At 51.5% G+C, this 140,443-nt stretch overlaps 2 protein-coding genes and 1 non-coding gene across 8 annotated transcripts; all 3 read left to right on the forward strand.

Moving 5' to 3' along the window:
* The first annotated feature begins 5,744 nt into the window (after nt 1-5,744).
* LOC148094062 (small nucleolar RNA SNORA17) lies at nt 5,745-5,856 on the forward strand. The gene has a single exon (XR_015716547.1). It is a non-coding gene; the product is annotated as a small nucleolar RNA SNORA17 (small nucleolar RNA).
* Nucleotides 5,857-8,267: 2,411 nt separating this feature from the next.
* On the forward strand, nt 8,268-93,849 carry ACTN1 (actinin alpha 1). 3 transcript variants are annotated; one of them, XM_087819647.1, is made up of 22 exons: nt 8,268-8,498; nt 54,569-54,683; nt 59,566-59,685; nt 65,269-65,355; nt 67,057-67,144; nt 67,671-67,749; nt 71,402-71,483; nt 72,726-72,811; nt 79,734-79,826; nt 80,573-80,803; nt 82,119-82,266; nt 85,074-85,224; nt 85,743-85,851; nt 86,379-86,519; nt 87,318-87,500; nt 87,793-87,927; nt 89,097-89,276; nt 89,962-90,108; nt 91,001-91,081; nt 91,513-91,578; nt 92,768-92,926; nt 93,152-93,849. In XM_087819647.1, the coding sequence occupies exons 1-22, from the start codon at nt 8,394-8,396 to the stop codon at nt 93,308-93,310; spliced, it is 2,745 nt and encodes a 914-aa protein (XP_087675773.1). In that variant the 5' UTR covers nt 8,268-8,393; the 3' UTR covers nt 93,311-93,849. The 3 variants fall into 3 exon arrangements, with proteins under 3 accessions (XP_087675773.1, XP_087675762.1, XP_087675755.1); XM_087819636.1 differs by lacking the exon at nt 91,001-91,081; XM_087819629.1 differs by lacking the exon at nt 91,513-91,578 and having other exon boundaries at nt 8,269-8,498.
* A 39,622-nt stretch (nt 93,850-133,471) lies between these two features.
* On the forward strand, nt 133,472-138,817 carry ZFP36L1 (ZFP36 like 1 zinc finger CCCH-type). 4 transcript variants are annotated; one of them, XM_016223862.2, is made up of 3 exons: nt 133,472-133,578; nt 134,611-135,680; nt 136,027-138,817. In XM_016223862.2, exon 3 carries the CDS (start codon nt 136,036-136,038, stop codon nt 136,984-136,986), a length of 951 nt encoding a protein of 316 aa, XP_016079348.1. In that variant the 5' UTR covers nt 133,472-133,578; nt 134,611-135,680; nt 136,027-136,035; the 3' UTR covers nt 136,987-138,817. The 4 variants fall into 4 exon arrangements, with proteins under 4 accessions (XP_016079348.1, XP_016079349.1, XP_016079347.1 ...); XM_016223863.2 differs by having other exon boundaries at nt 134,611-135,018; XM_016223861.2 differs by lacking the exon at nt 134,611-135,680 and having other exon boundaries at nt 133,507-133,578.
* Nucleotides 138,818-140,443: the final 1,626 nt, after the last annotated feature.

The following is a 140,443-nucleotide window of genomic DNA, read 5'->3' on the forward strand; positions in this document are numbered from 1 at the left end:
GAGCCACCTGCTCTAGTCAGAACTTAAATCCTTCTCAGAGTAGCAGTTTAGTTCCAGCCAACAGCAACAGTCACATTTAAACCAATATGACTAATTTGAATCTTACTGGTTTTATAGTTTCTTTTAGATAGAATTTGTAACCTTTGATTTTTTGTTGATTGTAAACCCAAAACCCTGAGACGTTTGTACCTAGTTTTTTTTTTTTTATGTCTTTGTACATTTAAGGAACATCAAGACAAAAATTAAGTAACTTTGTGAGACTTTGTATCCTTTCTAAAGGAACTTGCTTAGTATTCAAGATTGAGAAACACTGTTGCAGAAGACTCAGGCCCTCTTATCAAGGAGGAGGCTGAGAAAGATGGTAGAGCAGGGCTCAGAGTTTAAAGATCACCTGGTGAGTCCAGCCCTCTCATTTTGTAGATGAAAAAACTGAAGCCCAGTGAGCTCAGGTCTTCTCACCCCAGGGCTTCTTCTCTGCTGCAGGATAAAGACACCTGCTCCCCAAAACTATCCCATCATGTCCATGGAAGTGACCTGGCAGGTCTCTAGGATTGAGCTTCTGTGGACCCAGTTGCTATCCGGAGGGGTGAAGGATGGGTGGAGCTGGAATTAATAAGATCCCTGCAATTTGGGAATCTACCTGCCAGCTCCCAAAGGGGAATGGGTAGGGGAGGGGAGTGCCCTACTCAACAGGAATTTCCCAGCTGTGATTTGGGTGTTTTTGCTCTGGTATTTGCTGGAAACTAGAGATAGGTGGGAGAGAGGTCCCCGCCCTACTGGGCCTCCTGGGAGGGCTTAGATTGGGCAGCTATCAGGTATGACTATCTCTTGCTCACAGAGCTGACCTCAGGGTAGTTATCTGAGGTGGAGAGTTCTGAGGGCTCTACTTGGATTTGACCCCTGGAATTTGGGGCAGAGATTTATGCAAAAGATGCAAAAGAGGGCACCAGACAGGCCCCGATGTTCTATTACCTGAGACCTAAGACCTGAGAGCCTCGCAGAGCATGGGAACCGAAGACATTTTCTGCCTTCTCCAGGCCAGTCTTTTTTTTGCTAGAGATCCTGCAAGAGGGAAACTGCCCACTGTCTTCTTTCCTCCCCTGATGGGCCTGTGGTTGGAGAGGCAGGAACTGGCCGAGAGGCAAACAGCCTTTCACTGGTGCTGCTGGCCGAGGGTTTAGGCCTGGTGAGGGCTGAGAGCTGCTGACCTGGGCATGTGATGAGCGAGACAGCCAAGCTGATTTCTCCAGCACTGGCCTTTTGGGAGGTCAGACAACTTAGGGAATGCTTAAGTGGACTATGGCAAAGAACTGGCCTCCCAGGGCCTCCCATGGGTTGATGGGGAAAACTGAGGCACAGAGATGGAATTTGACTAATGCCATTTTTTCTTCAGCAAAGATCCAACTGGAACACCTATTATGTCCTAGGTCCTGTGTTAGGCTGTGTGGAGGAAGGTAGGTGGTGAGACCGAATAGGGAAAGTAGGAGATAAAATGTGGACAAAGGACTACAGTAAAGCAGAGATTCGATCGCAGTTATAAATGGTGTGCTAGAGCCCTGGCTGGTGTGGCTCAGTGATTAGAGCATTGACTTGTGCACGGAAGGGTTTTGGGTTTGATTCCCGGTGGGTTTGATACCTGGGTTGTAGGTTTGATCCCTGGCCCCCATCGGGGCATGTGCACGAGGCAACCAATCAATGTGTCTCTCTCATGCCGATGTTTTCTCTTTCTCTCTCTCTCCCCTTCCCTCTCCCTCCTTTCCTCCTTTCACTCTCTCTAAAAATCAATGAAGCCCAGCCGGGCGTGGCTCAGCGGTTGAGCGTCGACCTAGGATCCAGGCGATTGGGGTTCGATTCCCAGTCAGGGCACATGCCCGGGTTGCGGGCTCAATCAGTGACTCTCTCATCATTGATGTTTCTATCTCTCTCCCTCTCCTTTCCTCTCTCTGAAATCAATAAAGATATATTTTTTAAAAATAAAAATAAAAATAAATAAAAATCAATGGAAAAACATCCTTGGGTAAGGATTAACAACAGCAACAAAATGGTGTGCTATAGACTTTTGGGGGAAAGCAAGTTCATGAATTAGGTAGCCACTGGGACTGAGAACCAGACTGAGGTCTCTGGCCTTCTGAGCTAGAAACCCCCCAAACTTTCCCTCCCTTCTGGATCCTGCCACACTTTTAGCTCTTAGGAAGAGCCCACAGAGAGTCCAGTACCATTAGGCTGTAAGGTTAGAGGCTCAGGACTCAAAGAAGGAAATCCCCAGATCTCCAGGCTGGGAAGTCCATGGTGCTTTTAGTTTCTAGACTCTAGGTCCTAGTCTTTGTGTTTCCTCCCAGAGCCTTGCATGATCCCTTACACACAGTAGGGTAAGAAAAAGAAACTTATTAGCATTCAAGTGGCCTGCTGCATGCCAGGCACTGGGCTGGCACTCTACACTCTTTTTCTTTTTTAAAAAATGACTTTTAGCCCTGGCCAGCTTTGCTCAGTGGTTATAGCATTGGCCCTTAGATTGAAAGGTCTCTCCCTCTCATTCTCTCTGAAAAGCAATGGAAAAAATATCCTCGGGTGAGGATTTAAAAAAAAAAAAGACTTAAAATTATTATTTTTTTTTACTTTTAGAGAGAGGAAGGGGGGGAACATCAATGTGAGAGAGAAACATTGATCAATTCCCTCCTGCACATGCCCCGACGGGGGGGGGGGGGGGACGGGGATTGAAACCACAATTTGGGCATGTGCCCTGACCAGGAATCAAACTCAACACCCTTTGGTGTATGAGATGATACTCCAACCAACTGAGCCACATGGGCCAGGGTGCACTCTACATTCTTTATGTCATTTCACATGTCAGTCCAATTCATTTGTACCCTTCAGCCTGTGTCTGTTGGTCGCTCTCTGTGGGATGGATGAATTCTAGGGGAGGAAGCCTATGGCTGGCCCTGGCTAGACCAGGAGGTTTGGGAGACCAGGGCTCTTCTCTGGGTCTCCCTGTATGCTGCTTGGTGCAGAGAGGGTGGTTGAGAAGTACTCCTAGAATTCACAGGCATGACTCCTCGTTTTTCCCCAGGGAAGTTAGGCCACCTACCCCAGAGCTAGGTTCTTTCAACAGCAAAGCACCTGTGGCTTTCTGGGTGACTCATTTCCGGCTGGACTAGGGCAAAAGCAGCTGCCCTTCTGAGTGCTGGTAACTGGTTGTGCTAGAGTCTCAGAGCTGCTGCTGCTGAGTCAGGAATTTCTGTTGTTTTGAACAGATTCAGAGAAAGGCCGAGCTAGTGGAAGAGACGTGAGCAAACCGCTTGAGTCTCAGTTCACACACACAGGCCAGTAGAATGGCAAGAACTCTGCCCACAACCTCAGTTCCTTTGTTGTTGCTCCCAGAGAAACCCAAAGGATGGATGGAAAAAGGGTGACAAAGGCTGAGCCTCTGGGAAGAAGGGAGTCAGGATTGTTTCCAGAGGAATCCTCCCATTTTCCTTCATGGTCCTACCTCACTCGACTTCAGCTGTCCCCATAACCGCAGGACTTTTTTCAAAGAGCTTTTTATTGAAAATTCATATGAAATAGACCTGCTTCAGCTTTTTACCAAAGTGAACAAATAATCATTCACGGAACATCTATCAAGCATCTGCCATCTCTTCTAAGAGGGACAGGACCACACCTGTCTAGTTTGCTCTTACATCTTTACTCCCCAGCACGGTGGTAGCCATAGGGCAGTTGCTTAATAAATATTTGTTGAATGAATTAAATTTGGAAAAATTAATAAAATATGTGTATACACATATTGTGTATAACCTATTTATACAGTTTAAAAATAAGTGAAAATAATCATTGGTGATAAGAAGTCAAAACAGCGGTTTCCTACGTGGATTGTGAGTAGGGGTTGGGAAGGGGCACGAGAAAACCTGAGGTGCTGGAAATGTTTCAAATGGGTGTAGACACATGTAAAGTTTCACTGAGCCTTATGCTTAAGGTTAGAGCACTTGATTCAAGCGTTTTTACTGTGTGTTATACGCCAATTAAAAATAAAAAGAATGGACGTTATAAATATGCATACACCTTAGTATCCCTAAAAAAATCAACACATTTAGTAACTCTGTTTTTTCTATAGAAGGTGGTGTTAAATGGGACTAGTATCACCATAACAGCCACCTGTGAGTCGTGGATGGAAAGATTGGTCAATTCATCACCTTTGATCCATCCCTCAGGGCCTCCTCCCTATTGAGAGGACAAGATCATCAGTTATTGTTCCAACCACTCTCTTACCCTCTTCCCACACACTTACAGACACCTTGGCCCATCCTTCCTTCCCCTCCCCTCTCAGAACATGAGGGGCTTTCCTCTTCTTAGCTTTTTTAAAATTGATTTTGGAGGGAGAGAGAGAAACATCGATTTGTTGGTCCGCTTATTTATGCATTCATTTGGTTGGTTCTTGTATGTGCCCTGACCGGGGATTGAACCCACAACCCTGGAGTACTGGGACGACACTCTAACCAACTGAGCTACCTGGCCAAGGCCTAGCCTGATTTCTTGAACCCACTTGGTCCTGTCTCTGCAAGAACTTGGTGCCATCCCCCAACTTTCTTTTGCTTACATTTTCAAGCCTTTCCCTCAACTGAATTCTTCCTCTCAGACTACAAACAGCTCAAGTTTCTCTCCTAGAATTTTTTTAAAAATTCCTCCTTTGACCCCATTTCCCCCTCTAGCTACTGGCCAATATTTCCTCTTCCCTTCTATGTTCATGGTCTCCATTTAGGAGCTCAAACTCACAGCTTTGACCATATTACTAAAATTCCACAGGCAAAGGTCGCCAAGGAATTTCCAACTGTCACATCCAAAGAGCACTTTTTAAGGTTTACTTTCCAGACTTTTCTGATGTATCCGATTCCTCTCACTTTGAAAGTTCACTCCTTTGACTTTCAAGACACCATATGGTCCAGGCTCTTCATCTTCCACTCATCATTTCCTCTCTATCTCCTTCAGGAGTTCAGGTTCTTTACACCCTCCCCCCCCCCCTTTTTAAATGTGTTTTTTTGTTTTGTTGTGTTTTTTTTTAATTGATTTTAGAGGAAAGGAGAAAGAGGGAGAAACATTGATTTGAGAAACATCAATTGGTTGCCTCCTGTACGAACACCAACTGGGGATTGAACTGCACCTGTGTATGTGCCCTGGCAGAGGACTGAACCTGCAACATTTGGGGCTTGGAACAATGCTCAGTCAACTAAGCATTGTGTTAAATGGGACTGATTTAGCTCCACACCAGCCAGGGCTACACTCCCCTTTTAAGTGTTGCTTTTTGGGGTTCTGTTCTTGGTCTTCTCAGCTCCGCTTAGGCATTCTCCAGGGATGGTTTCAAGGTGTCAGTACTACCCAAATGCAGATGACTCTCAAATCTGTTTCCCCTGAGGTTGGGGTTATGCAGTCAACTTCCTTCTGGACAGGTGAATCTGGACCTTCTCAGAGCACTTCAAGTTCAGTGTGTTCAAACTCAATCCATGATTCCACTTCCAAACCTGAAATTCTTTATCTCAGTTGTTTGTATTTCCACCACTCACCAGATCATCCAAACTAGAAACCCATGGTTAAAGCAGAGCTTCTCAACCTCAGTGCTGTTGATATTTTGGGCTGGATCATTCTTTCTTGTGGGGAGACTGTCCTGTCTATTGTAGGATGTTTAGCAGCATCCCTGGTTTCAATCCATTGGATGCTAATAGTAACCTGCTAGTTGAGACAACCAAAAATGTCTCACTGTGTCCCCGTGTAGCAGAAGAGACAGGGAACTCTGTCTCTTCTGCTACACGGGAACACAGTGAGAAGATGGCCATCTATGAACGAGGCAGCAGGCTCCTGCCAGACACTGAATCTGATCTTGGACTCCCCAGCCGCCAAAACTGTGAGAAATAAATGTTTGTTGTTTAAGTCACTGAGTCTGTGGTATTCTATTATTGCAGCCCCAAAGGACTAAGCATTTTCTACCTGGATTTTTGCAGCAGCTTTGCAACTGATTGTCACATCTTCCAGCCAGCCTGGTTCCCCTCAGATTCACAAGGCACACAAGGCCTTCATGGTCTGGCTGCTTCCCACCTCTCCAGCCCCATCTCTTGCCCCTCCCAGCCTTGAATTTCTAGTCCAGCCGCACTGAAATGATAGGCATTCCTTTGACACCATGCAGTTTCCTGCCCCCATGTATTAGCTCACACTGTTCCATCTGCCTGAAATAACGTCCCACACTCCTTGTCATCTGGCTGACTTCTTAAAGGCTCAGTTGAATTTCACCTCCTCTAGAAGGTTTATACCTGGAGCCTCCTTTCCCATGCTGGGCTCAACAATACCTCTGTGCCCTCACAGTCCCCTGGTCAGAGCCGTCCCCTTGCATCTATCCATTGCAGTGTGTTTTTGTTTCTGCCTGCCTCTGCTGGGCTGCATGGGGGCAGGGCTTTTTTCTTTCTCATCTCTCTATAACATCCAGCACCTCCCCTGACCCACAGACGGTGCTCAGCAGATATTTATTGAGTGAATGAATGGATACAGCGCCATCGTTACCCTCTATGTTAGGTTGAGAGCCATCGTTTAGAAGCAGTTATAAAATAGTCCATAAATCTGCCGTCTCAGTGGCTCAGAAGCAGTGCTTCCTCAGCCAGGGACTTGTGGCAGGCACGGTGCTGACTGGTAACACTTGTGTCAGCCGGGGAGGTCGACTATCGATGCCGGCAGCTAGGCCGCCACGGGTGTCTGCTTACAGTAGCATCAGCCGGCTCTTCCCAGAGTCAGAGGCACGTTCTTCACCTTTTCCATCTGCGGCTTTTCAAGTATCCTAATTGATGGCCCTTGCCTGTCAGGGAACTTTTTCCTCTGACGCCTTCATTCACCTCTGGACTGTCACGCTTGGCTTTCTGCAGCTGACTGGGCCATCCCTCAGGGCCACCAATATAAATCTAGCACTATTATGAGCATACCCTGTTGGAGGTTGGCTTGCTGCGGTTCTTCAGTCCTGGGATCCCTCGGAGCCCGGCGGCGTGAGGCCTGCCTCTTCCAGGTGTCTGTCCCTGTTGGGGCAGGTGTTCAGACCCTCCTCGCGCCAGGTCCCAGGAAGGAGGCCCAGGCGGGCACTAAGTCGGAGGCGTTTAATCAGTCCTACCCTCCTTCCTCCTCCAGAAACAATAAGCCTTTGTTTGCCGGCATAAGGTCACAGGATTAGCCTGTGGAGTCCCGAGAACCTGCTAAATCCCTGCCCAAGCTCAACCCTGAGCCTCAGTCTCTCCACCTGTCAGGGTGTGTCGGGCGGAGCGGGGACAGGTGGTACTTCAGGTGGATCCCTCGCGCCCTCCCTCCCCGTTTTCAGGATGCTGTCCGCCTGTGTACGAGGTAGCTCCGCGCCGCCGGCTCGCGGGGACCGACGGGGGTCCCGGGAAGCTGGGCGACCTGGCTGCCACCTGGGAAGCCCGCGGCTTAGCTGTCCCCTGAGCCCCCAGGCGGGCGGGAGAGGAGCCGCGGCGAGGCGGGAAAGCTGGTCGGAGCACACTTGTCGGGCACGAAACCCGGCTCCTGGAGGGCAGGGGTCGGCCTTAGGGAGCCGGGCGGGAGGGTCAGGAAATTCCCAGGAAATTCCTTCCCATTCCCGCATGCCCCGCCCCTTTCCTTGGGTGCCGACCTCCCCGAACCCTGGGAAAGAGAAAATGCAATGTTATTCGGGTTTCCTCGCGGCTCTTCTCAGCCACCTGGGTTTGGAGCGCGGGTGGGAGCGCAAAAACACCGGCGCGCCCGAGCTCCGGCCTTCCTGCGAGCGGGGAGTGTGCCCAACCCCCGGGGGCTCCGGAGCGCGCTGCCGCTCGGTCCCGGAGCCCAAGCAGGCGTCCCGCGGCTCGGGTCCCGTTCAGCTTAAGCTGGTGTCACATGAACCGCGGGGGAGTGGGAACCCGGGGTGTAGGAGGGGGCGTGCGCGCCGGGAAGGGGCCGCCCAGTCCACCTATATGCGCCGTGGCCTCGCTGACGGATGCCAGGAATTCCCAATGAGAGGCGATGGGGGGAAGTTTGGGCAACTCGGCCTGGCCAATGGAGGACCTAGGGAGGGCTCTGCCTCTTCCTCCCGCCCCCGCCTGCTTCGCTCCCGCAGCTGTAGTGTGCCGGCCCAGCGCTGCGTGCGTGGAGACTGGGTCCGAGCGCCCGCCCCGAGGCAGGCAGTCCGCGAGCTCCAGCCGCCGCCAGCCGCAGCCTTCTCTAGAGCGCCGCGGCGGAACTGGGCGCAGGGGAGCTAGCCGGCCCGCAGCCCAGCCCAGCCCAGCCCAGCCCAGCCCTGCCCGACGCCCTCCCCACGCCGGGGCAGTAGCAGCAGCAGCAGCCGCCGCCCGGAGAGAAGGTGGAGGAAGAAATCCAGCCCCTAGCACGCGCGCACCATCATGGACCATTATGATTCCCAGCAAACCAACGACTACATGCAGCCCGAAGAGGACTGGGATCGAGACTTGCTCCTGGACCCTGCCTGGGAGAAGCAGCAGAGAAAGGTCAGCAGCCGCTCCAGCCCCTTGCTGCCCCCCGGGCTCGCCCTGCCCGCCGCGCTAGCGGCTCGGGGCTGGGAACCGGTTCCTGGCGCGCGCGAGCGGGGGCGGGGGATGCGCGGCGGATGCGCGGCCTCTGCTAGGTGGGGTGTTGGGTTACAGGCGTGGGGCGGAAGGGGGAGCGCCCCTGCCCCAGAGCCCGCGAACGCCCTGCCCGAGCGCGGGGAAGTGGGGCCGCCGGCGGGCAGGTCGCCTTGGGGCCGGTGGTCCAGGTCACCCGGCTGCCGCCGCACGATCCCCGCGTGGGCAGGGCGCCGGGGCGGTGCTGGGGAGGCTGGGGCTGAGTCCCTGGCTCGGTAGCTGCTGCTCGGGATCGATTTTCCCTTCCCTTCCCCGCCCCCTGGCCGCCTCTCCATATGGCGTGCGGTGGCTGCGCGCTTCCTGGCCCGCCCTGGGCTGGGCACCTGGAGGGGCCAAGCTGCACGGGACTCTGCGTCTCCCAGCCCCAGCCCGCAGGCCCGGGGGAGAGGGCGCCGGCGGGATCGGACGCTCCTCCGGGCCGGCCTGGGGGCGGACCTGCTGGAGCGGGGCTGGGGCTGGGAAAAGCCGGCGGTGTGCGCGGTCTCCCCAGCGGGCCTGTGGGGGCGGGGTCGGGACCGCGAACCGTTTTATTGCTTAACCCAGTGGGATGTAGCTGCGGGCGGAGGTGGGCTGGAGTCGGCGTCCTGCTGTTCCGCCCCCTGCTCGTTCCTGGGAGAAGGCGAGTTTGGGCAACTTGATTTGAGTTGAGGGGCTCCCGGGCAGGGGACTGTTCCCGGGGACGTTTAGGGTCAGTCCCTGGGGATCCCTGCTTGGCCACCGAGCCAGGTCCCAGTCTCCGTGTACGGGGTGCGCGCTCCGCCACCTGGGCTGCGCTTGCAGCTGGCGACGGGGCTCAGGCACAGTGGCCAGTGGCAGGAAGAGGTCAGAAACCACTCTTTGGGTGGGGGGAGGGCGCCCCGACACTGCCTTTGCTTCCTGCCTGAGCGGCGAGCTCTTGCCCCAGGCGGCCACGTACCCTCGACACCCCTCGCTCCCTCCTCCCGCGCCGCCCGCTCCCATCCGGCCCCTCCTCGTTTCATCCCTCTTCGCCCCACCCCCACTCCCCCCCCGCTGCTGATCTGGGAATGGGGGGGCAGGATGGCGCGTCCCTCTGGATAGTGCGGTTAGGGCTGGGCTTGAGGGAGAAGCTCATGTCCAAAAATGGTAACATTCATTCCCTTTTTTAAACTTAAAAGGGGGGGAGTTTAGGGAGCCGACTGAAGTTTTTTTTTTTTTCAGCCAAAGGCATCCTGTATTAGCTCACTCAGGAATCCTAAGCCCTTTTACTCACTTCATCAGACAAGCAGAGGTAATTTAAAACACACGCACAAAGGGCTTCCTCAAAGTCAGGCGACCTGAGACCCAGGCGGGCTTCTGCTGGGCCCAGCCCTGTGCCACAGCGAAGGTCCTTGGGCTTTGAGTTAACTTCTTGGAAACGCAGCAGTTACTTAAGACCCCTCCTTCTCTTCCTCTCTGCCCCCTCTGGGAGAGCTGGGGACACTGCGACAGCCCCCCACTCTCCCCCTTATTTCCTGGGACAGTTGGTCGTTTTGAGCAGAGAATGGAGTGGGTAATTGAGAAATTCCCATGGGGCCAAGGCAGAGGGACTCTTTTTAAGTTTCAGGGTGAAGCCTTCTTGAGAATAGATTTTAAATTGGACAAGAGCAGTGGGATTAGGATGGTGGATGTCTTGGGATCTTCCATGGGGAGAAGAGAAGGAATTCCTTTTTACTGAGTACCTACTGTATGCCGAGGAGGAGTGGGAGTGACAGGACTGCCCAAGAATTGGGAATTAGGTCCTTTTAAGGACTGTGGGAGGACTGAGTTTCTGGGAAGCACAAAAAATTGTTTCCTCATCACTGAGCACGGGACCTGCACAGTAGTATTTGATATTATCAAATGAATGTGTTAAATATAGTTGGGAAGAAAAATTACATAGTGCCTCTCTCTCTTTACATATATCCATAAAACTCTGGCCTGGGTGGTGTGGGTGTGTACCAGGCCTCTGGGCAGTCAGGTGGGAACAGGGTCACCTAGGAATTTTGGTAATCTCCTGGGCAAACTCACTGGTTCCAGGAGCTGGTATTGACTGATATGTGCCAGGCACTGTTCTAATCTAGTCACATACATTGTTCCAATTGTTACTGCCAACAGTTCTGTGAGCCGGGCACACATGATGAGGAAATGAGGGGCAGAGGGAAGTTAACTAGCCCGGAGTCCCAGGCTGGTGTGTGGTAGGGCTGGAATGCAGCCATGATCCGGGCAGGCAACTTCGCCTTGCTTGTTGCTCGTTGGTGAGGGAGGCAGCAAAGCTGGGCCTGGCATCCAGACCCTACCAGGATCTCTGGACCAAGGGGAGCCAATACCTACTTTAGTGGGATTGATGGGAGGGGGTGGTGGGACGGCACAAGCTCTGGGCTGGACTGTGAAAATCTGATCCAAAGTTTTTTCCCCTGCCATAAATTCACTGTGCATGGGCCTCAGTTTCCTCATCTGTAGATCTCATCTAGTTCTCAGTGGGATGGAAAGTAGTGGTAATACTTGTGGAGAGTAAGACTTAAAGTAACTTGCTGCTTTTGACACACTCGCTGCTGACCCTGGGAAGCAAGGATTGAATGGGAGCAGAGCTGACAAGTGGACAGAGTCTCACCATTCCAGATGGAGACAGGAGAGTGAGTTGGGGGGGGCAGTGCGGGGGGACACAGTGCAGTGGGATACAATGGCCACTGGGTGGGAGGCAAAAAGACCCTGTTTTTAGCCATGGTGCAACCACGACTATTTGTGAGACTTTGCGCAAGTCATTTCACTTCTCTGGCTTTTGTTAGCTCATTAAACAAATACTTCTGGAGCACCAACTCTGTGTCATGGATTGTTCAAGGTGCTGTGGATAGAGTGCGGAATAAGACAGGTACCTGGCACCTCCATTCCTTTTTCTTTGTAAAGGAGCTGCATTCCTGCCCTGCTAACCCCCTAGGGCTCTTACAGGGACTGGATTAAGTGACTTGGTAGGAAGTACTTGCTTTGTGAATGGTGAGGCCTGATGCACATGCAGGTGGACGTCTGTGCAGGCAGGAGGCATGACTTAAGACCTGTGGCAGGGGGGCCGTGGCTGACCCCTTCTTCAAAGAATGCTTCAGTGCAGAGTTCAGACTCAAAATGCAGTGGATCATAGGAGTTTACTGGCTTTCACAGTCTTCTTGACCTTCCAGGCTGAGATCCAGAACCACCTTTCCTAGGGCAGCAGGTCTGAACGCCCATCTTTTTTAGTTGACCATAGTCCCCATGGATCTTTCTTCTATGTGTGTGTGGGTGTCAGGCAGGCTGGAGAGATCATAGACTCTGAGTAGCAACCTGACTCTACATTTTCAGGCTTTTGAGTTTGGGTAAGTCACTTAACCTCTGTCAGCCTTTTATTTATAAACAAGGAGCTAAGACACCTGCGGCCCCCCCCCCCCCCCCCCGTTGATGGGAGGAGATATGTAAAATGGCAGCTCCTTCTGTTTAATTTTATTCTCTCTTCTTAAATCCTAGAGGCTCTGGTTTAATGTGTATTTCCACAGGTGCCAGCCCTGGGGTTTTTTACACGTGAGAGCTTAATCAATATTTGTTGAGCTAATGGATGTTGAAACAGAGGCGGCCCTGGCAGGTGTAAGAACATGGTTGTAAATAGGCCCAGATCCTGATTCTGCACCCATGTGGAGCCAGGTTGTCAAGCCAGGTGCTGAATCCCTAGTGCCGAGCACAGAGACAGTCCTGTTATAGGTGGTTAAGAAATAATGCTAAATAACTGGATAAATTGTGTCATGCGTGCCTCTTAACTCAGGGCGGGCCTGTGTGCGTGTGTAGGTAGGGATGAAATGCTTCACATTCCAGATAAACTACCCCATCCTGGGGCTGCATCTGGCTCCAGGCCCTGCAGATAGACATGTTCTGGGCACATTAGGTTCAAATCTAGGTCTTTCCACTGACTAGCTCTGTGTCACTTACCTGCTCTGTGCCTGATGACGACAATGGGGAAATGGAGATAATAATCATTCCTGCCTGAGTGGAGGTTTAAGCCAAGGAATGTGGGGAATTTAGCATAGCACCTAGCAGATAACCAGTGCTCAGTAAATGTTTCCAATTTCGAGGAACCAGAGTTTTTAATGGCCTTTACCCAGTATACTTTGAGATAGGTATAAACCGGTCATAGAAGGAGCCCAGGTTGCCTAGGAATGTGTAGGAGTTGTGTTGTCTTTGACCTTTGACCCTGAAGTCAGCTCTGGCACATTCAGTGTCACTTGACCTCTAGTTCCTCCACCTACAGAATGGTGTAAAATTCCTGCTCAGTCTTCCCCTGCTTCCTAGATAGATAGCATGAAGAGGTGCATGCTAAAGTGCTTGTTGGCTTGTTAAAGGACAGGTAAAATGGCCTCAAAATAGGAATTTCCTCTAAAAGAGACAACCTGGGAGTGTCTTCACACCCTGCTGTTAAATAATTGGGGCATTCTTTTCCTGCCCCCTTGTCCACCTCCCAGCAGCTTACCCAGCCCTGCTTTGCTTCAGGACCTGTTGCAGCTGCTTTCTCTCCAAATCTTGTCCCACGTGCGTGCATTGAGAGCAGGTGCCCCACTGGTTGTCAAAGTGATTGACAAAGCCTGAAGGAGAGATGCGTGGGGGTGGGGCTGGATCAGGGCTCTGGCGGCCAGCTGGCCCAGACCAGGCCGGCGGCTTGCTCCTGGCTGCCGTCTATGCTGCCTAAGACAGACAGGTGTGAGAAGGCCTGGCGTGCACTGAGAACCAAACTTTCCAGTTTTGAGTAATGACGGGACTTTGAGGGGCTGTTGGGGTCACTGGAAATGGACTTATAGGAGGGGTAAGAGGCTAGCAGGCTCCTGCAGGATCTACCATCACCAGTCTTTTCAAGTGGAAAAGGGAGGAAACTCATTTCCTGAAGTCTTGCTGCTTTACTTTTTTTTTTAATTTAGTTTTTATTTTTAGAGAAAATGGAAGGGATGGAGGAGAGAGAGAGAGAAACATTGATGTGGGAGAGATACTCAGATTTGTTGCCCTCTGCCTGTGCCCTGACTGGGGCTGGAGATTGAACCTGCAGCCAAGGCATGTGCCCTTGACCGGGAATTGACCCTGTGACCCTTTGGTCGGCAGGCTGACACTCTAACCACTGAGCCAAACCAGCCAGGGCTGCTTCAGTTCTTGAGGAGAAGCTGAGACTGTTCCCAGTGAGGTGTGGGTGGGAGGAGGCCATGACCCTTGGGCCCTTCCTTGTGAGGTAGCTCTGAGTGTGAGGTCAAATCAATGAGTGTCCCATAGTTTGGGGTTTGTGGTTGGAATTTGGGCCCCATCTTTCCAACTTCTTGAGGAAGTTCTGGGGCTGGGCACCTGACCAGTGGCCACAAACCATCAACTTGGCTTAAGGACTTGTCACACAAGACCTAGTGCTTGTCACACAAGACCTGGTGCCTCCTGTGTGTCTGGAGCCAGGGTGAGGCAGCACGAGCCTGAGACATGATCTAGTCATAGATCTGCTACTGTGTGTCTCTGGGGAAGTGCTGGAGTTGTCTCTGTTTCTCCACCTTCTATTCCTTATAGTGTAAGAATGTTGTCAGTTTCTTATGGAGTCAGTCAGTGGCCGCTGATCGAACCCCTCTTAGGTATCAGATGCTCTACCCATGTGAGGTCATGGAAATCATGGTTTAGGTGGAGAGGGAAGCAGAAAGACATAGAAAATTATACCAGGCCACATTAATAATGACCAGAAGTGTTGCCAAGACAAATGCCATGGTCACTGCAGGGCGGGAGCCAGCCTGAGGCCTGCGGTGGTGGTGAAGGTGAAGGGCTGGTGGCATTTGAGCTTCATCTCCAAGGATAGGCAGGATTGAAGTTTCCGCTGGGAAGCCTCTTTTCCCGGCAGCCAGCCTGTGGTGTGCGTGCGTGTGTGTGTGCGTGCGTGTAAGAAGGGTAGGACAGGAGGGGCGGGGAGAAGACTGAAAGGGCAGAGCGGGGGCAACTGCATGTGTTCCTTGCAGGGCCTGTAGGCTGGGAACACCCCTCCTATTCTCGCTCCTTGTTCTTCTTTCCCATTCTCTTTGTTTTCTCCCAGAGCTGACCTCTCACCTTTCTGAGAGGCCAGGCTGTTTGCACAGGTCACACGTGGGGCCCTGGAGCCCCATACCTATGTGCAGGTGTTGCTGGGACCATCCCAGCCAGTTAACCCACGTGAGCTGCCCCCACGTATAGCCTTCCAAGGTTTTCCTGGGATCTGGTGTTTGCTGGGGGCTGTGGTTTGAGGGTACCTTCCCCACTGCCCTGCTGTGTGGTCATCTCTGCGGAAGGGCTCATGAGCTGCGCTTAATCACCAAGGACACTAGAGCAGTCCCACAGCCCACCAGCTCCCCACAGGGGTCATGCCTGAGAGGCCGAGGTCAGAGGAAATCCCCTTAACCTGGTTCCTTAGTCCCAGTCAGCCTGGGTCACCCCAGTTGGACTCATGATTCAGCCAGGGTTCTGTCTCCATCAGCCCAAGCACCAGCATCCTGCTAAGTACAAATTGTGCACACTTGGCCCCGACAGAGGCAAGGAGCCCCAGCAAACCAGGGCTCAGAGCCAACCTGGAAGCCCACCTTCCTAGTACTCAGGTGAGCGTCAAGTGCCAGAATCCTTTCTTCTCAGCAGGTAGGAGGTGAACGTATGGAGAAGGCTGGTCAGGTGCTTTCTGCCCTCTCTCACATGCTCCGCCCCTGTCATGTCCTCCCTGGAGATTATCTAGTAGGATCTCAGTGTGTGGGACACCAGGAGTATGGCGTAGTAATGCATATGCCCCAAAGCCATGACCCCAACCTGTCCCCTCTGTGTGCCCCATTCAGCCACCCCAAATGGCAACATTGGCTGCAGAGGGAATTGGTGGGAGTGACAAGGCCCTAGTCTAGCTCCAGCCCCTCCTACGTAAATCAGCATAAACGATGGCAGTCCTCTGCAGCCTGGGCATGGTCATCTTCCCAGAACAGAGCTAGGAGCAGGACTGTTTTAGTTTTAAGTTAAATTCTTTTTCTCATAATAATCATGGCTTCTCATGCATTCTGAGCACATGCTAAGTATCAGGCACTGTCCTCAGGATACTCCATGCAGTAACACATGTAATCCTATGAGGTAGATACTACTATTATCCCATTTCACAGATGAGAAAACTGACTCAGAGCAGCCACATAACTTTTCCAAGATCACACAGCTAGCAAGAGGTGGAGCTGGGATCCGAGGCAGGCAGTGTGGCTCTGGAGTTTGCCTCCTCACCACTTTGCTCTGCTGCCTGGGAACATTTAACCAAAGGCAAACATACGAAACAGAGCCCAGTGATGAAAACATTCTGGAATTAGATGGTGGTGATGGTTGGCAACTGTGTGAATATACTAAAACCCACAGAATTATATGCTTTAAATGGGTAACTTTTGTGGTATAATAATTATATCTCAAAAAGCCCTCAGAAAATGCTAAGTGATATAAAGAAAAAAATGATTGCCTGTCATCCCACCTCCCCGAGGTAAGCACCCACACAGGAGTTTCTGATGTTCTCCCATCGCGTCCCTCTTCCTCTCATTCGTGTGTCCCCCTTTCTCTCCCCTCACTGTTTGAGGTCCAGGATCTGGGTTCATGGTGAGTGAGTGGGAGAACAGAAGCAGAAAACAAGAAGGGCAGCTTTCATAAAAAGCATGATGTGGCCCTTTTCTTGGAAACTGCTTAAGAATAAATCAGCAGGAGGGAGGCTGGGGTTGGGGAGGAAGGGGCGGCCTTCCTCATTTCCCCACTGGACCTGCATCTGTAAACCCTGTTGGCCTGGGATGGCTTCTCACCTTCGTCCATGCCCTGGGTTCACAGGGTGGGGTCCAAGTGGGGCAGCTTCCCCCAGGGCCTGAGGCATGGGGAGGGGAAAGAGAGGGAGGGCCAGGGTCCTCCCCCAGGAGGCAGCTGCACCACTCTTGGGTTGCTTAGCAATGGTGGGAAAAGGTGACTTAGCCTACTACAGAGGTGGGGGGGGGGAGAATTAAAGGCAGCCAGGGATGGAAATGGGGAGTAGATGCAGAGGATGCTGTTACCCTGGAAACCTCCCGCTTGGTCCTTGGCTATAGCAGGCTACTGGGCTGGGATCTGTGCTTCACTGGGAGGTTGTAGTGTCCCCTCCAGGCCTGTCACCCACAGTGCTGGGGGATGGAGAACAGAGAAACCCTTCTTGCACAAGGCCTGTGTGTTAGCCCTGTTCTGTCAGCAGCCACATTTAACATTCCCAACAGCCTCCTAAGGTATGTGGGATGATCACACTTGATAGATGAAGATCCTGAGCTTAGAGATACAAAATGACAGACTCACAGTTGCACAGCAAGAAGGGGCTGGGGATGAAGGTGCTGGTACCCTTGGTCCTTAAAGGAACCCTCTCATTTTGATTTAAAGCATTTTACAAGTCCAAGGTCCTCTGGGAGGTAATGTCAACACTGTTCGCCTCCTGGGAAGGGAAGAGAAGATGAGAGAAGGAGGGCTGCAGAGGACAGTTGTTTTGTATCAACCAGCCAACCAGTATTAAAAACATTTCAGTTCCCCAAATAAGTAAAAAGACTAATAGTTCACAGTGATTGAAGGTTGCATGATTTGGATTACTTCAATCTGGTCAGCAACCCTTTGAGGGAGGTACATACTGTTATATTCCTTGTTACAGATGGGAATTGAGGCTCAGAGAGGTTAAGTAACTTGCCCAAGATTGACCAGCTGGTAAGCCAGGTGTGGAATGAACCCAGCTAGATTGACCTCAGAATTCGCCTGTTAACGGGAGGTGTAGACAGCCTTTGCTATTCTGGAGTTTTTGTTTTAACCAAGAGACAAGGCTTATGTAAATCAAATAAGGAAAACTCAAGATGGTGTATAAGCAAGTACTCATGTGATTCAGGATTTTCAACATTTATGCTTTCAGATATGGTTTTCTTTCCACTAATCGTGATGAGCCAACTTGTGAGGTCCTGTCCCCATTACATAAACAGGGCAAGTGAGGCTCGAAAGGGTTAAGTGACTTTACCAGGTCTCTCTCACAGCCTGAATGGGGTAGAGTTGGTTTGGAATCCAGGTCTTTGACTGGAGGGTCTGTGAAGCTGAAGGGGTGGGTATGGGTCTTTCTGAAGTTCCTTTTTCTGGTTGAAAAGGTAGTGGAGGATTCTAGTTGCATTTCTCCACACTTTCAGTAGAAGGAGCAACTGTCAGGAATAGACTCAGGTTCCCTGGAGCTAGAGGGCCCCACGTGTCCCCGGCGGCCTGAGTAGAGCTGACTGACCCCTGCTTTTACCACTGGCTTCCCTGCTTTGAGATTCAACCACGTCCCTCTCCTCTGCTGCTTCAATTCCTTCAGCGTCACCTGCTCCTGTTGGTCCCTTTGTTTGATCACCAGGGGAACCGAACAGGCTTTATCGAACCAGGTAGCTGAGGCTCAGTGTTTATTTTGATTGTATAAGCCTGTGCACGTTGAGACTGTTAAGAAAATTGGTGAGGGAAAGCTTGGGGCCTTAGGTTGGGGTAAGCAGTTTTGGCTTTAAGCTTTGTGGACCAGGCAAGAGACAAGACAGTGCCCTTCCTGACCCCCAGTTTTGAACCTTTGCCCCCAGTGTCTAAATCCAAGGCCCCAAATAGTTCAGCTGACGGTGCAGCAGAGCACCCATCACTGGGGGAAGGGAGCCTTTCCAACAAGCTGCCTCCTCTGTGCCTTGTTTTTCCTGTTTTTGGGTGACTGGTGCTGTGGGGCTTTGCAGAGGGTGGTCACAGGCCTAGGAGTTGAGACCAGGCCAGGGCTTGCCAGGGGAGCATTTTTATGGGCCTGAAGATTTATTTTTTAAAAGCCATCTGTAAAGCTGATGATAACTGATGGGCGTAGAGTGGAGTGGTGCTCAGCTCTATTTTCAAATCATCTGTAGGTGAAATGACACCAGGGGAGGGAACGGCAAGGTGGGTGGCCTCCTGCAGGCAGGTCTTCTAATGGAACTTGGCTTCCCATCTGGGAAGAGGCAGCAAGCCTTGCATGTGGGTGGGAGGGGGCTTGCTGTAGTCAGACTCTCTTTTCTCCTTATGTCCCATGTGGAAATGTCCACGGAACAGCCTGTGGTTTGGGGATGGAGAGAGAAGTGGGGCTTTTAATTTTAAGCCCTAACACCAGGAAACAGGATCCCCCCCCAGTGTGAGGGCCTGGGTTTAGGCGGGGGGAGGGCAGCAGCTTTTCCAGTGTCCAGTTATGTTGACCTCTCTGTTTGTCTGGGTCTGTGAGTGAGTGTGGGCGTGTGTGTCAGGCACGTGTGTTTGTGTGTTTGTCTGTGTGGCTCTGAGAAGCCCCTCTGTTGTTTTTGGCCTCTGCCTTGACTTTGGCAGAGGAGCGGCTCCCCTTCAAACACTGCAGACATCCTCCAGATAATAATACATAATGGCACTTTCCAGCAGAGTTCCCGATATTTCGGAAAGGTCTTTCTTTCCAGGAACCCAAAGTGCTTTTGCAGACTTGGCCCTGGGAACGGGAGGAGAGGCTCGTGAATCCTGCTTTCCTGGAGCAGGGGAAGCAGGGCCAGACCCCTGGTTTCCTGTCCTTCATCCCTCGGCTGGGACTTGCATGAAGCCCTGAGGCCTCTCTTTAGAAATTGGGATAATTTCCCAAACTTTAGCTCCACTGAAAGCCACCTATTTTTTTAAGTATAAATTTAGAGGTTGGTTGTATATAATCAGCTTTTTAAAAATTAAGGAATGTCACACTGGGGTCCCAGTTCAGTGGGCCTGGCTGGAAACCCTTTACTGGGGCTGCTTGGCAGTGGGCCCAGAGGTCCCTGGCTGGGGGACCTGCCCCCATTCCCTTTCTACAGAAGCTGCTGGTTCAGGGAAAGGCCCTTTCTACAGAAGCTGCTGGTTCAGGGAAAGGCCCAGCTTAGGGCCACCTTGTGGCTCAGGGAATATATCTGGAAATATGGAGCTGAGCACCCATCTCCCCTCCCTCATGAAGGACTAGCTCAGTACCATGCTGTGGGCCAGGCCCATTTCTAAGTGTTTCACGGATACTCATTCATTTAATCCTCACAGCACCTTACCAGGTGGTGTAGCTGGGGGTGATGACATTTAGAAAGGCCTGCAAAGGCTCAGGTGGTCACAGCTGTTATTTCTAGGTTTTCTGCCCTCGAGGCCAGTTCACAAAGACCATGAACTTACAGACAGACTTGAGGCCTGGACATGCTTCTCTCCAATCCCATTCCCTTCCCTCACTGGACTTAGCCGCTGTCCAGTTCGGTGTTTCCATCCTATGCGCATGTTTATGTAGTTCCTGCTTGTGTAGTTGTCTTTTTGTGCCTGTTTAAAACTTGACACAAACGGTATCATACTCGCTGACTCATGGTGCGCCCTGCACCATCTGCTCACACCTCCTGCATCCTGGAGCTGTTGGGACAGACTCAGTGCCCCGTGTTGTGGATGAGATAGATGGCTGAGGCCTGGAGGGGCTGGAGCATCAGGGAGCTTGCCCAGGTCACATGGCTGCTTACAGGTGGCAGGTGGGACTGGAAGCCAGGCTTCCTGCTTCTGTGGGTGGTGCTGTGTGGTACACGGCCCTAAGTTCGAAGACTCGCTGGTATTTGACGTGGGAGAGCAGGAGAAGTCAGTCTCAGTTTCTTTTCTTTCCTCCCACGTGTGTTTTTGGCTCTTGGCTCCCATCTCCTGGGGGCACTTGCTCCCTTGCCTAGTGCCCTCTTTTCCTGGGGCTCTGGGAGTCAGGTTTTTAGGACTCACACCACTTTGCCAACTTTTCTCTTCCCAGGGTAGCAGTTGTGCTTTTGTGGCTCCTCGATGTGGCAAATACGCAGTGACAGGAAGCTACTGTGAAAGTATTTGGGAATCCTTCTAAGTGAATTTCTGTTTCACGTCCCATAGTGGCATCTTACAGCATTTGGGAGTTAGTGGTTCTCTGTGTGCAGTTTTGGAAGAGGCTGGAGGAGGGGAGCCATGGCTGAGCCCCTCTTGGCTGGGCCCCACGGGCAGCCGGTGGGATTCCAGTTATGTCTCCCTGTCCCTGCCAGGTTTCCTGGCTCTGGCCTTTTCTTTTCCTCTGGCTCTGGGCTGCTCAAGCCTTTGCCTTGCTCACTTAGCGCCTGGGTAGAGGATGGGCTGGAAGGAGCTGGAAAGGACAGACGTGTTGGCAGCCTTTTGGCAGCCTCATCACACTTGCTTTGGCCACTGTTGTGAAACTCTTGGCTCTGAGGACATTTGGAGGGTTCTCAGGGGATGTCACTGATCTATAACTGACTTAGACTCCTTGGATGATTGAAGGTGGATTTGTGGGGTCTTCTAGGGACCCTAGTAAGGGATCTGTTATCAGGGCTCATGGAGGCTGTGCCCCTGAGATCCAGACATTCATGCCACCACATCCCAGAGCCCTGGAGCCTAGCAGGATGGGGGTGGCTTGAGGAGTAGGACAGTGGTTCTCAACCTTGAAGGTGCATCAGAATCACCTGAAGGGCTTGTTAAAGCACAGATTGCAGGGGGGCCCATCTTCAGTGCCTGTCATACAGTAAGTCTGGGGAGGGGCCCGAGAATATGCATTTTTAACAAGTGAGAGGGCATTTCAGAGTTACTCGCAGAGGAGGGAGATGCAGAAGAATTGGGGCTGGCGCTGTTTTTGCACTCTGCTAGAAAGGCCTTGAGCCAGACTGACTTTGCTGATATTTTCTATGTCTTGCCTCTTCTCCCTTCCCCCAAATAAGTAAAAGCTATGTTTTTTTTCTCTGTTTGGGAAGCCCAGGCTTGGAGAGGAGATGTGCTCCTGCACCCCTAGTAAGAGTAACCCCTTAGGAGTCTCCCACTGGCACATAGTAGGTGCTCACCAAATATTGGATGTGATGAACAGTGAGGACGCATGCCTTTGGAGGGGATGTGACAGCCACAGTCTAGCATTAGATGGCTGGCAGATGCTAAGGTGCTGGGTGGTGACTCAGAGGGCTGCTCAGTGGTGGGGTTGAGTCTAGTACCCAGAGCAGAGCCTGGGCTGGCTCCCAGGCTTCAAAGGTGTGCCCTGGGAGGAGGCCTGAGGCCAGGGAAGCTGGCCCTGTGGTTGTGATGTGGTTTGAGCCTGCCACACCACTCTGTACCCCCTCCCTAGGTGTCAGATTGCCGGGTGGCGGGAGCTAGCACAGGCCCCGGGTTCCTAATAGGCCAGCTGCATTTTTTCCTCTTTGAGCCCGGGGCCCACTTTAGATTCCTTTCCCAAGGTATTGGCCTTGCTACCACATCCCTCCGCTCCTTGCCTATTGCATTTGGCTGGGGCCCCTACTTTAGAAAATCTTAGGGAGTTTCTTGTCCTCTTGTGTGGGTTCAGAGGCATCAGAGGAAGTAAAACCTGGGCCTTGGTTTTCCTTCTTCCAGCCCTAGCGCTGTGGGTTCTCAAGAGTGTGGGAAGTCGCCTTCTGTCTTTAGCCTTGGCATCCAGGGGTATGTGGAACCAGACAGAACCTCAGGACTCTCCAGCTCACCAGCATGCAGGACCTTGGCCCACCTGCCTTCTTCTCTTCTGTTGGGACCCTGCAGGGTAGCATTTAAGAGACGAATAGGAGTGGAGAGACTGTCCTTTTTGTACTATTAGGCCGGAGACCTGCTTGGGAGGACCCTGTCCTGTCCCCTTGGAACAGGGAGAATGATTGTGTGTTATGTATCAGGACCCTGGAAGACCAGTCTTTTTTTTTTATTTTTTATTTTATTTTATTGATTTTAGAGAGAGAGGAAGGAGAGAGGGAGAAACATCAATGAGAGAGAAACATTGATTGGCTGCGTCCTGAGGAGTGAGCCCGAAACCCAGGCATGTGCCCTGATTGGAATTGAACTTGTGACCTCCTGGTGCATGGGACTGCACTCCACCAACTGAACCACACTGGCTTGTGGCTACTGTGTGATGTTGGCAAGCCACACCTGATCCTTACCTATAAGATGAGGGGGCTGGGTGATAGGATGGCAGTGTGCTGTGTTGTAAATGTCTCAGTTGGGTTATTGCATGATGATGACCTCTAGGGTCCGGGTCCACACCAGCAGTCTGCGTCCTCTTGGCAGGAGAGTCACTCAGCAGAGTCAAGCACTTCTTGAGGTGACCTTGAGGTTGATCCCAGGGCTTCCCAGCCTGGCCCAGAAGCTTACTCTGCTAACACACAGTCTCTTATCTTTAGGAGTCTTCTGTGTCCTCAGCTTTCAGGAATTTGCTCTTACCCTCTAGGGAGCATGTGGGTGGGCCAGGTAAATGGGCTTTTCTTATGGATCTAGAGTGCTCTGTGTCTGGGGCCCTGCACTTTCTTACTCTGGAAATGCCTGCTGGGGTGTGGCCAAGTGGGAAGCCAGGTGCCTGGGGGAGGGGAGGGTTGGGAAGGCCTTGTTTGGGGCTGGTAAAGATCACACTTAGCTTTGTTTGCTAGCTCCAGGGGTGGGGGGTGGGGTGCATGGGGGTGGCTTAGGAGGAGTGAGGAGAGCATCTCTCCCCACTGCAAGGTGGGCCGTTCATAATTGGTCCTTTGTGTAGGCTTGGCTGCCCGCAGGCCTGGTGTGAGGGAGGTGGCCTGGCCTGCCTGTGGCTCAGTGGGTAGGAGAAACCCCAGCCAGAGCCAGGGAGTAAGGATTTCAGCCTGGAATCTGCCCAAGATACTGGTGCCAATAGGCAGCCTTGTTTTTTTACTCTGTTTACTCCCAGAACCCAGCTCTATCCCTTCTCTTCCTGTCGCAATTTGAAGAAATCAAACATTGAATGCCCAAGCCAGAGGGGCCTATACTGTCTCCTGACCCTCATCCCTTAGATGAGGAGACTGAAGTCCACAGCGGTGATCTGACTTGTCCAAGGGACACTTTGCCATGAATTCATTCCTTATGGGAATGGTTTTGGTAAAGGACTCTTTATTCCGGGTGCATGTAAACCGTCTTCTGAAGTCATCCTTGTGGGTGGGCTCCAGAACACCTGTTGACAGACGGCAGGTTGAGCCTGTGTGCTCTAAAGGCAGATGGAGCTGCTGGGCTCTGGCTAGTGGGTGGGTGGTCAAGTTCAAGTGAATTTCGCACACGCTGGCGGCTGTACTCTGCCAGGTTGGAGGGGATGATGGACAGGTGGGCCCTTTGCGTGGCTGCCCTCGCGCTCCGATGGTCCTGGGACTGGCTCCTGATTTTGCTGCTGAGGAGGGAGAAAGAAATGAGCCAGAGGGACAAGACAGGTGGTGCTGGTGGTGCTGGTGGTCCTGGTCCTGATGTTAACAGCTAACACTTCCACACTCCCAGCCCTGTGCCGGATCCATTATCAGGGAATCTTCATAACCCCCCTGTGAAGTACAAGGTATATCACGTTTTTGTTTCCACTGTACAGAAGAAACTGAGGATTATTGAGATTAAATAACTTGCCCCAACTCACACAGCTCTTGAGTGGGGCTGTGGCCTGTGGACCCAGGGCTGCCTGGCCGGAACCCACACTGCTAATCACTGCCTTGGCTCCTCCTCTTGACAAGACACTCCTGCTTGGTGGCGAGTCAGCCCTGAGGGGAAGGGAAGCCCCTCGCCAGAGGTGGAGCTGGGCCTCCACCCTCCCAAATACCTCTCTCCGGACACACATTCCTGAGGGATCAGGAAGTGGCCGGGTCTCTGGCCTCTGACACTGCAGGTCCCAGCGCGGTGTTGAGCAGTGGAGTTGGAGTGGCTCAGTGCCACATGGGGGCGTTTTATTCCTCTTCCATACTTCTCTTTGCCCTCCTTTCTTCTTGTCTGCTCTCCTTCCCTTTTCCTCTGCAGTGGCATCCCAGGCATCCCCAAGGATGGTCTTGGGATGAGGCTCTGCTGGGCCTTACCTCTGATGGGGGCGGGGGTGTAGTGTTCCTTGCCTTCCTGGGAGCAGGAGTGCTGGCCTTGCCTTGGCTGGGGCAACTTCTTGGCTGTGTCAAGGTTAGGCTGCTCCTGTGTCCATAGACATGCTCCGGGCCTCCCCCCTCTGACACAGCCAAGGTGGTGTTTCTCTCCCTTCCCTGCAGGCCCTGCGCTGGCTGTTTCACATACACACTCTTATTAACAAGATGGGGTGTGTTAGCCCCATTTACAGGTGAGAGTCAGAACCCTGAGAAGTCAAAGATGCGCTGAGGTTAGTATATGGCAGACTGAGATCCACACCCAGGCCTGTGGGGCTACACTCTGTGACACTCAGAGTGAGCAGAAAGTGGCAGCTGGCTCCAAAAAACCCCCCAAAATGAACGAAAATAAAAAAACCCCAAAACAACAACAACGAAACACTAATCGGCCTGACTGCAGCCTCCTGCTTGGTGGGCTGGGGCGGCTCCCTGGTGGAGGAGTGCTGCTGGCCTCCTCTGAGAGAAGGGGCCAGATGGAAAGCATTTGCAGGCTTGTGGGCACCTCTTACTCATTAAGCTGGGCCTGGGGCTGGGGCATTGCTCAGAAAAGCTCAGGCAGGAGAACACGCTAATGCAAGGCCGGCTGGAAGCTAGTCAGAGCCTGCCCCTGAAACTGGCCTGCCTCTGTGATCACTTCTTTTCAGAGTTTCAGTGCCCATTGTCACCTGGACCTGTGAATAATAATAAGAGCTAGCTGTGCACACTAACTTTTCTAATACTGTGTGCCTGGAACTGTTTGTAGCTTTTTACATCTAAGCACTGGGACAAGGACTTTCCATGTACTAACCGTCTAATCCTCACAATAACCCTGTGAGGTGAACACTGGTATCCCCATTTTACAGATGAGAACATTGAAGCCCAGAGAGGTTTAGTAATCGGCCCAAGCTAGTAGTAAGTGGCAGAGTTAGGATTTGAATCCAAGGATTTCCAGTCAATAAGACCATGATTCCCTTGAGGTTAGGGGCCTCCATGTGGCCTTTATTTCTGTCCCCGAAGCTGGCCTGGCACCTGACTGCTGGTGTGCTCTAGAAAAGTTGGGATGATGGAATGAAGGGCGTTTGGATCCTGCCCTTTGAAGGAAAGTTGCAGGGACCTGGCAAGACTTCCTGTGGGTGTGTGAGATCCGAGGCAGCCCTGAGGCCCACCTTTTGCTTCCTACAGCCACTTTCTGAATGGGGGGATGCCCCTGAGTGTGGGGGACTTCAAGGGTAGGGGGAGTAGGCAAGGCTGAGAAGACAAGCCCAGGAGACAACAGTGCCCGAAGCCCCTCATTCGCTCTTCTTTCCTTTGGAGAGGTAAGCATGGCACAGTGCCATGAGGTGTTTAATTTCTACGGAGAGATAAAGAACAAATAATTTAGAATTTAATAAAGTTATCAATTCATTGGTGGGTTTGTTGTTTATTTCTCTCTCTCTCTATTGATGCCTGGTATGTGGTAGGCACTTAAGGAATGTTAGTGGCATAATGAATGAAAACACATTTATTACGGAAAAATTCAAGCACAGGAGTAGAGAATAGTGTAATGAATCCCTATGTACCCATTACCCAGCTTCAGCAATTAGTAGCAGAACCTGCCTGCTAATTGGCATATATAGCCAGTTGGGTTATTTTACAGTGAGATTAGCGTGCTAGTATGAACAAGCGGAGATAAAAATAGTACTCTAGTACTGATAGAAACTCACCCCTGTGTCCCTGCTGTGCCAGGCATATTGCGGTGCTCACCTGAAGATTTGAACTGACTGCGCTCAGTGCCTGGCCAGGTGGCACTGTGCTCCTGCCCCAGGGTGGGAGGAAAGCGTCTGAAGGATGTCAGCAGACAGGAGCTGCTCAGAGTTATACCCTGGGTCCAAGACACTGCAGCCGGCAGTAGGTCATCCACTCAAGTCACATTTACTGGGGATCATTTTTTTAAAATGACATTTTAAATATAAGAAAAAGTACAGAGAGGGGAGGGGGTTGGGGAAAGGGGTGAAAAAGGTGAAGGGAATAAGAAGTATAAATTGGTAGTTACAGAATGGTCACGGGGAGGTAAGGAACAGCAGAGGGAATCTAGTCAATAATAATGTGATAACTGTATGGTGCCGGGCGGGTACTGGAAATATTAAGGGGAGCTCTTTGTGAAGTTTGACTGTCTGACTGCTGTGCTGTACACCTGAAACTGATTTAAAACAATATTGAATGTAATCTGTATTTAAAAAAAGAAAAAGTATAGAGAATAGTAAAATAAATACCCATGTGCTTGCCACTCAGATTTAACAGATATTAAGCACTCCCTCTTTCTAGATGAGGGACAGATGCATGATCCTGCCCCTAAAGAGGCCAGCGGGTAAGAGATCCATGAATTGGCACTTCACTGTCACGTTCACAGGTCACATCCCATATAGTGAAGGGAGCCCAAGGCAGGCCCAATCCACCTTGGAGGAGTCAGGCAAGAAGACTTCTGGAGGAGGTGGTAATGTGAGTTGAGATATAAATCTGGAATATGTAAGAGTGAGTCAGGCAAGGGGGTTGGAGGTGAAGGATGGGGGAGGTGGGCCAGACAAAGTGTATGACCAAAGGCAGGAAACAGTGAGTATCAAGTTCTGGGAAGGGAGGAGCAACAGCTGACCATGAGGGAGTGGTCAGGGAGGGAGTGGGCAGGGGCCGCTGGCCAGAAAGGCCTGGGGGTGGGAGTGGGAGCGGGAGTGAGTACAGCCTGAGTCAGTGGACGGACAAGCTTGGGCCATCTTCAGGGCAGTTGTGGGTTTGTCCTGAGTCCTGCTCAGCCCTCCGTTGTCTGAACTGGACACCTCAAGTTGAGAAGGTTAGAGACCAGCACAATTCCACGTGGAGGGGAGGGAAGGGAGAACTGGCAGGAACATTGAAGGATCCTGGCTGTTTGGAGAAGGTGTAGGCTGACCTGGAAGGGGCTGTGTTGCACTTGCCGAGTTGGTAGGCCCACAGCGGAAACGTGGGACTTGATGGGAGTTGGGTGGAGATGGAGTCTGGCTCAGAATTTCTCATAGACTTTCCAGAAAAGGAATGAACTGTTAGGTCATGAGTTTCTTGGCCTTTTTTATTTTATTTTTTCTGCATTGAACCTTTTATAAATATATAACATCCTTTGTCCCATAACCTTTTAAAAATATTTAAAATTTTCAATTGCCATTGACATATAATATTATGTTAGTTTCAGGTGTACAGCATGGTGATTATAAGTTAGGAAGATGGCTTTCCTGGTCTTGAATGGGCTCAGGTAGACCCAAGGCGTTGAAGCAGGTGGCGGGAGGGGAGCTCTGTATTGCCCGGCCCTCCTCACCCTGTTTTAAGGGCTGAGGCTGGGGGAGGGCAGATTAAGCGACTTGTGGACACAGGCCAAGGGTGCTCCAAGGAAGGTGGCTGTGGAGGAGGTGCTGGCCCATTGCCATGGGAACCATCTCTGCTGTGGGTTTCCTTTGGAGGATGCCCTAGAAGGGAATGAGCTCACTCCACCTTCAAGGTGGTGAGTCAGCCTGCCTCCGAAGTCCTGTTTGCTATCCATTGCCAGGCAGAAAGTTGGGCTGCAGACCCTGCCTCTGTCCTTCCTCTGACCACTGGTACTTCTCTGTTCCATGTGGGCTGTTGTCATTAGACAGCAGATGGAGGCAGTAGGGCAGCAGCCAGCCATTCTGGCAGCCTTGGGGAGGCAGGAGGAAGCCTTTAGTCCAGTTGGGCAAATCTTGGCCCTTAGCAGGACGGGACCATCCTGTCTGTAGGCCACTCAGCTTATACGGATGGGCACCAACTACAGCTGTGCTAGCCTGGGGCTGGCAGTCCTGTGAACTGGATGGATGCCGGGGATGTGATTTCAGGTGTGCTGAGGGTTTTGAAGGACAAGGGTAGGCTGTTTGTGAATGTCTCTCAGTCAAGTGTGGGGGTAGTTTCTGGGGTGGGTGAGGAAAGCTTCCTGGAGGGAGTGGCATTTGGTCTGACACTCGAAGGCTGAGGGATCACTTGTTTGCCGATCAAGTCATAGGCATCTGGATGGTCAGGGGTCATGGCTCCTGGCCCCCACCCCCAGCCATGTGTCCAGGTGTCCAGTTCTGTTCTTGTGAGGGAGTGTACAGACATGCCCGCTGACCGAAGGGGTTGGGGTTGGCAGGAATCTCAAATAGCTGTGGTTTCAGGGTACCAGGCATCTTCCCCAAGACCTTAAGAAATGCAGACCAACTGAGTTCCAGTCCCTAAGGATCCAGGTGGGGGCTTGTAGCCTGTCCCCTCCCTCCCAGTGGGGCAGCCTTGGGGGATGGCATGGGGAAGGTCAGGGAAGTCTGCGTTTCCAGCTTCTGCTTGCCTGTGTGCTTCACCCACATGGGCCTCTGCTTCCATTTGAGAAGATAAACACTTCATGGGGGAAAATGGCCATTTTAACCCTTTTACCTAAATGCAGTACTTATATTTTCAGAAACCTATTTTTGTTTTTATCCTCATGTAGTAATCAAAGTGTAGATACAATGGAGTTCTTTTTTATTTCCCCACGAGACATTGTATCGAAGGCATTTTTTTCTTATATGGCCACACAGCCTTTGTGTTCCTTCCCTGAAGAAAGTGGGAACCAAGTATAGAGATTGTTTCAGGAATATATATTTATTTGTCCTTCCTGCCTCTTTCCAAAAAGCATTTGAGGAGAACACATTAAATGGCTCATGTGTAGCAGTTTTAAAATAAAGTTGGAAGATCTGGAGCTTCGTCAGGGTGGGGGTGAGGTAATTGAGAAAACAATGTTAAAAGAGGCTCTTTTTTGTAACAGCTCTGACCCTAGTTCCGAGCTCCCTGGCAGCCAAAACCAAAGGGGAAATTGGAACGTCATAGGTTTATTTCCTAATAAAGGAACTATATCAATATCAGTTCATGGGAAAGAGCCACTTTTTGTGAGTCCTGAACGCTGAGGGCTTTTCCATTTTAGGAGAGCAGTGTGGTGGATGGTGCTGTCAGTATTAGTTTCCTGGAACCCACCGAGACCTTTTTTGTATAATGATTCTTAAATCAACCCCCAGTAGAGCCAAAGGCATGGTGTTAAATCATGTGGAGGCATTTCTGTGGGGAGCTAATAATGCAATCTTGTTCTACTGTTTCTGGAGGTTGAGCCTGAGTGAGGCCTCCGTCCTTGGATGCTCAGCAGCATTTCCTGGAGACAGGAGCTGGGGGGAGGCCCGTGTGGACTCCTGGGCCGGTGTTCAGAGGTTCTCTGAGGCCTTTACTGAGAACACAACTGTTTTCATTAGGTGCTGGGCACATGAGGGCAGGGCCAAAGATGCTATTTGGTTAGGAAAATGAGAATTTGGCCCACTCTGCCTTGTCAGAAGGAAGGTCGTGGAGGCCAATGCTGCCTTCTAGAAGCTCTTTTAGGTCTGCTGTGTCTCAGCGCAGTGGTTCTGGCCTCAGGGCTCTGCCACAGAGCAAGGGTGAGGTCGTTCAGGAAGGAAACACTGTGCCCGCCGGGGCTTGGCCTGTGGATGGACCTTCGCTGCCTCACTGCTTAGTTAGGGGCATGCACGCCCTTCATTCTCCCATTGTTGGGCATTCCGTGGTTTCCAGTTTGGGCTACCATAGATAACTCCTCTATAAATATTCCTTTGGTGTGGACATTTCCTGCATTTTAGGATATCTAGGAGCTGAGTGAATTGGTCAAAGGCAAACAATCATTTTATGAGTCCTTTCACATATCAATCAGTTCTCTTAATAAAATGAACTGTTTCTTAATGTACCACCAGCAACACAACCTATTTTTTTTTCTTACTAATTGAAAAGAAAAGTAATATTTATTGGGGATAAAATATAGTCACATACAAAGAAGAAAATAAAGATGACCTGCAGTTGTACCACCCCGGAGTGTGGTGTTGGGTTGGTGGGCCGCTGTGGTGAACCCTTGCTGCTTGTCAGGTGGGGGTTTGAGCTGCGCAGTCTCATTTAGTGCCTGTCCCTAGGTGCCCCCTACCTGGTAGAGGGGCTCCTAATTTTCCTCTGACCCAAAATATCTTCTTAGTGCCTCGCCTGTCTGACTTCGAGCTTATATCTCTACGGTTCTGAAGGCCTCGTTAACATTTTAATCTAGTGCTAGATACATTGCAGGTGGTTCTGCACTGTCAGGATTTAAGTATTTGTCAAGAAAATGTGAGATAATGTCACCCACTGGCAATTTAGCAGATTCCTCAGTAGCTACCACAGGCCAGGCAAAATCTAAGGGGCAGGGCTCCGGCTGATGAGCATCGGTGGGAGAAATAAGTGGTCCAAGATGTGGGATGTGTCTGAGAAGATATTGCCTAGACTTGGCTCCTGACCACATTCCCCAAGTTCCTGTCTATCTGTGAGGTTTGTCGGAAGAGCCAGGGTGTTTGGTAAAATTGAAGGGAAGTGGGAGAAGTCATAAACGAGAACCTAAACCCGCCGTCTCTGCACCCAGCTCTCACTTCCCGTCACTTCTCTCAACCGAAAATTCCACGGTCCAGGTGACGCTCTCCTCTCCCCCCACCTTCAGGAGGAAGCCTCCAGGGTGGGAGAGACCACCTCCTGTACTGGCTGGGTGGGGGTGGGGGCCCTTGCCTGGGGTGATGGTTCTGGGCTGAGGGTTGCTGGCATCCCCCAACCCACAGTGTTACTTCTGTCCCTGGGCAGCTCCACTGTCACCTGAGCAGTTAAGTGCCTGATTGAATTTCACAGATGCTGAGATGAGAAGAAGTTGGGCGTCAACGTGACCTCAAATAGGGACTGAGGTGTCAGTCCCCAGGAGCCCTAAGAGCCAACTAAAGATTTCTTAGGTGGCTTCAAATGCCAAAATGGGTGACTACGTTGGAAGCGTTTGGTGCTCTGCACACAGTAGTGACACACCTAGATGTTTGGGTCATTTTCAACATGTAAGAGGTGATGCCCAAAGTTCCCTTTCTCCTGCAACTCTGGTTCTCCCATGGGGTTGGGTGGGATTTGGGCAGGACCATAGCTGGAGTTCCACAGGTGTTTCTTGGGGGAGAAAGGGATGATGCTTAAATGATGGCATCTTAGAGTTACCCAAACCTCTGCCGACGTGTGGAACTCCGAGACTCTCTTGGAGGTGCACCCAGAGGGTGTTTGCTGTCCCTAGTGTCTTAGGGCCAGCCTGCCGGACATGGTTGGGGAACAGTTTTCCATTGTCCAGGGGCTGTGGATTGTCAGAACTTTGAAGCCATCGAATTCACCAGAGAGAATCTTGGTGTTGGGACGTTTCCTTGGGGGCAGTGAAGGCGGAAGCCACTGGAATGTCTCAGCTGCTTGTTTGGGTCAGTAGCTCCCTGTTGGCTCCAGCTTGTGGCCATGTGGACAGGCTGGGATTGATTTGTTCTGTCTGGTTTGTGAGACAGTCGACCCTCTTTGCCTCTCCCCACCCGGAAAACCAAAATGAACTATAAAGGCCCATCCAGTTAAGAGTCATGGTAATTGGGAGGGAGAGAGGGACTCCCGAGGAGACAATGCCTTGTGCTTTGCTCTGTGAAGGAGAGGTTCCTTTGCTATAGGAGTGGATGCAGGTCACAATTAAGGGCCTCCTGTGTACACCTGATTAAATGATCAACTGCTCCAGGTGACCACAACTTTCCTGTAGGTATTCTGGTTCCCAAATTGAGTTTCACTCTGGTTCAAATTCTCTGAAAATTGGTCTATGGCCCACCTGGGGTTCATGTACAAACTATAGCTTCCTGGGCCTTGCCCAGAGCTGCTGAACCAAAAGCTCTGAATTCATAACCCAGGAATCTGCATTTCTAGCAAGTTTCCTACTTAATTTTTAGATAAACATTAGAGACCTCCTCCATGAAGGATTACCTGGGGAATATTGTTTCAGTTTGAATGGAAGGCGGTCAGCTAAACAAACTCAACTCCTTCCCTCTTATTCATTCTTTTTTTAAAAAGTTGATTTTAGAGAGAGAAAGACGGGGGAGATAAAGAAATACCGATTTGTTGTTTCACTTATTTATGCATTCATTGGTTGCTTCTTGTATGTACCCTGACCAGGGATCCAATCCACAACCTCGGTATATCAAGACTATGCTCTAACCAACTGAGCTACCTGGCTAGGGCTCCTTTTTTTTTTTTTTTTTTTAAATCCTCACCTAAGGATTTCCATTGCTTTTCAGAGAGAGTGGAAGGGGAGAGAGAGAGAGGGAGAGAGAAAGGGAAACATTGATGTGAAAGAAACACATTAATTTGGTTACTTCCCGCACATGTCCTGACTGGGGCTAGGGATAGAGCCTGCAACCTGGGTACGTGCCCTCGACCAGAATTGAACCCGAGACCCCTCAGTCTGCTGCCAGTGCTCTAACCACTGAGCAAACCGACCAGGCCTGTCTAGGGCTCTTACTCATTCTTTCTCCAGGACATTCTGATGACATTTGTTTCCTCGTAGACCTAGACCATAAATTCGATAGCTCCCCAAAATGTGACCCCCAAGCCCGCATCACTTAGAGGGAAAGTAAAGAAAGGAAAGAAAATCCATCCTAGCTTCTTTGACTGTAAGTCGCTTGTGGCCAGTGGGCTATCTGCCTGGCTGCTTTCAAGAAACACTGCAGTGATAATGGTGGAGGCCACGCTTACTCATCCTGGGCATTCTGGGGGGCCATCCGTATCAGACGGGCAGCCCACCCTGCCCACCAGCCCCTCAGCCTGCCCAGTGGGCCCTCCCTGCCACCGAGCACAAACATCTGTGTCCTTCAGTGACCCTCCAGCTCTGTTGTTTGGTTTCCTGTGGAGAGAGGGCTTTTCAACATTCTGCATCCTGCCTCGCCCTGCTCCCCTCCCTGTCCCACCTTAGTGACCTCGGATCTGCTAGTCTCCGTTGAGCCAAACTCTGACTGTGGGCTGTTGTCTGGGTTATAGCTTTCATCCAGACAGCGTGGCTACAGGGGTTTGGGTTGGCTATAGACTGTGTGAACGCCTCTTCATTGTCATGATACGGGGGGGGGGGGGGGGGGGTTCGGCCTGGGGGTCTGCCAGCTGCAGTGTGTTTTGCTGGCAGACTCCAACTGCCCCCTGGAGACAGGGCCTAGGCAGGGGAAGCTGAGAAGGCCTGTAGGACTTAGTTTAGCAGGCAATTCCCTAATGACTCCACACCCCGAGGTTCGTCTTGGGGGCTCTAGGTCAAGAAACCCTCTGGCTGCTTCTCTGCCTAGTGGTAGATTCTCAGGGGAGATGTGGCGCTGTGGCGGCCACAGTGAAGAGATCAGGAGTCTCAGAAGTGGGGGGGGATTGAGTTCAGTAGGGAAGGCATCAGGGATGCCACATGTCCACTGAAATCAGAGCTCCCAGGATTACTGTAGAGGAGTTGGGACTTGGAGCTGAGATTTAAGAGAAGGGATCCCCAGAGCACTTAACTTGAAGGCCCAGAGAACATGAAATCTTCCAGTCAGCACAACTTGACTGAGAGGCAGTTGTAAAAAGGAGTAAAGAATTCCTAGCAGGATGAGTTGAGCACGTGGATGCACCTGCTTCTGAAGTGTTGAGGTTTGGTACAGCCCGTGGGTGAGTGCAGTGGCTCGTTTGTGTAGCGAAAGCTTTGCAAATGTTCATACCCTTTGGCCTGGTAATTCTACCTCAGGATTTTGTCCCTAGGAAACTGTCCAACTGAGACCAAGAAATGCTTAAAAATATTCTGTTTTTATTCAATAGACAGAAGAAAGGAGAACACAGTATAGTATGTGCATTATAATTGGTTGCAACTGGAAAACCAGTGTGATCAGGAAGGTAGTAATATGCAAAAATGAAAATGGCTGTGTTAAGGTTGTAGGATTGAATACTTTTTAAGAAAAATAGTAGTTGAATTTTATAGCAAGTCAGGGAATTTCTATCTGAAGCACCATCCCTCTCCAAATATTTTTCTGCTATCCCCTGTCCCTTTGCTTGAGTGTTGGCAGCTCCGTGAGCTTGAACTGTCTGTTTTGAGCACTCCAGTATGTGCCATGTACTGTGAGGCACAGACTACGTAAGACACCCCCTGAGCTTAAGGGCAGGGGGATGACAAGCTGTGCCTCTGCTGGGCAAGCTGATTTGCCCTGGGTGCTGAAGTGTGACCCTGGCCCAGGTGGGGGCATGGGGAGATGATGGGGGGCTGTGGGGGCGGTGGGTGGATGGTCTGGGCCTTCAGCAGGGTTGGAAGGACCCAAGGCCCAGGAAAGTTTTTAGGACAGGAGAGCAACCAGCATGGCAGTCAGGAAGCCTGCAAAGCCCAGCAGAGTCCATTTTCCTTAAGATGGGGTTTGTCCCGATCGCCACAGCTTTGAATGAGATCAGTTAAATGAGATGCCTGTTATTTACCCCATTTTCTAGAGACTTGAAACTCAAGTCCAGGAAATAAACTCTTCCAGGACTCTCCAGGGTCCCTCAGGGAGAGGGCTGGTGCATAACCCTGGTCCCTCTGTTTCCAAGTCCCAAATCCTCAGGAGAGGCACCATCCCTAGAAGGCTGCCTTTTGGTTCCTTCTGGGCTGGTGATGGAGGGTCAGCCTTCCTTCTCCAGTGACCTTTCCTTATAAATCTGCCCCTGGCCGGCATGGGTCCCAGGCGCTCCTGGGGGGCCGCCCCATCCACACATGCCGTTTGGTGACTTTGACATTTTGTTTAAGTGGGGATGTGATTGAGAGTGTGTGAGGGCGAGAACCAGAGATGCTGGCTCTTTAAGGCTTGGCCTTCAAGTGAATTCTGGCAGAGGAGACACTGAATGTTTAATTTTAGGGTCGAGAGGGGGTGGGGGAAAGTCCCTGCGGCATCTGGTTCGTGTTAAGCTCTTCCCTTCAGAAAAGGGCTATGTTTATGGTTCAGATTCGGCAGAGATGGGGCAGGAGGGGCACAACTTTCCCCTCCTAGGCAGTGATGCGCAGGGAATGCCCGAAGCTTCCTTCTGCTCCTCCAAACCCATCCCAAACTAAACAGTTCCAACTCTGAGAAAACTGGGACATCCATTTTATCCCTGAAGTTTAAAGCAGATGTTTGCCTTCAGACGGTCTCCGGCAGCTGGGCCTCGCTAGGCCGAGCTCCACCCCGGTGCCGCAGGACTCCCTGAGTTAGCCGTCTGTCAGCTCTGCTTGTCTGGCATCCACGGGGTCTTGGATGGCAGGCCTCCCTGCCGTGATCCTGGGATTGAGGGCCTGTGTGCCATAGGTGCTCAGGTGTCAGACCTGGAAGGCCCTACAGAGACTAGACCCAATCCTCTCTTATATCAGGAACCTGAGGCCCAGAGGGCTGGAGAAACTCATCCAAGGTCACAAATCAGAGGCAGGCTGAGTTCAAACTACACTTTCCTGACTCAGTTGGGTTTGGTGCCGTTTTGGGAGCCCCATATGGCTTCCCTTCTCACCTGTTGTTTGTTTTACTCTTCCAGACTCTGCTCCCTCACAGGGCTGGCCTTGGGGACAAGGGGTGGGGTGGCAGGTCTTGAAACTTCGTGACCATGTTCATGAGGACACCAGTACTTCAGTGTCTGGGCTGACTTACCGCTGTTGCCTGGCACTAGCACGGCCCAGGCAGGGAGTAAGAGCTTAGAAAATGTTGAATGAATGAGTGACTGGTGGCTGGGCCTGAGGGTGGGGGTGCTGGTGTTCTAGTTGGAAGCATCGAGGTTCCCTCTGAGTCTCCATACCAGAGCTCTCCTTGTTCCACGGCCATGTGCCATCTCCTCCAGCCCTCCCTCAGGTCTGGCACATCACCCCACTCTTACAGGAGCCTAGAATTGCAGAGCTGAAAGGAGCCTTTGGTAGCAAGTGTCCCACCCCTTCGAGTTACAGGTGAGGCAACCGAGCCCACACAGCTAGTCAGGCCAGGGCCCAGGTCTGCATCCCTCTTGGTGTGTTCATGATGGGAATTGACGGTAGAAAGAGGGCAGGCCCATCTTGTCCTTTGTGCTTCCCTCTCTGTCTGCGTCAGCCGGGCGAGCTCTTTTCCTCTGCCTCCCTCTCCATGCTGACTTCTCTGCCGCTGCAGTGGAGGGTGGTAGGTGCTTTCACCGGGGCTGTCTTGGGGGAAAGGCTGGGCATGTAGGGATTGGGCCAAGTCATTCCCTCGTGCCTTCCTAGAAAGGGAAATAGGGTAGGCTGGGTCATTTCCTTACAGGGAAACTAAAGCCTGAGCCACCCCGGAGTCAGAGACTGGGGTGGGGGCCCTCCAGCCACCCGTTGCCTCTGGCTTTCCTGCCATTTTTACTAAGGGCAGAGGGCCAGGGGAGGCCCCCATCCCAAGTTTGCCTTTACTGCTTTGTGTGTGTGTTTCTTGTCTTTCTCTGCAGGGCCGACTGGTGCTGGGGGCAAGGAGAGGAGTCAGATTATAGCATTGCTCCATTCTATACAGAAAGTTCTTTTTTTTTTTTTTAAAATATATCTTTATTGATTTCATAGAGAGGAAAGGAGAGGGAGAGAGAGAGAGAAACATCAATGATGAGAGAGTCATCGATCAGCTGCCTCCTGCACGCCCCCGACTGGGGATCGAGCCCACAACCCGGGCATGTGCCCTGACCGGGAATCGAACCCCGATCCCCTGGATCCTGGGTCGATGCTCAACCTCTGAGCCACGCCCGACCGGGCAATACAGAAAGTTCTTAAACATCTTCATGAGTCATGATCCGAAACATTTTTGTTTATACATCTCAAATGTCTTTGTTTCATTATGAAAGTATGATATGCTCATGGTAAAAAAACACCCAAAAAACTCACGACAATAACAAAAGAAACCCAATTCCTCACAGGTAACAGTTATTTTTCTGTGCCACACATAAGATTTTTATGTGTTTAATCTATATGTTTTTATGGTAAACTATACATAACATAAAATTTACCATTTTCACCATTTTTGAGAGGCTCTGGCATTTTGAGCTCCACTCCCGGGAAAGAAACGAAATAGCCAAAAAGTGGAAACAATCCACTTTTCAATCACATTGTTGCACAACCGTCACCATCATCTCCAGAACTCTCTTCATCTTGCAAAACTGAAACTCTGTACCCATTAAACAACAACTCATTCGCTCCTGCCCCCAGCCCCTGACAACCATCTTTCTACTTCTCTGTGAATTTGATTGCTGTAGGCACCTCATTAAAGTGGAGTCAGACACTGTCCTTTCGAGACTGGCTCATTTCGCTCTGCGTCATACTCAAAGATTCACCCATGCTGTAGCATGTGTCCGAATTTCCTTCCTTTTTAAGGCTGAGTGATATTTTATTGTATGTATAGAGCACATTTTGTTTATCCACGCATCCGCTGATGGACGTTTGGATTGCTTCCACTTTTCGGCTATTGTGCGTATCGCTGCTGTGGACATGGCCGTACAAATACCTGTTCGAGTCCTTGCTTTCGTTTCTTTTTCAGGAGCGGAACTGCTGCATTTTATGTATTTCCTAACTGTGCCTCTCAGGCACTTTGAGTCCCCGAGGCGGGGTGATAGGTCAGCAGAGGGCCCTGGACACCAGCGCTCCTTCCTCCTGCCCCAGGGCTGGTTGCTGGCTGGCTGGGCTTGTTACAGTAGCTGCCTGCAGAGGTGGGTGGGCTGGCCAGCTGGGTTGCCGCAGGCGTCCTGTGTCCAGTGCTGGCTGCAGCGCAGCTCTGGGGAAGTCCGGAGTGGCTGAGCTGATGAGAAGCTCTGGCATTTTTTGGTGTAGAAGGGTCTTTTGGGGCCAGGACCCCATCCTCCTGCTGCAGATCTGGGAAGGGAGCTGCAGGTTCCTGGGTACCCTGGGGAGGAGAAGGGACCCCACAGCTGGCCCCACTCTCTCCATTGGTCTTTTTTTCTCCCAGTTCTTTCTGCCCCGGGCTGATTCTCTCCCAGAGGTTCTCCTGGGGGATTAGTGTGTGATGCATTTTTGGCCAGTGAGTTACAGGCACTAATGCAAAATTAGCTTCCTTTGGAGAAAAGTTCTATTTCTTACTAGCAGAGCAGGGTCCCCTCTCTGAATCCTGTTGTCACCAAGTCTGCTGTACTCGAAGTTGACCACGGTCTCAAGTTGTGCCCCCCAAGTATGGCTGCCCTCCAGAGCCCCGTGCAGAACAGACTGGCTTCTGCCTGCTCACTGGTGTGAGCCTCTGCCATGACTGTGTCCCTGGCCCCTTTGCAGGGATTTGTGACTTGCTCCCTCTTGGGTGAGGTGTGCAGTTACTTGTCAGCTCTATCGTGGTTCCTTGAGAACGGGGCATGTCTTGTTCTGGCTGTGGCTGGTCTTGTACCCTGTACTTAGTAGATAGTGAGAGAAAGAGAAAGCAGTGGGAAGAATTGGGATTTGAATGTGTACAAGTACCAAATTATTATGTTACACATCTGAAACTAATACAATGTTATATATCGATTATACCTCAATTTAAAAAAAAGAGAATTTGAGACTTGGTGTGAGGGAACTCCTGGTTTTCGGTTTGGGGCCTGCTCTTTTCCAGCTGGGTTACTTAATCCTCTGTGGCCTCAGTGTTTCCATCTCTCAAATGGGGATTAAAATCTACTTAAGCTTGTTGTGAAGAGTAAGTGTGATAATATCAAGAATCATGTGCTTAGTAAACGTGTCCACTGAATGTCAGCCATGTCCTTGTGCCCTCTAAGTAGGACAGGAGTCACCAGCTGCCAGGCCTGGGTGAGGACCCCATGCAGGAAGGTGAGGTTTTGGGATTGCCATGGTGGTTTCCCTCTGCTTTTCAGTTGTCTGGTCCCAGGCTGAGCTCCCCGTGGAGGGGCTGGGTGACAGGAGGAAAAGGCTGGGTGATGGCGTCTGGCTGGGTGGCGGCAGCTTCCTCTGCAGGAGGAAATTGCTTCCTCTCCGGGGAATGGGAGTTGCTAAACTCTGTCCTGAGGCCAGCTGCTGCTTGCTAAGCTGGGATATTATGTGTTGGCTGGGAAGAAGGGTCCGGGGTTCCTGGGACTTGATTCTGAATGCAACGTGTTGTCAGATCTCGGCACCCTTCCCTGCCAGGCCCTCTGGGAGCCACTCTTCACTCCAGCACCAGGCATTTTGGCTCAGAACTCTCCCCTGCCCTGGGCTGCTGCATGGCTATTTCTTAGGTGGGTCCTAGCTGCCTTTCTAGGTTGCAGGCTCCAGGATCCCTGCTTCTCTCATGTTTGGAGACAGAAAACTGTGTCTTCCATCTCCATGCAGTAGAAGGTCCCTTTCTCCTGTAAGATAGGATGATTGGGACCACCCATGCATGGGTCTCATGTCTAGGCTCGGGAGGGTGTGGGAGGGTAGCCCTGCTCGCAGCTGCCTTCTCCTTCTGGCCTCTCTCTGTGGAGAGCCTATCTTGCAGAGGCTTTGAGGTGTTGGGAAGAGCCTCGCTTAGGCATCTGCAGCCCTAGGGTGGGGGGAGCCATCTTACTAGCTATGTCTTTGAACAGGCCCCTATTCTGAGCCTCAGTTTCCTCTCTATAAGGAGGACAGTCTGTCTTGCAGGATCATTTCCAGGACTAAACAAGATAATGGATTTAAATCATTCAGGTTGGTACTTTGTACCCAGTGGCTTCCCTAACTGGGGCCAGGTGTTGTCATTTTGTATGTGTGCACAAAACCAAGGAACACTCTCAGCAAATCCTTTCTGCACAGAAGGCGAGGTGATAAAAGACTTCCGGTGCATTTCTGGAGACCAGAGTTTCCCAAACTTGCCTGATTATACGATTCATCTGGAGTACTCATTAGTCGTTAAAATACCTATTCTGGGGGCCCTCCCCAGAAATGAACCAGAATGATTGTTGTTGGGGTGGGGTCTGTATTTTCAGCATTTTTAAAAAAAATTTTATTATTTATTTATTTATTTTTAAATATATCTTTATTGATTTCAGAGAGAGGAAAGGAGAGGGAGAGAGACAGAAACATCAATGATGAGACAGTCATTGATCGAGCCTGCAGCCCGGGCATGTGCCCTGACCGGGAATCGAACCCCGATTGCCTGGATCCCAGGTCCACGCTCAACTGCTGAGCCACGCCCGGCCGGCTTCAGCATGTTTTTAAATAGGCCAGTTTGGGGAATGTTGCTTCCCTCAGATGTTCTCCCAGTGGCTGTATCATTTGATCTTCACAAGAGCCCATTGAGGCAGGTGTGGGGCAGGTGGGAGCCTTCAGAGGTGAGACTGGGGTGCTTCAAGGAATGGACCTGAGGCCTTTACCTCCCTTGTGGTAGAACCAGAATTAGAACTCATATCTCCCAGGGCTATGTGTGTATAAACATTCTACTAGAATATGGGAAAGGTGGGGGATGCAGAGAGGTGGAGCCACAGGCAGGAGGTGAGTGCCAAGGCTGCAGTGGGCGGAGGGGAAACAATGGACTTGCTCTATTAGGGTGTTTCAAGGCCAAGGCTGTCCGCCCTTCTGCAAGGTAGGATTATCTTGACCTGGGGCGCTTCAGGAGCCTCGTCTGTTGGGCCTCACCCCTGACTAGGCCCTTGGGAGGGCCAACAGATAGGAGGGAGAAAGGAGGCCCAGGCTGACCAAGCCTTGGTTAGAAGCATGAGGTCTGCTGCCTGAATTCTGGCTCATCCATCTACTGTTTGATGTGACCTGGAGCGACTTGGTGAGCTCCTTATCTCAGTTTTCTCATCCGTAGAATGGGATTAATGATAGTGTGTGCCTCATAGAGTGGTTGGGAGAATTAATTGGTCTCTGAAGTCCTTCTGCTCGACCTTCGCTTTAGATGGTCAGGCTGAGGACCGTGGGCCTTCTTTGGTGACCGTGGTGAGCTGCTGTAGGTGCCTGGGCAGGCAGGGTGGAAAGCCGTGTTTCGGTGGATGCCACCTTTACTCATTCATTAATCTGTTGGCTCAGGTTTGAAATCTGGGTGTGACCTCTGATCCCTCCCTCACTCCCTGAGTGTCCCTCTTCACCCACTTGCTTCTCTGTCCACCGCTACCCTGTTCTAAGCCACCTTGGTCTCTTGCCTGGACCTTTGTGTGGTCTCCCCACTGTGGTCTCTGCTGCCGTTCTTGCCCACCTCTGATCTGCTTGTCACACTGCAGTTAGCTGTCTCCTTCAAGATGCAGGTGTAATTATGTGGAAATCACCTTTTGATTCCTGCACCTACCAACCCTCAGCTGAAATCAAACAAAACCTCTTTGGTGGCTTCCATTGTTCTCAGGGGAAACCATCCTAACATCTTGCAGGAGCCCTGTGCCCCTGTGAACTGCTGACCTCCCGCCCCTGCCCCCCCCCCCCCCCCGCCCCTGCCCCAGTGGCCGTTTTCCCATAGTTGGAACCGGCCTGTTCCCTTCACCCAGGAATCTTTGATGTTTTGTTTCCTGACCATCCTGACCCCACACATGTACATAGGGTGAGTACCTCTCTGTTTGCACCTGTTTTCCTGATGTAATTATTAATAGCACCTTCTGTTACTTCCAAGTGTCCTGGTTTCAGTGATAAATTATATGGTCCTTTGCATTTACAACCTTTTCATCTAATGAAAAATTTTCAGCTTTAAAAATTTTCTGTCTTCCTTAGGGGTAGTGGACCCCCCCCCCACCAACATACACATAGACACACCCACACACCTGGTTACCCTAGTCTTCTGGAATTTTTCCTGTGCGCATTTAAGCTCAGTTTGCAAATATACACTTATTTATGTGAGTCTTTGATTAACATTTGTCATCCCTATCAGACTAAAGGCACCTTGGTTTAGGGACTGTGCCTTCATTTGCTCAACAAGTGACCCTAGTTCCTGATACAGTCAGTACTCAGTAAGTATTTAATGAATAAGTGAATGAATGAATGAATGAACAAATATGGCTCCAGCCTACTGGCAGGTGTGGCCTGGAGCCTGGGCAAGCCGGGAACATCTGCAGTGGCTGCCATGAGGGAAGCTGCTGGCATCAGGCCAGTCCAAGCCCAAACAAGCCAGTTGCCCACACTCTGGCATAGCACCCCCAACTTGGCTGCCCCTTTCATTATTCATGGCCTTTCTCAATGCGCTTTGTGTTTAGAAAGCCAACAGAGACAAGAATTCAAACTCTCCATCCACCTAAAGAGAATGAGGACTTAGAAGATAACCCTGCCCGGCTATTCTGCATCCCTAGGGAGCCATAAGGTCCAGGGCCTTCTCTCGTGGCTGGATGTAAGCTCTGGAGGTGGTTCTTAGCCCAGTGTCCTGGGCTGCCCTTTAGCTGCCTTCCCGGGGCCCAGGCCCGGGGACTGCCTGGGGGCACTGCATAAGTCCCCTATGGTTCTGGGGGACGGTGGGCAGAGCTGGATGGTTGGGGCTGGTGCTGCTGGCTCATTTCTCATTACTCCCTGGCTTGAGAGGAGGTTGAAAGCTTTCCTGGAAGAGCCTTAGCCCCCGGAATAGTGGGAAGGGCTCAGGCTTTGGTGTCTTAGAGACCTCAGTTCAAATCTCAGTTCTGCCTCTCAGAACTGTGTGACTGGGAAGGTCCCTTAACGCCTCTGACCTCTGACCGTCAGTTTCCTCCTCTAACAGATTGTTGAGTGATCTGCTGAGATGGCCCGTGCCTCACCGAGTGGTGACAGCCAACGTCTTTTGACTTTGAGCAACTCCAGTATCTTGTTCTTGCTCCCCTTGCCTCCCCTCAAGCTCCCGGAGGCCCGCTTTACCCTCCTGTCCCCTCTGCCAACAAACCACTGTACTTCCCTTTCCTCTGGAACAAGGTGTGGTGGAGGCGGCGGTGCCCTCCCCGTCTGCACAGTTTCTGAGGTTGAGCCAGGCGCTGGGGGACAGAGTGGATGTGGATCTGAGCTTCAAGGAGGGCTGTGAGCACGCTCACCCACAGACAGGAGCCCCGTGTCCTGTCCCATCCACAGAGCCAGAGGGTCCTGCCAGACCTGCCTGTAACTGCATTTCTTCCCACCATTTCAGAAATGTTGATGTTTCTAGACACTGTTCCTCAGCCTCCTGCTCCCTGCTGTGGATCCCCCTGCCGCCCTGTCCCTCCAGCTGGCTGGCCACGCTGAGGTCTTGGCCGGCCGCCTGGCCAGCAGACCTTTGTGCTGGGCAGCGGGCGCCCAGACTGCTGATGGGTCTAGTGGACAGGCTGGGGGGCCGCGATGGCAGTGATAGCGGTCGGCTGGGCCCGGTGGGGTTTTCCATGGCCCACAGATTCTCTGTGGCTCCTTAATAAAGGGATTTGGGGATTTCTGTGCTGCTTTATAATGTGCTGATCTGTGCTTGTGTTTTGGGAGAAGAAACTTTGTTTTCCTGGACCTCAGGTGAAGAAAAATTGGCTTAATTAGGCCCCTCAGTTCATGGCCCACTCAGGCATTTTATTTTCTGACACCCCCCCCCCCACCATAAGACAGGTAGTGTGCTATTTAATTCTTACTCCAACCCCAGGAGGGGAGGATATCATTTCCATTTTATAGAGGAGACCATCAAGGCTTCAGGCTATGAAGTTGAGGGCCACACCTCAGCTACACGGAGGAGGCAGTTAGGTGCTCATGCCAGCCCACAGATCCCATGTTTTATGAATACCAGGCTGCGCCAGTTCTCTGTAGAATTGAGTGGCCCACAGCTCTCAGCATCCGTGCCAGAAAAACTAAATGACCTTACTTTGGGTGGCTTTTGCTTCTTTGGGGAAGGAATGTGTGGGCAGTTCCTGTGAGCTGTGACCCTCAACACCTGTGTGCTGTCAGACCTGCAAGGGTCCGAGTCAGACTCCAGACGTGGGGGAGGTGTTCTAGGCAGGACCAAACTTGGGAACAGCAGCTGGGAGCAGGCTGTTCTCATCCTGGCCTCTAGAGCCGGGTGCCACCCTACTGCAGGGTGGTGTAGAAGTGTGCCAGGGGGAGCCACCTGGACTTTGAGGGTTAAATAGATGCCCTGGGGCTTGACCTGAGTAACCACAAGTTGCAGAGCCAGCAGCAAGGCTGGTGGCACCTAAAGCTCACGGTTCAGGCCTGGTTTAAGTGCTGCTTATGGCCAAAGATGAGACAGGCTCATCCACCTGGGAGTCCGCACCTCAGCCTGTTTACGGCCCACTGATCAGTAGCTGAGTAGCTCAGTTACCTTAGTACCTGGGGTGGACCAGGGTCCAGGGCCTGCCTTGAGACTGGTTTCTTACTCTAACCAGTGGGTAAAAAAAATCCTGGATAACAGGCCTAATAAGGACCTGGAACTTTTTAGTTTTTAAAGAAATAATTTTATTGAGATAAAATTCACATACCACACAATTCGCCCTTGTGAAGTGTATAGTTGAATGGTTTTCAGGCATATTCACAGTATACCTATCACTGCCGTCAGTGTTAAATCATTTTCATCACCTCAAACAAAGCCCTATACCCCTTAGCTGTCACCCCCTTATTCCCCCCACCCCCAGCTCTAAGCTACCACTACTCTACTTTCTGCCACTGTAGATACATTTTTGACTTTTTAACATTGAGCACTCAATCTGTGTGTGGCACTGGGCTAAGCCCTTCGAGTTAGCTCTCACAACCCTTCCTCACAGCGACTGCACGGAATAGATGCTTGTTTTTGTCTTAGTCTTGCCGATGTGGAAACCGAGGCTCCACAAGTCTGGGATCACGAAGGCCTCAGTTGCCGGAGCCTGTGATGGCTGGACCATTGCTGAAGGCTCTCTGGTCCCTGGGAGAGGCCAGGCTGTGGATGGCGGCTCAGCTAACTCACTGGCCAGGGGCTAAGTGGACAGTCCTCGTTTCTTCACTGGACCACACACATCTGACTTTTAAAAAGCTCTGAGTTCTGTCAGGAGCCTCCCAGTTTTGCCCACACTGGGAGGAAGGTGCTGAGGGCCTCGGTGGGAAGGGGGTGCCTGGGCTTCATGGAAGGCTGGGAGCCCTCTCCAACTGGGTATGTTCATTAGGTCGAACCCCCTCCCAGGTTGAACCACGGGGCCCCCTGTGCCTTGGCCACCCTCCTGGCATCTGGTGCTGTGTTTCCCGAAATGGGCTGCAGGTAGACATAAGCGAGGAAATGCACAGGCCCCTGCTTCCCTCCTGGCACCCTGGCTGGGAGGCTGGTCTCAGGGGTTTCTCATCAGTAGGGAAAAAAAGAATGACCTCTTTCTTTCCAACCTGTAGAGCTCTGTGAATGATTAACTTTGATTCAATAGAAAGGGAGTGGGAATCGAGGTCAGGATGACAGCAGGCATTTATTGGGCTTCCGCTCTGTCCTGGGCATCTTGCTGCCGGGTTTGCATCCATTGCACCCTCATCTTGTTAACCACCCTGCCAAGTAGTGCTGTTGGGTATCCCCACTTGTCAGGTGAAGCAGCTGAGGCCTAGACAGGTTAGTTAAGGTCACACAGCCAGTGATTGACAGAGGCTGACTGGATTAAAGTTTTGTTTTCTTCAAACCTCACCTGAGGATATGTTTGTTTGTTTTTAAAATTGATTTTGAGAGCGAGAGAGAGAAAAATCGATGTGAGAGAGAAACAAACATTGGTCAATGGTCTCCCCTGCATCCTGACTGGGGATCAGACCTGAAACCTAGGTATGTGCCCTGATTGGGAAGAGAACCCTAAAACTTTTGGTGCATAGGATGCTCCAACCAACTGAGCCACCCTGCCAGGACTGGATTAATGTTTTTTAAGCATCTCTTGTGGACACAGCACCAGACCGTCTAAGTACATAAGATCTAATTTGGTCTTCTTTAATATGCCATCGTAGGTGGTGGTATTCCCATTTCACAGGTGGGCATCCTGAGGCTGAGATTAAGAATTCTGTCCAAAGAGACAGCTAATGAGAGGTGGAGGCTGGCATTGAAGCCCCAGCTTTGGTTCCAAAGTCCAGCTCCTTTGGCCACCTGCACTCTGGGTTTCTAAGACCCCCAGCATTCACAAGGCTTGGGGGGCAAGCTGTTAGATTCATTTTTTGAGCAGAGGAAACTGTCTGGCGGTTCTCAACTTTTTCAGCAACCACTCCCAGGTGGGTGGAAAGTAAATAGATCTGGGTGGAGATGTCTTGAGGACTCTGCTTTTCATCTGTGAGTGAACCAGCTGACAGCTCGCTTTGAAAGGCTGGCAGCCAGCCCTCGATAAGTTAACCAGATACTCCTGTTTACGTTACCAGAACACCGGGCATCTGAGATCACTGCTGGCAGGCCTTTGCTTAGACACACCACCTAGTGCCCACACCCTGGCCATACTGGGGGGGTCACAGGGACTGCAGGGTGGCCCAAGGGAGAAAGAATGCTCCCTGGCTGCTCCACAGTGACCTCCCCCCACCCTCCTGCCAGCTGGTGCTTCAGAGAACTCAACCCTTTGCACATGTTCTGGCCCTGCCCTCTCAGGGGACCCTGGCCTGGTGCTTGCACACCCAGCCAACAGCAGCAGAGGAGGGGCAGGCTCTGGTGGCAGCCAGGGCAGGAGGCCTGCCCAGAGGGCTCTAGGGGGAGCTGATTTTTGACTTGATGAGCCTAGATCAGGGTCCTGTTGCTCTTCTCCAGGGAAGGGAAGACCATGCTACAAGAAGCCACGTTCTATGGGAAGCCTTGTACCACCTTCAAGAGGCTTAGAAGCTTGTTTTTGTTTTTTCTGGGGCCACTTGGTCAGGGGGGCTGCCCCTTATCTTCCCTCACAGTTAATAGTTTGATATCTAACTATTAGGGTGGATGTCTGTGTACAATTGCTGGTGTATTCTTATGTCCTGGTCTCTAATTCTGACTTTCTTTCTAATATTTTACACTGATAAGGCACTTTACAGTTTTTCAGAACCCTTTCTCTAGGCAATACCTTACTTGATTCTCTTACTAATTCTTTTAAATAGATGAGATCATTTTGTTCCCTTTTTATTTTTCTCTTGTTCTTTTTTTTCTTTTGGAAATGTGTTTTTCTCCCCTGATAATACATGAGCACTGACCCCTCCCCCCAAAAAAAATTCCCAGAGAAATGGGAAGTCCCCTGTATCCCATCCCAGAGTTCGACTTAACAGAAAAATGTACACATTTCCAGACACACTTTTTGTACATTTGCATAGCGTTTTGTTTTTGTTTTTTAAATAAGTAATGACTGCACATGGTATAAAATTCAAAAGAAACAAAAGGGTGTTCTGTGAAAAGCCATTGTCTCTCCCTCCCTCTGTGAGGAGCCTCCTAGCTCCCCTCCCTGGAGGCAGCTAAGTTCTAGGTCCTCTTATGTCCTTCCAGGGTTATTGTGGCATAAAGCTTTTAGGGACCATTCAGTAAACTTCTAAGAGGTGTCTGGTTGTGAGGGGTAGGAGCTGGCAGTCTCAGGACTGAAACACTGATCATGCTTTGAGTTCATTGAGATGAAACTAACCCTGTGGAATTTCTTGGCCTCTTGTGACGAGAAGATTCTACCAATTGGTTAAGTTGCTGGATTCCAGTATGCAAGGGGGCTCGTTTGGGGTTACACAGCTGGGGGGGGGTTGAAGTGCCTTATTCCAGGTCACATGCATGCTTGGCTGAGCCAGGGCAGGGCCCAGGTTTCCTGACCCCTGTCCTCTGCACAATAACTCCCCTGGAGTGAACAGTGGCTGGTGTCCAGTGTCAAGGTCCCATAGGAGCAGGAGGATGTGGCCAGGAGGGGTGTGGTCAGCACGTGAGCCTGAGGTCTGGTGGCCCTCCACCGTCCCAGTCTCATTTGGCTGCAGGTGGGTTATCTTGTTTACTCCGCTGTAAAATCAGTACAATAGAGAAAGCACCTTTGTCAGTGGAGGCTTCTCTGTCGAGGTCAGCCTCCAGTGCACAGCCTGGATTGTGCCAGGAGGTGAGTCAACATCATGAAGGAGAGCGCTCGCAGGGACAAGGGTCAGGAATAGATCGTTAACCAACCACATTGCGGACGCCTGGGCCAGGGAAGCAGAAAAAGCCATGTGATTGCATGACTGGAGCACAGGCACTGTTTGCATCTGGGCACGCTTTGCTTTGGTCATTTTCTCATGTTTATGTGATCGCTTACATAGTTTGAAACCCGCAGTACGTACAATTTTGTGTCCTGCTTTTTTGTTAATTACATATAAGCCTCTTTCCATAATAATATATAGTTTCAGAACCCATCATTTTGGCCATGTAAATGTTCCATTAAGTGCATGAGCCGTATTTACTTAACTAATCCTTTATTAATATAATATGGGGCTATTTCTGATTTTTGCCTCTCAAGCAATGCTGGCAAGAACACTTTCCTGCTCATGGCCTTTTCTTTATTTAGCATATTTACCCAGGATGGCGTCCCAACTTTTAAGGGCTGAGGGTTTGTGCCTATTTTAGCTGCCTCGAGGAGCTGCTTTCCACAGGAGTTTGTGTCTCGGGCTTTGTCATGGTCCCCATCCTACAACAGGAATTAGCAGAAACTTACTGTTGCAAATGTAATAAGTGGAAGTTGATGCCTTTGTTTTAATTCGCAAAGCATGCCATTGTGTGCGCACAAGTGTGTGCCTTGGTCCTTGATCAAGGCCAAATGAGGGGAGCCCCACCGCCCCTCACAGGAAGTCCCCGCAGCCTTGCTGCCACGCTCCCAGATGGCTGATGTCAGCTGCGGCCTGTTGGGGTGTGAGCCGTGCGGGGCACAGCTGTCTTCCAGGGCTTGTTTTCACACCCCATACGCTGCTGTGTGCGTGACTCTCTTTGTTGGGAGACTTAGAAAGATTTCACGTTTCCCGCTGTAGAACTGGAGACCCTGTGAGTGTTAATTCAGAGTTAGCCTGCCGACGTCTGTTTGGAGGCTTGTGAGATGGCTTATTTTTAAATTGAACCAGCATTTAAAAGCTAGGGGATTCACAGAGAAGTCCAGATTCCTGGCTCCTCTGCATTGGCAGCCTGGCAGCCGAGGACCTGTGCTCCCCGTGTTCCCGTGTAGCATCGAGGAGAGGCTGCTCCCGTCCCCTCACCACTCCGTCCTGGTAGGGAGGCTGTGCTCTAATGCCCATTTGTCTGCTCGAGCACTTAGAACCATTTTCTCCTGAGGGAAAACCAAAGGATAGCCTGAGAGGGCCACTGTTTCAAGAACAAAGCAAGAGAGTAGATGGAGGTGAGGACGAACCAGTCCTACTTTCAGTTTTACATTTGCCCCTTTTGCTCATTTATTATTAAACCTCTTGGTGCCTTAGTTTCCTCATCTGTAAAATGGGGAGAATGATAGCAGCTGCCTCATAGTGTTATGAAGATTAAATGCGTCAAAGTGGGTAAGGCACTCACAAGAGGGTCTAACAATAGATGTTAGCTGCTATTGTTTTATTATTATTATTACTCTTATTTATGGCATGTGTTTGTCTCCTAGACTAGATTCTCAATGGGGGGTGATTTTTGATGGTCACAATTTGAGATGGGGGGATGTTACAGCATCTAGCGATTAGGGTCCAGATATTCTGCTAAACTTCCTAGGATGCATAGAACAGCTCTCCCCCACCCCTAACAAACAAGCAACCAGCCCAAAATATTAATAGTACTGAAACCCTCCTCAGATACTTAATTGTGTGATCTTGGTCTGAATGAACTTTTCAAACCAACTTCGCTAAACCAACTTTTCAAGGGCTGTCGTGGGCTCTTAAATTATCAGAATTATAAGGGACCTTACTTAGCTCAGTCCCTGGGGGCTTGAGTCCTTACCCAACATCCTCACCGAGCACATGCCTTTGGCCCGTAACACACTGTACATCCAGCTTTTGGTCTGTTCTTTATTACTTTAAACTCTAGAATTCCTTGCTGCTCCTTGCCCTTCCTCCTAATAATTGTAGCTATTTTTTATTGAGCCTTACGTGTGGGCGATTGTGCATAGCACTTGCCATATGTTGTTGCATTGATCTTCACTACCCTTTGAGGCAGGTTCTAGTACTATACCCATTTTGCAGATGTGGAAACTGAGGGTTGGAGAAGTGAAGTCACTTGCCCAAGGTCACTCAAGGGCAGAGCTGGGCCTGGCTCCAGGTCAGCTTTGCTCTAGAATCTACATTCCTCACCATTGGTGTGTGTTGCCTACCTTGTTCTGCCTGGGGATGTGCCCAACAAATTTATTTGCCTGTCCATGGGAGGGTCTTTCAAATATTTGAGGTGAGACCCTGAGTTTCTTTCTCTCCTTCTCGTTAAAAAGCCCAGTTCCCAGAGTTCCTGCAAACATGTTTCTGATTGGCTCACCATCCAAAATGATCTTCCACCTCTGGACAACCACTTGCCTGCCTCTGGGCTCTGCTCCTCTCTCCTCTCTCTGCCAGAGAGGCTGCCTGTCCCATGCCAACTCTACTGATGTTCCATCAGCTCAGACTCTCTGTGCCAGTGCTGGCCAGAGTCACCACATTCCATCTGGTTAGTGTTCTCACTTTACAGCGACTCTTTTTCAGTGACACACCACAAGATTCAGCCCACCCCTCTGGTCATGTACAGTCTCTGCCTTGGTTCTGCTGTTCCCTTCTAGCACTCCACTTATACCTGTGCCTGAAATCCATATTGTCCTGGTGGAGCAGAAAGCATGTGAGACTGGGAGTCAGGAGGCAGAGTTGTGAACATACCCAGCTGTGTGGCCTGGGGAAAGCTACTCACCCTCTCTGGTCCATGTGTCCTCAGCTGTAAAGTGGGGATTTGACTTGGGTGATGCCTAGCATCTCTTCCAGCTCTAACATTCTTTGATGCCATGTGTTGAACAGCATGACCTTGTAATAATTACAACTAATTATTGTGGTAACAGTAATAACGGGTAATTATTGAGCAGGTGCTCTGTTCCAGGCCTTCTTTTCAGTGCTTTAAATGGATTGTTTCATTAAATCCTCTAACCAACCCCAATTTATTACTACTCCCATTTCACAGATGAGTGCTTTGAGGCAGAGACATCTTTTTTTAAATTTAAATATATCTTTATTGATTTTAGAGAGAGGAAAGGAGAGGGAGAAAGAGAGAGATAGAAACATCAATGATGAGAGAGCCATTGATTGAGCCCGCAACCTGGGCATGTGCCCTGACCAGGAATTGAACCCCGATCGCCTGGATCCTAGGTCGAAGCTCAACCGCTGAGCCATGCCAGGCCGGGCAAGGCAGAGATATCGTGAGACACTTACAAGGTTACCACCTGGCTAGAGGTAGATGGATGGGGAATTTGCATTGTCATCTTTAGAGTGATTTAATCCTTCTAATCTAATCTCTAATAGTTCATCTGACTGTCACTCAGCTGGTAATAATGGGTCTGAGCATTGATCCCAGATCTGGTGCACCCAGAGTGCATGTTCTTTTTTTCTTTTTAATTAATTTTTATTTATTGATTTGAGAGAGAGAGGGAGGAAAGGGGGGAGAGAGGAGAGAGGAAAGCATCGATTTGTTCCACTTATTTATACATTCATTGGTTGATTCCTGTCTGTGCCCTGACCAGTGATCAAACTTGCAACCTTGGTGCATCAGAATGATGCTCTAACCAACTGAGCTACTCGGCCAGGGCTGCGAAGTGCATGTTCTTAATCACTTAGTTGCCTCCACCATTTTCTCCTTAGACGTGAGCTTCAGTATAGGTGCTGCTTACTAGGGGAACTTTCTTATTTGGGAGGTGCTCAGAGGCCCCTTCAAGGCTGTCACCTGTGGGAGCCGGGGCCGGGGGGCTGGGGGTGGCTTGGAGGTTTTAGCAAAGAGCAGTCCCAGAGTCCTCAGGACCAGGCTTTGTACAGAGACCTGAGCAAACACAGGTGCGGCCTGTCTTCCAGGGCTCCGAGTCAGGCTTCTCCAGGAAATGAGGCAGGCTGCTTTCAACATTACTTTTCCTCTTGCAAAGCAGTCTGTTTACAAAAGCAGGCTCTTCCTCTTTCCTCACACCCCAACATGCCCCCCCGCAATGACTGAGTGATGAATAGTGAGGCCCCCCATGCAGGTGATTCCCAGCAGACCGTGGCCACATGAGACCAGCCCTTTGAGTTGCTGGGCAGTCCCCTTCCCCTTGAGTCCCCAGGCAGAGGCTGAGTCTGGGCCTGGAAGGGAGATGAGAGCAAGGTGCTGTGGCAGTGTAGACGGTGGTAAATGAAAAAGCACCCCACCCCCAACCCCCATGAATGGACAGTGTGATGACACCTGGCAGAAGCGCATATATGGACAGATGACAACTAGGAGAGAAGGTGGAACTACAAAATAAATTATATTTTAAAGATTTAGAAACTCATATTTTTTACAACGAAATGAAAATAAAAGGCATTGTGCCTTGTCATCTCTGCCAGTATTGCGATGCCTGCCCTAGAGGAAGGGCACCCAGTAGACACTCGCCCTGCTGCATCCCCTTTCCTCTGAGCTGTCTTCTGCTTTTGGAGGGTCCCTGAAAGCACTGTCTGGCCCATCACCCCCCTGCTGATACCATTCAGCATCGCCCACAGGTGCCGCTGGATCTTCCAGGACCCTCCCGCTTTTTGCATGGGTTCCTTATGTGCTCCTTCATCCAGTTGCCTGATTATAACATCCATAGAATGTTCGCTGCACAAGGCTGGGGTTTTTGCTGTTTTGTTCACTGCTGTGTCCCTGACTTTGTGCCTGGGACTCTAGGGAAAGGATTGAGTCCATCCCATTCTGTAGGTATGGAGCTGACAAGTGACTAGGCAAGGACTATGCAGCAGGACATGGACAGTGATGGAGTGTGAGTGCAGGATGCTGTGGGCTCTGCCCCCAACCCAGACATGGAGGGTGACTGTCAAGAAGACTTCCTAGCCCAGCTGGGCGTGGCTCAGCGGTTGAGCATCGACCTAGGATCCAGGAGATCGTGGTTCAGATCCTGGTCAGGGCACATGCCCAGGTTGCAGGCTCGATCCCCAGTCGGGGGCCTGCAGGAGGCAGCCGGTCATTGATGACTCTCTCATCATTGATGTTTCTCTCTCTCTTCCTCTCTCTGAAATCAATAAAGATATGTTTAAAAAAAAAAAAGACGACTTCCTAAAGGAGATGGTATCTTAGCCTGATTTTGAAAGATGAGCTGGGCAAGCGTGACACCCAGGCTGATGAATCAGTATGTGTCCCTTGCCCACTTCCAGTCTGTGTGCCAGTCTTTCCAAAGACTGCCCCTTCCTCCCTACCTGTGTGGACTGACAGCTCCTTCTTGCTCACAGACTCTTCAGCCCTTGCTTATAAATCTGCACAGCCAGTTCTTTTTCCCAGTATTCACTGCTGTGGATTCCTCCCTCCAGCCCATTCATTGCCACTTTGCTTTGGAGTTTTCCAGGCTAAGAGGAAGTGGTGGCGGGGGTCATGAGTCTGGTGACCTTTCCAGGGAGGCAGGGTATTTCCAGCGTGGCCGCTGCTGCTATGAAGAACACACTGCTCACCATTGCAGCTTCAAGGACAGGTGGGAGGAGAGCTGACTGGTGCTTTGGGGGACTGAACATTGGCCTTTGAGCCCCCAGGTAGCTGTGAGTGCCATTTGGTGCAGAGAAGTCTGGAGTTGCCAAGAAATGGGTTGGATCTAAAGCAGGAGAACACTTATCTCTGTTTCCCATGGACTGTGACAGCTGGGGAGAGACATTTGCCCAAGTTGTAGAAGGGGCGTGCAAAATCAAAATGCACACTTTTGCTTGTTGAGTTCCTTTTTTCCTTGTTGGAGCCACCAGGGGAGGCTGTGGGCACAGGGCAGCTTGGTTCACCATCTGCCTGATTATCTGCTTAATCGAGACGATGCTTCAGTGTTGCTGCTTTCTCCCCGTAAACTAGAAACATTCCAACGTTGATGGTCTTTCATTTAGTCTCTTTATATCCCCTTTTGGGAATTCCTCTTCATACTTTTGCAGCTTCAGGTGCCTCCATCCTCCAGCCCCCATCCCAAAGACACAGCTATCCACATTGGGATACTTCCCTTTCTCTCTCCTTATCCTGACACCCTGACTCTGAACCGTGTGCCTGACAGAACTGATTAATCCTTTCACTTAGCCAGCTGCAGAGTGGGCAAGGATTTAATAAACTAATTTACCCTACGGTGTTAGTGAGGCTGAATATGCTACCTCTGGTGTATTTTGCCTTAAGACCATGACAATTGAGATTAAGCCTTATAGGCTAAGAACTAAATCGCTGGTACTTCTAAATGTGGGTGGGAATGTTGTTGTGGAAGAAGACCCAGAAGTGAGGCATTAAAAGAGGGTGCTGCTTCGTCCATCCCACTGGTTCCCACCCCTGCCTTATATAGAACAACTGAGAGATGGTGTGAGGCAGGTGGGCCCTGGGACCCATTGAGGCCCCTGTGAGGGCCTCAGAGGTCATGTGACTTATGGGGAGCTGACCGCTTGCTCTTCTCTCCTTTGCCTAGACCTTCACAGCATGGTGCAACTCCCACCTCCGCAAGGCTGGGACGCAGATCGAGAACATTGAGGAGGACTTCCGGGACGGCCTGAAGCTCATGCTGCTGCTGGAGGTCATCTCAGGTGAGGTGGGCCACTGGCCTTGGGAGATTCAGGTGGGCAGGGCCACCCTGGCCCAGGATAAGGTGCTACCCGCGCTGGGTGCCACTTGGGAATGCTTCCCTGGCACCTCTCTGCTGCTCTGCCTTTGGTCATGGCTAGCATAGGACTCTTGAAAGAAGTTGGGGGTGAGATGTAAATTCAGATGAGACTGGCTTTGATCCTGGCTCTGCTGCCGATCACCTGTGTGTCCTTGGACACGTCACTGCCTTTTTGCCTGAGCACCCTCATTTGCAAGAAGGGGGGGGTTTGAGAGATGTTCTCTGAGGTCCCTTCTCCAAAATGCTAGGATTCCGGGGTCAAGAATGTAGCCACGGCTAAACCTAAACCTTGGCTCCACTACAACCTCTCAGTCTATAGCCACACGATCCCAGTTCCTTATCTGACCCCCAGCTTGGAATTTGGATGTCCAGATAGCTGGAGGGACAGCTCCCCTTCAGCGCACCCCTCAGCTTTCTTAAATACCTTCCCTCCACTTCCTGGTAAAGGTTGGTGGTCCTCAGTATTCTAGCTTAGGTTTACTCTGGGCAATCTTAGCTGCTCTCTTCACTTGACCTTCCACAGGATGCCAGTGAGTCCCAGCCCTAGTCTCAGTCAAGCCTCCTCTCGCAAAGCCCTTCTTAAATGCTGAACTGCACTGGGCATCTCCACCGAGAGTCCCCCAGGGGTCACTCTGCGTGTCCAAAACTGCGCTTGCCTCTCCTGGCCCCAGCAGACCTTTTTCCTCCTGTGGTCTTTATCTTGTTCCCCTAAACCTAACCTAGGGATCGTAGGCAGCTCTGCCTGTGCTCTTCTTTCCAACTTGGCATTCAAGTTCCATGCATTCTATCTCCTTCTATTCTTCTTCTTTCACGTTGGCTACTGTGGTATCATTGTGGACCTGCGTCACCTCTCACCTAGTTGATGCCAGGGAGGCCTTTGACCACCTCTGAGCTTCTCCCTTCCCACCGCAGTCCATTACCCACACCGCTGCCAGAGGGGCCGTGCAGCAGCCCAAATATGGTCAGGCTGTTCTCCGTCTGAAACCCTTCGGCGCCTCCCCAGGGCTTTGAGCCTGCAGCCCACATTCCTTAGCATAGCTTGCAGGATCTTTCATGAGCTGGCACCTGCTTTGTTTTCAACCAGCTCTTCCCAAAAAGGCCTCAGACCTCAGGCCCCCTATCACACTGGAGACATTCATTCCTCCCAGATGACATGCTCCCTGCATTCTGTGCTTTTGTACAAGCTCTAACTGCCTTTAAAAAATTTTTCTTTTTTTATCCCAATACTTTTGTCTATTTTCCTTGCAAGTGAAATCTGTGGGAGTGGGGGGTGGGGAGGGGGGTTTTGTGTGTGTGTGTGTGTGTGTGTGTGTGTGTGTGGGTAGTAAAATATACATAATATAAAACTTACCATTTTGAGCATTTAAAAATTTTATTTATTTATTTATATTAGAGAGAGAGAGGAAGGGAGAGAGAGGGGGGTGGGGAGATAGAAACATCGATTTGTTGTTCCACTCATTCATGTGTTCATTGGTTGATTCTTGTATGTGCCCTGACCAGGGATTGAACCAGCAACCTTGTTGTATGGCGACGACGCTCTAACCAACTGAGCTACCTGGCCAGGGCCTGACCATTTTTGAGTGTCCAGTTTAGTGGCATTTAGTAGTTGTGTGACCATCTCCACCATCATATTCACCAAGTGCTCTCCCCATTCCTCCCTCCCCCCAGCCCCTGGCAACCAGCAGTCTGCTTTCTCTCTCTGAACGTGACTACTCTCGGAACCTCATATAAGAGGAATCATGCGCTACTTATCCTTTTGTGACTGGCTTGTTTTCTTTAGCATGATGCCTTCCAGTTTATCCATGTTATAGCTTGTGCCAGAATTTCCTTCCCTTTTTTTAGGCTGAGTAATATTCCATGTTCCATTACTCAGAAGTGGAATTGTTGGGTGATATGGTCATTCCATGTTTAAGTTTTTATTGTTGTTGTTATTATTATTTTGTTAATCCTCACCTGAGGATATTTTTTCCGTTGCCTTTCAGAGAGAGTAGAAGGGAGGGAGGGAGGGAGAGCGAGAGAGGGAGGGAGGGAGGGAGAGAGGGAGGGAGAGAGAGAGAGAGAAACGTTGATGTGAGGGAGACATAACGACTGGTTGCCTCCCTCACGTGCCCCGACCGGGGATTGAACCCTCAGCCCAGGCGTGTGCCCTGACCGGGAACTGAACCACAGCGTTTTGGTGCACGGGGTGATGCTCCAACCATCTGAGCCACCAGGCCAGGGCCATGTTTAAGTTTTTAGGAACTGCTGTGCTCTTTTCTCTCACAACCTTTCCGAGGATCCTTTTCTGCTGTTCCGCCCCCTAACATTTGTTAGTTTAAATATTTTCTTAGTTTAAACGAACAAACAAACAAACAAACCTGTCATTGTTCTTTTTTAATTTTTTTTTCTCTTAATCCTCACTGGAGGATACTTTTCCATTGCTTTTCAGAGAGAGTGGAATGGGGGGGAGAGGGAGGGACATCCTCGGGAGAGAGACACATCAGTTGGTCGCCTCCCTCATGCGTCCCTGATCAGGGCCCGGGATGGAGCCTGCAACCGAGGTACATGCCCTTGGCCCGAATCGAACCGGGGACCCTTCAGTTCAAGGGCTGTTGCTCTAACCACTGAGCAAAACTGGCTAGAGCTACTCTTTTTCATTCTTTAAAACTCAGCTCAGGAGTTTTCTCCAAGAATTCTTCCCTGCCCACCCCCACCCCCAATGAGCAGCTGCCCTCCTCTGGGCTCCAGTAACCCCACCTTAATTTCTCTGTCGCGTCATTTGCCTTGTGGTTTCATCATTGGGGCTCACTTGTTTTTCCCCTGCTCTACGCTAAACTGCATGGACGGCCTCACCTCTGTGTTCCAAACGCTTAGAACTGTACTTGGCATGTAGGTGACACTCAACAAATGTCAGAGTGACCAGATGCCCAGCACCTGGCTTCTCTGTATGGCCACCAGTGCCCTCCCGCTGAACTGCGGCCTGCGCCCAGAGAGGACCTGTGCACGGCTGTGAATGGGCTTGTCTCATTCCAGAGGCTGGGGAGACCGAGTCGCCGAGACCTTGACTTTTCCTCCTTGAGTATCTCTGGAGATGGGTAGGCTGACAGGAGAAGGAAGGGGGTGCTGCCTGCAGAGGCCTTTGAAGTGTGGTCCCTGGCCCACCCACACCAGAATCAGAAGCCCCACCCCAGAACCCCTAAGTCAGAAACGCAGGAGGCAGGGGGAGGGCTAGACATCTGTAGCTAGCTGGCTCTCCAGGTGGTTTTGTGCTGACTGAAGTCTGAAAACCGCTGCCTTGCTGCCTCCGCTGTCCTTCGTGGAGAAGCCCCATTCCAGCCGGTGCACGGCGGGTGGGCTGGCCGGGAGCTGAGGCTCAGCGGGCCTGAGGGCCGGGGTGTTAGCGGAAGCAGCCCGGAGGGGGTGGCACGTGGCACTTCTCCATCCAGACTGTGGGAGGGAGCGCCTGTGGTTTCTCATCTGCTCAGCAGGATGGCGGGTGCCTTGCTGGGGAGGCAGGGCCGCGGTCACAGCCTTGGGAGAGCCACAAGTGGGGAGTCTTGACTTAATAATAACCCAGCTCTGCCTCCCTGGGAGCTGCCAGACCGGATGACATCTGCAGCAGGAGTCTGTTCCCCTCTAGAACCTGGGAAGCCCCCTGGAGACGTGCTAAGATGACAGGGTGGGCCTGGCCCAGCATGCCTGCTGCCCAGCCTCAGGAGCCTCCTCAGCCAGACTGCCGGCATGCCTGGGGGAGTGGGAGGGGCTGGGCTGGAGGCCACGGCAGGTGCAAGGGTCCTGAGTTTCAGGCTCTCGGATGGTGGTTCTCTGCCTTTGGGGTTTCCGACCTCTGAGAGACTCTGAAAGCTGTGTCCCTTCCCAGGTGTGGACACATGCGTTGCACAGAAACATTTTTCATATACTTTCAGGAGGTTTCTGGACACCTCTGTTCTGGGATAAAAGTGCTCTTAATGGGGTGTTTGGAGAACCAGCTCCTCTTCCCCTGTTTCCACGCAGCTTCTGGCCCTGAAACCTGAGTGGCAGATGTTCCCACGTGGAAGGTGGAGATGGGGGTGGGGGGAGTCGTGGCTGAGTGAGGGTGGGGTTGACTTGGAGCTGCGCTGAGGGTGCCCATGGGAGGCAGTAACAGGACAAAAGTCCTGGTTCTCAAATGAGAGAGGGATGCTGTGGGCAGCTCCATTTAACCCCCCCCCCCAGGAACTTTTTCAAAATACTCTGGAGTGACCCACACTTTCCCAGATCCAGTCTAGACTAGACAGAGTTCAGGGCCTTCACATGTGCTGTTCCTTCTGCCTTGATCACTGTTCCCTGCCGTCTTGGCCTGGCTGTCCTCCCTATCGGAGGCCCTCCCCTTCCACTCCCTCACCCCTCATCCTCCTGCCTGCCCTCCTCTTCTGCAGCCTCTTTTTAGGCAATTATTTTAAGCATTTCTCTTTCTTGGTATTTGTATATATTTATTTGTGTGTTTCTCTATTGAAGGTCTCTTTCTCCTCCTGGGCCATACGTACACTAGGGCAGGAAATGTTTTGGTCACCCCCGTATTCCTGGCACCCAGCCAAGTCCCCGACACACATTAGGGGCTTCATACAGAATTGTTGAGTGGATGCAGTCAGGTCTGAGACATGGGAGAAAGAAGAGCTATGGCGGGTGCTCCCTCTCTTGCCCTGCTGGGTGACATTTGCCTGCACCCAAAGGGCACAAGCGTGTGTCCATCTGAGATGGGCCCTGGCGGAGGGTATTGTGAGAGCCGCCCTGGCTTGCAGATAATAGCATCTCACCTTCCCTTCCCCCTGTCCGTCTATATTCAGGTGAGCGCCTGGCCAAGCCGGAGAGAGGCAAAATGAGGGTGCACAAGATCTCCAACGTCAACAAGGCCCTGGACTTCATAGCCAGCAAGGGTGTCAAGCTGGTGTCCATTGGAGCTGAAGGTGAGTAAGGCCTGCCCTGTGGCTGCCCCTCAGAGCCTTGGTTTCTGCTCTCCTGCTCTCCTGGACCTTCTCTACCCTGACTCCTGGGCCCATACTTCCTTGGGGCCATTTGAAAGTGGGGCTCTCCGCACCTCCATCTGGTTGACCCTGTAGCAATGGTACCTTCCCTCCAATCTCAGCTTCCTTCACCCATCAGCCTCACCCCTGGAAAACCAAAGCCCAGCCCCTGGTCCACACCTCAACACCCCTTCGCCTGCCCCGCACTGTGGAACCCTGCGTGTGCAATGCCTCCTCCCTCATCCGCTCTCCTGGCTGCACTCTGCTGTTCAAAGTAGAGAATTCTGTGATCTGGGGAGAGGGGGTGCAGATACCAGTGGGTGGAAAGTGAAGGCTGCCCTGAGGCTCCACGGAGCTGCTGGAAGGCCGATGCCCACAAGCCTTTAGGAACATTCTTAATAGCGTTTCCCTGCAGAGTAGCTTCTTGGCTCTTAAAAATTTTAAAGCTCAGTGGAAACCATTATTAGCACATCCTTAATGGTTAAAAGGAGCTAGGCCTGTGTCCTCATGCACTGTGGTGGCTCTGAAGGGTTAGGGGAGGGTTGGGGTGGTTAGAATAGAATAACCAGGCCCTTCAGGACTCTGTCCCATGGATTCAGCAAGAATGTATTGGGCACCTGCTGTGTGCGCCAGAGATGGAGAGGTGAGTAAGGTAATCTCATTCATTTGTTCGTTCGTTCCTTCGTTCATGATCTAACCATGGCTGTGATTGTTGAGTTCCCCCCCTGTGGCAGGTACTGTGCACCGATGATCTCATTTAATCCTCATAGCAGCCCCAGGAGGTGGCTCTAAGTACTACTTCCATTTTACGAAAAGAAAACAGATGCCTAAGTAGATTATGTAACTTGTTCAAGGTCCCATCGCAAGTGGCAAAGCCAGAACTCAAGTCCAGGTCTGCGTGGCCCCAGAGAAGTGCCTCTGGAGAGTGACCTTTCCATAAAGAGGGTAGGGCCTGGCTTCAGTAAGTCCATAGGAGCAGATCTCTCCTCTGGTGATGACCTTGAAGTCCCTCCTCTTTCTTCTGGAAATTGAGGGATTTTGTATCGCTACACGAAACGGCTGAGGGCCTTTAGCACATGGGTCAGCAAGCCACAGTCCGCGAGGTCAAATCTGGCGGACGTGGGTTTTGTAAATATTGGAACTCAGCCACACTGTTTGTTTACATACTGTCCTGGCTGCTTTCCTGCTATGAGGGCAGAGTTGAGTAGCTGTGACAGAGACTGTACGGCCTACAAAGCCCCAAATATTTCCTATCAGGCCCTTTGCAAGTAAAGTTTGCTGACTCCCGCTGTATCAGGGACTTGCTTTCTTAAGGCGGTCACAGGTGGTGCCTCATGCGTCCTGGCACCCCTTTGGCTATGAGGCAGAGACCATGCCTTCTACATCCTTGTGGCCCCAGCTCCTAGCAGTGTGATGCGCATAGTAGGTGCTCAGTAAATGTTTGAAGGACTTGCACAAAGCAGGGTAATTTGCTTTGTGAGTGGGAAAATGTTCTCTGCCTTTTAATAAGAAGAATAGTTTGTGTTATTAGGGAGGAATAAAGACTTGGTAGAAAAAGTTTCAACTAGCCAGGGATGGGAAGCCAAAGAAATTGCTCCTCAGGTGGTCTGGTGCACGCTCAGATGCCTTGTGGGGCAGGGAATTAAAGGGTGTTTGAGGTGCACGAGGGGTGGACAGTAGGGATGGGTGGGGACTGTGGAGAACTGGGGGAGAGCACATCTTTCTAAATGGGGCAGCTGCCCCATAGATGTGAGAACAGCACTGCTAGATCTTCCATTTCTCCAAAAGAAGCCAGAAACCTAGATTTTTAGAAAGGAAAATTTAACTAAGAAAAAATTTTTTTAATCCTCACCTGAGGCTATTTTTTCCATTGCTTTTTAAGAGAGAGTGGAAGGAGGAGAGAGAGAGAGAAAGGGAGAAACATCGATGTGAGAGAGACATATCGATTGGTTGCCTCTCGCATGTGCCCCGACTGTGGCTAGTGATGGAGCCTGCAGCCGAGGTATGTGCCCTTGGTCAGAATTGAACCCCGGACCCTTCATTCCAAGGGCTGACACTCTAACCACTGAGCCAAACCGGCTAGGGCAAAAAAAAAAAGTCTTTAAAGGTCCTTGAGCACCAAAAGGGAGGAGGGAGGGAATAGCATTTGCTGAGTTCCAGATCTGTGCACGGCTGTCCCCTTCTACAGTGAGCAGACCTGTAGAGCGAGTCCTACGAGCCATGTGTCACAGTCAGGGAAGCTGAGGCTTAGAAAAGTTGCTGGAGTAGAAGAGTGTAGTGAACACAGGCTCTGGGCCAGGCTGCCTCCATGTGGCAGACCCGGGGTTGAACCCAAGGGTTCCAGTTTCAGAGGTGAGGTCTAAACTGGTTTCCATCACCACCAGGGGCGCAGGACAGAACTTCTGCGTGTGGTTTTCCTGGGCTGTGATGTGGCCGACAGGTCAGGTTGGCTGTGCTCACCTCTGCAGGGGGTGAGGGTCAAAGGCATACACTCTTAATTGTCACCTCTAGTCTTCGGGAAGTCACTTAACCTTGCTGGCCGTGGTTTCCAGTTCCTTTCACACAGGCCTCGCTTCTCCAAAGGTTTCTAAAGGTTCCTTTAAAACGAGAGTCCTAATCCTCTCGCTGCCCTGGGAGCCAGTGCTTTAGGCCGAGGCTTCCCGCTTTGAAATCATCTCTCGTTTCAAGCTGAGCACCAAGATCATGCTGGGATGGCCGCTCTGCTGAGCCAGGAAACTAGACGAGCTCCAAATGGGTTTTGTGTATTTTACCGAAATGGAGTTTACTGCTGTAGACAATAAAAATAAAAGGCAGTGGAGCGGGTCACCTGCAGTGAGCTCTCCTGCCGGTTGGGGTGGGAGAGATGTCGCTGGTTGTCTTCACTGAGGAACATCCTGTGCTGTGGGGGCCAGGCCTGCTGGGGGGTGAAGGACCCCAGACCTTTGAAGGATTGTCACTTAGTGCGGGACTAGACTGATCAACCCTGAAGTGCAGAACCAGCCCCAGAAGGCAGACGTCTGTGCAGGCTGATTGTGGATTCCATGCTGGACCTTCGGGGATAGACTGGGAGCTGGGGAGGGCATATGCTCCCTGTCCCCCAGATGTCCAGGTGGAGGCTGGAGGCAGCCTCGGGGAGGGGTTAGTGTAGGTACTTCAAATTTCCTGTATGATCCTCGATTCTAAAATTTCTAGGGTCATGGGACTGGAGCTTGACCTGGGCGAGTGGTTGGGATTTAACCAGGTGAGAACACCCAAGCAGGATTTAAAAAGAAAACTTTAGCCCTCTGGGCAGGAAAAGCATGCTGGCTCTGGGTGCCAAGAGCTTGGTGGTGGTGATGATTTAGGATGGAGGGGCGGTGGGCGCAGTAGGTACAGCATTGGCCTTGGAGGTGGTGACCCTAGGGGCTAGTTTTTGTCCTGTGGGATTTTCTCTGTATCATTCATTCTGCTGTGTGAACACTGTACAGATGGAGGTACCTTTGGGGGCCAAGTTGGGGAGAGGGAGAGGCAGGTTTAGAGTAAACCCAGGATGTGAGCGGCTTCGTAGCTACCATGGACCGAGAATGGCAGAAACATGCCCCCACTTCTCCCCACACCCACGGCAGACGTTGTTCATCTGCCATCGTGATCTTTCCCACGGGGCCCAGTTGTGGCCTTGGGACCCTCCTTTTGGACCCAGCCTTCCCGGCAGCCTCCTGATGTAAGGCTTCCTGTGAGACGGGGCGTCCCTGCTTCAAACACAGGTGCCTGGGGAAAGGACCTGCCTTTCTGGGGAGGGTTGCATGCTGAGGTGGGTGGGAATCAGGCGGGTGCTGAGGCTGGGGTGGTGCTCGGGGTGTTCACTGAACACACCCCTCTCCTTGCCTGTACTTGGCTCCTCTGTTTTCTGGAGTGAAAATGCTTCTTTGGTACAAGTAAGAATTCAGTAAGTAAAAACCCCTGGGGTTTTTCTGGGGGAGGAGTAGGCAAGACCCAAGAAGGAAGCTGCCTTGTCTTCATTAGTGCTAGGAGGGAGCCCAAGGCCAGCAGGAGGCCCGGGTCCTGCGTCTTCACAAGTGGAGCATGGTAGGGGGGGCGCAGCATGGGGGACCGAGGGTGGGGGGTGAGGGGGCCAACCCTGCAGCCTTTACCCCGGGAAAGGCCAAGAGGCAGCATTATTACCAGTGGAGCTTTTCCTAGACTTTTAACAAATTCCCCCTCGTATTCAAAGTGCTGTTCATGAGATTCTGTGGTTGCTTTTTCTCCTTTCCATATTACTGTTTAAAGATGTTTCCCAAGGCATTAAAAACTCGAGAATGTAATTTTAATGGCTGCGTTAATGGCCTGTTTGCTGGGCACAGCCGTGCTCTGTGCCAGACCCGGTCCTTCCTGGTAAGTTTTCGGAGATGAGGGGCTGCCCGACCTCCTCCCGCCCACCCGCGTGTGCGTGGTGTCCTCTAGTGTTCATTCATTTGCTCATTCATTCAGCAGATGTTGATGGAGGGCTTTCTCTGCGCCAGGCACTATGCTGGGCTCTGAGCAGCGATGCAAAACAAAATCCATTACCCTCGGAGCTTATGTTCTAGAAGGGGGGAGAGAAAATGCGCACATTCTTATATCAGGTGGAGAAAAACAAAGTGAGGAGTAGGGCGGGTGGTTAGGAAGGACTCAGTGAGAAGGTGAAGGGTGAGGGGAGATGTGGGCCAAGGAGTTTCCCCTTCTCATGATTCTCTTGCGTCTCCCCTAAAAACTAGTGTTGCGGGTAGGGAAAAAATCAGATATTCTTTGGGTGCCTCACTCTCAACTAGAGTCCCTTCCCACAGGGCCAGGCCACCGTCTCGTGGTCTGGAATCGTGGGAGGGTAAGGAGTCTTACATTTGATTTTTACCTGCTCAGCCCCCAAGACCACGAATGGCTCCATGTCTCAGGTGCTTCCAGACATGGTGTGTATTACTTGCTATAAAAAAAAAGTTACTTCATCGAATTTAGAGCATTATTTTAAAAGTGGGAAAAGTGCTGCTTAGACTAAATGTAGTGGGGTATCTCGTAATTGTGATCTTGAAGCATTATGAGGTTGACGTGTGAGTTAGTGGAGCCTTCAAGGTGGCAGTTTGCAGACCTTTGCTAGGCTGGCGCTTTCTGTTGCCTGCGCTGGTGTAAGAGTGTGGACGGCTGTTCTCAGATCCTTAGCTGAGTTGCCAGAACATCTGTGATGGCTCGGAAACCCTCCTGCTCCCTGTCCAGCTGGTGAACACTGCGCAGGGTTTAAGACACCCCCCTCTCTGTTGCTTTTCCTGATGTACCCAATAGAATTGACCATGCCCAACTGGTACCCCCAGGATCCCCCTGGTCCTCCATCTCCTACCTCCAGGACACCCCCAGATTTGGCACCTGTGAAATGCAATTGCACTAACTAAAAAATATACTGACTTCCCTCTAGAAGTGGAACAGTGTGGTCTTTGATTCCCCACATGGTGCACAAAGCGACGTCCGCTCAGGGAATGCTAACTCTGCCCCCGTAAGACCCATCCTGCTACTGTTTTGTAGAAATTGTGGATGGAAATGCGAAAATGACCCTGGGCATGATCTGGACCATCATCCTCCGCTTTGCCATCCAGGACATCTCTGTGGAAGGTAGGTCTTCTCTGTCCCGTGACTTCCCCAAGCCCCCACCTATCTGTGCCTCCACCACCACCTTTTCCTCCCTGGGCTCGGCCTGGAGAGCTCTCTGACTTGGGCATTAGGGCTTGATTGTGGGCCACGTCCTGAGCTTGTGACCCATTTCGGGCATCTGTCTGCCTTCCTAGTCTGCCAAGAAGTAAGAACTGTTTGGGATGCTGGTTCCCACAGATGTGTTGGTCCCAGGGAAACTCCCCACTTTGAGAAAACCCAAGGTTGCTATGGGGAATTGTATTGGAAACCCCACCTGGCTCTTGGATTGTGAAATCTCGAAAAGGTAGGGGGATAGCAGTCAGGAGGGCTGCTGGGATGGGGAGCTGACCCTAAGAATTCCTCTTTGCTCCCGCACCACCCTCTGGTGGCCACTTTGTACATCTGCAAGGGGCCACTACATGTCAATAACCTCCAAACTTTTGAGTCCACACTCCAGCAACTTTTGAGCAGATATATGTGTGTTTATTTTGTCATAACTTTCATTTATATATTTCTATGTACTTTGCAAAACACACAAAAACAAATTTTTAAAAAATAAGATATTTTTAATTCATTTTAATGAAAACTTTAAAGAAATCTTAAAAATATTTTTAGTCAAAGTAACTATTTAATGAGAACAATGTGAACTAAATTACTTTGTTTTGTAAATCTTGGCTTAACACTTGGTGATACAGCGATGTGAAGACCTAAGTTTGGTTTATAGATACTTGGTATTTAGGGTGGAAATAGTTAAAAAAAGATGCCCACAGTCTTCACTTAGGGCCTGGTTCTTGTTAGTGATGGTAGGTGTAAATCTGTTTTTCAAATAGCCTTCTTGGTGAGTTTGATTCTTTTGGGCAGAATTCTTGTCAGCTCTGATTAAACAGTTATTGTTTTAAACTTGTAATATATCTGATGAAGCACTTGAAGTAAGAGTAAAAGCATTAGCCTTGCTGACTTTTTAAATTGTTAGTGCTTGAATTATAATTTCTCTGTAGGAATCATTTAATATTTTAAAGTCCATTCTGTGAATTGAAAGTAAATGAGATCATCCAGGAAGCCACTTCACTGGGTTCGATAACCTGCAATTCACAGATGTGAACACATGGGGGCAGTGCGTTTGGCAGAACTTCCTGTGCTGGGAGCTCCCAGGGTCCCCTCCAATACACATGCTCACTTCCCACACACCAGCACTCTTGATTCATGCATTAAATATAAGAAAACCTTATTTTTTAGATGAACACTCAATCAGAATGGGAGTCCTAATGCTTTCTTCCCACATGGCAGGGCACATGAGACCCTGTGTAGAGATTCCTGGATTTTAGATTTCATAGACCAATCAAACTTTCCTCCCCAAAGTGGCCACCTGACATAGGTTGCCCACTTATTTTGTATAGTTACCATTTCTTGACAGGGAGATTGTCTGAAATATCTAGCATTTCAGTGTGTGATGCATCTGGCTCTGAAAAGCTTGCTTCTATGTCAGATAACTTCCCAATGTTTGTCAGGGAAATAGACTTCATGGCCAGGTGGCCGCAAAGTTGGACCCTGTTCAGCAGAGTGTGAACCCCCTATGTGAAAGAGCATGAACCCTGCCTTTGAGGTGGCGCCTCCCATGAGTCAACAGCCCTCCCACCACCAAGCCAGCCCACTGACCTCTGTCCATCATCCCCTTCCCCACAGAGACTTCAGCGAAAGAAGGGCTGCTCTTGTGGTGTCAGAGAAAGACAGCCCCTTACAAAAACGTCAACATCCAGAACTTCCACATAAGGTGAGTGACCGGGAGCTGGGGGGCTCTTACAGAACTGAGGTTGTGTCCACCAAGGCCATGCAGGCCCCCTTGGCTGGGTTGGTCTCAGCTCCAGAACACAGAGGCCCTTGGGGAAGAAGTCACTTTTCATGGGAAGGGAGTGCGGCTGACTCTTTGGTGCCCCCTCTCCCTCCGGCAGTGTCTCGGATGCAGCTACTGCCTCATACACCTTTGGTTGTGCCCGGGCTGCTGGGGAGCTCCCCTAGGAGGGTGCCGGGAAGCTCCAGCCTTGGGCTCTGGAACAGAGCAGATAGGTCAGGGCCTTGGTGGAGGGTAGTGTGGGATGTGGCAGGTGTGTCTCAACAAGTCTCATATAGTCTTGACCCCAGTGCCTGAGGTTGTGACAGATAGAAATCTTCCTACTCATCCTGTCTTCTCGTGACTCCTGCTCTGCAGGGGAAAAGGAGACCCCTGCTTAGTGCTTTCCCCGTAGTTAGTGCTCAACCACACTCACCAGTTTGTCCCACCTTCTCTCTCTCCCGGGCAGCTGGAAGGACGGCCTTGGCTTCTGTGCCTTGATCCACCGACACCGGCCTGAGCTGATTGACTACGGGAAGCTGCGGAAGGTACATGTGCTCACCTGACTGCCCACTGCCAGCTCCCAGCCGTGGTCCCTGGTGGGCAAGGGCAGGGCAGGACGGGGCCCCTGTCCTGAGAGCCTGTGGTCCAGCGTGAGGGGCGTCAGTCTCCTTAGATTAGCCAAGGAGTTGGCCTGTTTAGAAGTAAGAAAAACACCGTGGCTGTCAGGGCTCCCTCAGTGCCATATGTGACAGCATATGTGTACGCGCCCACTCTCAGCCCACAGGAACAGACGAGAGCCACTGAGCAGCTTTCTGAGGGTGAGGGAATGATCAGTGGTGTTTTCCCCTCCCATTTTCCTGGTTTTATAAGGTGGATCTATTACTTTCATAATTTAAAATATTGCACATTCTTAGAGTCATTTATCCCAGCCGTGTCCGAGACTCGCTGTGCAACCCTGGGCAGGTTCCCACGATGGACTTGGTGTCCCTCATTGCTGAAGTGTAGCTGTAGGATTTTCTGCTGCTTGATTTCGTTTATACTTTTGGGGTGAAGCTGCTGGGGGATTTTCTTCAGAGTGTGTGTGTGTGTGTGTGTGTGTGTGTGTCTGTGTGTGTGTGTGTGTCTGTGTGTGTGTCTGTGTGTGTGTGTGTCTGTGTGTGTGTCTGTGTGTGTGTGTCTGTGTGTGTCTGTGTGTGTGTGTGTCTGTGTGTGTCTGTGTGTGTATGTCTGTGTGTGTGTGTGTCTGTGTGTGTGTCTGTGTGTGTGTGTGTGTGTCTGTGTGTGTGTGTGTGTCTGTGTCTGTGTGTGTGTCTGTGTGTGTGTGTGTCTGTGTGTGTGTGTGTGTGTGTGTGTGTGTGTGTGTGTGTGTGTCTGGAGCAGGAGACCAGGAAGTAGGAGCTGTATAGCCTCATGGTGGTTCTTTGTGTCCGGGCTGGTTAAAGGGTGCTGGCCTAGACCTTGGAGACTGTACTCAGGCCACCTTCCCTCTCAGTCCATCCCATGCCTCGGCCCTGTGGCACGGGCATCCTGGGAGAGGCCACCCCTGGAGCCCTCCCCATGCCCTGAGTTGATGGCCTGGAGCTTGGGTTGGAATGTTGCTGGTCTGTGCTCGAATCTCTTGGGAAGGCAGCCTCTAAGAATGGCTGTCCTTGTATTCTCCACTTGACCCTGACGTGTGGAGAGCACAGTGTTCCGGGAGGACCCCCGCTTTACCTGTGCCCCCATGAGGGGCCCCTGCTGCTTCTCAGTGGCCAGGCGGGCTCGATGTTGCTGGTGCGGGAGCTGCTCCCGCATCTCATAGTGGCATCAGGCCCTGTGTTTCTAGGGTGTGGGAGAGTGAGCTGCCAAAGAGGGTTTGTGAGGAGGAAGGGAACAGATTCCCATCCCCTCTGGGCATCCTAAGTCAGGCCTGAAGCTCGAGGCTGGGGCTCTGCGCACCTGGAAGGGCCAGCCCCTGAAGGAGAGGAGCCCGCTGCCTGGCCCTGCGTGTGGCTGTGTCCAGGTGTGCGCACACAGGGGCAGCCCTTCCCAAGCTCGTCTCTCGAAGATCAGGCGCCTTCACGGTGATGTAGCCTAACATACCTGGTGGCTAGTCTCTTGGGGGATAGGAGGGTCCCAGCCCTCCAATTCAGCTCCTTTGCAAAGAAAATAATGTTAGTGTAAAATCTCCCTGAACCACCTGAAAGCTATCAGGTCAAATCATACTGGGCAGAGGCTGGAAATTTTAGAGGTGGAGATTTTTACTTTTAAAGACACCATCATATACCTCCTAAGTGTTCAGCTGCTGTACTTGGGTGACAGGTGTGCATGTGTCTGTCCCTGTGTGGGTGTGCTGGGGTGGCAGCAGCCAGTTCGTCCACAGCTGTTCCCGCCCCCATATAAAACGGGACCGTGTTCACTGTGGCTCTGTAGCTCCCTCCCCCCATTCACCGCTCTGTGCGCCTCCGCCAAGTGGGAGCTGGGAGTCCAGGGCCTTTGTCTGATACATGGCCAGCTCCGTCCCTTCCTGTGCTTTTCATTTCTCCCTGTTTCACTAGGTCTGTGTCTCCCTCTCTTTAATTCAGTAGCATCAATAAAGTCCAGCCCAAATCCTAGCACAGACTGGTCCCATGGAACCATGGATAGTTTCCAGAAAGCACAGCGTGCCAGGGCCTCGGGGGCGTGGGCATGGGGCAGAGCTGAGATTCTCTGACCAGGAGACTCTTCCTTCCTGCACCAGCCTTCAGTGGGCGAGGGGGGCTGGTAGTTCCTGGGCACTGAGTGGGGCAGGCGGATATGCACCCCTGGCCTGGGGACTGCGCGAGGCCCTGGACGGAAATGACCTTCACTGCTTGGCAGTATCTTGTATCATTCTGGAACCCGTTGGCGACTTTCCCAGAAGAGTTCCACCTTCTCTGTTTTGAGCAATTTCTTCTTGAAAGCATCCCAAATGAATGTGTTTATTTTTTTATATCTTCTGGTTCTCACCTTAGCACATGGGGAAACTGAGTCCTGGGATGACAAAACCAGCCTGCTTTAGATCCTTCTGTGGAACCGAGACTAGAGTGGGAAGTCCTATAAGGAACTCCTCCCATTAAGTTGTGGGGTTTTTTCCACATTAAAAAACTTTTTTTAATTGTGGCAAAGTATACGTAACATAAAAGTTACCATTGTAGCCCTGGCCAGTGTTGCTCAGTAGTTAGAGTGTCTGCCTGCAGATTGAAGGGTCCTGGGTTCGATTCTGGCCAAGGGCATGTACCTCTGTTGCAACCTCGATCCCCAGCTGCAGTCCAGGCCCGTGCAGGAGGCAACCAGTGTATCTATCTATCTATCAATCTATCTATCTATCTATCTGTCTATCTATCTATCTCTATTTCTGTCCTTCCACTCTCTCTGAAAAGCAATGGAAAAAATATCCTCAGGTGAAGATGAAAAATAATAATAATAAAAGTTACCATATTATCATTGTAACTCTTTTTAAGTGTGCAGTTCAGTGGCATTAAGCACACTCACACTGGTGTGCACCCACCACCACCACCATCCATCTCCAGAACTTTTCTCATCTGGCAAAATGGAGTCACATGGTAATTCCACGTTAACTTTTTGAAAACCTCACACCGTTTTCCCCAGCAGCCACACCGTGTACAGCCCCACCAGCAGAGCATGAGAATTTCACTTCTTCTATGTCCTCGCCAATCCCAAATCCATTTTCCTGAGAAAGCAGCAGAAGTCAGAATAGTCAGAAGGCCGAGGCTATCTGAGGGAGCCCCCAAATCTCATGAACCACGAGCGCCAGAGCAGCGTGAGAGCTCCTAGTCCAACTCCTCAGTAACAGATGGGGAGACTGAGGTCAGGTTTCTGGTCTCTCTTGCTGTTGGCAGAGCTGGAACCGGAAGCCAAGACAATGGCACCCAGGCCAATGCCCTGCTCTCATGCTCACTTCTCAGCAGTTCTTTCTTTGGCTGCAGGCCAATATTCTTCACCCCATTTCTCTGACAAAGAAATTAAGGCTTGAGGGGGAAAGATGGCATTTTAAATGCCCAGCCAGTGAGCCCAGGTGGTGAGGCCAGTCTTCTACACTCAGAGCTGGCTCCTGAGGACCTACTGTGGAAGGGACTAATAGTTCCCTTTACCCCAAGAATTGGTGATCAGTCAGATGGGGGTAGTCGCTGTCTTGTGGTACCTCTCACTGTCTAACTCCTTCCTCTTTCCCCCCAGGATGATCCCCTCACAAACCTGAACACAGCCTTCGACGTGGCTGAGAAGTACCTGGACATCCCCAAGATGTTGGATGCGGAAGGTAAAGGCGCTCTCTTTCTGGGCCTCCAGCTTTTCTCCCACCTGCCGCCCAGTGGCCAAGAGATTTGGGTCCCAGCAGCCGGAGGTGGGAAGGGAGAATGCCTGGTCTATAGGGTCACCTGCCTGACAGGGACTCCATAGTCCCCCGAGGTTTGGAGAAAGAAGTGACAGCTGGTGCTGAAAAGTGCTTAGAGGCTGTTTCTTCATCGACGGTCTGAGGATGGGTCCCCTCTTTGTGTTGGAGTTGGGGAGCAGGTGCTGGGCTGGAGCATGGTGCTCTCTTGTAGGGGAGGGAAAAACCTCTTTCATCATCAAAAACAGATGAACAAGAGAGACGCAAACAGAAGTTTATTAACACGTACATTACACACACACACACACACACGACTCTGCAGTGAGGAGTAACCCAAGGCATGGTCAGTAAACATATCTACACACCTAACTTCGTAAGGGAAGGTGAGGGGAAGACCTGGCACTTATGGAAAAGCAAATGACTTTTTGGAAAGACGAATGGCCCTTTTGGAGACTAGAAGGGAGATGTGATAGTTTGTGGCAGTTTCTGTCTGTGTGGGGCCGTTTTCAAATACATACAGAAGCAGACAGGTAAGTGCAGTGAATTTCTATATACCTGTCATCCAGATGGAATAGTTATTGAGGTTTTTTCTTATTTTTTCTTTTCCTTTTTTGTTTTCTTTGTTGAAATGTTTTAAAGCAAATCCCAGACATCGCAGTATTTCTCTGCTCCATGCCTCAGACTGTGTACCTTTAACATACAGCTGTTTTCTTAGGCAAGCACAAAGCAGTGTTCACACCTCGCACATCGACGGGGATTCCTTCACGCATCCACTGTGCAGCTAAAAATTAAAGTTCCCCAGTTGTCTCTTTTTAGAGTTGGTTTGTTTAAATCAGGATCCAACCCAGGTCTGCACATGGCGTTCAGTTACTCTATTTATGCCTTTTCTAATCTGTAGCACTTCTATCATCCCTCCTACCCCTCTTATTTCCACCATTGAGGTTGCTGCAGGAGCTAGGCCGGCTGTCCCGTGGAACCTTTCTCATTCTGGGTTTGTCTGTCTGCTTCCTCGGGGCACCATTTCATTCCCCCGCCTTTCATGTTCCCTTGTGTAGAAGTTGGTGCCAGAAGCTGGTTCGATCCAGGCTCAGCCTCTTGGTCCTTCAAGCATCCCGTTGGGAGGTGTATTGTGTTCACCACTTGGCTCTAACTCCAGATTTTTCTTGACAGACATCGTGGGGACTGCCCGACCGGATGAGAAAGCCATCATGACTTACGTGTCCAGCTTCTACCATGCCTTCTCTGGCGCCCAGAAGGTACCGGTGGCCCCTGCTCCTTCCTTGCCCGGCACACCTCATGCCAGACCCAGACCATGCCCCCCCGCCCTCCCCCCACCTCTCCCTGGGATGGTCTGTCTCTTCGGTAGCGTCAGCCCTGGTGCCACCATGGCGTATTCTTGCACAGCCCCTCTCCACCCTACACCTTTGCTCTTTCTTTCATCTTCCTCCGCTTCTCTGAGAATATTGGGCAAGAGCTCACCTTCTGGGCCCCAGACAGCTGTCTTCATCAGGAAGGGCTGCGTGGGTGCCATCAGCCGGGGGTGGCTCTGGATGGCACCGTGGGCAGCATCCCCTCTGGGTCCGCCTCTGCTGGAGCTACAGGCTTCATCAGAGCAGCGGGGCTTCCCCCGGGAGGCGAATCTGGGGAAGTGTCTCCTGTCCTCACTGACCTAATTTTGCAAAGGTGTCTCGAAGCCCCCACCCCTGTCCTGCTCATGGACATGACTCGGCAGGTCTGTGCACAGCCCTGCTGGGCTTTGGTGCTTTCTCCTGTGTCCTGCCTGGGACCCCCCCTCACGCAGGGTCCCTCTGCACCCTGTTTCTGAACATAAGCACAACCCCTTGGAGGGAAGAAGGGAGGGGGGGACAGCCGTGAGCCCCTTCAAGTGTCCTGGCTCAGGGAGGCTGTGCCTGTTCCTCACTGTGCAAGGCAGCGCAACTGAAGGGCATCATTCACACCACACACACGTGTTCTCCTTTCACAGCTTAGCTCAGGCGGCAGGAGCCCCCCTCCCAGGCCCCCTCCCAGGCAGGACCCCAGAAGCTCAGCATCCAGGGCGCCGTGAACACAGGACCCCAGGCCTGGCCTTCACTGCTGTGGGCCGTGGACCTGTCACATACTCAGGCCGGTCCCCGCCCTGGGCAGGGCGCCTGAGGGACCTGTCCCGACATGCGTGATGGAGGCGCTCCCCTCACCGTCCCCTGCCCAGCTGTCCCCGTGCTCTCCCCCCTTGTCTCAGCCTGTGCTCTCCCCCACCCCGCCCCCTTTCTCCTCCCACCGCCTCCCTTTCCCCTCTTTCTGCCCACTCCCTCATTCCCGTCTGTCTGTCTGGTGTTCTTTCTGTCCACCGTGGCTGCTGTGGTTTTTTCTGTGCCGCTGCTGCCCACTTTCTCCTCTCAACCTCTTCTCCTTCTCCGTGCAGATGTGTAGGCACGCTAAGGCGGGATGGGAAGGCCATGGGACCTAGTGTTTCATGTCACTGGCGCGCCTTCTCGCGCGCAGAAGGTGAGCTCTCCCTCGGCCTCGCCCGCGCCCCCGCCACCCGCCACCCATCTCATCCTCCCGGATGCCCTAGCGGCAGCTTCTCGGGCTGCAGCCCCTGGAGGGAAAGGAGGGATTAGAGAAGCCGCCTCCGTCAGGGGCCCGGGCACTCTCCCTTTGGCCAGGACACTTGAAGATGCCAGAGAACCCTGGCCTCCGATGGCCGTTTGCATCCCGGGCCCTGCACGCTGGGAGGAAGCTGGCGGTTTCAGCTCCTTGCCTGGATAAGAGCCCTTATCCCAGGAGCACGGCTCTTAGCTTTGCTTCCTGACTGTTCCCATAAATATCCCTTCCCTTCTCTCCCCCTCCTTCCCACTGAGGCAAGACCATCCCCTCAAATGACCCCGCAGCCGGGCCGGACAGGAGTCCCTGCCTTCTCCCTGGTGTCCAGGCTGGAGGCTTGGAGCCCGGCCCGACCCTTCCCGCCCACGCCTGCCGTGGACAGTGGGGCAGACTGCACGCGACACGAGGGCACCCTGGGTGCACCATAGACAATGATGTGAATATTGATCACTAGAACCCCGCAGGTGGCAGTAAAAATGTCTTCTCCCATAGTCAGTATGACAGTTTTTCAACAGAGATGCCTTGAGGAAGAGGCACCTTTAAAAAATTACACAGAGGCACCATCTGGGGCAGTGGCAGCCTCGTTCCTGGCCTGGATGGGCACCCAAGGCCCTCCTCGCCCTCCTGCCAGGCCTCATGGGCTCTCCTAGGATGCCCAGCTCCCAGCCCCTCTCAGCCTCTTCTCCGGCCTGCCTGTTGCTCCCTCTTTTTCTTTGTCCCACCTCTGCTGCTGCTGTCTCTTGTCAGTTTCTTCCAGCCCCTCTGACCCCCTCCCCCCCAGCCAGGATGTGAGCAGCAGCGATCTACTTGCTTTGGTGGGCTCCCAGCCCTGATAACCACAGACGGTCCAGGTGCCCGTGTCCAAGGCGGGGCTGGGCTCTCTGCTGCGGTTTCCCCTCTTTCCAACTCTCCTTCCTCTTTCTCTCCCTGTTCAGGGGTCTGTCCTGGGCTTCATGCCTGTTGACACTGGCCTTCCCTGTCTCTGAAGCCTTCCCTCCCTGTGTCCTGGCTGATGATAGCGCTCAGAAGGGAGCGTGCGTGCGTGCGTGCATGGCAGCTACTTTTCTCCCTCCTAGATCTCATGCCACCTGTCTCCATGCCCTCTTCCCTCTCACTCATCCCTGTTGCAACCATTTCACGCTTCTTTTGTCCACACCTGAGGACAAGGTCACCAGTTGGGTGGAGGGGGAGTGGCAGTGGGGGCTTGGGGGTGCTCTTCTCTTGTCCTGGGTCAGGGGCCTCACCCAAAGTTGCCCCTAACCACTTCTAAGGGTTCAGGCATCTGCTTGGAGCTGAGCAGGCCACGGGCAGGGGAGTCTCCCCGCTGTCCTGTGGAAGCAGGAGGGTTCGCTCAGACTCACCGTCTTGACTTGACAGCCTCCCTGTCTGGAGCCAATGGGGGGAAGTCTTCTGAAACCCATGCCTGGTGCCTCCACCCCCTCCACTGTCTTTCTCTTGTCGAGCCTTGGACAGTGGAACTAGAAAGGCAGCAGGGTCTCATGCATGCATGCATGCACATGTGTGTGTACACGTGTGTGCATGTGTAGCAGTATGTGTACCCACACAGGTGAGTGGCATGCAAGTAATTGATTTTCCTAGTCAGGTGAGGGCCCACTTTTGTTTCACCCATTGGTTTTGGTTCTAATTCTCCACTCTCCTGTCCTCTACCCCTGTAGGGATTTCACATGGGCAGAGAACAGATTTTGTTTATGCAGTTTGTAAAGCTTTTAAAGTTCACGGTCATGGTCTAGTGGGAACTATTGAGAAACTACCCTTTAGGTTGCTAAGTGGATCTGCTGTAGGTGTTTCTGGATACTTTCAGGGGGAGATGGTGCTGTTTGTTCTCTCCACTGTGAATCTTCTAAGGGGAAGAACCCCCCACTGCCCTCAAGGAATTCATGGTCCATTTGGGAAAACCCTTAATAAAAGAGAGAGGCCAATGCCCTGCTGCAGACCAGAGCGGGGGAGGGCAAGTGCAGGGCTGCAGGACACGAGACTGTATTGAGCAGGAAACACTTGAGCTTGAGGATCTTAAGGGTTGAATAGGGGTCCACAGGGAAAGGCTCAGGGAGGTGGGGAAGGGCATCTGGTGCTGCTGAGGGAGGTGGTCACTGTACAAAAGCTTCCAGGTGTGACAGGTCTGCCTGCAAGAGGAGAGCAAGTTAGTGCTGGTCTGGATCCCTTCCTGGAGCAGTGGGGACAGGACTGAGCCTCTGTGGGGCCAGCTCACCTCGGTCTGGGGGGACTCACTGGCAGGGACACTAGGGCTGGGTACTGACTTGAGGGGAAGGAAATAGGCAATTCTAGTTAGATTTGGGAAATGTTCAACTAAAAATGTCACAGATGAGATCTTCTTGGCATTCATATGAATCCGTGGGTTGTGGATGGTGTGTCATTTGGCCACATTGTTTGACGTCACCTTAATTGAGTGATGTCAAACAGACTTTACCTGTAGCAGCTGATGTGATGCTGATTATCAGAGCAGCTGATCTTAGAGCAGCGCTTTGGCTTGGGACAGCTGAGTGTCATTTGAGATCTCTAAGGACTCCAGGAATAATAGCCCATGCTTTAAAAAAAAAAAACAACTTAAAACCAAACATGTTATTGTGTTAGGTAAGATAGTACAACTTAAAGTGGGTCATGGAAATATAAACCAAGGAAAGGCAAACACAAATTCCTACAACTCTTTTCCTTTGGCACTTGAAGTAGTCAGTTTGGCTATTCCTATAAAATATGTCCTCACCCCCTTGATGGCCTATGCTTGCATCCCTTGTTTTGTGAAAATTCTGTTACTATCAGAAAGGGCTGGGCGTTCTGCTTCTGCTTCTTGGTTCCATTTCCTCCTGCAGGAATTACCCAAAGCCAAGACTCTAGTTGCTTAATTTCTGAGTTTCTCTCAGGGAATGGATCCCTTTTCCCCTAGAACAAATCTCCCCTTCGAGCTTCTGAACTAAAGCAGGCTCTTTGAAAATGCAGTGGTGCTGGGTGCCTCTCTCCTGAATATCTGCATGGGGTTCCTGTGGCCACGGGAAAATAAAAGCAACGCACCAGGAAATTGGAACTACAGGGGTAGGCCCAGATCCCATCCTCAGGAGTCTCTGGCCTTTCACTCCAGGGTTATGTCCTGGAGGCCTTAACAGGTTTTCCTTCCTGGGCTGGGGTTGACTGAACCCTTTGTAAGGGGACCCATATACAAGCAAGTATAACCCGTCACCTAGCAGGCTTCTGCAGGGGTGCGCCTGCCTGCTTGGGGAGGGGTAATTGAGCAGTGGGAGCGAGAGTGGGTCAGGCTTCTGAGATTCTGCCTGTCATTTTTTCTAAAGTCAAATCTGGATTCCAGCCTGCTTCCTGGCGGCCCCTCAACAGGGGAGGCAGCCAGAACGGAGTTTGCAGATGGGCCGTTGCCTTTTCTAAAGAAAGGCCGGTTTTGTTCCATAATGGCCGTACTTTATTTCCAAAGGCAGATTTCCTGGTTGTAATGATGGGTTTTCTTAGCCTGTCTCCCCTGCTGAGGCCAGCCCCGTAGGGGGGCAGGCCGAGAGGGGGGCTTGGGGAGAGGTTGGGTCTTTGTGAAAAGTCCCTGAGGCCCACATGGGAACTCCCCCAGACTTGATCCAAGCGGAGCCTCCTTTGACCCTGGAACCTCCAAGGCTTGAGGGGTGGGTAACGCTCCTGAAGCTCATAGGACATGTAGCCTAAAATCCCGTGAATGCAGGCAACGCTCAGTCTCCCAATTCTATAAACTGATACAATCCAAGTTTATGACTCCGGAGTCCAGGATTTCAAGATGAAGCGGGAGGATAACAAGCCTAAGGGGGGGCTTTATCCATGAAACGCCCAGTGGCAGCTGCTGTTTGCCTGCGATGAGTGGCCACCTTACCTCCTGATTCTTACCTACTTGGCCAGCACGTTGGGCAGGGTTTGTGCAGCTACCCCACGTTCTTACAGAAACCTCAGCACAGAGGACAGTGTAGTCCTCCCTCGGGTCCCCTGCCTGGCCCTCAAGGGAAGTGGCCCTGGTGACATCAGGCAGATTACTGCCCCCAGCCAGCCTCATGGGGCATGTCATCAGCCTGGTTCCCGAAACCCTGCTGTCTCTGGGGCCCACATCTTCTGGGACAAGCTCCAGGAAGGAATTTCCCTCCTTGTCATATCTTGGGATTCCCCGTGGTCACTTGTTCTTCCAGAGGAAGGATGATCGCCCAGGAGTTCTGTGTACACAGTGCCATTTCTAGCACAGAGTTGAGAGGGGGACGGGATGAGGGTCTAGGATGTGACTTCTCCCTCCTCTCAGTTTCTTGAGACAGGAGGATTCTGAGCTCCCCCTCCGACCATTCCCACAGTTCTGGGGAGGCCCACCTCGCCCTGGAGGAGTCTCTTAACTTTGAGCTTGAAAGCACATTTGTGATGATCTCATTCTGCCCCCCAACCACACCCCCCCATAAATCACAAGGTTTGGTGGGCGTATGTCCTATTTCAAAAGTTCTGCAAGGAAAAGCCTGTTACATTTTCTTAGTCATTCCTTCCCAATTCAGATTCCTTCCTCATTCTCAGGAAGTTCTTCCTTATGCCTAGCCTCAGTCTGTCTCGCTGCAGTTGAAACCCATTTTGTCTTGTTCATCAGCTCCTTGTGAGATCCCATCTTCCTAACCCTTAAGCCTCTGTTATCCTTTGTCATCAGAAGGGTCACACTACTCTGGGGCCACAAGATGCTTATCTGTCTTCTCACAGGCATTATGTGCTCTCACCCCAGGCTGTCTTCCTTTCAATCCCAGAACCCCCAAAAGGCTTCGAGTTCCCCTCCCTTGGATTTGGGCTAGGATGTCCACAAGAACACATGAATTTAAAAGTCACCTGAGCGAAGTGTGTTAGGAACGCCTGGCCCTGCTGGGGTTAGGTGCACAGTGCCCTCCACTGCCCGAGGAGGCAGCGTCTCCCTGGGCTTTCTGGGCCTTTCTGCTTGGTTGCCATTCAGCCCCCTTTCACTCCTATGGCTGTTGAGCCCCACCTCAGGTGTCTGCTTGCCCAGCTCTCATGCACAGAGGTGCCCATGCCTACTTTCTGGGCATCCTGCTCATGCTGGGTTGGTCCTGAAGTCTTGCCCTTTGTGCAGTAGTGGGTCCCTCTGTTTTCTCTAAAGTGTTTGAACTTTGGGCCAAGAGCCTTGAGAGATTCTGCAGGGATCCTAAGAGGCCCCATTGCTTCTCAGTCGGCATATTCCAGGACTCCCCAATTTGAACCCCTACATTTCCAGGATGGGAGTAAAATCACCTTGACACCTGACCTGAGCATTTTGATTGTATCAGTCATTGGATTAGTTTCTTTCCAACATGTATATTGTTGGGTCTCAAATTCAAGCCCTTTTCCAGGGGCCTAGTTCAGTCACCAAGACCTCTATTCGGGCGGCGTCCCTGATCCATGGGACTGAGCCTGGGCTGGCAAAGAGGATGGTGAGGAGGTGTGAGGTGGAGAACTCAGAGAGCTGCAGGGGCGGGAGGAGGCTTTGTCGGTGCATGTGTGTACCAGGCGCTCCTGCTGCAAGTGGCTGACCATGACCCCTTGTCTTGTTGCCAGGCGGAGACAGCAGCCAATCGTATCTGCAAGGTGCTGGCCGTCAACCAGGAGAATGAACAGCTCATGGAAGACTATGAGAAGCTGGCCAGTGATGTGGGTATCCTTGGGTTCCCCTGGCCCCAGCAAGCCCTGCAACCCCACTCCAAGAGAAAAGGGAGCCCCAGAACCTGTACCTTTCAGATCCACCCCTGGAGCACAGTCCCAGGCTGGGTATAGTCCATAATCCCAGCACAGGTGACCCGGGGAGGTGTCAGCTCCACTTTGGCCCTCTCAGAAAGCAGAGAGGTAGATCAGGGGCCAATCTCTGGGCTTCAGAGAGCAAGTTCCTGGCTTTTTCTAATGCCAACAGTGAGCCTAGGAAATCCCTTCATTTCTCTGGGTCTTGTTTTTTTTCACTTGTCAAGTGAGACTTGAGCCGAGATCTCAGAGGCCTTTCCAGCCAAGTGTACTGTTCTGTGAGTGTCATTTAAACTAGAATCCTAGAAGGTCAGGCGGCAAGGACCTCATGTTAACCCTCTCCTTGGTATAGATGAGGAAACTGAGGCACAGCCAGATAGTAGACCTACAACTAGAGCTCAGGTCTCCTGCTCTTAGTCGAGCCATCTTCCCCCAGGTCTCCCCTTGCTAGAGTAGGGAGGCTGCGATGTTGGCTGTGAGTTAACATAACTTAGTGGCCGGGTTTCATGAAGCCCAAGTTCTCTGAGGGAACAACCTGGAACCTGGCCTGTGGCCTGGGAGTGGCCTAGGGTGTAGTTTGGAAAGAGTGTGCTGTTGGAGGAGAGGGGAGCTTGCCCTGCCCCTTCCTTGCAGCATCTTCACACCCTGACCCATCCCCGCAGCTGCTGGAGTGGATCCGCCGCACCATCCCCTGGCTGGAGAACCGCGTACCTGAGAACACCATGCACGCCATGCAGCAGAAGCTGGAGGACTTCCGCGACTACCGGCGCCTGCACAAGCCACCCAAGGTGCAGGAGAAGTGCCAGCTGGAGATCAACTTCAACACTCTGCAGACCAAGCTGCGCCTCAGCAACCGGCCCGCCTTCATGCCCTCTGAGGGCAGGATGGTCTCGGTGAGCCAGGGGGCCAGCCCGGGTCCCCGCTGGGTCTGCCTCCATCTCTGAGCTGCTCTGATGTGATGCCGTGGCCGGGCCCGGCCTGCATGCACTGCTCCAGAGTCATTTCTCCTCCAGGTTACACACTTGGCGATGTGGGTGGCTTCTCTCCCTAGGGAGAGAGCCCCCTCACTCCTGCCCCTTCCAGGCCAAACTGGCCCTTCCAGAGCCCTGAACACCCTCCCCAGACTCCCCAGGTCCACCAACTTGCCCCACTTCTCAAAAATCATCTTTGCAAACAGAATGCTTCTTGACATTGACCCAAATGGGCAATAATTCAGTAGTAATAAAGATGATTTTTACTGCTTTTTAAAATAAATTAACAGTGTGGCCAGTTTTCCATGTCATTATGACATCTCACTTTATAGGTTATTTCTCCCTCCTTACCCTCTTTTCAGGACTGTGGGAGAAATTTTATAAGCCAGAGACATATGTAAAAGAAACTTTAAAAATTCACCAGCATAGAGCTTTTGCCCGTTAAAATGGAGAGTATTGAGAAGACCTGGGCATATAAGGCAGGAATGGGGGGGATTGGGCAGACCTGCAAACAGCATTAGAAGGAGCAGGATTCCAGGGAAATCGGGAGGAGAGGAAAAAGGCCCCTCACGTATATGCAGCTTGGAAAATTGCAGTCCTTTTGTGGGTTCCAGGCCAAATCAGCACTTTTAGGTCGAGAGCCAGAGCTAGCCGGAGGGTGCTAGAAAAAGTTAGAAAAAAAAACCCCCTTGGGCAGATGCAGCCGGGTCCCCAGGCACATGATGGGAACCAAGTTGGGGACTCGAGTGGCATGCAGGCCAGATTCAGCCCACAACTGCCTAGCCTGGTGCCCTCATGGTAACTGTAGTGGGTAGCCCCTCTGATGATTCCATTCTAAAAAGCTGTAGGTTTGTGTTCATCATGTCACTATCCTCAGACTCTTTGGCCAGCTCACCCAGGTCAGGGACCCCACAGGCTTCAGGCTACTTCCCAGAGCTCTTGAGCAATCAAGAAATGTGGGGAGGCTCCTGTGCATGCTTGTTTCTGTTGTAAGTCAGTTCTGGGGCCACAGAGGACCTTGGGTTCTTTCCCCACAGGGCTGCATACCCAAAGCCCCGTATCTGGGTGGCCCATGTGGACTCTGGCCCCCATTCTCTGCCCAGGAGCCCAGGGAAATACTGGTGGGGATGGCCGGACATGGCCAAGATGGGGACGAGGCCCCACCTGGAAGGCTTGGAGCAGCTGTGGGGGTCTTGGCGACCAGGTGGGGCTGACCGTGCACCTTCCATTTCCGCAGGATATTAACAATGCCTGGGGCTCCCTGGAGCAGGCGGAGAAGGGCTATGAGGAGTGGCTGCTGAATGAGATCCGGAGGCTGGAGCGGCTTGACCACCTGGCAGAGAAGTTCCGGCAGAAGGCTTCCATCCACGAGGCCTGGACGGACGGTAAGGCCAGCCCAGCCTCCTGCTCCCGCAGCCCAGCCGTCAGCCACAGCTTGCTTCTCTTGCTTTTTGTTAGCTTCACTTTCTCTTACTAGTTCTTTGGCATTAGGCAATTCAATAGCCTTTTGGTTGCCCCAGTGTTCTCATCTGTAAAGTGGGGATAATAATATAGCACCAGTCTGATAGGGTTACGAGCATCAAGTGAATTAGTACGTGCAAAGCACTGAGACAGGTTCCTGGATTAGTACAGTGCTGGGTCCATTGCTGGTAGTTCAGGTCTCCGTAGTGATTCCCCTGAGTCAGTGAAATCGGGGTTCAAATCCCAACTCTGCCACCTAGAAACAATGACTCGACCCCAGGTCTTGTTTCCTCATCTGGACATGCAGGTGGTGATGCACCCTCCTGGACTTGTTTCCTAGGGCTGCCGTAACAAGGTAACACAAACTGCATGGCTTAACAGGACAGCAGACTGTATTCTGTCACAGTTCAGGAGGCTGGAAGTCCTAAATTGGGTGGCGGCAGGGTTGGTTCCCACGCTTATTCCTAGTGTCTGGTGGTTGCCAACAGTCCCTGGAATTCCTTGCCTTGTTTCACTCCAGTCTCTGTTGTCACCTGGCTGCTTCTCTCCATGTCTCTGTGACTGAATCTCCCTCTCCTTTTTCTAATGAAAACCCCAGTCATTGGATTTAGGGCTATGCTAATCCATTTAGGACCTCATCTTAACCGATTACATTTGCAAAGCCCGTATTTCCATATTTGGTCAGATGCTGGGGCCTGGGTAGACCTGAGTTTTGGGAGGGCACTGTTCAACCCAGGGCAGCCCCTCATAGGGCTGTTGTAGGCTTAAGTGTCATACGTACATTTTATGCTTGGTAGAGCGCCCAGCACATGGAACATATCAGGAAATGGTAGCCCTGGGTGTTTTTCCTCCACTGCCTTCCCTCTCCCTGCTCCTGGCCTCCAGTTACCTCTAGAGAAGCAGAGCCCTTGCCTTAGTGGGTTTGTCTCCATTACTCCAGCCCGGAGGCGGTCGTGGCTATGCCTGTGTCTGCTTATTGGCAGCTAAGGTTAACTCCAAAGAGAAAAATCTTACCTGGAATAGTCTTTTCCTCAGAAAACCTGGGCTTGGGGGTGAAGAGGGGAACAGGCTGCCCTAATCTTAGGGCCCTACAACTGTGTCAGCTAGAGCCCTGGGGGTGACCCCATTGGCCAGTGGAGCTCAACGCTCTAAGACTTCCCTCCTCATCTCTGTTACGCCCTCACTCCTTAGGCGAGAGATGGGTAGGGACGGTCACACCCCATGGCTACTTGGGAGCGGTGTGGCTTGGCTTGGTAGGGGCTAGCAGAGCACTGGACTTAGCCAAGGGGGTCGGGTTTGGCTCCCTGGTGTAGGTATCTGTGCTGGGCTTTGCACAGTTTGCATGTACAGAGTTATTTTTCTCAGCCTGGCTGGTGCAGAGTAGAGGGGGATGGTGGAGGTTGTACTGATTCACCCACGTGTTTCTATCATGTCCTCTCTGGAGCCAAGGAACAGCTCAGAGCAAGATACCGAGCAGGGACTGCCCTGTCAGCTTGCCAGCCACCAACAAGGGCACGAGTAGTCCTGGCACAACCCCATGAAATCAGTCCGGCCACATGGATTCATGCCTAACGATGTATTGCCCACTAACCTGGGAATTCCATTTCTTGAGACTGTCTAGAGAATTAGTCTTAAACATGGGGAAAATCTCACTATGTAGATGTTTGCCGTGAGACCATCTACGTAGCGCAAGCTGATCACCTTGCTGCCCACAGTAGGTGGTTCAGCCACTTGATGGAATGTCATGGGGCTGAGTGGCCCCTGTGAAGACCGAGGGGCCAGGGCAGACACTATGTTATGCTGCTGAGTATTTCAAAACAGGAAGCACAACTTATATATACCCTGTGGTTTTAACACAACATCCATAAAGGGAAGACTGAAAAGAGGAGATAAGAAGGCTCGTCTGTCATTTTTTGTACGGTTGTTGTTATTATTCTGAGTTAAAGAAAAGAGTAGAGGGAAGGAAAGAAACGCCCTATTGGGCACAGCCCTTGGCCTCACAGCCTGGCCTCTGTTTATTGAGGGGGGCTGAGCATCCATGACGGGCGCAAACACCACCTGAGGGGTGGATAGTCGGGGTGGGTGGCCAGGCCAGATCAGTCCCTGTTCTGTGCTAATCACTTCACAAGTCCTGGGAGGTCGTATCTCGTCCCATTTTCCTCCCGGGAAACAGAAATCCAAGAAATGCAAGCCCTGCCCACCCCTAAAGAGAGGGCAGCGCATTTGATGGCTGGAGAAGGCTATGGCCATTGATGAACGCAGTGTGGACACGTTGACCACACTGAGAGTAGTTGAGGGACAGGTCCCTCCACGGCTTCTGGGGGCTGGCAGGAGTAACTGGAGAAACTATAAAATAGGGTATCCCTGACTGCTTGGCCTGTTTTTTCCTGATTATACCACTGGGCTTAGATCGTTGTTTCCTGCTGTTTATAAAGTGAATGTTAGGCCCCATGCGTTCCCCATAGTCCTGCATAGCCTGTGAATGTAACCACTTCTGATGCCCGCCACACGCTCCGTGGAGAACAGTGACTTTCCTGGCCTGACCCCTAGCGGATGTCCCGGTTTCTTGCACTGCAGATGATAGATCATTGTACAGTGGACTCCTCCTTGGGTTGTGCCCCTGGAACGGGAGCTCCTGAGGCCCTGAGGGGTGGATAGTCGGGTCAAGAAGATGTCCCCCTCCCCCGTGCCCTGGCTTCAGCTCAGCTTTGTACCATCTTTTTGAACTCAGGCAAAGAGGCCATGCTGCGGCAGAAGGATTACGAGACGGCCACGCTCTCTGAGATCAAGGCCCTGCTCAAGAAGCATGAGGCCTTTGAGAGCGACCTGGCAGCCCACCAGGACCGCGTGGAGCAGATTGCCGCCATTGCACAGGAGCTCAAGTAAGCGTGGCCTGGCCAGGGCCTGCGGTGGCTGTGGGAGGTGGGCAGTGTGGCCCTGATAACTGAGGGGGTGGGTATAGCCTGGTGCCTAGGTGGGAAGGTCATCAATACAGAAGACTAAGGACTTCCCCCCAGTCCGGGAATGAGCCAGTGACCCTTCCTGTCACAGGGCTTTGGTCCTTACCTGTAACTAGTGCAAAACCAGAGGATGACCAAGCCTTGGCTCTGAGTTCTCACTGCCTTGGTAGTTCCTTCATGATGTGCATCAGGTCAAGACTGGCATTGCCTCGAGCTTAGGTTGGGGTGGGGGACCTTAGAGCAAGGACAGCCTTCTTTGGTCTTCTCCCGGTGATTTCTTAAAGGCCAAGGAGTTGGAAGGTTGGGAGGGGTGCCTGGAAGATCTTGATGAAGCGAGTACACCTGGCCTTCCAACACCACTAGGGCCTCAGCCTCAGGAAGAGGAGAGCAGGCCACAGGTAGCCAGGGTCACCTGACTCTTCCTGTCTCTTCCCTCCCAGTGAGCTGGACTATTACGACTCACCCAGTGTCAACGCCCGGTGCCAAAAGATCTGTGACCAGTGGGACAATCTAGGGGCCCTAACCCAGAAGCGGAGGGAAGCCCTGGAGGTGAGGGCCCCCTGAGGGAGATGGAGGCCTGCCTTCAGCAGCTCTGTGTGCCTCTTCCTCCTTTGTGACTCCCTTTGCTTTGGGCAAAAAAGGCTCCACTGGGTCGCCTGGACCTCCCTCAGCCGTGGCCTGAGTGTGGAAGGCTCACAGTGGCACTGGATTTGGGCTTTGCTCTGTGGAGATGCTTCCTTTCTTCCTCTAACCATATCTCACCCCCCTGGTTTAGTGCACTTAGCTCAACCCCAGCCATTTGAGCACTTTCCTATTCTACAGACTGGACTCTGGGGCCAGGCTGGGTGATTCTGATGTGGGTAGCCTGCTCACTCCACATAGAACCAGTGCCCCAGAGACGGCTGGTTCTTTCTGCCTGAGTTAGTCCGGTCCCTCCAGACCCTGACCACTTGGGGCTGGCCAGGAGGACCTTGGAGGCTCTTGGGGGAGGGGAGGGGAGGGGAGGGGAGGGTTTCTGGATATGACTCTACTAAACATGTCCCGATCCCCACCCTCACCCCATTCGGCACTCCCAGCGGACAGAAAAACTGCTGGAAACCATAGACCAGCTGTACCTGGAGTATGCCAAGCGGGCTGCGCCCTTCAACAACTGGATGGAGGGGGCCATGGAGGACCTGCAGGACACCTTCATCGTGCACACCATCGAGGAGATCCAGGTGAGCTGCAGCCCCCCCACCTCCCGTGGCTGGCTCCCCCAGCCCCGTGGCCCACACTCTGCCAGTCCCACTCCTGCAGGCTGCCCAGCAGAGAGAGGACTGAGGACAGCATCCCAAGAGTTTCATAGATTTGAAACCTTTGCATTACCTTTATTTTGATTAGGTAACATATGTATGTGGCATAAACTCTAAATGATAAAAAGGATATGCAGTAAGTTTGTTCTATCCCAGCCCCTCCCCAGAGGAAAGCAACATGGCCGCGCAGTCTGCATGTGCGAGCAAATATATTTACTTATTAACACAGTCTCCTCCACGCTATTTTTTACACAAAAAGTAGCGTTTATAATACACTGTATTTTGAACCTTTATTTTTAATTTAACGTGTACCTTGGAGCTTGTTTCATATCAATAAACAGCTTCCTTGTACTTTTATGCAGCTGCAGAGTGTTAGATCAAAAGAGTTTTGCAAAGCGCTGAGGAAACCTGTGTTGGGGGAGGTCACCTGGGAGCCGGCCCTGGGGCATTCCTTGTTCCTGGCCTGATTGTGAGGTGGTGAGCGCCCCCAGGGTTGCTGCTGACTTCTCTAGCCCCGAGCAGGAAGCTATTGCTTTGATGGCTCTGCCTCCACCCTCCCTGGCCAGCCCTGCTGTATTGGTTCTGAGCCATGAGAATCCTTGGTTGACACCTCCAGGCCTCTGGGGCCCTTCCACCCACCTCCACCTGGGCCCTGCTCATCCTGCCCGCGGGAGGCACCAGCCCCTCCAGTCATTGTTCTCCTGCATCTCCATTTCTCTCCAGGGACTGACCACAGCCCACGAGCAGTTCAAAGCCACCCTACCCGATGCTGACAAGGAGCGCCTGGCCATCCTGGGCATCCACAACGAGGTGTCCAAGATTGTGCAGACCTACCACGTCAACATGGCGGGCACCAACCCCTACACAACCATCACGCCTCAGGAGATCAATGGCAAATGGGACCATGTGAGTCCAAGGGCTGGATGGGGCATTGGTTGAGCCATTATAAGTTTCAAAAGGCAGCAATTTTTGTGTCTTTTTTTGTTAATTGATTTTTATTGATTTTAGTGTGGTTTTTTTTGCTATTGTCACATAGTCAAAACTGTCAAGTTAATGAATGATTGAATTTCTAGAACAGGTCAATGTCTTTACTCCTTTCTGTTACTGACTGGCCCCTTCCTTCATGGGTCCTTTTCATCTGAAGTACGGAGCAGATAGACGGCCTATCCCCAATGTCCCATGATTGTTTCTGCCCCAGGTGCGGCAGCTGGTGCCTCGAAGGGACCAGGCCCTGACAGAGGAGCATGCCCGCCAACAGCACAATGAGAGGCTACGCAAGCAGTTCGGGGCACAGGCCAACGTCATTGGGCCCTGGATCCAGACCAAGATGGAGGTGGGTCCCATAATGGGAGGCAGGCATGAGGCTTCCACTCCTTCCTGGAACCATCTCAGCCAGACGGGCTTGCCTTGTCTCCTCCCAGGTGGGACCTGTGGCAGACTGTGGGTCCTGAGCCTGTGGCTGGTCTGCTCTCCTACAGAGGGTGTGGAGCTCATGCAAGGACGCTGTGGGCTGATCCCAGTGTCTGGCTTGGGAGCAAAGACCCACACAGGGACATCACTAAAGTCCCACAAGCAGGTCCCACAGCAGGATTAGTGCCTGGGTGGCTGACTTGGCTTACCCTTATGGCTTATCTGGCTGGCCAGGTCTCTTCCTTCCTGAGCAATGAGTTTGGTCAAGGAGGGTGGTCTTCTCAGAGAGAGAACTGAAACTCAGGCAAGTGTGGAACTTTTTGCTAATTTGTGTGGAGCAGATATTGGGGTGCTGTAAATCAGGTACAAGATACCTCTTGGGTTAGAGCATGGTGTCCCTCTGAGGTCCTTGAGGGCAGAGCCCAGGTTGAGTCCATGTTTGTGTCTTCCCTGCACCCTACCCCCACCGGCTTAGCACATTGTGCATAGTAGGTGCTCAGGGAATATTTGCTGGATTGATTTGAGTGCACAGAAAGTGCTTTCAGAAACACGTTTTGTTTATATGGATGAAGGACCCACAGAAAAGGGGATTAGGCCTGGCTCACAGGGACAGGCGGGATTGTGGTGGCATTGTAGTGGGCCAAGGTAGGCATCCTAGGAGCAGAACACCAGGAGCGTGGCCACTGAGGAGGTGAGCCAGGTGCCCTGAGGCTGTGCACTGAGATGAGTGATGGTTGAGAATTAGGTTTAGGAAGGGAGTTTGAATAGCAGGCAGAGATTAGGTTAGTAGCTGACCTTGAGTCCTATTCCTGAGACTGACAGGTAACTGAGAGACAGTGGGGGGCAGGGTGTGTTTCATCCATTGATAGCAGTGCTTGTCCCACACCTCTGTGATGCTGTTTCCATACCAAGGAGCACCCATGCTGTGTCTGTCTAGCTCTGGGCTTACTAATTACTCCTATGGGCTCCCAGGTGCTAGGGTGGGAACAGAGAATTATCTTAGAGTTTGACCAATGGCGTGGGGGCCCCAGTCTCCACCCCAGGGGCATGGAAGGGGGTGGTCTGACAAGGGCCTCTTTCCTGGGTGAGCAGGAGATCGGGAGGATCTCCATCGAGATGCACGGGACCCTGGAGGACCAGCTCAGCCACCTACGACAGTATGAGAAAAGCATCATCAACTACAAGCCTAAGATCGACCAGCTGGAGGGTGACCACCAGTTCATCCAGGAGGCACTCATCTTTGACAATAAGCACACCAACTACACCATGGAGGTGGGCATCTTGGCCTTGCTGCTCTGGGAGGAAGCCACAGATCCCCTTCTGTTCCCCTCCCTGGGCTAGGGCCGGCTATCATCTTCTAAGGAAACTGGCCATAGTAGGACTAACTCTTGCTTTGGAGTGAGAGGGGACTCACTTCTCCTCACCCAGGAGCTCTGGTTCTTCAGGCCTCAGTGCTTTCCTGATTTCCCAAGGAGCTTGTTGACACACAGATTTCCAGACCCTGCCTCCAGAATTCACTAGGTCTGGGTGGGGCTCAGGAATCTAAATTTTTAATAAGCACCCCAGTGATTCTGATGCTTGTGGTCTCCAGATACTGCCTTAGGCACCTGTATTCTAAATGACTACTTGCTTTGACCTATGAAGGCCTGTGTGTGTAGTTCTGAAGTTGGATATTTAAAGAATTACCCAATTTTTTATCCTTTAGTCTTTCCCACCACCAAATTTTCCTTCCTTCCTTCCTATCCTGACCCACCCTGGCAGTCCTGGTCTCTACTGTCCCAGGCAGGAGCCACCACCCTGCCCACTCTTCCCCCTTCATCCTCTGGCTCCCCAGCCTAATGACACTGAGTCCACACAGAAGGCCGGGTTGATTGCTTGGACCATTCGATGGTCAGGGGAAGGAGTGGCAGGGGCGGCTTGGGGCCCCTATGCTGACAGGCCCCTTGCCCAAATCCAGCACATACGTGTGGGCTGGGAGCAGCTCCTCACCACCATCGCCAGGACCATCAATGAGGTGGAGAACCAGATACTGACCCGGGATGCCAAGGGCATCAGCCAGGAGCAGATGAACGAGTTCCGGGCCTCCTTTAACCACTTTGACCGGGTGAGAGCCCCACCCCCTGCACTTGCTTAGAGCAGCCCCCAGCCCCTGCCCCAGGGCCCTGGAGGGCACTCCCCAAGGTGTGGGTAGCTATGCTGGGTCCAGTTCCCGGGCAGGTGATGAGTAGAAAGGAGAGGGAGGCAGTGCCATCGGCCTGCCCTGACTCTGCGTCGCATTTTGCTGGCCTTAGAAAGCCAGTCCTGGTGTCCCATGAGCCTTTCTGCTTTCCTGGAGAGACAGCTCATATCCTGGGTGGCGAAAGGACCCTTGACCCCTGACCCTTGCTCTCCTACCATGCAGCTTCAGCCCTTGGGAGCAAGGCTACCATAGCCTCAAACTCAAGTGAAGGCCTTTTGCCTCTGGCTGTGGGGACCGGCTCTTGCCTCTGCCTCAGGACAGAAGAGTGGAGGCTCCCTCCTGCCCCCCCACCCCAAACAGAGTTGTCAGTCTTGGATCACCCAGTGCCCTGGGGCTTCAGGGTGACCACATGGGGTGGGGGGGAGCATGGGGCTAGGTGCTGCCCACCACCATGCCTGGCTGGGTGAAGCCCTCCTGGAAACTGGGGTGGGGCATCGGGCTGGAGGCGGGCTGGGCACTTGTGGGGGCTTCTCACCCCCGTGGCTCATTGCGCTCCCTTCTGGCCTGCTTCCCGGAGCAGGGCTGCGTGTGCCGGGGAGAGGGCACCCTCAGGACCTCGTCCGTGTGTCTAACCATGTGCACTTTTATTTCCCCTCCTCCCCCACCCTATCCACCTTCCACTTTCTCTGTCCGCATGCCTTTGTCCCTGTGTCTCCCCTCACATGCCACCACCCCCGGGGCATGGCCCACCCCTCCCCTCACGGCCTCCGCCTCCCTGGCACCGCATGGCTCGCTGCCTGCCGCACGGCGGCCCCAGGATCACTCCGGCACGCTGGGCCCCGAGGAGTTCAAAGCCTGCCTCATCAGCTTGGGTTATGATATTGGCAACGACCCCCAGGTACTCGCCTCCTGCATGGAGCACGCTCAAGGGTGGCCTCCGGGGCAAGAAATAACGCGTATTTCTCCTTTTTCTCTTCTCTGTCTGTCTGGATCTTCTTGTCCTTCCCTGTGGGCCGTGGGCTCATTCTCTCCTGCCGTCCGCCTGGCCCGTGTCGGGCTCTTCTCCCGCTACTCCGACCTCTGACTCTGCCCTCGGTTGTGTTTCGTGGGAACCTGCTCGGTGCCCGCCTTCCTCTCTCCTCGCCGTTCTCCACCCTCCGGACGGATCTTTGCATCTCTCTGCTCTGTCCTCTCCTTCCTGAATCTTTTCCCTGGACGTGTATTTACATCTCCTCCTACGTTCCTCTCCCCTCCCTGACCTGTGCCCTGTCTTCCCGGCCCTGGGCCGGCCCTTCCTCCTCCTGTGTCTCGGTGCCACTGCCCCCACAGAAGAAGACAGGCATGATGGACACGGATGATTTCCGAGCCTGCCTGATCTCCATGGGTTACAACATGGTAACGTAAACCCCGTCCTCTGTCCTGGCGAGGGGCAGCCAGCCGGCCACAGAGGCCATGCCCTAGCCCTGGCAGCCTGGATGCCCTCAGGCCAGGGGCCGCCCTCCCTAGAGGGCCTCAATGTTCTGGTCCTCAGGGAAGATGGAGCCCTGAAGGCAAGGCCCAGCTGCAGGCCTGTGTGTGTCCTGAAGGGCTGGCCGTCCCACCGTCAGTGCCGTTTATCTTCGGGTACTTACTGTGGAGCTAGGCTTTCTCACTCCCACCGTGGACGGCTGGGCCGACCCTGAGGCTAGCAGGAAGGACTGCTGGTTTGGACGTTCTGGTACGAAGCATGGAGAGTTCTACCATTTCCCTGGTGATGGCTCCGGCCGAGCCTGCCGCCCTCTGCCATTGCCCCAGGCTCCCCCTGTCCCTTCTCAGCTGCCTGCCCCCATGCAGGCCATCCGAGCAGGGCAGGGGCCTTAGCTGGGCAGCCAGATCACCCCCTGGGCCATGTGCAAAGTACAGAGCCCTTGGGATGCCCGCACGGAAGTGAGAGCATGGGCTATAGGAGCAGTGAACCCAGGAGTAAATCCCAGCTCCACCATCACCAGCTTGGGGGCCTGCCTGAGGCTCGGGGGACCCTACAGGGCTATTGGAAGGGGCAAATGAAGGAACTTACGCGAGCACTATGCACTTGTCTGGCACATAGAAAGTACAGTGTGGTGGGGGAGCACCGTTGTGGAGCCAGACCACCCATGTTCAAATCCCAGCTCCATTACCTGCTGGCTGTGTGACCTTGGGCAAGTCACTAAGTCTGTCTGGACCTCAGGTTTCTCATCTGGAAACCCGATGGAAATGATAAATACCTACCTTGATGTGGTTAAATGGTGCCTGGTATATAATATACACCGCGTGGGGGTGGTAGCTCTTACTGTTATCACTGTTATTATCAGCTTTATCATAGTTTGCTCCAAGGGGAGCCCAGGCGTCTGTAGGGGTGCGAAGCCCTGAGTGGAGTCTTCACTGTTGGGCGTGTGAAGAGGCTCCTCAAACCCTCAGGACAGCCCAGGTTGGGTCCGGGCTGCTGTGCCCTCCTCTAGCAGCCACAGGCTACTCTGAGCCCCCGGGGGCCCCAGGTCCCTGCAGAGTCCCAGCAGGCGGTGGCTCGGGGGCTGACAGGCCTGGCGGGGGTGGCTCTTCTTTCCAGGGAGAGGCAGAATTTGCCCGAATCATGAGCATTGTGGACCCCAACCGCCTGGGGGTAGTGACATTCCAGGCCTTCATCGACTTCATGTCCCGGGAGACGGCGGACACAGACACAGCCGACCAAGTCATGGCGTCCTTCAAGATCCTGGCCGGCGACAAGGTTCGTGTGCTGTGGGGTTGGGGCCGCGCGGGGGGCGTGGGCACTGGCTGGGCTCTGGCCTGCGGGGAAGATCACGGGCACTTCCAGGGCTCCTCTGTGCGGGTGGATACAGACCTATGCGGAATATACCTGTGTGTCTACAAAAAGACAGGAGGGGCTGGAGGGGGACAGCGGGGGGGACAGCTGCCTGGCTTTGCGGCCACCCTCACGGCGCTCTCTCCGCAGAACTACATCACCGTGGACGAGCTGCGCCGGGAGCTGCCGCCCGACCAGGCCGAGTACTGCATCGCACGAATGGCCCCCTACGCTGGCCCCGACGGCGTGCCCGGTGCTCTGGACTACATGTCCTTCTCCACGGCGCTCTATGGCGAGAGCGACCTCTAACCCGCCCTGTCCGCCCGGCGCCCTCGCCCCCGCAAGCCCGGCCCTGCTCCTCCGCTGCCCCCTTTCCTGCCCCGGGGAGCTGGGGCCCACGCGGCATCCAGCCTCCGTGCCCGCCAAGTGACAGTTTACAAAATTATTTTCTGCAAAAAAAGAAAAAAAAAAAGAAAAAAAGTTACGTTAAAAAAAGTAAAAAAAAAACACAACCAAAAAACCGCATATTTTATTATAGAAAAAGTATTTTTTTCTCCATCAGACTTAAATGGAAAAGAGGAAGAATTAACTATTTGCACCAAAATGTTTTGTTTTGTTGTGACATAGGAAAATAACCAAGCACAATGTTATATTCCATCCGTTTTAATGATTTTTTTTCCCTCTCTGTTCCATCTGCTGTATTAATTTCTCCAATCTCATGTCCACCTTGATGTGGGAGAGGGGGTGGGGTGGGGGTGATCTTGTCAAAAGGCACATTGGTGCATGTGTGTTTGCTAGCTCACTGTCCATGAAAATATTTTATGATATTAAAGATCTTTTGAAATGGCTGTTTTTTAAGGAAGAGAATTTATGTGGCTTGTCTCATTTTTAAGTCCAGAGGTGCGAATGACCTCTCCATCAGCACACACTTTTTTTTAAATTTCAATATTGCCTATTAAAAATGGTCAGGACAAAATTGGAGTGTGGACAACTTTGATGTTGCTTGGCACGGACTGTTCAAAGCAATGGCGCCCTGTGGACAGCTCTTGGCTTGCTCCTTGCTTGCTGTGCTCCGGGAGAGAGAGAGTGAGAGAGTGTGTGTGTGTGTGTGTGTTTGTGCGTGCAAGGATGGGGAGGGGCACCCATACACACTCCTAACGTGTTTTTTGCCCTCCCACATTTCGTCGTCTCGCACTTAAGTCTTTCATTTGTTCTCCACAATGTCAAACAGCTCTGTGACATCTGTGTGCCCCCCCCAATCCTTTTATTTTTGCCACAAGGCAAATTGCATTATCTCCTAAGGTTCATCTCACCCCTTACTATTCAAGCCGTCCCCTAGACAGCAGCTGTCCAGCGTCACCTGGGAGCTCATTGGAAATGTAGACTCTCAGGCTCCGCCCCAGACCTGCTGAATCAGAACCTGCTTTTTAACAAGATCCCAGGGGATCTGGGTTCCTCTAGCTTCTGTTTTTCCTCCCCACCGGTCTCCTCCCTAAGGCTATTGATGATGTCAATACCAACAGTGCAGTGGGTTGCAGAAATGTAAGCGACTGAAGCCGTAGATCTGTGTTCCAGTTATGGCTGTGTCCAGGAGTTAAAACAGTTCAGCGTAGCAGCCACAGGGAGTTGGGTCTGTGGTCTGCCATTGCCCACATGGGGACACTGCACTTCTGTTCTCTTAGGTATTGAGCGAGGCTAACAGCACTGGTCCATGTGTATACACACACAGCTCCTAGAATATTAGCACACAGAAATGTTAGCTGTGGTCAATCCTTTTAAGTTTCAAGGGGTTCGGTTGAAGAATCTCAAAAAGAGAACCCTTAACATGATCTGTCCCCTCATTTAAGAAGATGAAGACTTGGCTCCAGCAGCCGGGTAGCTCAGTTGGTTAGAGCGTCGTCTCCATACACCGAGATTGTAGGTTCAATCTCCGGTCAGGGCACATACAGGAATCGACCAGTGGCCTGGCCGGGCGTGGCTCAGCGATTGAGCGTCAACCTAGGATCCAGGAGATCGCGGTTCAATTCCCGGTCAGGGCACATGCCTGGGTTGTGGGCTCGATCCCCAGTCGGGGGCGTGCAGGAGGCAGCCGATCAATGACTCTCATCATTAATGTTTCTCTCTCTCTCCCTTGCTTCCTCTCTCTGAAATCAATAAAGATATATTAAAAAGAGAAAACCAACCAATGAATGATACATGAGTGGAACAATAAATCAGTGTTTTTCTCTCTAAAATAAAACAATAAAAGAGAAGATGAAGACTAAGTCAGAACTTACTGAACTGGGCCGACGACGGTCTGGTGTGAGGCCCTCTTGTTTAGGAATTAGTTCAGTAGGTCTCTGGAATACCCACTGCCCTGGGAAAGGGTCCAGGCAAGGGGGGTGCTCAGGAGAAAGGACATGGGGAGAGATGTTGGCATTTGCTTTGGGAAGTATTTCTATAGGTTTTTATAGGAGGTAAAAAAATCTAGTAAATGTTCGTTGTGGGTCTGCTGTGGCTGCAGCTCCCTGGGGAACAGCACGGAACAGGCCAGAGCCTGGTCCCAGATCCGTCTTTAGGAAAAGGTCAGTACACAGATGCCTTGGTTTAGCTGTTTACATGCAAGTCTAACCAAGGGCACAGTGCTACAGGAGTTGAGGAGAGGGGGGGAAATGTCCCAACTAGAAATTTTCCTAAACCTAGGGTGCAAGCACTTGAACACGCCTCAGTTCCCAGAGGTATGATCCTTCATTGCTCACCTAAAAAGACTGTGCTGCCCTGGCCGGTGTGGCTCGGTTGGTTGGTTGGTATCCCGTGCACTGGAAGGTTGGTAGTTCGATTCCCGGTCAAGGCACATGCCCAGGTTGTGGGCTCGATTCTCCAGGGGGACTGAGCCCACAACCTGGGCATGTGCAGGAGGCAGCCGATGGATGTTTCGCTCTCATATGGATGTTTCTCCATTTCCCTTCCTCTCTCTCTAAAAAAAAAGAAAAGAATGTGCAATAGTCATTTGCATGGAAATGGGTTTACCAAATTATTCCACAACTGTCAGGGAGATGGCCTTATTTGAATTTCTCAGTGCTCAAGGGTGTTTATGTGTGTGCAAACGACTGTAGTTACTTTAAATAGTCAATCTGTTAAAGAGGTTAAAAACCTAAAAATCTGCTTCTAAAGTGTTAAGGTCATTACGCACATCTTGTTATATTGATAATGTATCTTTTTCTGTAAAATAAAAACACTCTTGCTTGTCATAATCATTCATACATTTAACACGAACTTCCATGAACACCTAGTAAGATCAAGCCCAGGATCAAAGCCAGCAGGATGGGTCTGAGGAGGAAAATCGTGGAGCACCACGCGGGTCCTTACTGGGTACCAGGACACTTGGGCCGCTGGCTGGACAACCTGTCCCTGCTGCTGCCTTGAGAAAGAAACAGCAGGTGTGCAGGAGGGGCTGCTACCTCTGGGCAGCCTCCATGTTTCTTTATGTGCAGCCTGCAGCTGGCGGGTGGGAAAATGTGCCTGTGGGAGGAGTGGGGAATCCTGGTGGTCAGAAATGTGGGCACTCTGAAAACCCGCTGGGCACCTGTGGGAGGCCCCAGGTTTAGGAGCAAAATTCTCATTTTATAATTCATGGCAATGGGAAAGCAGAGTTCTTTATGTAAAACTTCTCTTTTTATTATATTTTAGAACACATTTATTCACTAAGGACTGCCTGGAGGAGGGTGGATGTAAATGAAACCCTGGGGCCAAGCAACTCACCCAGAGTCCTCTCAGCCCCCATTAAGGCTTCCACCTTCCCCGCACAACTACACTGGTACCTCGGTTTTCCAACGTCCCCGTTGACGAGCATTGCGGTTTAGGAACGCCGTAAACACGGACGGGAATGCTTCGGTTTTCGAACATGCCTCGGAAGTCGAACATGCCACGTGGCTTCTGCTGAGGGCAAGATCCTGAGGCCCAGCTGTCGCCTGTGGATCCCTCGGTTTCCGCACGTTTCAGAGCTCGAACGGGCTTCCGGAGCCGATCACATTCGAAAACCCAGGTACCACTGTCTAGGGAAACGCTGCTTTGTAAAAGCTGATCTCGAAATGAGCTAGGTGGGTGCCGCCCCCTAGTGGCCAAATATGTCCTTACAGCGTTTCGCAGAGAGGAGTGTGGAGCAAAAGCCCAGCCCTCAACCCTCCGGCTTGGCTTCCATCTGCCCTGCTCCCAACATGCCCAGCTGGGTTACTCCGGGATGGTGAGAGGCCTTGATCCGTGCCGCAGAGGGACAGCAGAAGCGGGCAGGCACATTAGGAGAGAACAATGCTGACATTTGTTGAGCCCTTTGTGCTGGCCCTGGATGCTGTTGGGGACCCCTGCATTGTCTGGCAAGTGGCACAGAGTGAGTGCAGGATGGTAGAGCCCCATCTGCATGCACAGGCTTTAGTGAGGGTTTGCCGGACCTGTGGAGCAGCTGCCCCAGGTGTCAGTGGGTAGCATCAATCCTGGAATCTGGAGCACCTGATCCCTGGGAAAGGCCTTGCAGGGATGATGAAGTAACAGGCTGTTTGGGAGCCAAGTCCTGGTCACTGGGGCTGCTTTTCAGGGGAGGCCACAGAGCACTAATAAATCAGGACGCATCCTCTGCGTGGAAGAGGTAATGTGCAGGTAAGCCCAGGGTTCCCATGGGGCGAGGGGCCAGAGCAGCAGGGAAGCTCCAAGGCAGGCTGGGAGGCAGCCAGCTTCCCCACAACTGCGGCTGCACCAGGTGAAGGCCTGGCCAGTCTAACAGCTGAGTAAGGGCACCCAAAGGAGATGGGAAAGCTCTCGGGGGCAGTGGCCACAGGCCTGGTGGTTTCCCAGGCTCAAGGTTTTGAAGGTCTTGGGGGCTTCCGATTAAACCTTCAGTGATTTGGGCAGAAAACAGATCCTGTGAGTCCTCTGACCCTGCTTTGTGGAATAAGGACTGAGCCCTCCCTGTCGCGCAGGGGAGGGGTGGCTCCCTTGGGCCCTGAGGGCGAAGGGAATGTACTGCTAGCCTCTCGACTCTGACCTAGGGGATCAGGCTGTCCAGCCTGAAATGGCCTAGGTGTTTGTGTGAGTTGCGTGTGAAAGGGAGAGGGGGCTTGTCGTGGGCACCCCACTGCTATGGAAGGATGGAGCTGGGAGCATGGACAGTGTAATTTCAACTTCTGCTTTACGTGTGGGTGGCAGTTGCTAAACTGTGTAAGCTTTACATGGGGCCTAAGCCCTGGGAGCCAAGGACGAAATCTGCCATTGGTCCCGGAGGGCGAAGGGCTGGGGTTGGTGGCTGATTCAGCTGCTCCTGCGCAGACAGTGGGTCCCTCAGTAGGAGTCTTGCCTGCACAGTCATCCTTGCTTTGCTTCCAAAACCCAATAGGATTACCCTCCCACTCCTGGACCCCAGGAACAGGGCTCCCCTGACCCCCACCCCAGGGCCACTAGGGCTCCCCTCACTCCCCCCATAGTGCTCCTTTCTTTAGTGTCTGTCACCCTCACACCTTCCTCTTTATACCATTTTGTGATACCTGATTTTTTTTCTTGCATGAAGCAAGTATTATTTTATAATTGCATATAAAAAACTTCATCTGGGGAAAGCTACAAATTGGATGATCCTCAGAAAAGCAGGCTAACTCAACTAGAGCAATAATTTCATTTAAAAGAACTATGTTCTCACAGGTTTCTAAGAAAACATCCCAGAACCCAGTTTGAGAAAAATCTTAACTGGGAAATTTAAAGTCTTAGAATAAATGTCTTTTAAATGTGAAATATCAATATAAAAACTTTACCTTTAAAACTTGTAAAAAAAAAACACTTAAGATTATTTATTAAAATAAACTCAGAACTTAAAAATGCTCATGGATTTGTGCTTCCTAAACAGAGGCAGACCTAAGGACCTCAGTCTGAGGGAGGCTGCTGGGCAGCATGTGCTGATGTCTGGTTGGTGCCAAGACCCTTTTTTTCTTGGTGTGCCAAACCTTGCTCCCTAAGAAATATGAAGATTTACCAACAACTGTGTGAGAAGAATGCGTGATGGTGTCGTCAGGGGATTGCACCAGTGAAATTCCTCCATTGCTAGTGGGAGCGGGGTTCTTGTGATATCTTGAGAAAAAGAATTTTCTAAGACTCACATGAGAGAATGAGGTCTGGTAGAAATGTTTATTCGCATGAAATTATAGCCCTTGGTTTGCAAAGTCCCATATCCCTTAAACCAGTCCTGGAAAATGTACAGCTGGGGCTTCTGCAGAGCTAGAAGCAGAGCAAGTGTCCAGGGTTTTCATTCCATGGTGAAATTGAGTCCCGTACAGCATCGGTCACAGTCCGTCAGTCCATCGTGTGGGTCCCACATGGCCATGAGCCACATGGGCAAATGCAGGGGAGCATGCCCCCTACAACAGGAGAGCCAGGAGTGCAAGCGGGCCAAGAGCCACGAGAGAAAGCACCCTTTGTTTCGGAGTTTAAATTTCAAATCTTCCCACGCTTGGCGTGGCCATGCCTATATCGCTTGCTCTGGCCCAGGCCCTGTTCCCAAATATGACTGACAGACAAGCACCCTCCCATGTCATCCAGACCTTACCGGGCATGCCTCCATCGTCCAGTCCCTGCAAACGGCCCACCTATATTTCCTGGCCTTCTCTTTACTCCTCTCCCGTTAATTCATAACCAGGTCATTACAACGGTATCAGTGGCATGGAGGGATGCTCGAAATTTAAGCCCATAGTAGGATATACAGGAACTTGTAAGGCTGTGTCGAGGAGAAAAAATATCTTTCCTTCTACGCTTCTGAGTTCTCGACTGGGGCCCTGTAACAAAAGACAGATTAACGAGAAAAAAGCATGTAAATTCATTTAATATAAGTATTAAGTGAAATGGGAACCGTCACAAGGAAATGAAGACCAAAGACGTGGTTAAACTTGAGTGTTTCTGTGCCAGGTTTGATGAAGAGTGGAAAGTCTGGAGAAAGACTATAGGACAAAGGGCAATGGGCTAAGTGTAGTAACCCGGGGAAACCTAGCAAGGCTGTTTGTTCAGATCGCGTCTTGGAGATAACAGCGCTCCATTCCTCTGGGCACAGGGAGGGCAGCTCTCACATGATGGTGGCATGATCTGCTTCAGGGGAATGCCAGAAAGTCCTTCTTGCACCTGCCCTTTCTCAAATTCCTTCAGCTTAAAACATTCAATAGGCCGGTTGCCACATGACGTACAAACGAACCAAGTCACTTGAAAGCTCAGGCTCCGAGGTGCAGCAGCTTATGTTCAAACCGCGCTCTGTTCCCAACTGCATGACCTTGGGCGACTTAATTAATTTCTCTTGGGGTTTGTTAAAAACAAGACAACAGGCCCAAAATGGAGTCACTTATGCCCCATGTCACCAAACCAAGTCTTAATTATAGTTCTCCCAGAAATGGCGCCTTAAGCAGCCGATCAGGATTGGCCTGGTCAGCGCTGGTAGGTAACCTGCCCGATAAAGTCCTGCCGTGCTCTAGAGGGTAACCTTGCAATAACCAGCCTGCCTTTTGCCTCGAGTACCTTCTGTATCCCTGCTCCCTTCTGCCTATAAAAGTCCCTCATTTTGTGCAGCTCCCCGGAGCTCCTTTCTATCTGCTAGATTGGGTAACAATTTAAATTGATATTTGCTCAAATAAACTCTTACAAATTTTAATATGCCTCAGTATATCTTTCAACAAGTTAAAAATAACCTCTATTTGAGGCCTATTTGGAAGATTAAAAGGGGGTGGGGAAAGCAAAGCACCCAGCCCTACAGTAAATACATTCTAGCCCAATACTGTGTTTATATATCAGTGAACGACGGGCTACAGAAAATACACCCACGATTTCAGTGTTTATTTCTTTCCTTTTTAAAAATAGAAACAGACTTGTATTTTATTTTTTATTTATTGATTGTAGAGAGAAAGAGAGAGGCTGATTTGTTGTTCCATTTATTGGTGATTCTTATTTATTTAATCCTTGCACGAGGATATTTTCCATTGCTTTTCAGAGAGAGTGGAAGGCGGGGAGAGAGAGAGAGGGAGAAACATCGATGTGAGAGAGACTGCCTTCCACACACGCCCCGTGTGGGGCCGGGGATTGAGCCTACAACCAAGGTACAGGCTGTTGGCTGGAATTGAACCTGGGTCCATTTAGTCGGAGGGCTGATGCTCTAACCGCTGAGCCAACCTGTCTAGGGCATTGGTTGATTCTTGTGCGTGCCCTGACCAGGGATCGAAACCTGCAGCCTTGGTGTATCAGGACAATGCTCTAACCAGCTGAGCTACCTGGCCTGGGTGAGGGTACTGTTTATTTCTGAGTGGTAGTATCATGCTAACTTTAACTTTATACTTTTCCAACTTCTCCATTAGAAAAAGTGTCTTTTAAAAATAATAATTAAAAAAAATTAATCGTTTTTCCCACAGAAAAAAAGAAATGGAAAATACTGCAGGCCATGGAAACGGGTCACGTGTATAGTTCCTCACCCAGGAGCGGCCTCAGCTTGGTTCAGAGGTACGGGGAGGGTTTTGCCGTCAGGCCTGGGTTCAAATAGCAGCTCTAAATGTCCACTTTCCGATCTCTTCTCTAAAGTGGGAATGAGAATACCTCAGTGGGAGGATGCAGTAGAATAACCTACGTGGAACAATCTGTCTGTCTGTGGCCCTGTTTTCACTATCCATCTGCAATTTGCTCCACCAGACCAAAGGCGGGGCTGGGAGGACCTGGGCAGTTTCTGTGTGCCGGGGCTGGGAGCCTGTCCCGTCTAAGGGGTGTAGGCTAACACCCCTCTTTGCAGCCCCGAAGGGATAATCCTAGGTGGAAGCTGGAAAGGCTGGCCTCTAGCAGCTTCTTGTCCACTGTGTGCCCCATGTGACGGTCAGTCACCTGCTGTCTTTGGGTCTAGGGATCAAGACTCCAGGTGCTGCCCGGGAGAGGGGCTGGGACTGCAGGCCACCCAGGACCGTCCCTTCCCCTTGACAGCCCCACGCAGCCGCTCAGGTCAGCTAGACTGTGAGGCCTGTGAGGTTTTATATATAAAGAGGCTCACACATATATATTTGTGTGAATACACAAATCACTGCAGGATTAATTAGCATTTTAATTCAATTACCATAGGCTCTGTGGTCTCATAATGGGCCTCAGATTTCATTGTATGATGAACTTTCCCTTCAAATCTTGTCAAAGTATCTGTGAGCATAGTGACAAGGACCAGGTCCAGCCCGAGACCCTGGCCACGGGGCCCTGTGGTCTCCGGGTGCCTTAGCCCTGACCCAGGTCAGACGCAGGGCTGCGCTGCGGTGGTGCCCATTTCTCGGATGACGATAAGGAAGGACCAGCAGTTTGTGCTCCAGCAGCCCGGCCCGTCCCCCTGGCTGGCCCTGGGTGGCAGCCCGCAGTGCTGCTTCGCGTCCCGTTTACTCGGGCACTGGTCTCTGCCCCATGTTTGTGCTCATGGGGTTTTGTTTCACAGCCCATCTGGGTCCCTTGCTGAGGCTTTGTTAAGGCTCAAACCTGGGGCTGGGGGAAGTGACTGGCTTACAAAATATCTTGTAAAACAGTGTTTTAGTGGGAATGGGGAATTTCCTTTTCAATAGAGAATGGCCTCTTTGGGTTAAGTTGCATATTGTCATGACAACGCCTTGCTTTGTTGGCTCTGAGCTCCTTGGTCGTGTTGACTGTGGCCCTGGGGCCTGGGGGCTCAGTGGGGCCAGACCCCCCCTACTGGGGGTTCAAATGCCAGGGCTGTCGGTCTTGGGCAGATCATTCTACCTGGCAGAGCCTCAGTTTCTTCATCTATAAAATGGGGTTGATGAAAGAGTAGATAATGGTATGTGAGGGACTTGTCTGGCATGTTCCTTGTTTTTCAAGTTTCAGGTCTAATTCTCCCCAAAGAACCTTCTCTACATGGCTCCCAAAACGCATCTGCAGTCTGCTCCCCGAGCTGAGCCGAGTGATTCCCAAACTCTTCGTTCAGTTGTGGTTAAGTACACGTAGCAGAGTCTACCACTGATCATTTGTGCCCGGGGCTGATTAAGGCGCGAGGGGCCTCTGTGCCTGCTGCCCACTCAGATACGGGCCATGATGTGGCTTTCCCACAGCTCTGTTCTGTTAAATGTGACCTTTTAATACCTGACTCATGACTTTACTTCCTTCTTGTCACACTCTAAGGTAAGGCTGGCACCTATGAATCAAAACTTTGTTTCCAAAATTGTGGTTGTTAATTTGCGATATCTTGGCTAAGTGGTCTCTAATTCTTTTTTCTTCTGTATGAAAGTTATATCTGCATTTCAAAACCCACTGACCCATTCACGGACTTCCTCCCTTTACTCTGGAGCCCTCACTGTGGCCCTGGGCACTCAGACACCCAGGGGAGTGGATTTCTTTGGAAAATGTACCCTCACTTTATTATTATCATTATTATTTTCTAATGCAGAGTATGAGTTTTGGAATCAGACTTGATTTTCTTTTTTTTGATTAATAAACTTTATTATTATTATTTTTTAAATATATATTTTCATTGATTTCAGAGAGAGGAAGGGAGAGGGAGAGAGATAGAGAGAAACACCAATGATGAGAGAGAGTCATTGATGGGCTGCCTCCTGCACGCCCCCGACTGGGGATCAAGCCCGAAACTCAGGCATGTGCCCTGACTGGGAATCGAACCAGCGACCTTTCAGTGCACAGGATGACAACCAACCAACTGAGCCACCCCAGCCAGGGCAGTATGGGTCTTATCACCATGGAAAAAATTTTTCTTCAAATTCTGTTTATGAGGAAGTAAGTATCTTGTGCATAAAACCTAAGTCCTCAGTAAAATAAATCCTCTTTTCTTCAAGTTGTTAAAATATTAAAATCATTTTTTATTGTATTTAGATTCTTGGGTCAAATGTTGCTGTGGATACTATGGGATGATGAATGCAAGTAATAAATAATTTATTGAGAGAGTATGCATGCTCATAATAAAAATATATATAGGACAAAGTGCATATAATAAAAATTTTCCCACCCCAAGAAGCAACTACTATTAAATTCTTTAAATATTCTTTCAGAATTTTTTATGCATATGAACACATATTTGATTAATATGTGTTCTATTAATTTAGTTTTATGCACTATTAATTTAGTTTTATAGAAGAGAGTAAGTTACATATTATGCTTTGTGGTCTTTTTTAAAAAATAGCTTTATTGGGATATAATTTACATACTACAAAATTCATTCCTTTTAAGAGTACAATTCAGTGATTTTAAGAGTAAATTTACAGGGTGGTGTGACCATCACCACAGTCTAGATGGTGCTTCCTCACTTAACATTACAACTTGGAGATGTGTCCATATCAGCAGGTATAGGTCCTCCCCTATAGTTTCCCTCACAGGGCTGGACCATCATTTATTTAACCAGCATCTTTCTGGTGGTTCCCACTGTGTTGCTATTATCAGCGATGCTGTAGAAGCAATACATGTTTGCAGCCATGACTGTGGGTGTATCTGTCGGGTTCATGACCAGTAATGGGATTGCTGCATTGGTGGGTATGTGCTTTTGTAACTTGAGAGACTGAAAACTACTTCTAATTTATGTTCCCATGAATTAGAGATTTGAGAGAGCTCATTTGTTTAAAGATGAGTTTAAAAACAATCTAAATAGGATAAAAACTGCATAATCTAATTTGACATAAGATGTGGTAGAGATCGCTGTCACTGAGATGTCTTAGTATATTTGTGTGTGTATACAAATACGTAATTTTTTCATTTCCTAATGTTTATAAAGTGTGCGTCTGGTCTCTTTTTTAAAAACTGCTTTATTGAAGTTTAAAAAGCTGCAGATGCAATATCTACAAAATATTTACAAAAAGCTGTGGCTATTTAATGTATACAACTTGATGTGTTTGTGTCTGGTACGTTTTAAGTCTCTTCATCCCTGGAAATCATACAATTTATGTATGTGGGGGCCAATAAATTAGACATCACTGTTTTTATAGGTCTCTTAAAATGGAAAAGACTGAAGCTGACTGGGAGGGCTGAGCCCTGGCCTGTGGTCTTGCCCTGAGTGGGGCCCAGGCCGGCGCCTGAGTGAGGGGACTGAGCTCCCGACTGCAGGACGGTGCCGGGACCCTGCTCTGAGCCAGCAGGTGGCGCCCGCGCTCCCCGTGGCCACCCGACTGAACAGGGACTTAATATAGTAACCCCACGTTGCCCTGAACATATAATTTTCAAACCTCCTATCCCACCACAAGGAAAACCTCGGAGGACTTTCTTCTGGGAAGAGCAATTAGCCTAACCTCTTAGGAGGAGAAATTGCATCGCTGAGCTTGTCTGGGAAAGTAAAATATCCTCCCTAAGTGGGCCGAGGTGGGTGGGGAGATGCCGCAGGAGGAAGGCCCCGCGGGAGGCAGCTGTGGGAGGGCTGGGAACTGCATGGCAGGGTTAGGGCCCGCAGCGGGACGTGCCTCGGGTCTGAGGACATTCAGTCCCCAGCCTGTGGGCCTCTGGGTTGGGCCAGAGGGTGACAGAGAGGCTTAGGATGGCAAGATTAGGTGGCGTGGGGTGAGGAACAGGTCTCTCGCCTGAGCTCTGCTCCACCTCTGGGGACCAGGCCAGGTGACCCCCCTCCCACCATTCACCTACGGTGACCAGATGCCTCAGTGGACGCAGCTGTGACACAGAGCCTGCGTGCAGAGGGGAGTGTGGGGGAGAGCAGAGCAGCCTTCCGTGGGGTCTCCTCCAGGTCAGGGGTGGCCGCTGCAGACTGGACACCCTGGGATGGGAGAGAAAACTGGAAGGAGAGACCCGGGAGCAGATGTGAGCTGTACCAGGAGGGATGACTGAAGGTGTCTACAGAGCAAGGGAGAGAGAACCGGCTGCTAGGGGTCAGTGGGGGAGAGCGGAGAGCTGCGAGCTGTGGGCACCCATGCCAGGGCCTGGTGGGAGGGAGGGTGAGCGTTATGGCCCCGTTACGGGTGAGGATGGGAGTTGCTTGTCACTGTGCTGTGTTGTTTTGAAAAAGGCCCTGCTTTGGCAAAGGCTGTGATGGGGAATGGGGAATGATCCCATCCCTATCCTCGAGGGTAATGTAATCTCGGTAGAAAAACACACTAGTATGTAAGTGTGTGTACATGTAAACACCATGGCTGTTACCATAAGGCTGTCAGTAATTAAAGTCAAAGGAAGTATTAGCCTCATGTGACCTTGGGCTAATACTTAACCTCTCCATACCTCAGTTTCCTCATCTGTAAAATGGAAACAATATTAGTATTGACCTCATAAGGCAGTTAAGAGTAAACACAAGATAATGCTTATAAAGCATGTAGCACAGTCCCTGGTATCTAGTAAGTTCTCACAATTGATTGTGGTTGCTGTCATTTATCATAATTACAGTTGTCATCTACTGGAAGAGGTGAGCAAGTCCTATTTCTAGGGTCAGGTAAGCTAACTAAAGATGAGTTTGGGGATTGTGATTGGTGTATGATAGGTTTCCTTGACACTAAGGCATTTCCTGTAAGTACGGACTGACTTAGGTTTAGATCTGCGATGTGGCCTGGGCCACTGGGCAGCCTACATTTCTTGGTTCCCATGAGGTGAGATACCTTTATAAGAAGGTAACGTTCTAAGTCCTTGCTATGCAAAATGTGGCCCACAGACCAGCAGCAACAGCACCTGGAGCTTGTAAGAAATGTAGATTCTTGGGCCCCAGGCCACCCCTACTGACTCAGAATGTGCACCTTATTAAGTTGTCCATGTGGTTTGTTTGGGTGTAGGAATGGGTGAAGCACAGCCCTCAGTCACAGCTCCCGGGAGTAACAGTTTGGTGGGGCAAGTAGAGAAAAGACTGGAGAGACGGGTTGGGACAATCAGTATACCTCTCCCTAAATATTTCCACATGCAAGTTCTTAACCAGGGTTCAATATTTGTTTATAGTTTTCTTTCCTTTGAGGTAAAACTTATATACCATGAAATGTACATGTTAACCTACCCTTTGAGTTTTAACAAATGCATCTACTGATGAAACCAGACTCCAACCAAGATAGAAAACATTACCAGCAACTAGAAAGTTCCCCCCTGCCTCTTCCACATCAATGCTACCCCGGCTCCTGAGGCAACTGCCATTCTGATTTTTTTTCCCCTCCACAGATTATTGTGCCAGTTTTAGAATTCCATATAAATAGAATCTTACACTAGGTACTCTTGTGTAACACTTCTTTCACTCAGCATAATGCTTTTGATATCAGCTATCTGTCTCAGTTTCCCCATCCCACTTGCTAAGGAATTTTCCTAACTTTTTACTAACCTGCCTCATTTATACTTTTACCAACAATGTTCCCGTTAGTACCCTGGTTAGCACTGGGTTTTGCTAGGCCTTGTAATTTTAGCCCTTCTTGTTGGGTTAGCAGGGTATCCCATTGTGGTTTTGCTTTGCACTTCCTGATGCTGACTAATGATGCTGATTACCTTCTTTCATATGCTTATTGGCCATTTATATACTTTCTTTTGAGAAGTGTCTGTTCAGATCTTTTGCTTGCTTGTAAATGGGGTTATTTGTCTCTTTGTTACCGAGTTATAAGAGTTCTTTCTAAACCCTGGATACCAGTCCCTTGTCACGTAGGTTTTGCAAATATTTTCTGTGAGTGGATTTTTACAGGAATCTCAGGTATTGGGTTTGGGCTTATGTGGGTGTAGGACTGAAAGTTGAGTGGACCCCTGTCTTTGGGATTGTGTACTGTGTGCAGCTACCACCCCCTCCGTCTCAGGGCTGGTGTGCAAATGAGGTAACGCAGGTGAAAGTCCTTTGTGAGATATAACAAGATGAGCAAAGGTTTATCAGCGACCATGAGAGGAGGAAGGGCCGCTTTCCTGCCTTCTGTCCCAAAGGGCAGTCTCTCTTGGGAGAAGACAAGAGAGAAAGTTACCCCTTGGCTGGAAATAGCTTCTGATGTGAGCGGCTCGAGTGGAGTGCCTAAAACACAGCACAAGTTGGGCATCACACTTCTATCCAAATCCCAGTTTTGCCAGTTACTATCTGTGTACTCGTGTGCAAGCCCCCAATTCATTTGAAAACTGGAAATAATAATGCCGCCCTTATGGGGTGATTGTGACGATTAAAACAACTTTTGCTCTTGGTGGTGTCATTATTATTGTAGGACATATTTCTAAGAGGGCTGCAGATGTGGTGCAATCCTCACAATGTCCTTTTGATGTAAATGGGATCACTTTCTTCATTTTTTTAAGTAAATTGCAGGTTGCTTATAAGATGCTTGGGAAAGCAGCGCTCCTGAGTCCCGTCTTAGGTCTGCGCCGCAAGAAGCCACCAGAGGGCGCTCGCCGCCTTCTCAGGGCCTGAGGCGGGGTGGCCGTCTGCTCACCCCGAATCTGTCCCCCCTTCCGCTCTGCTCTGTGCCCAAATTGCCCTCTGTGTCATTTTCTAGGGTGGAGTGTAAGCTCCAGAAGGCCCCCATTTGGCGCTAAGGGGCTAACAAACTAGAGGGACCCTGCACCCAAAGGCCAGAAAGGGCAGCACTGGTCTCTGTCCCCTCAAAGGTTTCCTTGGCACAGGGTCTCCTGCAGAGCCAGAGGGTACACGGGAGGGAGCCAGGGGTCCAGCAGTTTATGTGTATCCTGCTCCCACCCTTCACACCTCCCTGTTACCTTCCTGAACCTCAAGTCACCCCCCCATTGGGGGCAGGGATAACAACTCACGCCTGGGGCTGGGGCAGGGGGGCTGTGCCCGGGCAGGCTGGGCTCTGGCCTCCTCGTGGTCCTCTGTCCCAGAGCGGAGCAGGATCTGGGACTTGTTCCCCAGAGACCCTTGGGGCCCCACCTGTCCCTTGCTTGCCTGCCCCAGAGAGTTGGCTGGGGGTGTGGTGGGGGGGTCCCCTGTGTGCCCTTTAACTCACAGACTTGCCCTTGGCTTGGTCCAGTTACTCTCCCTCTGGCCCTCGCAGAAGGGGCTGGGGCTGGGCTCACAGACCCGTAAGCACCCTCCCCTCAGCTCGAAGAGAGTAAGATCCACAGCCCCAATGTAGAGCAACAGCCCCACCCTGACCCCCTTTCTGCCACATTATCCCCGCTCTTGGGTCCAGTCCAGCCTGCCCACCTCCCAGCCCAGAGCCCAAGTGGGGCCTTACCCCAGAAGGAGGACCCTTGACCCTCCCTGGCCGCGGCAGTGACCTCTTGGTGAGCCGTTTCCGGGCAAGCTCACACCACCCCCTTAGGCAAACAGGCCTCGGCACTGACACGCGGCCCAGGGGTGCTGTCCTGGCCAGACTGACCTGCCCACATGGGGCGGCCGTGAGGGCTTCTGGCCCCCCCCCCCCTCCACTTCAGGCAGGGCCAATGGATCTCCTGCTCCTCTTTGCCTCCCAGCAGGGTGGGCAGGTCGATACCTGGCCCAGCGTCCTCTTAAGCAATAGAGCTCTCAATGGCCAGTCGATGATTGACCAGGCCGACTGTTACTTGGTCACTGTGTGTGTGTGTGTGTGTGTGTGTGTGGCAGGCAGGGGCCCTGGGGCATCCAGAACCCCTTGTTCTGGACACTTGCTGCCTGGAGAGGGAGACCTGGGGGACACTCTTCATGGAAAGCCAACATCCCAATGGGCCACCAGTTTCTCAGAAGCCACATTCCTTCCTCTCTCTCAGAGGCCATGCGACAAAGCAGCAGTTGCTTCTCCATCCGGCTGAGCCTTTTCACCATCCTCCCAAATCCTGACTGCACGCCTCCTCTCACTCGTCCCCAAGTTTGTCCGCGGGCTCCTCTCCTGTCTGCTCACTGCCTCACCCACCAAATGTCTGAATGCCTCAGGGCCAGCAGGGGAGCGCTGCGCTGTCAAGGGCAAAGTCCCTGCGGTCAGAAGGACTGAATGAGGATTCTGACTGCGGTTTCCTGGCTGTGTGACTGTGGGCACATTTCCCAAATTTCTGAGCCTCTTTCTCCTCATGAGTGGGTGCGAAGATTGGCTTCAGTGGGCGAGGGGAGTAGTAAAAGGTAAAAGGGGACAAATATATGGTGATGGAAGTGCATCTGACTTTGGGTGTTGGGTACACAATGTAACAGAATCATACATTGGAACCCTACATAACCTGAGAAACTGGTGGCCCATTGGGATGTTGGCTTTCCATGAAGAGTGCCCCCCAGGTCTCCCTCTCCAGGCAGCAAGTGTCCAGAACAAGGGGTTCTGGATGCCCCAGGGCCCCTGCCTCCCGCACACACACACACACACACACATACCCTATATAACCCTATACAACATTATTAAACAATGTCACCCCATAAATTTAAATTAAATTAAATTAAAATTAAACCCTAAAATAAAGAGATGAATGCATGTAAAATACATTAACCAAGGCCACCCCACCTGCCCCAGGCTGCCCCTGGCACAATCAGGGGCTCATCCCTGCCTGTTGGCCAGGCTATGCTCCCTGGGCAGGTGGCCCCCACACCCACCCCTGAAATGGAGGGTGATAATCACCAGCCTTCCCACGCACCCCTCCTTTCTGCCTTCTTGCCCAAAGGGCACTCTGGGGTTGCTTAAGATCAGCCAAGACACCTGGAAGATGCAGCTCGCTCCCTCCCCTGCCAAGTTCTCCATGACAGCTGTGGGGTGGGGGATAGGCCTAGAGCATCTGACCCCTTGCAGGGTCATTTCTCCTTCCATCTGAAGCCTATACATGGCCAGGATCCAGTCAACCCCACCCCAGCTGCTCTGGGGGCTCCCGGGAGCAGAAGGTTCTTCAGGACTGCAGGAAGACTGGCTGAGTGGGAAGGGTCAGCTGGATGGGAGAGAGCAGAGTGGCAGGAGCATGGCAGGAGCCTGGCCAGGAGTCTGCACAGTACCCAGGGCAGTGCCAGGCTTGGCTGGGGGAATGTGCAGGATGGCCATCTTGGACCTAGGAATGGACAAGACCAGAATGCAGATTCTCTCCTCACTGGTAAACATGGTGGTGGTTTAAGAAATGCATGTGTCATGCTGAGCACACACCTGGGACCTCAGAAGTGCTCTGTTGTCAGGGGTGACACCGCTGTGGGCAGTGGCCGTGTGTGGGCCTGGGTGAGTCCCTGGACATTCAGCTCAGGCCAGCACCCCCACTGCTGCCTCCTGGAGCGATGTGATGAAGGAACGCTTCCCTTCCCCCCAGCCAGTCCCTTATGGGCACCTTTGGGGGACATTTTCTTGCTAGGGAGAGCCTCCTGCATCCTGGATGAGGGTATGGGTGGGGGTCGTGGGGAAGGCGTCCAAAGCCCTCAGACCCTGCTTTCAGCCTGATTTACTGAATGGATCTGCTTTTGCGGGGATTACAGTGTAGGGTGGGCTCAGCTGTGGGCCATAGTAAGCAGGTGTACCCCCACACCCTGGCCCCAGCTGCCCGCGGGGTTGTGGCCCTGGCCATGTGGACATTGTTAGTTTGCTTAGTCTGCTCAGTTTTAGGCATCCAAAGGACAGGGACTTTTTTTTTTTTAACCTTTGGATCCTTGTTGCCTAGTAGTGTGACTGGCATGGACTGAGTAAGTAAAATGAATGAATCAATGAATGGACACTAGGCAGGCACATGGTCCCAACAGGGTAAGTGGGCAGTAAAGACCTTGTCTTGCTTGGGCATGGAGTGAGCCAAGGTAGGCATCCCCAGCAGGTGTTCTAGAGTCCTGTGCCCTGCCTGCCTTGTGCCCTCAACCTGTACTGAGGCAGGAGGGTGGCAAGTTGGCGTGTGTACAGCCTCCTTGACTGAGGTCAGGGATGCCCTATGTCCTGTTCCTTGGTCCCAGCATCCACTTTCTGTTCAGGGGTTGGCACCCTCCTCAGAAAGGGAGCACCTTAAAGGCCACATCGCACCTGGCATAGAGTGGGTGTTGAATGCATGTCTGTCCATTGAAGTGTCCACTGGCTGGATGGGCCTGGCAGTTCTGCCAGGGGAGAGCTGGCTGGGGACAGTGCCCTGGCCTGGCCTGCCCACCAGGCTGGTCCCAGGGCTGAGGCACTTCCCAACCTCATGACCCAGTTGAGAGGGAAGGTTTGAACCCTGGGAGCCCGGGCTCGGGGGTGGCCAGTAGCTGGAATTTCCCCTGAGGAGGCATGATCGCCATGCCTGGAGCAGGGTGATGGGAAGCCACCTTGCGTACACCTGTGAGCCTGTGCTCAGAAGAGTCTGGGCCAGAAGTGGAGGAGCCCACATCAGCCCCCAGCGGCAGCGCTCCGCCCTAGAGGGAGCACCCAGATGGGGCCCTCTGGAGAGCAGGGTCACGCGGCCACATTTCCACAGTGTGGACTCAGGTTGGAATCCGATTCCTGCTCTGCCATGGACTGGCTGTGGCCTTTGCATGCTGCTGATTTGTTCTGAGTCTGTTTCCTCATCCGGAAAATGGACATGCTTACCTGCAATGGAACCTTATCCAGCCATAACAAGAAATGTTACAGTGTAGACCACTGCCAGGCGATGTTAGGGACCTCCTGGTTCTTGCATTTATTGCCTTTCTTCCCACAGAAGGCAAGCTCCATGGGAGGAAACACTTGATCTGTTTTATTCATAATGGTATTTCCAGCACCCAGTGCCTGGCACATAGTAGGTGTTCACTGAGTGGCTGTTGCATGAACAGGTGCACGAGTCATCAGTCTTCACACAGTGGGTGCCAGGTCCTGCCCGTACTGAGCGCTATCAGTTAATAGCTATGAGGTCAGGGCTTTCATTATCCCCACTTTGCAGATAAGGAAGCTGAGGCTCTGGCACATGCAATGGCCACCCTGGAGCTGGAATCTCGCCCTCGCAGCCCAGCATCAGAGTCTTCACTCTGACCTTCCCTACCCTCGGCTGTGTCCTGGCCTGGGAGCTTCTGGTCTGGGAGGCAGCCTGGGGCCTGGAACATTCTGCCCTCTCAGCCACCTGGCTCCTCCCACTCCCAGGACCGGGAGGTGGGGCACCCCCCACCCCCACCCCCTTGTAGCCTTTTTCTCAGGCTCATAGCCACCGACCCAGCTCCTTTCCCTGAGAACCTCTGTCATAAAGAAGGCGAGGCCCTGATCTGGCCTGTCTTTCCGCCCCTAGGCCTTCCTCACCCAAGGGAACCTTGGTTATAAATATGGGGGTCACGCCTTGCATGTGTATTAAACAGCTTTCATCTGGGGAGCTCCTGGCTGCGGGGAGGCTAATTAGCTGCTCTCTGGGAAGCGTGAGTGAGCTGACGTCCCAGCCGGGCACTGGCTGACTAGATGGCACTGGCTGTCCTGGGAAGAAGCAGGGAAGCCACCACCTTGAGCCACCAGCCCCCTGGCCCTCCATATTTCTTTTCACAAGGGACCCTTCTCTCGGGCTACCAATGAAAGCCACTATTTGTGCAAGGTCAAAGCCTTGCAAGTTCCTTCTGTCTACTGAATGTACTCACTTGTGCAAAGAACCTGGGGCTGTTGCGAAATGGTAGCAACCACGGTCCTCATTATAGAGCTGGACTCCTTGCTGGCATGGGCCCAGTGCTTCCTCGCATGACCTCATGTAATTGATGGGAAGCCCTTAGCTCAGTGTCTTGCGCTTGATAGGTGGTAGCTATTACTTTAATCTTTAGAACAACCCTGTGAGGTAGGGACTATGTTGTCTCCATTTCTCAGAGGAGGGAGTTGAAGCTCAGAGAGGTTGAACCACTTGCTGGAGATCACCCAGGGAGTCGGAGCAGAGCCAGTATTTGAACTGGACTGGTCTGACTCTAAGCTGTGCCTAAGTTTTCAGGTGCTTTGCCCTCTGTCCCCACAACCTGAAGGCTGTTAACCCCAAGGCCTTACTCTGTGTAGTTGTGGGGTCCCCAAGCGGGGCATGTTCTTCTCACACATCTCTCCAAGAGTGCACTGGTGGGCTAGACTTAGACCAGAAAGCCTTGGGGATCATCTAATATGACCCCCCCCATTTTTCAGATGAGAAAACTGGGGAAGTGACTGTGCAAGATGACAGGCCTCATGGAAAGGTGCCTCCTCGGAGCCCCAGGAAGGAGAAAGCAGTGGAGAGCAGCAGGGCTGCCCGCCTGCGCCCCTCGGGCTGGCGCAGATACTAAGGAACAGCACCCTCACGAGAGAATGCAGCAGCCCGCTTTTTCAAACCCCTCCTAACACCACTTCACTTTTAGGAAGGACCTACCTCAGTACCTGTTTTCGCCAAATGAAAGACGTCCGAAGAGGATTTTCGCTTTTATGAGGAAAGGTGAAAACTAAAACGAGCTTTCTGCTCTGTTTTGCAGCGGGCTTTATAGAGGCAGTGCACCCCGAGCAGTGACAGTGGCGCCACCAAGCGCCCGCCCTGGGAACTACACTTAGCATCAAGTCGCCACAGCTTTGAACTGTGTCTGTGAGCATCTGTGCTTTATCTCGATTTATTCTGTGCATTCCTGCTTTTACTATATGTTGGTGTTATTTTAGGTTTTATGTGTTATTTAGTATGATTTGGTAGGTTTTGGGGTCTGGGAACACTCAACATTTTTTTCCATATAAGCGAATGCTAATTGTTTCGCTTTATGCCATTTTGGCTTGTGAAAGGTTTCATAGGAATGTCCTACTTTTAAATAGTGGGGGAACCTGCACCTGGCTTTCACCTTCCAGCTGGGTCTACTCCCAAAGGGCTGCCACAGGCATTTTGGGGGGTGCACGAAGCAGACTGGGAACTGAGACCGAAGCAGGGAGACCACCTGCCTGCCCTGCAAGGGTCTTGGAGTGGAGGGAGAATGCAGGACAGGCCTCATCCCTATGGCAGGCCTCACAAGTCAGCATTGTGACTCCAGTGCAGACATATAGGAGGTGCTTAAAAATGCTCCTTAGAGAAATGGCTGCATCCTGGCCCCACAAGATGGAGATGAAAGGTTGAATGAACAGATGGGTAGATGAAACACCATGTCTTCTCACCATTGCTCAGCAAACCTGAACCCATCAAATGTGACTCTCCTTCAGGCCTTGGAAAAGGGTCTAAGCAAATCTGGTTTGGACATAAAGCTTAAGAACCACCGGAGGATGCAAATTCCCTGCTGTTCTCTCAGTGTCCACCGTGGCAAAGGCAGCTTGGGCTGTCTATAAGAGGAGCTGGGGATGAACAAGTCCATCTTTAAATGTAGCAAAGGGCAGCCCATGTCTAACCAGGGGCCAGCCCAGGATGTGGACTCAAGGGGCCCAGGGGTGCTATTTGGTGGGCTGGCCACTGGAGGGCAGTGCGACCACGTCCATCGAGCCCCTGCAAAGGCTTCAGGTGGGAGTAGCCTTCGGTTACCGTCCTGCGAAGACCAGCTGTGGGGGGTGGGGGGTGGTCTCAGCCAGGAGCCAAGAAACAGAAAGGGATCTGGTCCCAGTCAGTGGCTCCGGCCCCGGCCCACCAGCCCCAGACCTTCTTAGAAGCTAAAGGGGCTCAGCTGACATGTACCTCTGGCCCCTGTATCTCTGAGGGGGCTTCTCTGCCTCTCCCCTCCAGAGCATGGCCTGATGCTGGGGTTTGGCCCACCTTGGGCCTGGAAAGTTTGGAGGCCAGGACTGCAGGACCTCCAGGGCAGGAGATATGGTCAGGCTGCCTGGGGCAGAGTGCCAGAGAGGGCAGCAGGACCTTGACTGCCTCCCCAGAGGCAAAGGGCAACCTCCCTCGTGACCCCCTCTGAAGTGCAAAACAAGCCAGCCCTCTTCGGGGGCAGCTTAACCCTGTCCTGGCTGGTGAGGGCAGGCTTAGGTTTGGAGGCTGAAATGCCATGGGAATGGGGAGGAATTTCTAAGAACTGCAAGAAAAACTTGGACCCTGGCAACTTCCTCCCGGGTGTTTAGAAATCCCATTCCATGAGCCATTAGGAGCTTTTGCAAGTGAGTTGGATGTGATCCAGTCACCTTCTTTCTTCTTGCCCCATGTTCAACCCGCGTGAAGCCAGAGGCAGCAAAAGTCGCTCCTACTGGCCGTCAGGTGTTTGCCGGGCAGCCCAGTGTCAGGCCCACGGAGCACTTATCCAAGTGTAGGATCTTGTTGCTCGGAGCATAAAGTGCAGCTCCTTCACAGGTCAGGCCTGTCTCGAGCCAGGGGTCAAGGACTGGCAGCCCGGGGCACAATCTCAGTGGCTGACTCAACTTTCAGTCCCTCCCACCACGAGGACCTCAAATTCCATTCCTAACGCTATTTGAGGAGCTGCAGGCCCTACAGGCCACACCATCCTGTTGTTGGATATCTGACCCGGTTCACACATTGATAATGCCTCTCTGTCATCTGGGTACTTTTCAGCTTCTAGAGTATTCTTTCTTCTTGATTCTGTCAAACCTTCAAGGTCCAGCTTAAATATCAACTCCCCCAGGAAGCCTTCCTCAGTTTCCCTCCATTTCCAGCAGAATCCGTCTCCCTTCTCTGCCCACCCATAGTCCCATTAGCCTGGCTGTAAGGCTCTCCTGTTTCCCTTGCTGCACTGAAGGCACCGTGAGGGCAGGGACCCTGAGATTGGTCTTTGTGTTCCCCATGGCGCCTCACACATGTGGCTCATTTAGAAAAAGGTTGTTGCAAGAGAATCGTGAAATTATTGAATGGGTTTTGGTGTTGGAAGCAAAGTTCCCAAACGTTTTGAACCCTGGGCAAAAGAACAGGTAATGGTGTTTTCCTAAGCCCTGTAATGGAATCCTTTTGTGTTTAATTGCTTCAAGTAATTTTCAGTGTAGATGTCAGGGTGCCACAGGAACAAAACCATGGGTCCCAGCTCGACCAAGAGAACTAACCACTGATGATTTCTTCTCTGTGACATGGGACGGCAGGCAGTGTGTCAGGCCCCCAAAACCAGCCTAGGAAAGTCTACACTGCGCTTGAGGTTATGATTTTAGGCTGAGATCTTGTGAGGAGGCAGGAAAGCAAGTGCCTTGAGAATCCTGGAGAAGGGGGAAGCTACCGGAAGGGTCCCCCTTTCCTTTGGTGTAAGTCTAAAGTGCCCGGTGAAGGACTCCAGAAAGCCCCTTTTATGCCTCACCCGCAGATGATTTGCTGAACGCTCATTAAGGAGAAAACAAAGAGGTGGTTTTGTTTATTTATTTAAGAGGAAAAATAAATGAGCTGTGACAAAACAATTTGAAACCAGGCCCCTCTGAGACCTGGGCTTTCACTTCCTTGATGGGAAGTAAAACAGAGAATCGAATCCCCCTCCAAATAAAAGTGAAGTTAATAATCAGACAGCTCGAGCCCCGGCCACATCCTGTGTCAGCTCCCTCCCTCCCTTGGCCCACTGTTTATAGCAGCAGAGCCCTCCTCCAGAGCCCAGAGTGGGCTTAACTCTTTCCTCCCTGTCTCAGCAAAGCCCAACCCTGCTGTGAGGCTGGCAGGCTCCTGGATCCTCTGGTGCAGGCCGGGCCCCTGCAAGGCCAGCTCTCCTCGGCCTGCCCGCGTGGGCCTGGCCTCACAGAGCAGCCAGCCTGCCTTCCAGCCTCTGACCCACTCAATGCCTTTAGTAAACCCAGCTTGGATTTGAGCCATGTCTTCTGCTTGTCCCGCACAAAACCCAAACTGGGCACAGGAGGGCTGCACCCCTATCGCTTTCCCTCTCCAGCCCTCCCCTCCAGGAAAGCACTGAGTAAACTCATTCCTACCTAGTCCAGATTCAGGGCCTCTGCTCCATGCAGCCTCCATAGCTGGTGGTTTACAGGAGCTGCTGTGTTTTGATGGAAAGAAGCACACATTTTGGGGGTTTTTGGTCTGTGTTGAGAGCAGCCACTGTCTACGACACTTTATACTTCCTTTAGTGCAGTTATTTCTCCCAGGACCTCTGGGCTCATTAGTAGCACCCCCCACTGAGCTGAGGAAGAAACCTTGCTAATATTTATTGAGGGCTTTCTACCTGCCAGTCACAGTTGTAAGCAACAGCTCTGCCCTATAGAGCCACTGTCCTCCTCACAGTACAGAGGAGGAAACTGAGGCACAGAGGGGTAAGTACCTTGCACGTTGTTACAGGGCTGGTCAATAGCAGAGCTGGGATTTGAACCCAGGCATTGTGGCTCCAAAGCCTATGCCCTTAGCCCCTGAACTCTAGGTCTCTTCTCTGGAGCCAGGGGGCTTTTGGGAGTTTAGAACAATCCCAGGAATGCATTTCAAAGGTCCCGAAGCCCAAGGATGTTTTGAGAACATTGGAACTTTGTCTTGGGTGCTCCTTCCTCCCTTCGGTTTCTTCCCAGGGGAGAAGGTACAGAGAACGTGCAGAGGCTCGGCGGGCAGCGAGTGGAGGAGAGGCTGGGTGTGGAGCGGGTTGTGATGGCACAGACCCGCGTGGCTCGGCAGGAGGCTGGGCAGCCACAAGCAACCGGACTACCTTCTGCTTACATCCCCTCCTCCGTCCGAAGCCTGTGGGTTTCTCACCTGAAGTCACAAACACCCTCTTCTGGCTGAAACTTGTCTCACAGGAAGCCAGTAACCGGTTGCCTGGGGCAAGTGGCAAAGGCTCAGGATGGGCTGTGGAGGACACCTGCCTGTCCCGGGATTCCTCCCTCTGCGCGCCACAGCTACTTCTATTTGTCCTTAGAAAAGTGCCTCTGGCCAGGTCCGGGTGCCTCGCCCAGCCATTCGTGGGTCCCCGGGACCGGGGAGGGTGTGCTGTGCTGCCCCCTGCTGTCTGGCCGCCTTCATCACCGCTTGCCCCAGGTTTAGCTGGGGAAGGCTCCAGAGAAGGTCGCCGTGGAGTGTGCTCCTGAGCACAGGGCCTGCTCTTGGTCTGTGTACCCTGCACCCCCTGGCTCCATCTTGGGGTAAGAGATCTTCTGAAGTCTGCTTTCTCGAAATGTATTTCACCATTCAAAGCCTTGGCCCAGAGGGGGCTGTGCCCTGTCTCTCATTTTCCAATTCACTCTTCAGCCGGAGAGAAAGCAGTGGGGGCTCCGTCCCAAGTGGCCTGTTCTTCCCAGAGCAGGGTGGCTCCTCTGGGAAGGGAGGCATCAGCAGCGACCTCTCTGTGACGCCTGAGAGGGCTGACATCCAGTAAGGGGCCTGGATCAAAGATATCTCAGAGGATGCGTGCCTTGACTTTTGTTTAATTTAGATGTTTAAGTGCAGCATCTACAATTTAGACAGAGCGCCGGAGATTGGGTGGCTCCACTGTGGTCCTCAGAGGCTAAGGGCTGACATTTGCCAAAACCCCTCCAACCAGACCCGCCCTTTATCAGCACCAAGGCACCATACGTACATTCATCTCCTTTTCCATCACCCTAGAAAATGGGGCCCGGGTGATCACCCCCCATCTTCCAGTGGAGGAAAGTGAATTTAGAAAGGTTGAGTAGCCTGCCCACTTTTCTGGGGGGAAAGCAACTCACTGTGGTTTAAAATACATTGAGACCAATTTAAAAATCACTTTTACTGAGTTTAAAAGCAGTCAAAGTGGACACCAGGCCTGTTGAATGTTTTTCCGCTGCCTGAGAGGCCCTGAGGGGCAGGGCACCGCTCCTGGTCCTCAGCATGACGTGTGTGTGTGTGTGTGTGTGTGTGTGTGTGTGTCTCCCTGCCCGTTCTCCAGCCCTCCCTGGTGCCTGGAGGATCTCCCCCAGCAGCCTCATCACGTGTCCAAGAGCACATGTCCTTAGAAAGTAAATACCATATTGCAAGAACCAGTAAGCCCTGGCCAGTGTGGCTCAGCTGGTCGGAGCACTGTCCTGTGCACCAAAAGGTTGGGGGTTTAATTCCCAGCGAGGGTGCATATGGGAGGCAACCTCCCGATGTTTCTCTCTCACATTGATCCTCTCTCTCCCTCTCGCTCTAAGAAATCACTGAGAGCATATCCTCAGGTGAGTATTAAAAAAAAAAAAAAAAAAAAGAACCAATAAGACCAGAATCCCTAGGTTAAAATTCTTTCAGCTTAAAACATTTTAGTACGGAAAATACCAAACACACACAGAAGGAGACGGAGTAGTATGAGGAAGCCTATTATACCATCACCAACATCACCAAATCCTGCCGCGCTCGCCCACTTAGATCACCATCTGCCTCCCTACCTCTCAGATAAGTTTGAAGTAAATTCCATATACCAGGTCCTATCATTACCAGTATTTCAGCATGAATCTTAAAAAACACCAGACTCGTTCAACTCTACCACGTTGTCCTGTTGCACCTAAAAATGAACAAGACCCCCTAAATCTCATCAAGAGTCAGTTGGTGCTCACATTTCCAGAACATTTAAAAAACTCTTTCCCTTTAGACTTAAGGAGAAAACAAGCCCAGCTCTGAAATAAGAATTTCTCAGCATTCGGTCACGTCCTGACCACCTCGCTCCTCCATGGGCTGCTGTCTGGATTGGGGCAGAAACGCCCGGTTGTGAAGTCTCTGAGGCCAATAAGCTCTGGGCCGGGGCAGAGCCGCGCACTCGGGGGGCGCCGGTCCGGGCCGAGTCTCACGGCGGGATGACCGCGCAGGGCGCGGCTGCAGCCCCGCTGAGCTCATGCGGAAGGACTGCAGGGCAGCCCCCCGCGCTCTCCCACCCACGCGGGTGTCCCGGCTGTGAGTGGCCAGCCTTGGCCTTCTGCGCAGCGCTCCACCCGCCAGCTGCCTGGGCCTCCTCTGGGACCCTCTTCTTTCTCTCTTGCTCAGGATACTTGACTATGTTCCAGGGACTCCGTGGAACCCCACTTTGTAGGGCCTCCAACCTTCCTGGTCTTGCCAATTCACTGTTTAACATCTAGCAACAGTTGACAAGGGGTGCTTTTAGGGAGGGGGCCAACGCGTGCCAAGTGCTTCGCTCATCCGTCCTACAGCAGCCCCGGGATGCCGGTAAGGCTGTCACTGCCGCTTCCCAGTGGAGACTAAGGGAGGGCAGGGAGGTCAGTACCTTGCTTGCCTCGGAGGTGGCAGGGCCAGGATTGGGATGTGGTCAGCTGAACACTGGGTGCTCTCCATTGCAACACACGGGTTCCCAAATGTTGAGACTGGTTTAGCGAACGGCTACGTAGCTTGGCCAAGGACCAGACACCCCTCTGAGGACAAATCTTGACAAGTTGGGATCTGCAGTCACAATGCGCTTTTCCCTGCCACGTTCACATCTTCCAGAACAGACATAGTATGACATACTATTATACACACCCTTATTAGGAGATTAGCTCAGTTGAATGGAATAAATTTTTAGGCAATTCAGCCTTTAATTTCCTGGTTTGTCTTTTTTCATGGTTAAATAATAGTTTGAGTCATAGATTATACGACCGGGACAGGTTTGAAGGTTAGGAGGGATGGGAAGAAACTGGGTTGAGTATCTAAGGCCACAACCTAGACAGTATCCCTTCTGTGTATTTTTTCACCTCTGTTTTTGATAAAAGAGAAATGTGACTTATAGAATCAGGGTCAAGTACTTAACAATTCTTCGAGGGAGAAAGGCTGGCATGGGCACCATTTTCTTTGTCCCAGTCAAGTTCAGCCCTAGTGGCTTCCCCTTGGCTGAACTTTGGAGGAGCAGTTTTAGGTGGTTTGGTGAGGCTCAGACTCCTGCCCATTAGGAGCCCACTTTGCCCACTGCAGACGGCCTGAGCATTGCCAAAGCTGGGCACTAAATCAAACTCACTTGCATTTTTGCTGCCTTTGTTTCTCGATTTTGCCTTGGTTTGCTTCAGCTTTCTCCCAACTCCTGCTGCCCTGAAGAAACAGAAGAGTGGGCAGAGGTGGGTTTGATTAAGGGGCATGGAGAAGCCCAAACACACACAGAGAAGAGGGGCGTTGGCCAATTCACAGGAGAGGCAACGGGAGGCTGAGAGGCCAAGCTGACAAAGGGAAAGGAAACAGCCCTTAAGTGCTCACGGAGTTTATGGACACAAAGTGAACTTAAAGTAACTGTTACCCAATTACAGCAACGGGAAAGCTGTGGCTATCTTTAGGTCTCCTTGGCAATGCGGGGGAAATTAATGTAAATCATCTAAATTGTTTCCAAAAGTAGCACTTGCTGGGACACCTCTGGATTTGCAGAGTTGGGCATGCCAGTCTCCCAGGATTCCCTGCTGTTCCAGGATGGTGCATCTGTGGGTTGGTTTAGTCCTGGTCCAGAGGTGGCTGAATAAGCCCCTCTCTGGGCGAAGCAAAGCCAGTAAAACGGCTCCGTTACACCTAAAGCTTCTGCCCGCTCAGGGTCTCCAGCGAGCCCTCTGGAGGGCGCCGTGATGGAAGCCACAAACTGGGGTGACCTGATATGGTTTTTGGCCTTGCCCCAGGAAGATCAGCCCTCATTCTGCAAAATACCAACAGCTGGGGTACGTTGGGAGAATTGCAGGAAAAACAAGGGCAAGATGGACAGCTTGCTTTCCTGGGGTCGCCCTTGCTCAGTGTTCAGAAGAGTCTGAAACCCACAAAAAGCAGGAAGACTCAGAACTAATAAGTGAGGTCGGTTGAGGGTCAAAGCAGTTTGTTTTAAGTTCACTGCTGCCTCTTCTTCTCTCCTGGGCCTCGCTTTATTTTTTATTTTTCTGATGTTGTTTGCTTTCACAGTCTTCTCTCTTTGCAGAATATTTATAACTCCCCTCTTCTTTTTCATTCTCAATTTCCCTCTCCACCCTACTCTGCCTTCTTAGCATAATTTTTCTTTTCTTTTGGCCTTCCTTGTTTCACATCTGGATTCCCGGATGGTTTATTTTGTCTGTTTCCTGAATTTCTCTCCTCTCCTATTTCTTATAGTCCCCCCCCGCCCCTTTCCTTCAGCTTCAATTCTTTCCCCTAAAGACTTCCTTGGGCCACACAGGCTTTTATTCTTGTTCATCTGTTTAAGCAGTGCTGGCACGGAGGAGGCCACAGCCGGCAGGCAGGGCCACGGTGGCAGAGGAGGACCTGGGTATCTGAATAGTCTCCCCCAGCCCCGGTGTCCTTGGAAGAGGAGCTTCCTTCTGGAGAGGGGCTCCCTGGTGAGGGCTGACACTGGCTGCCAGGCCCGGGCTGAGGGCTGGGGGCAGATGGTGTTTCCTCCACGTTGTGTGGGCCCGCACCCCATTGCTCATGGAACCCCCCCTTCTCTGGGTGTATGGGTGGGGGATTCACCGGGTTCCACCCAGAAAGGCTGGGGCTCAGGGGAGGTGTACCCCCTGGGCATGTATCACCTGTAAAGCTCTGTGCTGTGGGTGGGATGATTTGCTGCATAGGGTCTGCCTTTTTGGGGAACCTGGGTATCCTTTGATCCTCGCTCCCTGGCTGAAGTTGGCCTGGGCATCTGGAGTGTCTGGGGAGACAGAGGCAGTTTTCCAGCACAAGGTCCTTCCTTCCAATGGCCCCCACCTCTGGCCAGTTGGCATTTTCAGGACACAGGGAGAATGCGAGAAGAGACTGGTAATTGTGAGGTACCTTAAAAGTTCTTGGCCGCTGGGGAGCACCGCAAACCCCACCTGTGGGAGTCCTGAGGGTCAGCCCTGGTACTGATAGAAGCAGGTGGCACTTCTCAATGGGCGTGGTGGCAGAGAAATCCTAGAAGTTGCAGCCGCACCCCTCCTTGTCTGGAGTGGTGGGGAGGGGGTGAGGAGTGCCCTGGCTCTGCTCCCCAGCTGTCTGAGGCAAATCGACTGGAGTCCATCTGGCTGTCGCCCCAGGCCCAGGCCTGCTTCCCACCCTGGGGTGTCAATGCCACTGGGCGCTGGCTGAGTCCTGAGCAGGCCCAGCTGAGGGCAGATGTGCCAATGCTCTGCCCAGGCCACACATGGAACTGAGCTGCGTCCTGGGGTAGAGGGGCCCAAGAGCACCCGGTGGACACCCATCAGGCTGTTGTCTTTTCCCAGGCCCGGGATGACAGTGACCACATGCTTCCCTGGAGGTCCCATGAGGGGCCCCCTCGCCTTCTTCACACATTGCTCTCTTGCCAGGTCCCATCCCTTCCTTCTCCTCATCTTCATCAATGCACAATGTCTCTGCCACTTCAGAAAAGTACTATTGACTATACAGAGGCTTGAGAGAAATCTTTGCTTTTATTTAATATTCTGCTCATAATTTACTTTAAGCCTTCAACCCTGGAGTCCAACTCTTAGAATCCAATATTCTTTAAGAGCCTAGGACCGTAAGACTCAGGAGCCCCCAGGCCCCTAGTCCTGGGCACTGTGGGTTTGGGTGTCTGGTTCAAGGTCTATCCTAGACAGGAAGACTGTTTAGGGGACTGGTGATGCACTTTTTTTCCTGAGTTTTTCCCTTAACTCTACCAGGAGAGCTGGAGGTAAGGACCCAGCCTCTTTGATGTAGGAATTCAGGTAGAGATTAGGATCCCAGCCACCTCTTGCCCTTCCCACCTGAGGCCAAAGCACAGGCTCCGTCAACCTGTGGTCTGGGTGCTGCCTGGTTCCTGCCACCTCCCTCTGCCTTCCCACTTCCCACGCACCATGTTATATAAATATTTACACCCCCGGGCTGGCAGGAATCTTTCTCCAGCTGCTTCCCTGGTCTCTGGGAGAGCTTGTTCTCTCACTGAACAGCTGCAGCAGATCTGGTTGCCTTTGGTCAGACAAGGGCAGGCCCTGGTTTGGGGCCTGCTGTCCCCCTGGGGTGGAGGGTGCAGTTGGCGGGAGAAACTCAGATCTAAAGAAGTCACAGGGCTGTGGCAAAGATCCCTCCTCCCTCCTCCACCGGCTGCCTACGTGGCGACCCTCCAAGAGCTGTCTGATCCCTGCTCTGGCTGGGGAGGTGGGTCCTGCTTCTCAAAGGAACAGCTCCCCAAGGTGGGGTCTGCTCCAGTCTGGGCAGGGGGGTCATTCCAAAGCAAAGTGGCTGGTGCTAGGACAAAATAGGAACTTAGTTTACTTGTGAGTACTTTACAGTTTACAAGTATGTGCTACACCCTTGATTAAGGCTGAAGCAGACCCCCCAGTCTGGAGCAAGAACCCCCTGGAGATTCTTCACACTGGGCCTCTCCCCAGTGCCTTCCCTGGGCCGTCTTTCCTCCAGGCCCTGTGCAGTGTCCCCGGGATCTGGGGAGTGGAGAGGACAGATGCTGCTTCCCTCGTCTTTCTTGGTGACCCACGAAGCAGGAGTTTGCCAAGGAACCAAACCAGCATTTGTTAGGTTCCCATGGGCTGGGCACTGTGCGAGGCATTTCCCCATATTCTTATGTAATTATTCAAGGCTTACGCCCAGCAGATTTTTGAGCTTTTGTGTGTGTCTGCTCTTCCTGCTCTCATACATGGCCACATAGCAGCAAGCTCCCAGGCACAGAGTCCTCTCTCTCTGGTCCTTTTGGGTTCAGCAGGCGCCTCCTAGAGCCAGCCAGTGGATACTGATCTCGCCTACCTGCAGTGAGGGCCAGTCACTTGCTGTCAGCTCCCCTCCTGTGCCTCAGTTTCCCCCACATCTGTGGGAGGTAAATAACCTGTGCTCCACAAAGCACTGCAAATTCAGCACAAGAAGGGGTTTCATTTAACTCGTTTTTCTCCATAGGGGGCAGGGGTGGGTGTGACAGAAGAGACCGTTCAGGTATCAGGCATTAAGAAGAAGGTGTGTTCAGTGATTTGGGGAGGCCGAGGAAAGGGAACACGGGGATTTCATATCCAACAACCCCAAAACTCAAGTAGCAGAGCCACTGGGGGTGGAGGTGTGGCATCTGGGAGGGGGTTCTGGTGGGGGCCGGCGGGGACAAAGGCTCCAGTATCCCTATACCCACACTTGTGCCAGAAAGAAAACAGATGCAATCTAAATCTCAGCTTCTCTCTCTCTCTCTTCATGCTCAGACCCCTTCTGGGACTGGGAGAAAATCTGGTGTCAAAGGTGCCTGCGTGAGACTTGTAGAGCGCGCCCTGGCCCAGTGCGTGGCATTTGGTGGGTAGAGAGCCATCGGTGGTGAGGCAGGGGAGGAGTGGGCTGGATGTGGCCTTGGGGGGAGCGTGCAGGGAGAAAGGTGAAAAACCACAGCTCAAGCCATGCAGCTGCCAGATATTCCTGTTGCCTGCCTCCCCACCCCCAAAAGGTAAAACAAAACCCAAATAAAAGCCTGACCTGGCAGATATTAATACCCCAGAGCCAGGGCTGGTGTGCAAGCAGCCGCCCCCTTCTGTTTCTATAAGTGGCTGAAATAAATTTAGCGAAACAACCCCACCCGTCTGAGGGCCTAAGATTTCAGAGCAGTGGGACTCTTTACCCTGAAAGCCCCTGTTTTTCAGAGCTGAGAGCTTTTTGTTTAAATTCCCTTTGGGAATGGAATGCTCTCAATCTAAAATAATTATTTTACTGTGCAGTCATCTATTTCTCGTAAACGCTCTGACGCAGGATGGTTTGCTAGAAAGCTGATCCATAGATGCTCGACAGCTTAAAGTTGTCAACTCCATGGGGCCACTGCCTAGTTGGGTCCACTGGAGTATTTATTCTGAGGTTATTTTTCGTGATATATGTGCATGTTCAGCTAAGTTTCTCTGTTGTCCGTCACACAGAATAGTGGTTATGGCTAAGTTACCAAAGTAGAGAATTACTTATTGAGGGCCTACTATGTGCTAGGCACTGTGCCAGGCCCTGGGGGTTGAGTTGAGGGTAGAGTCAGCCTGTTCTTGGAGCATACATCCTTGGTGGGAAGGGCTATGTCAAAAAGTTAAATGATTACAAAAATCTGGCAACTCATACCATACTTACTAGTGAAAGACTGCTTTCTCCTAAGACTGCAATCAAGGTGAGAGTGTTCATTTCACCATGCCCATTCACCATCACATTGGAAGACCTAAACAGGGAAGAAAAAGAAATATGACGTGTAATATGATGTGTAATGCTTAAAGAAAGAAATCAAACTATTCCTATTTGCAGATAATTGTCTGTTAAAAAAAGAAAAGCAAATACGTAAAAACAGAACTCAAGGAATCTACCCAGAAACCTTCTTATAACTAAAGCGACTTTTTAAGATTATAGGATATAAGGTCAATAGACAAAAATTAACTGTTTTTCTATAAACTAGTAATGAGAAATTGGAAACTGAAATTTAAAAAATTACAATAGCCACCCCCCCAAAAAGAAATGTTAGGTATAAAAATAACAAAACGTATATAGTATCTGTATGCTAAAAACTATAAAACACCGATTAAAGAAATGAAAGAAGACCTAAATAAATAGACATGCCATGTTCATGGATTAAAGACTCAACATTGTGAAGATGCCATTTCTTCTTGAATTGATCTACAGACTTAATGCAATTCTAATAAAAACCCATTATGATTTTTTTTTTTAGATATAGACAAGCTGGTTCTGAAACTTATATGAAAAGGCAATGGAAGTGGAAGAACTAAGACAATTTTGAAAATTAAGAATAAAGCCAGAGGAATTGTACCACCTGATTTTAAGACTTATTATAAAGCTACAGTAATCAAGATGGTGTGGTATTGGCAAAGGAAAGGACACACAGATCAACGGAACAGAAGAGACCCATTCCAATAAGGCCAACTGACTTTTGAATAGGTGCAAAAGCAATTCAGTGGAAAAATGACAGCCCTGGCCAGTCTTGCTCAGTGGTTAGAGCGTCGGCCCGTAGACTGAAGGGTCTCGGGTTCGATTCTGGTCAAGGGCATGTACCTTGGTTGCAGGATCGATCCCTGGGCCCAGCTGGGGTACGTGCGGGAGGCAACCAATTGATATGTCTCTCTTCCATCGATGTTTCTCTCTCTCTTTCCCTCCCTTCCACTCTCTCTGAAAGCAAAGGAAAATATCCTTGGGTGAGGAAAAAAGAAAAATGATAGTTGTTCCAAAAAACAGTGTTGGGATTGGACATCCACAGGCCAAAAAAAAAAATAAAAAAAAAATGAACCTCAACCTAAATCTCACATCTTACAAAAACAAACAAGCAAACAAACAAAAACACCACCAACTTCAAATGGACCATAGATGTTAGTGTAAAACATGAACTATAAAACTTGTAGAAGAAAACAAAAAATCTTAATGACCTAGGGTTAGGCAAAGAGTCCTTAGACCTGACACCAAAAGCAAGATGCAGAAAAGATAAAACTGATAAATTAGACTTCATCAAAATTAAAAACTTTTGCTCTGTGAACATACTTAGTTGAGAGAATGAAAAGATAAGATACAAACTGGAGAAAATATTTGCGAGTCACATTTTGACAATGTAACTGTATCCAGAATATATAAAGAACTCTTAAAACTCAACAGTAAGAAAACAACCAACCAATTAAAAAATGGGCAAAAGACTGGAACAGACATTTCACCAGAGGACATACAGGTGGCAAACGGGCATATTAAAAGATGTTCAACATCATTACCCACTAGAAAAATGCAAATTAAAACCCAAGATACCACTACACACCTATTAGAGCAACTAAAATAAAAAACATAATTATAAGTGCAGGTAAGTATGTGGAGCAACTGGAAACTCTGATATTGCTGTTGGAGATGCAAAATGGTATATCTACTCTCAAACAGATTTAGCAGTTTTCTATAAATTTCAATATGCTTTTACCATATGACCCAGCAATTCTACTCCTAGTTATTTACCCTAGAGAATTAAGAATTTATATTCCCACAAAAATCTGTACACAAATGTTTATTGCAGCTCTATTCTATATGGCCCCAAACTGGAAATAATCCAATATGCTCCAACAGGTGAAGGGATAAAACAACTGGTGGCATACACACACATACAATGAAATATTATTCTTCAATTAAAAGGAATGAACTATTAATACATGCAACAACATGGATAAATCTCAAAGGCACTATGCTATGTGAAATCATACAAACTATATGATCCCATTTATATGGCATTCTGGAAAAGACAAAATTATAGTATAGAGAACAGACCACTGGTTGTCAGAGTAAGGGATGGGGGAGGATGTGACTACGAGGGGGTGATGGAACGGTTCTGTTTCCTGATGATCATGGTGGTAGTTACATGAATCTATTCACATTTTAAAATTCATAGAACTATATGCCAAATAAAGGTAAATTTTATTGTGTTAAATTAAAGAGTAAAAAAGTTTATAGGAATGAATGTATACTCACAAACTGAAATAACTACTTTGAAGGAAATAAGCATTCCATGAGAACATAAGAGAGAAGGCTGACACCTTGCCTTGATGGGGGAGAGGGGCACCAAGAATGGCTGAGGAAGTGATGCTTGAGCTGGTTTCTAAAGGATGACTTAGAATTTTTTTGGGCCAAAGGAAGCTCAATTCAGACAGGAGAAATAGCACAGGTCAAGGCCCTGGGGCAGGAGGGAGGACTGTTTATTTTCATCTGAAATTGACTAGAGCACAGAAGTGCCCTGGGGGGTGGGGGTGGGGGTAGGGGTGGGGGTAGGGGTAGGGGTGGGGGTGGGTGGGAGAGGCAGTGGTGGGGAAGAGGAGGAGGCTAGAGCAGTAAATGAGTGAGATTTTGCTGGGCTAAGAGTTTGGTTTTTATTCTAAGAGGGATTGGGTAGCCAAGGGTTTTAGGAAATTGTAAAACGAAATCAGATCTAGGTTTTGTAAAAGATCACTCGGACTGCCAAATGGAGGAAGGTTTGAAGGAGAGTGGGGATGGAGCCTAAGTAAGTATGCAGGAAGCTTGGAGTTGGAAAGGACCCCTAAAATAGTGTCTCTCAATCTTGGTACTACTGACATTTTGGACCAGAAAAATCTTTTTGTTATGGGAGGCTGCCTCCGGGTCTGCCTTATCCACGGCTGGGGGTGGGACCAGAAAGTGATACCGATTAGTCAGTTGACCATTTCATGGACATCTACACTGAAGAATCCTTTTGCAAAATGAATACCCCCCCAGAATTTTTGTGGTGTTATGAGGCCCCAATAATGGTTTAGTTTACATACAATGGCTAGGCACGTAAAGATTTCAGCTAGGCATGAAACGAGGCACTTCACTGGCCAATTTTAGGACTATTATTATCATCCCTATTTTAGAGATAAGGAAACTGAGGCTTTGGTCAGTGTCTTGAAAAAATCTCAAAGCCAAGATTTGGATCTAGAGCGGCCCAACTTTAAAACTCCTGGACCGCAGATTCTCAAACCTTAGTGCTTGAATCACTACACAAAGTTCACTAAAATGCCCATTCCTTGCCCCACCCCAAAGCGTCTGATTCACTGGGCCTGGGTCCAAGCTGAGGAATCTGCATTCCACACGCACTACAGTTAAATCTAAACCAGGCACCTCCCCGGCAGCACTTGGCCCTACCTCCTCTCTAATCCAGGGAAGTTTCGGCTGTGCCAGGATTTTAGGTAGCAGAGATTGGGGGGAAGGGCAGGGCGCAATCTGAAGAATTTGGGGGATTTGTAAATGACCTGGAGCCGGGGAGGAGCTGCAGCATCGCGGGGCTCTACGAAGGCAGGTCCTGCGCTGCAACCATGGCGAGGAGGGGACTCTGGGTGGGACGCCTTGAGGACGCCTAGGGAAAAGCGGTCCACGGCCAGCAGCCCAGCGCCCCACACTCTCACCTGCCTCGAGGTGCGCCAGGGTCCAGATTGGTCAATGAATGTATCCGTCGCGTTTCCCTAATTCCGAGGACTTTCACTTTCCTCCTTTGACAAAACCTAATACCCCCAAGCCAAAAATACCTGGCTGGGCCCTCCCCGCGAGGAGACCGGCCTCAGGGGAGCAGGCAGGGCCCGGAAGCCGGGCCTGGGCCCGAGGACCTGGCGCGTCGCCTCCCAGTCGGAAGCGGCGGCGCAGGTGACGGGGCGGCCTCTGCGCACGGCGCGGGCGCGGAACCGAGGGCGGCTGCCGGGCGGAGGAGGCGGGGAGGGCTGCGCGCGCCTCCCGTCGGGCTTCCTGCCCGGGCCTCGGCTCGCCGCGGTTCCCGCCACCGTCGGGCACCTGCCGGGCACGTCCCGTCCTCGGGCCCCCCGCCCCTCCTCGGCCCCGCTGGACGCCGTTCCCGGCCAGCCGCGGCGTGGACGCCGGGTCAGCGAAGGGTTAAGGAGGTTCGCTCCCTCCCCTCGGCTCCCTCACCCTTGGAAAGTCCCCGAAATGACGTTTCAACCCGACAATTAAAAAAAGGGTTTAATTATAGAGGCAGGCTCTGGGAGCTGGAACAAACCCGGTCGGTCGGCGGGGCTGGTAAACAACTCCGGGGCGAGCGGGCCGGGCTGGCCGCCGCCCCGCGGAGCCCGCGCCCCCCGGAGCGGGGGAGGGGAGCGCCCTCCGGGAGCTGGAAAAGCAGAGGAAATTCGAGGAATCGCGTTCTTTTTTGGGGAAAAAAAGTATTTTAACTAGCCCGGGGCGCCGAGGCCGGGTGCTGGTGCTCGGGCCGGTCCCCCAGCCGTGGGGGAAAGCGGCGCCCCGCGGAGAGAGGGAGCAGCGCGTGCGGGCGACACCCCCGCTCGCCCGGGGTCCCCTTACTCCTCGCTTCTCCACCTCTCCCCGTCGCCCCAGCACAGCTTCGCGAACCCTCCAGAGTTAGTCCAGTGGGCCCTTTTGGGGGGCGGGGCGGGGGAATAGAAAACCGAAATAGCTTCACATGGGGACACAGACTAACCTTGTGGTTTTAACGCGCACCCTACTCAGTCCTGAAATCTGGAACTCATTACCTCATCTCCAAGAAACTGCACGAAACTGCCCCCCACCCCCTTCTTGGAGCTGGGGAAAGGAGCGTGCAAACATCCCTCCCTTTAAGAAAGAAACCTACATTTGATTGATTTAAATTAAGGTGGATGGAAGTTATTTCCCTTTCTGGCGCTTGCCAGATTTCAAGAAAAGCTGCAAAATGGGAGCAAAGGGAGAGAAGCAACAGGCGGCTGGACAGCCGAAGGAGAAAAAGCAAAGGGCAGCAGCCGGGTTAAAAATGGGGGCCATCAATTTAAGTCAAAGACGACAAATAAAAGCGAACCGGGTTGGGGATCACGTAGGTCGTGGTTGCAGCAAAAGTTGTGTGTTTCGCAAAGATGAAAAACAACCGGTTCCTAGAACAGTTGTGATTGGAAGGTTTGCCTGGGTTTGCCCGGAGGTTAACGAATAAATAAGAAGTGCAGTAAAATGTGTGTGTGTGTGTGGGGGGGGGTGAGAGTGCGACTCCAGCGCTTTACTCCGCCCGCCCCGTCCTTTCCAAAGAAACGTGCGCATAATGGGGTGACCTAATTACATCGCAATGGAACCCGCTCTAAGCCACTCAACGCACCGAGTTTCGTAACAGACCCGCCGGCCTCGAGTGCTGGGAAGAAACGTGCGAGGGCTGAGGAGGCGGCCGGCACGCGGGGGAATAGGAAAAAAACGCAGCCCTGCGGTTTCCGCCTGGCTCCTCACTTCAGCCCCGGCGCGAAGGCGCGGGGGCGGGAGGGGGACACGTTAACAACTTTTTATTTGGGTGAGTGGAGGGGCATCGGAACCTAACAGTAAATAAATACAATTTTGCAGTTTTTAAAGTTGTAACAATATCAGGGGCCTTTCGGTTTCGAAGATCCCAAGCCCCCTCCCCCCCGTCCCGCCCAAACAGCGCAGCGTGACAAGCCATATGTTCCGTTCCCGAGGGGGCGGGGGAGGAACAACAATAAGAGGCACCTCCCCCCTCTCTTTACCTTCATTCTTGCCAAAGTAACTTTTTTTTCATTGTTCGAGCATCTAGGCGTGTGTGCGCGTGTGTGTTTCGGCGCGGACCACAGTTCAGAGCGCGCGTGGAAAGTTGTGTGTTGCTGGGTGGGATTTTGGGGGTGGGGGAAGGGAGGGGAGTTCATGAGGATTCAGGTTTTCTTCACGAAACAGTTTAAAGATTGTATGCGCGGAATAAATACAACTCCCAGTATTGCTAAAATAATCCGCCTGGGCGGTGGTGCTCTTCGCGGCCCCCCGGCCACCTCGCCCCCGCCCCCCCATCCCCAGGCCTACAATCGGAGAGTGCTGGCTGCAAAATCAGCGCGAGTGTAGACGGGTGCGGAGCGCTCCAGGGTGCTGCGCTCACCCCCGCCAGGCCGGGTCTTCCTCCGGGAAAGTTTCCCACCTCCCCTTCTCCTTGAAAAAAGCGTAAAACCCTGGCGTTGAAGGTTTTGTGCGCCCCAAGTTTCCAACCCCCTAGCCCTGCCAGGTTTGCGGAGGGCAGCCGAGTGCGGAAGACAACTCAGCAAAAAGAGTAAGTCGTGCGGAGCACTTGGAGAAGTTTGAGGAAAGATCTCAAGATGGAAACCGCAGCGGGGCTCAGGACGGGCTTCTGCTCGCGCTTGCAAAAAGAGAAAGTCGAGCCCGCCTTCCTGCCCGACCAAAAAACAACAACACAACAAGAACCCCAAAGAGGGTGGAATGAGTGATGTCACAGAACCCGGCTCGCAGGCTGACAAAGGAGGGGCGCGCGGCTGCAGAGCAGGGCGCCGGGGAGCGAGGCGAGCGGGCTCGAAACTTTTCCTCTTTAAGAAAAAAAAGTTGTGCGCGGCTCAGTGGTTTTTTTTTTTTCCCCTCGCCTTCTTTCCTCGTCTCCCCTCCCCCTTCTTCCTTTTGAAAGTCCCCCCGCCCCCTCCGAGTTTGACCGCATGGCTGATTCAACTTCAGTGTCAATCAACTTTTTTTCCTCCTCTTCCTCATTTAAATAAGTTTAAACTCCGCCTCCCCCCCGAGCTACTATAAGGCGGACTTCGCGCGCCGCAGCCCGAGTCAGAAAGGCGAGGGGCCCGGGAGCCGGCGTGTGGGACTCCAGACCGGAGAGCCGGAGGCTGCGCCGTCCCCGCACCGGGACCTTCGCGACGCGCCAGACCCCGTCCTGCCCCGAGCGAGCGCCCGCGATGGCCACCACCCTCGTGTCTGCCACCATCTTCGACTTGAGCGAAGTTTTATGCAAGGTAAAGTGAGGGCGGAGCGTTCGTTTTTCAAGTACTTTCCCTTTTGCCGTAAAAAGAGAACCCCCAAAAGCTAATGCCTGGGAAAAGCAGGGGGGCAGAGGGGAAAGTCAAGATAGTTTCTTTTCCTCCGCCCCGCTCCTCCCCTCCTCCCCAGTTTGAAGGAATTCGGCCCTCTTCTCCCCACCCTTGGAGCTGCAACAGTTTCCGGCGGGGATTGCAGGGGAATGTAACCCAGAGACCAGAGTTTTGGGGGGCTAAGTTTGCGTGGCGGGGCTCCCCGAGGGGCGCGGGGCACTGGCTTGGATTGGGGCAGTTTTTCGGTGGTCACGTGCTGCTTGAGCCCAGTTTCCCGGTCCCCCTGCTCGGTCTCCGGGTGTGCGCCCCGGGGATCCCCACCACCGGAGGGGTTCGAGGCTCTTTGGCCACGCCGCCGGCCTCTGGGGTTGGGAGGGGGGCTCCCTCGGGGCAGTGAGTCTCCGGACGTTTGGCTGGAGATTCTCTGCTCTTGTTTTCAAGCGGCTGGGAATCCGCGAGAAAAAGGCTGGGAGTTGTCATTCAAAAGGACGCGGCAGAACTGCAGCGGGGGCTTCAGGTCGCCCCAAGTCGGCCAGTCTTCCTCCCGGGATAGACGGTCGTGCTGCAAACTTTGGGGGTGAAAGTGGGACTCAGGGAGACCCACTAGCTTTCTGGGGGATCGCAGCTCGTAGATATGGGGGGGAGGGGGACACGAGGACAAAAAGGCCATCCTGAATTCAAGGGTCTTCTCGAGGAAGGTTCGAGAGGGCGTCCTTAAGTCTGTGGCTGGCCAGCGGGTGTGAGAAAAAGCAAGTTTTAAACCCGGAATGTTCCAGGAGGGCGGTTTAAGTGTACAGAGCAAAAAAACCCAAACAGTCTATGGGTGTTAAATTTTTTTCGCTCCCTTTCCCCAGTTTTATTCCTAAAGAAATAGGGAAGCTGCTAGGCTACTTTTAATTGCTAAAGTGCTTCTGCCTCCTTTTAAACACGTCGGGTCATGTTGCTCTCTCTTCCCAGCTTGCTTCTCCAGTCCGCGCAGCTGCCAAGGCCCCAGGGCTGCAGGGTTGGGGTGCAGGGACGCCGAGGAGCTGAAGAGAAACATCACAAAGTTGGAATTTCAGCTTCCTTCCTTCCCTGCACTTTCCCAAACTCCAGCTGCCCCGGCGGCCGCGGGAGCTCTCCCGCACTTCTCTCCCGCCCCGCTCTCTCGCTCTTTGATCTGTTTCTCTTTCTCTCGCCCCCTCCCCCCGCAGGACTTTTTAAATGAACCTCATTGTTGAGAACCAGCTCTCAACTTGGTTCCTGTAATCCGCTCTCCGTGGGGTGGTTGCTGTTACAGATTCCCGATCCCCGGCAGCTGATCCTAAGGGACCAACTTTAGAATTTGCACAATGACACCCACATGGGCTGGGAGCCAACTCCCAGGTCATTCCCCACCACCATCCCCAGCACCCTTTCCAAATCTTGGGTACAGTTTGGGCAGGGGACCAGGGTCCCACTGGAACAGAAACCTCCCTGTGGTGGCTCTGCCCCCCCCCCAATCCTTTATTGACTGGCAGGCGGGTGGGGGGATTTGGTGCTTTCCTTTTCCTTCCCACCTGCAGCTTCGCGTTAAAGATTAAACACTGGCGCTCTTATTCCAGCTTGCTCTTGGAGCCAGAAGACTAATTGCAAAGGCATCTTCCCAGGGGAGGGGGAGGGGATGGGCAGAGAATGTTGGGGAGAGCACTGTGGAAGGCACCCCTTTCTGGAGCATGGGGCAGTGAGTTTTATTTTCAGGAATCACATCCCTCTCCCCCACTAACCCCAGGCAGGGAAAGGGGATTTCTCCCCCCCGCCCGCCCCCCCCAGCTAGATAAAAGCAAAGGCAGCCTGGAAACCTGTTGCCAAAGGAAGGGAACACTTCTAAAGGAGGAAGTTAAGAGTCTTAGGCCAGGCTTTGGGGGTGGTCAACTAAGCCGGGACTGATTAAAAGGGAGTGGGGCTCCTAGTCTAATAAGGTTTACCTGTTTTTGTCAGGGGAAGAGGCAAGCTAGAAAGGTCTAGAGTGATGTGGGATATTTTGAACTGAGGAATCTATTTGGGAGGTAAAGAAGTTGAATTTTATGAATACAAGTGGTAGCTTTGGGGACAGGATATAGGGGTCCATTTCAGGGGTCTGCATGAGGTAGGGTGCATGCATAAAACAGTTTCTCACATAGGCCAGGATTTTTTTTATTTTGTCATTTTTTAATGCATGGGTCCAAAGTAAACCCAGGTGGCTGGTCTGTGGGAGAGGAGGGGAGGGGGTTTACCAGGGCAGGGGTGAGGATGGTTCCTTGGAGATGGGCATTTCTGATTATGGAGGGGGCTGCCCTTAGCAGGTACCCTCTTTGGGCCTGGTGGATGGCCTTTGTCACTAACCATCCTCTTTCTCCTCTCTCTTCCTTCCAGGGTAACAAGATGCTCAACTACAGTACTCCCAGTGCAGGGGGCTGCTTGCTGGACAGGAAGGCGGTGGGCACCCCTACTGGTGGGGGCTTCCCCCGGAGGCACTCAGTCACCCTGCCCAGCTCCAAGTTCCACCAGAACCAGCTCCTCAGCAGCCTCAAGGGTGAGCCAGCCCCAGCTCTGAGCTCTCGGGATAGCCGCTTCCGAGACCGCTCTTTCTCAGAAGGGGGCGAGCGGCTGCTGCCCACCCAGAAGCAGCCAGGGAGTGGCCAGGTCAACTCCAGCCGCTACAAGACGGAGCTGTGCCGCCCCTTCGAGGAGAATGGTGCCTGTAAGTACGGGGACAAGTGCCAGTTCGCACATGGCATCCATGAGCTCAGAAGCCTGACCCGCCACCCCAAGTACAAGACAGAGCTGTGCCGCACCTTCCATACCATCGGCTTTTGCCCCTACGGGCCCCGCTGCCACTTCATCCACAATGCCGAGGAGCGCCGCGCCCTGGCTGGGCCCCGGGACCTCTCCGCTGACCGTCCCCGTCTCCAGCATAGCTTTAGCTTTGCTGGGTTTCCCAGTGCCGCTGCCACCGCCGCTGCCACAGGGCTGCTGGACAGCCCCACGTCCATCACCCCACCCCCCATCCTGAGCGCCGATGACCTCCTGGGTTCACCCACCCTGCCTGATGGCACCAATAACCCTTTTGCCTTCTCCAGCCAGGAGCTGGCAAGCCTCTTTGCCCCTAGCATGGGGCTGCCTGGGGGTGGCTCCCCTACCACCTTCCTTTTCCGGCCCATGTCCGAGTCCCCTCACATGTTTGACTCTCCCCCCAGCCCTCAGGATTCTCTCTCGGACCAGGAGGGCTACCTGAGCAGCTCCAGCAGCAGCCACAGTGGCTCAGACTCCCCTACCTTGGACAACTCAAGACGCCTGCCCATTTTCAGCAGACTTTCCATCTCAGATGACTAAGCCAGGGTAGGGAGGGCCTCCCTACCCACTCCAACACCCCACCTTATACATAGCTACATCCCCTACCCTAGTCTTCCTGTCCTACCCTACAAACCCCTACATTAACAAGGTTAAGCTCAACCCCTTTCCCCTAGAACCTTGGAATGCTCCTCCCTCTTTCCTCCCTTTTAACCCACCTAACAAGGACAAGTCAATTTGTCAGTAGCTTCCTCTGGCTTGAAACCCCCTCCCCATGATTTTATAGCCCACTTACCATGCATAATAGACAAGTCCCATATTTGTCAGTAGATGCCTTTTTTCTGGCTTAAGCCTTAAGTGCCAAATCACAAAAGAAAAAGCAGTAACAGTTTACAGAAGCAACTTAGTGCCTTGTAACCTAACTTTGTCACTGTGACTACATTACCTCTTCAGCGCCAGAGGGCACCCGTGGGCCTCCCAGAGCCTCTGCCCATGGGGGGGGGGGGGGACCCAGACCAGCAGCTCCCTCCACTGGCGATACAACTGCACCTTCCCTTATTTCAGTCTCCCACACACTTCCTCCTCCCTTCCCCAGTAACCCCCCCACACCCCCTTGGGAGAGTTGTTGCCAGACTTGGGTTTTTGGGGAAACCTATCTTGACATTCAAAACCTTTTTCTTCCCGACCCGAACCTCTGTTGACTAATCTTGCCTGGGTTCGTGTAGGTCTACAGGAAGGAAGACTGAAAAAGTGGATGAAGATTGTGACATAAGTGGGACTTTGTGATTTAATTTTTTTTTTTTTTTTTTTTAAAGTGGGGAGGAAGGGGAAGCTAGATGGATGGACTATGAGAGACTTGATTTTGGTGCTAAAGTTCCCCAGTTCATATGTGACATCTTTTAAAAACAATGACAAAAAAGTGAGAGAAAAGCTAAAAAAAACATGTAAGGGGTGAGAGTTAATGGTATTCATTCCACATACAATATCTGTGTAAAACGATTTCCCGTAGAAGTAGCTTTAATGGTTTTTGCTCTAGAATACCGTAGGTCTATCCTTAGAGCACTCACGCCATGCTTTTTTCCCTGGGTTTTAAACTTCATATAACTTTCAGAAATTGGAGAGCAAAAATTTTGCTTGTCACTGCACATCAATATAAAAAAGCTTATTTAACTTATCAAAACGTATTTATTGCCAAACTATGCTTTTTTTTTGTTAATTTTGTTCATATTTATCGGGATGACAAATCCATAGAATATATTCTTTTATGTTAAATTATGATCTTCATATTAATCTTAAAATTTTGTGACGTGTCTTTTTCCCTTTTTTCCACAGTTTTAATATATTATTCTTCAACGACATTTTTTGTAACTTTACACTTTTTTTGGTTATTTTATTTTAAAAAAATGAAAAATTAATTTAAAAAAATGCAAAAAACTGTTGGATTATTTATTTTAGAAATTTCCCCCCTTTGTGTTGGACTGCAAATTGAGTTTCTTTCTCTTTAGGCCTTTCACAACTAGGACTGAGAATGTATGTAGAAGTTCTGTGACAGTACAGAAGGAAAACAACTTTTTATGTATAGCTTCTAAAAGGGAAAAAAAAAAAAAAAAGAAACCCTTTGACTTCCACGTGCCCATCTCAAGACATTCCGATTGCAGATTTGAGGTTCTGGATTCCAGGTTTAGAGTTTTCCAATGTTAATGCAAACAGAACTGGCACACACACATTAAGATGAATGTAATTATTATTCCTCTTGCTGGTCACTACCGTCGCTTTCTATTTCTCTTTCTTTGTGTGAATTTATTTAAAAGAAAAAATACTTTTTGTAACGACTATTTGCAGTTTAAAAATCAATAAACCCCATTTTTTTTTCAAGAAACACTGATGGTAAAGCTGGTTTTGCTTGGTTTGTGGTTTTCCTTTGTAGGTTTGTCTCCTGTATATGTTGCAGATAAAACAATGGCTAGCTTCCTGTTGATTCTGGAAGCTGCTGAACTTGGGATGGAGTGGAGAATAATTGCAGAGCAGCCTGTACTTCTCTATATTACCTGCCTAGAGTGTTGGTGACAAGGGGCCAGCCTTGCCCACCTGCGTGGACTTGTAGGTTCTTGAGGGCTGCTGAGGCACAGGGGCTTCTAGTCTTCTCTGCCCAGCCTGTGCATGACGTTTGGGTTGCCCATATGGTGAAGGGGGGATGTATGTAGCACATGGCATACCAGCAAGTCTGGATTTGGATGAGTGATGTGGGTGCTTCTAGGCTCATTTTTTCCCACTGAAAATTGACTGGAAGCCCTATCCTCAAACTATCACCTGGAGTAGGATGAAACATTGCAGGCTTGGAGAGGGGCATCTAGGGTGGTTAAAGGCTCAATCATAGGGCACTGGGACAGGGGTGGTTTCACCTGGATCTGACATGTGCTTCTCTATTGGGAGGGCTGTTAAGGGGAGGTGGGTATTAAAATGGCCAGCATGACAAGAAGTCGTCCTTAGGTCCCACTACCATAGGTTTTTGTGACACCTTAATACCATGCAGAGTAGGTTTATCATCATCTTGGGAAGGGTGAGGTCTCCTTTGCTAGAAGCAACCCAGCCAAAGCCAGATGCCCACTGAGGGGATGGTTTGCTTGCCAGAGTGGTTGGATCCTTCTGAAAACCTCAAGTCTGGTTCTTGGGAGGATTTCTTTTTGGGGAGGCAGATGTAGATATTGCTGTTTGAGGCTCAGCTGCCTTTGGTTCTCTGCACTTTGAGGGGTAAGCTGAATTTCCACCTTGACTCCACCTGGCCAAAGGCATGTAGTCTGCAGAAGACATTGGCTGGGTCAGGGCTGTCCTTGAGGCTGGGGAAGACCTACCTTATGCACCCTGTCAACTCTTCCTTCCCAGGCCAGCAGGTGCCTGCTGGGGGGCAGGGGTATGAGATGGAAAAAAGGGAGTGTAACCTCTTAGGGCAAAAGGTGGTGGTGGAGGGAAGGGGGAAAGCAGACCTTCTAACTGGAGTGAAGCTGGGCCTCTGTCCCTTAAGGAGGGAATGATTGACTCTGTGTGTGTGGTGGTGGCATGGCATGTGATCTTCCTTTGACTAAAAGCAATCACTCACCTTGAGCTCAGTCCCTGCAGGCCTAGATGGGCAAGTAGGAAACATCTAAATTTCCAGCTCCTGGTTGGGTTCAGAGAGGACTAAGCATACCCACTGCCTACCCAGAATTTCCTCCGTTGAGTCAGTCTTTGAGTGATAACAAAGTAAGCCCTGGAGGGTGGGGTGGTCTGTAAAGACAGGAGGAGGCTCCCTATGGCCCCAGGAAGCTCTCTGTTCCAAATGAGCTTGGTTGCCCAAGAGCCTGATTTTTCTACTATCTAGATCTTAAATGTAGAGGAGATAGGTCCAAAGCTACTTGGGAAAGGAAATGGCAGAATTCTTTCAGGCCCATTCTTTTTCCAGGGTTTTAGAAGATGAAAGGGCCGTGGCAGCTGTCCTGTGCTCCGGGCTGGCAGGGAGTCC

Source organism: Miniopterus natalensis, chromosome 1 (assembly GCF_054644295.1).
Source record: "Miniopterus natalensis isolate mMinNat1 chromosome 1, mMinNat1.hap1, whole genome shotgun sequence".
NCBI lineage: Eukaryota > Metazoa > Chordata > Mammalia > Chiroptera > Miniopteridae > Miniopterus > Miniopterus natalensis.

Coding starts and splice junctions, on each gene's coding strand:
- ZFP36L1 (XM_016223860.2), top strand. CDS start 134,591: ATGTTGCTCTCTCTTCCCAGCTTGCTTCTCCAGTCCGCGCAGCTGCCA. Junction 134,702..136,026: donor CTGAAGAGAAACATCACAAA/GTTGGAATTTCA, acceptor TCTTCCTTCCAG/GGTAACAAGATGCTCAACTA.
- ACTN1 (XM_087819647.1), top strand. CDS start 8,394: ATGGACCATTATGATTCCCAGCAAACCAACGACTACATGCAGCCCGAA. Junction 85,225..85,742: donor GCCATTGCACAGGAGCTCAA/GTAAGCGTGGCC, acceptor CTTCCCTCCCAG/TGAGCTGGACTATTACGACT. Junction 86,520..87,317: donor ACACCATCGAGGAGATCCAG/GTGAGCTGCAGC, acceptor ATTTCTCTCCAG/GGACTGACCACAGCCCACGA.